The sequence below is a fragment of the Phoca vitulina genome, unplaced genomic scaffold, assembly GCF_004348235.1.
Source record: "Phoca vitulina isolate PV1807 unplaced genomic scaffold, GSC_HSeal_1.0 scaffold3, whole genome shotgun sequence".
NCBI classification, from domain to species: Eukaryota; Metazoa; Chordata; class Mammalia; order Carnivora; family Phocidae; genus Phoca; species Phoca vitulina.
The window spans coordinates 64,997,567-65,141,745 of record NW_022589706.1 but is presented as its reverse complement, the minus strand read 5'-3'; the positions used below and the strand labels follow the sequence as shown (position 1 = coordinate 65,141,745).

Genomic DNA, 144,179 nt, shown 5'->3' with positions numbered 1-144,179 from the left:
CACTAGTGTCTAATGCTGATAAATCTGCAAATCAGAGAATAAGCCTATTATTTATAAGAACTAAAACACTGTCTTTACACATTACATTAATATTCTGCCCACGCTTATGACTTTTGATATCCCTGAGCAAAGTAAGGGCTCACACTCAGATTTCTGTTTAGTTTGAACAATTAAGAGTTGCATACTCAATACACATCTGTTTCCTTTCAAGTACATGCTAGCCCTGGACCAGTTCCACATGAATTTGATGGGGTTTTTTCTGGACTACTAGAATATTAACCTGTCATGATTAAACATTTAAACAGTAAGCTATTGATATATATTAAAAATTGAGCTCCATTCAGGACTTCGCCTAGCTTTATCACTTGCACTGGGTATTAAAGGAGCACATCAGGGAGGTTATGAGTTGAAAAAAAATGTAATAAACAATAAAACTGGTTCTATAACTGCCAGAATGTTCCTATAAATGCCACTTACCCATCTTAATAATGATTTTCTTAAAAGATTTTGTTTATTTGACAGAGAGAGACACAGCGAGAGAGGGAACACAAGCAGGGGGAGTGGGAGAGGGAGAAGCAGGCTTCCCGCCAAGCAGGGAGCCCGATGTGGGGCTCGATCTCAGGACCCTGGGACCATGCCTGAGCCGAAGGCAGACGCTTAACAACTGAGCCACCCATGCACCCCACCCATCCTAATAATTATTAACAATAGCAAACATATGTAAATAATAGAATACAAAATACTTTTTAATCTTGTCACTGATAATACTGTATTATAATTATTCCACCAAAAATTACATAGGATGCAATGTCAACAACTAGAAATTTTTGAAAAATCATACGCCCACAAAAATCTTACAGTTGAAATTTAAAATTTCTTCATCCTCTTAAAAGTTCACCATTCTGATATTTAGATTCTTTGGTAGGAAGACCCAGTTTTAATATGCTATAGAATTCAACTCTCCCTAACTGATGAAATTCAAAGGGACCCAAATCAAAATGCCAACATTTTTCTAGAAAAGGACTAATGACTTCAGAGGAAACATGGAAATGTAATCAGATGTGAGTAACTACCAAAATTCTAAAAATGAAAAGTAGTGACAAAGAAGTGCCTGAATATTAAGATCTAAGAAAATACAGTGAAAGAGTAGGGCACCATTGCCAGAAGAAACAATCAATGGAACAAAAGAGTCCAACAAAAGACTCAAAAATGTGATGTAATTAAGATGCTGCACTCAAATCAATGGAGAAAAGATAGAGATTTACTAAATTATGTTGAAACAACTGGCTAGCCTTTTTTTATTTTTTTATTTTTTATTTTTTTTAGATTTTATTTATTTATTTGACAGAGAGAGACACAGTGAGAGAGGGAACACAAGCAGGGGGAGTGGGAGAGGGAGAAGCAGGCTTCCCGCGGAGCAGGGAGCCCGATGCGGGGCTCGATCCCAGGACCCTGGGATCATGACCTGAGCCGAAGGCAGACGCTTAACGACTGAGCCACCCAGGCGCCCCCTTTTTTTTTTTTATTGACTCCTGGGGTGCCTGGGTGGCTCAGTCCGTTAAGCATATGACTCAATTTCAGCTCAGGTCATGTCAGGGTCTTGAGATCGAGCCCTGCATTGGGCTCCCCTCTCAGCAGGAAGCCTGCTTCTCCCTCTCCTACTCGCCCTGCTTGTATTCCCTCTCTCGCTGTGTCTCTCTCTGTCAAATACATAAATAAAACCTTAAAAAATAATAATAATTAATTAAAAATTTAAAAAATGTAGAAGTCCAAGATCTGGCATGGGTCACAAGTGAAGGGGGCTAAGCCGTGAAGTACATGTGTGAGTCCACCTGTGTGGGAACTGCAGCAAACTAGAAAAGCATCTGCACTCTCCAGACCTTTTTTTTTTTTTTTTTTTTACATCGAGTCTTTCTGGGGCAACCTGACAAAGCAGATGTCTGCAGGAGGAAACAGGTGGGAATTCTGGAGTTCTGGCTGACGGGCAGGCCGAGAGGATGAACATGCCGGCATACCCAGAAGCGTACTGGTGACATACCATTTGGTAAGGTGTGAATTAGAACTCGTCTCAGCTCAGGCCTTGGGAAAGACAGCAGCCCTTCAATGGTACCTAAGTGCTGCCACACAGCAGTGCAAGCCCCCTGGCGTGAAATCTTACATTTCTAAAGAGATTTGGGGAGTCTAGATGGTTATGTAAAAAACACGGGCAGATCTATTTTTTTTTTTTTTTTAGAACACTGTGAGGGGCCAAACAAAACCCATCTGTTGACCAGATCGTCCCAGAGGCCACCAGCTCAAGTTCCGATTTAAATGCAAAAATTGAAACCGTTCAAGTGTCAGCAGAGATCACGTGACATTATTTGCACAATCTCGGAGTTGGAAAGACCTTTCTCAGCACAATAAAACCAGAACCCATAAAGGACAAGACATTTAATGGCATAAAAATGTAAAACTTATGTGTAACGAACATCATGCACAAGCCTAAAGGCAGCGGACATCAGCGTCCCCGAGTTCCAGCAGAAGGGGGGCTGCTGCAGCCTGGGTCACGGGCCTTCCTCTATCAACAGTACCACCAGGGCCACCTGGAATAGAGGAAGAGGTTCCCAAATGAGCCCGAGAGGGGGCGTAGGAAAGCATCCAGGCAGGACCTCCAGAATTACAGGTGCCATCATCTGTTAATAAATATTAGTTGAGTAAGCTTGAGTATCTAACAGTAGAAATAAAAATTGATCAGTGACATTAAGAATTCCCTCTGGAGGGGCGCCTGGGTGGCTCAGATGGTTGGGCATCTGCCTTCAGCTCAGGTCATGGTCTCTGGGTGCAGGGATCAAGCCCCACGTCGGGCTCCCGGCTCAACAGGGAGCCTGTTTCTCTCTCTCCCTCTGCCTCTCCCCCTGTTTGTGCTCTCTCTGTCTCTCTCTCAAATGAATAAATAAAATATTAAAAAAAAAAAAAAGAATTCCCTCTGGGTAGAAAATGAGTTATTCTTAATAGCCGCTTCAGAATGTTAATATGCTCCCCTCGGCCAACCCTGATCACGTAGGATATGCAAGAAGGAAGTTACTCCATGTGCACATTCTATGTGGAGGGAGAGATCTGAAAGCAGTAAAATGTAACTGACAAAATTCCCTCCTTCATAGCTCTTGGGAGAAGGTGGATTTCATGAATAGGTGGCTCATTTCTCCAAAGCTGTGTAATATAGACCAATATCTTGAACCCAGAATTAGGATGCTGATCTACTATAACATCCCTATGTTAAAGAAATGAGTTAGGAGGCTCAGAAAGTGCTAGATTGAAAGAAAATATGGGGGCAGTCTAAGAGGTTTGGCTTCATGTAGAGAAAACTGAACTTTCCCATATTTTCTTCGATCAAGCTTATTCTTTGAAAAATACACTCTACCATTAAATATTGTCACATCGCTGAATCATGGATTTCACCGTTACCTGCTGCTGCTATTCTTGACCCTTCCGGTGAACGCCATTGCTGCCAGTCAGTGGAAAATAACAAGTCTGTTCATCTGAAAGAGAAAGCGCAACCTGTGACTATTAGCGCATAAGTAAACTCATAGGTATACATGACTTCCAAGAAAATCTTACTGGAAACAGAATTCAATGTTCTCACTGGAATCAGAGAGTGGTTCTTCATCAACTCTCAAGTTGCAGGAAGAAACTGGTTACCATATATCAAAGGCCAAATGTACTTTTAATTTTGAGGCCGCTGCTCACAGCCATTTCAGCCAGAAGAAATATGCACAAGTTTATCATGAGAAGGAAGAAAGGAAATAACATTTCCCCAGTGTCTACTCTTGCCAAGCATTGTGTTGAGCCCTTTTAAAATGACATTTCATGTAAACATGAAAATAGACTTGCAAGGTAGATGCTAATACCCCATATACAAATAAGTCATTTTATAAAGAGGAAAACTGAAACTCGGATTTAAGTAATTTGCGTGAGGTAACAGGCTGTGTCAGCACCCTCCCGAGAATCAAAAGGTAGAAAGGTAAGAGTATGCACAAGAAAGGAAATCAGCCAGTTGGTTTTTACATAAGAATACTTAATAAAAAAGTAGGATAAATAAGAGCCAATTGTAAGAATTTACTTCCACTCATAAAAGGTGCTTAATCTCCAAAGACATTTTTGAGCATTCTCTCAAAAGAGTACTGGGAAAAATGAAAGAAAGAAAAAGAAAAGAGAAAAGAAAAGAAAGAGAAAAAGGAAAAAGGAAAAAAGAAAAAGTTACACAATGTGGGCAGACGGCCTTGGTACTGCCCAGTGTATCTCTAGAAACAACCTCTCTCTCTACGGTTAACACTATCAACAGCTGTTTCCTTTTCCCTTTCTTGTAGGTATTTGTAAATTTACTGCACTTCTCCTAACTTGCTTTAAATAGTTTCAATTTTTCCAAACATCCTTAAGGCAAAGGATCTATTACAAATCATCTTGGTACAGATTTAACAAACTATGTGATACAAATGAAAACACACTAAATTTGTAACAGTTTTAGCTTGCCTCTTACGTTTAAGAGGCTGTTACACTTCCGGCTGAGGCTGAACACTGAATATAGTCCAGCTCTACTCTGACACCTGATAAAGTCTTTTATCTCCTCCTCCATGAAATTAAAATTGCTCACCACAATGTTTCCATACCAGCAGATTTCACTGTCACTCTATCTCCTCCCCCCAAGAAAGAATGCAATATGGATGCTACAAATACTCTAATTAAACTCACACTGGTAGAGCTCTAAGTTTTTCAGGATCAAACATGCTTTGGAGTATAAAATTAAAAAAAAAAAAAAAAAACATGCTTTGGAGTAACACACTCCTCCAACCAGCTCTAGTAGCCCTACAGGGGCTTAGGCAAGTTTCCTAAATTCTCCAACTGAAATCCCAATCATTTCCCCCACCCCACCACTGCTGCCGCCACCCCTTACCCTCTCTCACTTTCCCTCTCTCCAACACACTTTTACTTCCCTTTCCCTTCTTTCTCTACCCTCTTTCCCCCTTCCCTTTCCCGCCATTACTCCCCCTCCTTTCTTTTCTCTCCCTTCACCTCTTTTGCTGCTCTCTCCTTTTCTCTCTCTCGACATGTAGGACCCGCACACAGTAGATGCTCAATAAAATAGTGTGTCCTTTCAGCATTATTCTTCATAACACTGTAAAGGCTTCCGAAGAGTCTGTGATGGCAGTCTCCCACACAACCCTCCCAATCAAGATGCCCACCTGCTTGCAGCCCAACCGTGCCCTCCCTAGGGCTTGTTGGAGAGCCAGAGGGCAGTGAGGGAGATGGTAGGTTGGGTTGTGGAGGAACACCAACCTTGAGAATGGTCCTGAGTTCCCCTATTTGTTCATTTAGTCACTAAGCCAGCAAATATTTCCTGAGCATCTACTCTAAGCCACGTACAGAGAATAGGAGTGAAGAAAACAGACCTGCCATCACTGAGCTTGCAAACTATAGGAGTTTAGCGAAGAAGACACGTAAGAAAAATACGTCGATGTTAGATATTAAAAGGCGCTACAGAGAAAAACAAAAGTGTACAGTGGCAGCAAGGAACCAAGGTAAGGTGTTGTAATTTTATATAGGGTGATCACAGAATGTAACATTTGAGCAAAGACCTAAAGGAAATGAAGGGCAAGCCGTGCAGAACTGCAGAGAAAGATGGTCCTATAACCCGAGGTGATAATGATGTGTCAATGCAAATTCCTCATTTGTAACTAATATACCACTCTGCTGGGAGATGTTAATTATGGGGAGGCTGTGCATGGGGGTAGGAAGGGGGGTGGGGGGGGAGGCAGGGAAGTCTATGGGAAATCTCTGTCCCTTCTGTTCAATTTTGCTGAGAACCTAAAACCTCTCTTTAAAAAGTCTATTTTGGAGGCACCTGGGTGGCTCAGTTGATTAAGCAGCTGACTCTTGATTTTGGCTCAGGTCATGATCTCAGAGTCCTGGGATCAAGCCCCCGCATCAGGCTCCATGCTCAGCGGGGAGTCAGCTTGGGGAGTCTCTCTCCCTCTGCCCCTCCCCCACTCACATGTGCTCATGTTCACACATGAACACGTGCTCTTGCTCTTTCTCTCTCAAATAAATAAATAAATCGCTAAAAGACTATTCTTTTTAACTGTCCTAGAGATTGACAAGTCCAAGACTGAAGGGGTTGGACAAACCTGTGGGTCTCACCACTGGCTTCTTGGGTGAGTGGATACAGTACAAAGTGAAAGAGACTTATTCTCTGAGGGGTCTGGCCCCAGAGCACAGCCAGGAGCTTGTCTATTCAACTCAAATTCTTTATTCTTTAATTTGCCAGGAGGCACGAACCTTTCCCCAGAGTCAGGTGCAAGGAGGCTGCATTGCCAGATTATTGTCTGTTATCTCAATTATGTCTCATCAAAAAAAAAACAAACAAAAAAAAAAACCCAAATTCAGCCCATGAAAGACTGTTTAGATGCTGATGTATGATTTACACAGCTGTACGGAGGAGCCATGCAACTCACAAGGTTAGGTTAGGTTGGAATGGAGGCCTACTGTAGTCAGGAAGTTATTAACCTAAACCACTGCTAAGAAAGGAAATTAGCATACACTTCACTTAATGTCTCTTTCAAAGAATCTTTCTTAAAAATACAGTCACAAAACTGGACCATTTTCTTACACCATACACAAAAATAGACTCAAAATGGATGAAAGACCTAAATGTGAGACAGGAATCCATCAAAATCCTAGAGGAGAACACAGGCAGCAACCTCTGTGACCTCGGCCACAGCAACTTCTTGCTAGACACATCTCCAAAGGCAAGGGAAACAAAGGCAAAAATGAACTATTCGGACTTCAAGATAAAAAGCTTCTGCACTGTGAAGGAAACAGTCAACAAACCAAAAGACAACCGACAGAATAGGAGAAGATATTGGTGCAGCCACTCTGGAAAACAGTATGGAGGTTCCTCAAAAAGTTGAAAATAGAGCTACCCTATGACCCAGCAATTGCACTCCTGGGTATTTACCCCAAAGATACAAATGTAGTGATCCGAAGGGGCACCTGCATCCCAGTGTTTATAGCAGCAATGTCCACAATAGCCAAGCTATGGAAAGAGCCCAGATGTCCATCGACAGATGAATGGATAAAGATGTGTATGTGTATACACACACACACACACACACACACACACACACACAATGGAATATTATGCAGCCATCACAAAAAAAATGGAATCTTGCTATTTGCAATGATGGGGATGGAACTAGAGGGTATTATGCTAAGCGAAATAAGTCAATCAGAGAAAGACAATTATCATATGATCTCACTGATGTGTGGAATTGTTTTTTTTTTTCTTTTTTTTTAGATTTTATTTATTTGACACAGAGAGAGAGAGACAGCTAGAGAGGGAACACAAGTAGGGGGAGTGGGAGAGGGAGAAGCAGGCTCCCCGCAGAGCAAGGAACCCGATGCAGGGCTCGATCCCAGGACCCTGGGATCATGACCTGAGCTGAAGGCAGACGCTTAATGACTGAGCCACCCAGGCACCCCATGATGTGTGGAATTTAAGAAACAAGGCAGAGGATTATAGGGGAAGAGAGGAAAACATGAAACAAGACGAAACCAGAGAGGGAGACAAACCATAAGAGACTTTTTTTTTTTTTTAAAGATTTTATTTATTTATTTGAGAGAGAGAATGAGAGAGAGCACATGAGAGGGGGGAGGGTCAGAGGGAGAAGGAGACTCCCTGCAGAGCAGGGAGCCCGACGCAGGACTCGATCCAGGGACTCCAGGATTATGACCTGAGCCGGAGGCAGTCGCTTAACCAACTCAGCCACCCAGGCGCCCAACCATAAGAGACTCTTAATCTCAGGGAAAAAACTGAGGGTTGCTGGAGGGGAGGGGGAGTGGAGGGATAGGGTAACTGGGTGATGGACATTAAGGAGAGCATGTGATGTAATGAGCACTGGGTATTATATAAGACTGATGAATCACTGACCTCTACCTCTGAAACCAATAATATGTTATATGTTAAATGAATTTAAATTTAAAAAATAAACTTAAAACAAAAACAGAACAAAATAAAAATAGTCACATGTGCACAAGGAATTATGTGCAATAAAATATTGTTTATAACATTAAGAAAACTGGTAACAACTTAATACATGCCAACACAGAAATGGCTAAATCAGTTATGATACATCATGAGATGCAACAAAACATCAAAAATAATACGTTTATCTAAACAAGATGTGTAACATGTACAATGTGGGCCAATTTGCTTAAAAAAATGTTTTTTGTTTCAGCACCATACAAACACAAATGTGCATGCACGCGCACACACGTGTGTGCACACATACACCAAACTATAAATGGTGACTTCTCTGGAAAGGGACACTTCTATTATGTATGCTATGAATCCTTTATTATCTGTGTAAACATATTTTTCTCTAAATACAGGGGCTGGAAGGAAAATGGACTGGCCTGTAAATATTGAAATCAGAGGTCTTCCTTAAGTTTTCATACATACATTTTTAATATTATTCCCAAAGATTATAAAGACAAAATGTGATGGGGGGGAGTAGGCAGTTTAAAATCTTCCTATTTAAAAAGAAAAAAGCAGAGAAAGTACCAACTTGGCTGTACAGCAGAAAAAGGACAGGTTCAAGTGAGACAGGTGATCACTTTGGGCAAATTAAACCTTACCAGCCTCAGTGTTCCCATCCATAAAATGGAAAATAGCAAATTTTACAATGTTACTGAAAAGAGTGAATTATATAATCTAGCTAAAATACCTAGCACACTGACACATCATAAGTATTCAATACATAGCAGCTCTTGTGGAGTTGGCGGGGGAGGGGAATACACAGCAGGTCTTATTTAAGTCAGCAACATTTGTTACATTTTATATAAGTGAAACAAATATGTTTCATTTAGGAATGTACCCTGCCAGGTCTTCTGTAGTCCTTCCAGCCTCTTGGAACAAATTTATTCAGAAATAAAAATGTCCGGGTACCTGGGTGGTTCAATCCTCTAAACATCTGCCTTCAGCTCAGGTCATGATCCCAGGGTCCTAGGATCGAGCCCCAGGTCAGGCTCCCTGCTCAGTGGAGAGTCTGCTTCTCCCTCTCCCTCTATCACTCCGCCCCCCCCCCCCCCATCTCCACTGCATGTGCTCTATCTCAAATAAATAAAATCTTTAAAAATATGTCATGTATATCAAATTGCTTTTCTCACCAAAATAGCAGGTAAAACAATTCAAGTAAAAAAAAAAATTTCCCTCATTTTTTAAGGGCTTCCAAAACCTAGCACATTCTAGGGAACCCACTCTCAGAAGTCTTATGACAAGCTGGTTAAAAGGTCTGTTTTGCAACCTACTAGCTATATAATCTCAAAAAAATTACTATTTTTCCCCCTAAGGTCTCAGCTTTCTCATCAGTAATATGGGGCTTCATGCGATTGTCGTAGGGTTATACAATGTGTGTCATACTTTTAGCACAATGCCTGGCTCATGTTAAGCACTCAGTGAAACAGTTGCAGTTATTGTTCGGGTTATTTTTCTGCCAATCAAAGCACATGCTTGGGAGAATCCATATATTGCTTTTCAATGACAACAGAGATAAGCAAGTTTCAAAGCCCCATGACCATGACCCAGTTCCCAAAGGAGAATATGAGGAAAAGAACTCCGTCTGGATTCCAGAGGGAGTGTGGACTGGTCAGTAGTCCCTGTCAAGTCTACTTCCCTTCCCTTCCACACACATTCCTCCAGGAGTTAACAGTCTCCTGGTAACAGGCAATGTGTCAGGGGTGAGTCATGGATCATACACTGTTTTCATCAGCATTCTCCCGAACTCTGCCCCAAGCAGATCATAATCTCCCAAGGCCCCAAAGTGATCTGATCACTCACAGTTCCTTTAGCTCTCCAATGACATGTGGCACCCATAGCTTAGAAATCCATCATGGATTTCCCCAACTGTCTCTTCATTTCAAAATCCTTGTTCAAGAGGACTCCAGTGCTACCCCAAACTCAAGTATACATTTCACACCTTGTTGGCTCCCTCTCATCATTTGGGTCTCTGCTCAAAGATACATTCTCAAAGAGGCCTTCCTGGTTACAGCAGCTAATGTGGTACTGTTGTGCCTTCAATCATATCCTCCAGCCAACCATTCTCAATTCCATTATAATCTACATGGGTTAGGAATGTGTCTAGCTGCAAGTAACAACTGCTTAATTAATGGAAGTTTATACTTCCACAGCAAGTCCAGTAGCCACTAGTGTTAGCCGTTCAATGAGGCCACCAAGAACTCTGGCTCTTTCTGCTCTGCCATATTTAGCATGTTGTCTTTATGCTTGTCACCTCATGGTACAAAAAGGCTGCTACCATAACCAGATATCTTACCTACATTTAAGGCTGGAAGAAGATGAGAAGAGGAAGGTGTGGCTATGCCAGCCACATCTTTCTCCTTTTGTTAGGAAAGGAAAATCCTTCCCCAAGACCTTGCCTATCAAAAAACCAGAGCTAGGTCACATGGCCTCCTAAAGCTGCAGGGGAGGCAGGTAAGTTAGGATACAAATTGTTAGCACTGGCTAAGAACAAGCATGATCTATCACCTAAGACTAGGCACAATGTAGTCCCACACACAATTAAGGTTCTTCTAACAACAAAAAAATGGGAATGGGTGTTGGGAGGAAAGTAACAATGCTGGCCACACTTATTTTTCATAGTACTTACCATCTGAAATTACTTTATGCAAAATAATAAAAATAAGTGTTAACTGCTCATACCCTCAACAGAATGCAAGCTCCTAGTCTAGATCCATATATATATGGATATATATATATCCATCCAGAATCTATATTTTAAAATAGTCAAGTTTCTTGCAGTAGGTAGGTATGATATTTATATACAGGCACTGGAAGATAGTGAGGGTCATCCAGGTTATCCTGCAGTGGCAATTTAAATCAAAATCTCAGTGTTTGACAGAACAAAGGTTTATTTCATACTCACTCTTCAGGTCCATTGCATACTGGTGTGTTGGGGTAGGAAAGAGGGCAAGGAGCTTTTCTCCACATTGAGAAACCCAAACTGTTGGAATCTCCACTATTTCAAAATGTGGCTTCAGGGTTTGCCATAGTAAAGAGAGTTGGAGGGTCTCATGAGGGCCACTTAAATGCTTTAGCTCACATGTTACTCCCACAGATAGCCCACTGGACAGAATTAGTCACATGACTATTTTTTTTTTTTTCCAAAAGTTTATTTATGGGTTGTTGGGTTGTGTTTTGTTTTGTTTTGTTTTTTTTCAGTAATCTCTACACCCAACATGGGGCTCGAATTCACAACCCCGAGATCAAGAGTTGCATACTCTTCAAGAGTCACATGCTCCTTGGACTGAGCCAGCCAGGCACCCCCAGAATTAGTCACATGATTCTATGTAATCGTAACGAGGCAGAGAAACAGGAGAGAACACATGAATATTGGTAGTAAATGTTTCTGCCTCATTCCCCACGGGCTGGTACAACAATGCATTATCCCATTTTAAAATGTAGACCCATTAAAGAAGTTCCTTGGAACAAACTCAATGTTAGGGATACTCAGTAAAACAATTATTTCATCTTATAAGGTAATACTTACCATTAAGACACACACACACATTTTTCCTTCAGGAATAATAACAGGAAATATTTATGTAGCACTTACTATGCTCTGCTCCAAGTACTTGCCAAATTTTAGTACCTTTAATCTACTCAACTACCCAGTAAGGGAGATCTTATTAGAGTAACAGTCTTATTAACCCCATCTTGTAAGGGAATGGAAAAGTGTTAGGGGCCAGTTTTCCATGGGTCTATGGCATTTCTGCATATTGTACAAGCAGAGGCACCAATTGTCTTTGTTCTAGACAATCTTTAAGGATGTTTGTATAGAGAACAGCCTTGGAAAATAGACAGTGTCTCCTACAGCACAGGGCAGCACGTTTACTGAGCAGTATAAACAAAATACTGTCTCTCCCTCCGGAGCAAAGGGCACACTGCCCATTATAAAAGACTAGGTTTCCCTAAGCTCAGGATTCCTCTCCTGTAATGCAACCCTCTTTATTTCCAGGTGTCATCTGACTCTCTGCGTCTCGCTTTGGAAACTGGGGCTTAAGGAACCAGTCTAAGAAAATGTTGACACTCTGGCTATGGCTATTATTATGAGCAATAAAGTCGAGCCCACGAAACTGTGGCAGGTTAACCTGTTAAAGTAGGGTAAAATCGCAGAGCCTTCAGTTTTTGACAAAAAGTTAAGCAATTTGCCTAAGGTGTGACAGCTAGTAAGTGGCATATGCAAGATTCAAGCCCAAGCTGTCTGGTTCAGTAACCATGCTTTTAAAATTTTAAATTCTCTGCTATATGGCAGTAGTTCTCAAAGTGTAGTTCCAGAACTAGCATCATCAATATCACCTGTGAACATGTTACAAATGCAAATTCTTGGGCATTACCCCAGACCTACTGAATCAAAAATTGGGGGGTGGGGGGGTGGGGAGACATGTGTTTTAATAAGTCTTCCAGAAGATTCTGACAATATAAGTTTGAAAACCACTGCTATATTGCATATATTCACTGAATCTATAAGATTGAAGGAAATGGTATGGGTATATCCTGATTCACATAGGGATGTGACTGACCTTGCATAACTTGAATAGATTTCAAACACTAAGGGAGATGGTTTTTCATAAGCCCTTGCATATAATTTTTTAGGAAGGTAAGGATCTTTATATGGTGCAAATAAATATCAAATGTCTTTTTAATAGGCCTGCATAATATTTTCCTTTGGAGTCACAAATATATGTCCAGAATGCTTTTTTATTCCCATAATGATCAGAAAGAATTACTTAGCCAAGGGAGAAACACTATTTATATTTTAGAGTCAAGCTGTAATTCTTGAAAAACAGGAAACCACATATCAACAAAGCCAACTCAGTGTACCATAGTGGAAAGGGCACCGGGCTTTGAGTCACAGAGTCAAGTCACTTAACTTCTTCAACTCAATTTCCTGATTTTAAAATGGAAAATGAACTCCCAACTTTAGAGCTGCAATTAGGCTTAAATGATACATTATTTGAAAGCTGTGGGTAAATAGCTTTTATGCTATGTGAATGTAAAGTCCACCTGCATGAGCTCTTTCTTTCTTGATCATGGTGTTACCACAGTTTCTCCAAAGCTTAGAGTACTGCCTGGCACATAGAAGATGCTCAATACATATGAGGTATTAGGAATGAATATGAGGTATTATATTAATGATGTAATTGACTCCTCTGGACTCCACTTGTCACAATAATTTCAGCCTTTTAATAGGAAAAAGTCACTCTAACAAGAAATCCTTAGTCATGTTTAAAATGGGCCAGCTAATTTAAGAAAATCAGCTGATTTTCTTCCCCTGGAGAACACTACTGAAGAAGTTCTGTCCTAAGGCATAAGACAGAAACTCCTATTAGCAACCCTGATGGCCTTAGAACCTCAGGGTTTCAATTCTACAATACTCTGTTGTGCATATATAAACAGGAGTAAAGGATGTGTACCTACAAAGAACTACATATTTCACGTTTACTTCTGCACTGCGGTAGGATTTTAATAAATGTATTACAGGGTTTATGAAATCTATTTGAATAAAATCTGAGATTCAAGTCAGTAAATATTAAATAAACTACTGTGTATAAAAAAGAGAGAGACAGCTAGAAAACTACAGCCAATTAAAGATTGTTTGGGAACAGAATTTATAATTTATTTATTTATTTTTTAAGATTTTATTTATTTTGGGGTGCCTGGGTGGCTCAGTTGCTTAAGCGACTGTCTTTGGCTCAGGTCATAATCCTGGAGTCCCAGGATCGAGTCTCACATCGGGCTCCCTGCTCGACAGGGAGTCTGCTTCTCCCTCTGACCCTTACACCTCTCACGCTCTCTCTCTATCTCTCAAATAAATAAAATCTTTAAAAAAAAAAGATTTTATTTATTTGTCAGACAGAGACAGAGAGAGAGCGAGCACAAGCAGGGGGAGCGGCAGACAGAGGGAGAAGCAAGCTCCCCACTGAGCAAGGAGCCCGATGCAGGACTTGATCCCAGGACTCCGGGATCATGACCTGAGTTGAAGGCAGACACTTAAATGACTGAGTCACCCAGGCATCCCCAGAATTTATAATTTAATGAGGAAAATATTATTTACAAAACTTTGTAGATTTATGTTAATGCAGTTCCTTAATTTGTACTCTCTCCAACATACTTTCTCAATATCCTGAAAAATTAGTTAATAATCTAGAGTTCTTAAAATAGAGGAACTTCAAGCTTTTAGCTTCAACAGACATATCTAAGTTAGCAAATGAATTCAAGTTGAAGGTCAGCTTTCAGTATAGGGCTTTAATAGTAAGGACACTATCCCAACTATGTTGCCATACCTTCAGAGACACCTGCAGGGTATATTGTTCCCTGTCTTACAATGGTCCAAATATTTATACATATATTAGCTCTACCTTTTAAAAAGTGAAAGCATAAGTCCATCTTAAAGATGTATAATTTGAACAACCAATTAACTTCATAAATGATCATGCAAATTCGTTTAATGAAAGCACAAATTACAGTTGAGCATGAAACTCCTTTCACTTGCTTCTTGAAAAAATATTGAGGGATGCCTGGGTGGTACAGTCGGTTAAGGGACTGACTCTTGGCTTCAGCTCAGGTTGTGATCTCAGGGTTGTGGGATCAAGCACCGTGCTGGGCTCCTGGGCTCCGTGCTGAGCGCAGAATCTGCTTGAAGATTCTCTCTCCCTCTCTCTCTGCCCCTCCCGCTTGTGCATGCGTGCTCTCACTCTCTCTCTCAAATAAATAAATAAATAAATAAATAAATCTTTTTAAAAAACTCCAAAGAAAGGAAAATACTGAAAACAATTTTGCTTTTCTAAACTTAATTTTTTTACCCATCTTTTCAACTCAAGGCAATATAATTTCAACTGAACAATCACATGGCTACAGTGATTTGTAGACATTTTCAGACATGCAACTCGTATATATCGTAATTGAACAGTACTCTTCCAAATTTAATCCAAAATCAATTGAGAATTTTAGTTAATAAAACAGTAACTTTTAGCTCAACCCACTCCTTCAAAATGCAGTCAAACCAGATAGGACGCAGAAGAGACAGCCAGTTTTGATGTAGTCTAACTCTACCTCAAAGTATTAAGTCTTATAACCTCACAGCGAAACAGTGACTTCTGGTGGCAAAAAATGCATGCATACTCCACATTTTGCAGGAGAAAGCAGTGTTTAAAATCACTGGGCTAGGGGCGCCTGGGTGGCTCAGTCGTTAAGCATCTGCCTTCGGCTCAGGTCATGATCCCAGGGTCCTGGGATCGAGCCCCACATCGGGCTCCCTGCTTGGCGGGAAGCCTGCTTCTCCCATTCCCGCTCCCCCTGCTTGTGTTCCCTCTCTCGCTATGTCTCTGTCAAATAAATAAATAAAATCTTAAAAAAAATAAAATAAAATCACTGGGCTTTTCTGACCATAAATTCTCAGTCCCTGGATGACCTTTGTATTCTAATTTAACACACTGTGATTCCTCAAGATTGTATTTTTACAAAGTTGAAGAGTTAAGCAAATCACAAATGCCAAAGCCACCACAGAAATTTGATTGCTACAGTGAACGTATAAAACATGTTAACTCTGATAAGTTAACAGTTCATTTTCTTTCTGCAGGTCCTACACCCCTAGTCTCATCATCCCTGTAAGTTATATTTAGAAAAAGAAAAAAGGGGGGGATCCCCCAATATCTAAACTCATTTTTATTGTTATTTAAGTAGGCTCCACACCCAGCATGCAGCCTAAGGGGCTTGATCTCACGACCCTGAGATCAAGACGTGAGCTGAGATCAAGAGTTGGACTCAACTGAGCCATTAGGTGCACCTAAACTCATTTTTTTCAAAGCCTTGTGTCCTACTCTTCAATACTTCTTTGTCTTAAAGATCCCAAGTCCTTTCTGTGGTTCCCCCTCTCCTAAATTAGCTAAATTCAAATTAGTCTTCTAGTTTTACACAAGTAGCACGAGTTATTCTCTTGCTTTCTCTCCTAGTCTCCATTCTCTTGGGTCATTATTCTTTAGTACTCTCCATTCCTTCCCTGCGTCTTTATCTTCAAATACAGTATTTTCTAACAGTGGCAAGAGACAACACCTTTAAATTAAAGCAGGGAACCATGCAGAATTTTCAACTCTCCTGTGAATTTTGTCCAGAATATCCACTCAAGGAATCCTTTCCACTAAAGATGAAAGGCAAGCTAAGGAAATACATTAGACAGAGGAAGTAAACACTGAAACAGGGCCATGCCTACGTATTCTCAAGCCTCTGAGCATAACTAGACTCATAGTCCAAAGGTCTTTTTCTTTTACGTGCCTTCTATCTCCACCCGGAGTCTGACACACGTACCTCCGGCAGAGGTATCCCACCTCTGCCTACCTTCTACGAACTCTGCATGACCTCGCTCTGAAATAATCTTGCACAAGCAAAATCCCCACACTTCTCAGGGCGCTCCCTCGCCTGATGTTTCTGTATCTCAATTTCTGAGCTTTTTTCACTTTGCAACTGTCCCAGGGAACACTGGGTCTTCGCCTTAATTCCGGTTTCGCCTTTAAGGTTTTAAATCTGTCTGGTTCCTCGATGGTATGTCATCCCCCGGCCCCCAGCCCTCAACGTGCACCAACAGGGTTAAAACTGCCCCATCCCACACTTAAAACATAGCAAAACATGGTCTGCAAGCGCCCCCCGCACCTCCCCTCCCCGCGAGAGACTGGCTCCCGGAAGAAACGGACACATCTCCACCTCCAAAGCCAAAGGTCTTCCTGGGCAATTTGCATAACAATACTGGGGTGTATGTGAGTGTAGAAACTCCTGCAAGACCAACCAACCTAGTAAGAAAGTATCGAGACCCCCGAAGATCCCTTGCAGATTCATTAACCTAACTACCATTACGTTAAGGTGGGTACGATTCACACAACTCTCCAAGTCCTCTCCCTTTTAATTCGACGACCTTGGCGCTCGCAGCGTCGGGGGGCTCGAAAGAAGCAGTCACACGAGGATAAGACACCGGCGTAAAAAATAATCAAGAGAAATTAACCAGTTCCACGTTCTGCAGATGCAGTCTCCCTGCGCCCCAGGGGCAAGTCTCAGAAGGTGCCACCTTCAACTTTCCCCCTCCCTCTCTCGAGGCTGCGGACCACCGACACGCGCCTCCATCTCAATCACAATTAGATCGGATTGGATCCACTAATTCTCTCAATCAGACGCAAGGGGGAGGGGTGACAATGACGGCGGGGGAGGTAAGGGGAACTCGGGATGGAAGAGAGAAAAGCCCCGCTTTTACTCCCCGAGAAACTTCTGGGACGCTTCTATTACGCAACCCCGAGTCTAGGTTCCAAAACCGAACATCCTTCCGCAAGACGCGGGGCGCACCAGCAGACGACTGATTTGGGGGAGTGGGGAAGGAAAATGGGACTCTCCTGTGTTTCCCACCGCTCCACCCCCAGTTCTTCCAGACGCTACCTGCCCCGGATTTGCAAGGGTGATGCGAGCTCCGCGTCTCCTTCGCCCGTTCCCCCCGAAGGTTCCCACCGGAAAAGTGGGAACGCCAGCTACTTGAGTCAGCGTGCTGGGAAGCAGGCAGCGAGGCGGGGAGAGCCTGGGCTTCCCAGAAGTCCGCGGCTGCGGCATTCCCGGCGAGGCTGACCCCCAGCCCGGGGGCGCACAAGGCTCCGCTTACCTTCCTGACCCTTGCTTCTCCAGTCTCAAGTCGTGCGCCCTCGCCACCTCCTCCGCCCTCCCCTGACCTGTTGCGGTGGGGAAAGGGCGCGGGTGCGGAAAGCGAAGGGGATCGCGTCCTCCCGGGATTCGGAGGCGGCTCGCACGGGTCTCGACTCGCGAGGCGCGGAGGCGAAAATGCAGCTGCGCCCGCGATGCGCGCAGGCGGCGGCCGAGTGCGCAGTAGCCGCGCGCTAGCCCGATTGCTGGCTCCCAAGCTCGGCGCGCCGGCAGCGCCAGAACGCCCCGGAGGCAAGGCCACGCCCTCCTCGGGAGACCCCGCCCCCGGCCCGGCCCGGCCCGCCCTCGCCCTGCAGCCCGGCGCTAAGCGGATCAGCCCGGCCCACGCCCTCTAGCTGGCGCCACCCAAATGGCTAGGAACATCGCCGCCCTCCTCGGAAAACCGGTGGGAGGATCCAGGGCGAGCAACCGCTGAGGACGGAATACTGCAGTGACCGCGCAGGCAGCGTGGGTGACCCTGCCCCGGGCTGATGTGGGACACAAGAACCCTTTCGTGTTACAGAGACATTCAGCTCCGTGTCAAGTTCTGACTAAAAGTGTCAAGGAGTCTTTCTGCAATCCCCTATACAATCGAAACAGATTCTGTGCCCTTCAAAGGAGATAATAACTCACATCTAGAGAGTGCTTTCCAGTTTATGGAGGGCTTTTCACACACAGGCCCGACTCATCTTCGCAACAACCTTATAAAACAGATACACCATTATCGCCATTTCCCAAATAATGAAACCGAAGAGCTGAAAATTAAGTGGTGTGCCCAGTGTCCACAAGCTACAAAGTGGCATGGGAAACAGATCTCCTGAATCCATCCTCTGGGTTCTTACATTTCACCAGCCCAACCCCAGAAAATCCGCATAGGGGTAGGGGCTTTGGCAAACAGAACCAAAGGAAGAAGGGAAAGCTAATGTCTAGTTAAAATGCTACTCGATTCCTTCTACGAACACAACAAGGAAAGCATCGAGTCTAGTCTGCGCCATCTCACCTCCCCCACTGAAAGAGATGCAGAAAGATTACATTGAATGGCTCAGATGGGTTTTTACAGTATCGTAATGGTTTAAACTGGGTGAAATTATTTGGATGAAGATTACCTTATTCAAATGTCATATGTAAATGTAAATTAATATAATGTATGAAAATAACCCACTTAGTGCCCTCTGTATTTCTTTTCACCTTCCTCCTCTTCTTCCTCCTTCTTGTCCCTATTGCTTTGCCCCTCATTACTCCATTGTGTACATGAACGGTGTTGACTGAAAACCCAATCAATAGATATTTACATTTCCAAATTAAACCTTTGGTTACCTCACTTAATTTCCCATGGATTGTTTTCCAAAATATAACTCCTCTTCCTACTCCCTATGCTCCCATGATGATATTGATTTGGCTTACTTTAACAACTAAAATAATGAAGGTGTCCCTGATGAAATTTGGTGTGCCTCTAGATGAAAGCTTTAGAGGTCATCTCTGAGCAGGAGTCACCTCTGACAGACGGGTGTTTGTATAGTTCTTAAAAGTTTCTAACCGAGATTGGTATCTATTCTAACCATAACAAATATTTTAACCTTTTTGTTATAGAACTAATATATTTCATTGTAATATATATATGCATAATAATATTTTATAATCTGTCTTTACCACTCCTATGTGAAACTTTTTCCTTTGTCATGTTCCTTTTAATCATCCCATACTACCTCCTAATACCTTCAAACTGTGGTCAGTTTAGTAAATAAGGTTGTCAGTGAAAGTATGATAATTTTATTTTCCTGCTTTTGGAGCTGAAGGATGTCATTTTGCAAAAATTTTTTGTAGAAGATGATGTAGTTTTGCTTCAGAAAGTAGTCCATTCCATTTATATGGATATTCTTAAGGCAATGTGCTAGGTGATAGGCTGTATCAATAACAAAGGTTCCAGTGCCTAGCAGAAACAAGTAAATAAATAATTCCAATGCATACTTCTATCGATTAATTTCTGGAAAGATGGTAGGTTACTTAAAAACACTTAAGTCAAAATTAATTTTTTTTAAAGATTTTATTTATTTATTTGACAGAGAGAGGGAACACAAGCAGGGGAAGTGGGAGAGGGAGAAGCCAGCTCCCCATTGAGCAGGGAGCCCGATGCGGGGCTCGATCCCAAGACCCTGGGATCATGACCTGAGCCGAAGGCAGATGCCCAACTGACTGAGTCACCCAGGTACCCCTTAATTTTTTCATAATAAATAAAAAGCAGGATAGTTATTCTAGTGAGTTTTTTTTTTTTTCTTTCAAAAAGTTGCCTTTCTGAGGCACCTGGCTGACTCAGTGAGAATAGCAGGTCACTTGATCTTGGGATCCTGAGTTCGAGCCCCATGTTGGTGTAGAAATTACTACTGAGGGACAGAGGGATAGGGAGAGAGAGAATCTTAAGCAGGCTCCATGCCCAGCATGGACCCGATGCAGGGCTGGATCTCACGACCCTGAGATCATGACCGGAGCTGAAATCAAGAGTCAGATGCTTAATTGACTGAGCCACCCAGGTGCCCCCCCCCCTCTTTTCCCTTTTTAAAGAGTACTTTTAAAACTGCCTCTTCATGTAAGGACTCCTGGGATGCTACTTGACAATTTTCAGCCATGTTTTTACTTAAAATTTAAAGACAAACAAGTGAACCCCCTGGGACTCACAGAAATTCATAGGCTGTATTCTCAGAGCGCCCGAATGGTACAAAGGGGCAGGAACATAATGTTAAGATGGAGACTGGTGGGAAATGTGCCTGCATCACGACACGGACGGCTGTTTGCTTGGCCAGCCTGAAGCGCTCCTAAACTCTGCAGTTAGCAAGACCGGCAGTTTAAATTATGTTACTCCGAAATTACTGCATGTATATTTCAAAGGGATAATTTCTTCAAAGTGTAAATAAATCCCAACCAAATTGAAAGCTGAGCATACACTTGTAAAAGAAAACAAGCAACCCAGAGTTGGGAGGTGTGTCGATGAGGAGAAGGTGACAGTGAGGGAGGTGGAAAGCTTAGCTTAAACCAGGTAAGGGAAAGTGGTGGAAGAGCCAGTTCCCAAAAAAAGAACACAAAGAGGGGGTAGTAGGACCTTGGGGCAAAGATTATGACGGGCAGGGATAAGATAGAAGACAGGAAAGGTCAACAGAAAGCTGCTGGTAAAGTACCAGCCATGCCAACCTAGAGTTTTCCTTTCATCCTAAGTGCAGTGAGTAGGAGATTCAAACAGGCTGCATTTTATTTTATCTTATTTTATTTTATTTTTTTTAAGATTTTATTTATTTATCTGACAGAGAGAGAGAAAGCACAAGCAGGGGGAGCGGCAGGCAGAGGGAGAGGCAGACTCCCCATTGAGCAGGGAGCCCGATGCGGGGCTCGATAACAGGACCCTGGGACCATGACCTGAGCTGAAGGCAGTTGCTTAACCGACTGAGCCACTCAGGTGCCCCCAGGCTGCATTTTAGACAGACTACTGTGGCTACCTTATGAAAATGAATAGGAGACTGGAAGACTGCCATCATAATCCCTGAGGCCACGTAAGAAAGTGTGCTGAGAGCTCAGCATAGATTGTAGGCAGATACAGAAATCCCTAGCTTTACATCTCAACCTGGGAGGCAGATATGCAAATATAAACCTGCTGTCTTTAGCTCTAAAAAGAACTAGGTGCAATATTACTGGAATTAAAATAACTGTCTTTATTTCATCATGAATATTTAGCAGAAAATATGGTTCCAAGTAACCTGACATCACATTTTCTAACCAGTACAATATGAATTTCATATCATCTGTGAGTTTTTAGTCATTGCTACTACATACTGCTTCCCAATCCTAGTGGGGATTATGAATGTTTTTTAGTCATGTAGTAATATTGTTAAACTGATTTCATATGTCTAATAGTAATTTGAAAAATCCCAATGAATCTGGAGCAAAAGAATATGAGCACAACATCCATATTTTTCTCTAAAAAAATTAATGCAAGGATTTAACTGAATTTCTACAATTTATCAGACATTTCACACACGAAATTTTATCTAATTCTCTTGAAAACATGCGTAGATATCTAGTTCATGTATAAAGAAGGAATAAGCTCGGAGAGATCATTCATCTTGATCATGATTATACAGCAAATAAACAGAGGCAGTACTTGAACCCAGCTCTTCTGTTGGTCAAGGTCATGTTCTCACCACTATACACATAATTAGATTAGTATAAATATCCCAACTAATGTTTATTACAGTTAAATCCACATCAGCAGGCCCAAGAGAGTTGGCAATGGGTTTTTATTCTGACAGTTACATCTGGAGGGTTAAATAGGACGAGGATAAGAAAAATCTGAGTAATTATGGGAAAATCAAATAGTTGGGAAGTAGAAAAGGGAAAGACGTGAGTCAGAGCCAGAATACAAAAGCCAAGTTATGGGAGAAGGATTGGTGGTAAGAGTACCCTACCAACTATGGCACAACTTAAGAATTCAATACTCATTACTATGATTCACCTTGACCCATATTTCTCTTCTAAGTTCCAGACTTTCACCCTCATTTGTTCGCAGGAAATTTCCATATGGTTGTGCCATAGGCAAAACAAACTCAGCATATGAAGTATGAAATACATATTATTTCATTCTGTCCACTCATTCTTCCATAACCAGAACCCACTCAACCTAATTCCTCCTATTTGGTTTTCACCTTTTTATAATGGTACCATTATAGACCCAGGATTCAGGTTCAAATGTCCATTACCTACCAAGTCATATTTAATATCTCCCTCCCCTACAAGTTCCCTTCCCTTTGTTGTTGTATTTCTTCATTCTTTCAGTGAATAGCTGCTAAGTGTCAGGTACTAATTCTGTTCAATTCTGGGATATAATGACAAACAAGAAACTTGCCTTGTCTTTGGACAGTTCACATCTAGAAGGTGAGTATGGAAGGCAGAATTCTAAATGGCCCCCAAGAATCCCAGTCCTGGTATGTGTTTGCTATTTAATTTTTCTCTCCTTGAATGTAGGTGAGCCTAACCTAATCAGGTGAGCTCTTTTTAAAAAGAGGATCTAGGGGCCCAAGGAGGAGGAAAGCAGATATTTGAAGCTATAGCAGAAGCTCTCCTCCTGGCCTTGAGGGAGCAAATCACCATGTTGTACAGAGGGCCATAAAATAAGGACTGGAAAGTGCCTTTGGGAACTGAGAGTGGTCTTTGGCCACCAGCTGGCAATAAAATAGGAACCTTAGTCATACAACTGCAAGGAAATGAATTCTGCCAAGGGAACTTGGAAACGGATCTTTCCTTGGTCAAGCCTGCAGAGGAGGATACATCTGGCCAACACCTTGATTCCAGCCTGGTAGGATCCTGTGCAGAGGGCGCAGGTAAAGCATGCTGGCCTTCTTAGTTACAGAAACTGTGAGGTAAAAAATGTGTGCTGTTTTTGACTGCTAGGTTTGTGGTAATTTGTTATACAGCAGTAGAAAACTAAAACAAAGAGATAAATTCATTGTCATACAGTCTACCTGGTGCTATGGGAGAGGTGTTGATGGACTCAGGGACAACATCCTGCCAGAGGCCGAACCTAGGATAATAACAAAAAGAAAGAGGGAGTTGGGGGAAATGAAAGTCATCAGGAAAGGGCACAATGGTGTGTGGCAAAGGGAGCTAAACATGCACAAGTCCCAAAGTGATGGAGTTCACGGTGAATTTTAGAAATTAGAAATAGTTCAATATGTCCAAAATAGGAGGAAATTGGTAAAAGATGAGGATAGAGATGTAAGAAAGGGTAAGAAAAAACCCGAACCCTTGACCATTTACTGATTGTATACCGTGTGGTGGCCCAGTGTGTAGACTCAGCTGCGCTGGTCACAGTAACCTCTGGTGATACATCCATGTGTGCTGCGGAGTTGCATGTTTGCCTCACATCCAGTCCCTGCTCTTCCTCTACTTTGCTGTGAATCACAAGGGGTGGATTGTTGCAATCACCTTTCCTAGGTTTCTTTGCTGGGAACTGACTTCTGTCTAGGTTTGGCCAATAGATGTCACTGGAAGGAGACAGGAGGGCAGGGGGAGAGGAGACTCCAGAGTGGCTCTCCTCTCTCTGCTTTGGGCATGGCTCTGCGCCAGTGGCTGCTCCTTCTCCCCAGCTCTAGTTCCCACAGGTCCCGGTCAGCAGCTCTGCCTCCTGGGCTCTGCTAACATTGTCCTTCCTTAGTCCCAGCCTTGGAAGTGGCCATTGCTTCCTGCAGTTGCTTAATCCCCTCCTTGGTCTTTCAGCTCTTCAGCCTAAAAGACTGTCTTCCCTTATTAAATTCTATTAAATTACCTGGCATGAGTGTTATTTTCCTAATTGGATCCTCACTGAATCACCATGTTTTACAGACAAAGAGACTGAAATCCAGAAAGACTGAGCAACTTGCTTAGTACCCCACAGTTAGGCTACTGTGGGGCTGGGATGTAGACCAAGTACAGTGAGTCTATCAAGCTGCATTGTGTCTCTGAGCTGACATCAACCATACTGAGTCAGCTCCTTTGTATTTCACTTTTCCAGTAGCCTCTGAACTGTTCTCCATCCCTCCTCTATCTTCTCTCTCTAGTGTGTTCTCCACAATGCTGCCAGATGAGTCCTCCTAAAGCATATCTCCGGTCATGTGACATATCTGGCAATTGCAAAGAGAACTAAGCACCAACTCCCCATTCTAGACCCCAGACTTCCCAAAAGAGTTTGTCTTTCCAGCTTCACTTTTGTTAAATATTTTGCTTTACTGGAAATCTACCCTTTTCACTTTTACATCTTTGCTTATACTGTTTCTTTTCTTTTTAACAAATTTATTTATTCTTTTAAGTAGACTCCATGCCCAGCAATAGAGCCCAATGTGGGACTTGAATTCACAACCCTGACATCAAGACCTGAGCGGAAATCAAGAGTTGGATGCTTAACCAATTGACTCACCCAGGCACCCCTTTGCTTATACTATTTCTGTTCCCTTTAGCTAGAATGCTCTCTTTTCATCTTTTGAAATAAATCTCTCTCAGTTCTACCTATTGATATAATATTTGTCCTTCAAAGCTTATTTATTCATTCATTCAACAAACCTGGGAAAGGTACATTCTAAGCCCTCAGGATAGAAAGAAGAAAATTGTTCCTATCGTGTAGAGTAGGGATTGGCAAACTTTTTCTGTAAAGGGCCAGATGGCAAGTATTTTAAATATTTAAACCTTGTGGGTCACATGGTCTGTTGCAACTATGCAACTCTTCCATTGTAGCACAAAAGCAGCCATAGATCATACATAAATGAATGAACATAACTATTCCAATAAACCTTTATTTACAAAAACAGATGACAAGCTGGATTTAGCCCATAGGCTGTAGTTTGCTGAGTTTCTCCTTTAGAAACTCATATCAAACAAATGGAAAAGCTAGCAGGAAATGATAATGAACAAAACATAGCAAAGAGATATGGAGAATAGAAGTAGTAGTGTCAGCATCTTTGTAAGAGGAGTCTCAAAAGACAAAATTTAAAAGAATAAATAAGAACAGGATATATTATAAGAAATAATAAATTTCTCATAACTAAGGAAGAATGAATGATTTCAGATCAGAAAGTTCAGAGAAGACATAAGGAAAAATCAGACCTACACACGTTATAGTGAAAGAGTACTAGAGATAAAGAAAAGGCCTGAAACTTTCTAGAAAGAGAAAACATATAATCTGCAAAGGAATAGGAATCATACTGATATTAGACTTCTCAACAGCCTACTGGCTGCAGGAAGACAAAGGAGTAGTATATGTTATACTGAAAAATAACTTGAGCCTAGAATATTGTATTCAGTCAGATTGTCTTTCAAATATAAAGGCATAGGAAAAGTGATATTCAGCTTCAAGAATACGAGTTCTCAGAAAATTTGCCACAAAAAGACTCAGATTGAAAACATTTTTGAGGGGCGCCTGGGTGGCTCAGTCAGTTAAGCGTCTGCCTTCAGCTCAGGTCATGATCCCGGGGTCCTGGGATCGAGCCCTGCATCGGGCTCCCTGCTCAGCGGAGAGCCTGCTTCTCCTTCTCCCTCTGCCTGCTGCCCTTCGTACTTGTGCTCTCTGTAAAATAAATAAATAAAATCTTAAAAAAAAAAATTTTTTTTTGAGGAAGTACAGAAATGAGAAGAAAAATAAAAAATCCTAATGTGTTTTAAGATTTATCAGAAGTAAATGTATCATATATTTAGGTAAAGTTTGTTGTAGCCTTAAAAAAGAAAAAGCAACTAGAACCAAAGAAAAGAGAAAGAGAAAATATATCCATTACAACACAGAACTAAAATACTAGATATTATTAATATGATGGATGCTTTGGGAGGATATGAAAGGAACAGGAGAGCATGCTAATATATATTCCTTAGGGTAATAATAAGGATGTGACAAGTTTAAGAAATGAATAGGAAGAAAATAAATAAGGTTATGTTTGTATCAGTCTGGAAAACAGAGACCACACCCATAATTTATCAGAGAATATTTAATGTAACATTATGAGCTAATAAAAGGTGGTTAACTATTAAGAGAGGGAAAAGAGGTTTGCTACAAAATAGCAAACGTAAGCAACATTACTACCTCTATGCTTGAGGAAGAATATCCACCCACCCACTGGGAAGAGACCCCATCCCCAACATGAAGCTAAGGTTCAGACCTCCTTGGAGAGGATAAGGCTGCAGTCTACTTGATGACAGACAAGTTCAGTGGAGTGTTGCAACAGCCCAGAGCTGGGGCGCAGCCTGCAGACCAGGGAGGGTCAACTGGAAGCGATCCATTTAGGTCTCTTCATAGGAGACAGCCGAGGAACAGGAAGACCTAGGAAGGGAAGCCACCTACCTCTCTGCTACTTGCAGTGTCCCTCCAGTGCCCTCTGCTGTAAGGCCGACACTGGGAGCTGGCCAATGAGAAGAGTTCACCGGGGCCAGCTCCAGGTGGCTTTGGAACTGACAAGCAATAAACTGTAACAGTCCTCTCCCATTTTTTTGCCCCACTCAGTGTTATTTTGTCATTATTCATCCATGTTTTATGCATATAATTATTGAATATACTGCCTTGAGCACACTTCCTAATTATCTTTTTCTTTCATTGTGGTTTTTTTTGGGGGGTATTTTACTATTTTGTGGGTGGTAGGAAACTAATAATAATGCAAATGACAGCCCATGGAAATGGAAATTAATTGTGTTAGTGGAATACAATTGATTATTTTGTGGTGATTAGACCATTTTGTATCTTTTTATAAATTCATTCCAGCATTCCTTGTATCCTATATATGTGTGGTTGTTGTTTGAATTCTCCTTTGATCTAGTTGTAATATGCTACTGGCTTCCTCATTAATTAATGAGGTAAATAAAACCTCTGACACATATTCATTTTATATTTGTATGAGAGTTATGATCTTAACTTTCTTTTTTTTTAAAAGATTTTATTTATTTATTTGACAGAAAGAGACACAGCGAGAGAGGGAACATAAGCAGAGGGAGTGGAAGAGGGAGAAGCAGGCTTCCCGCCTAGCAGGGAGCCCAATGCAGGGCTCGATCCCAGAACCCTGGGATCATGACCTGAGCCGAAGGCAGATGCTTAAGGACTGAGCCAGCCAGGCGCCCCTCTTTTTTTTTTTTTTTTTTTTTAAGATTTTATTTATTTGACACAGAGAGGGAGAGCATGAGCAAGAGGAGGGGCAGAGGGAGAGGGAGAAGCAGGCTCCCCACCAAGAAGGGAGCTGGATGCGGGGCTCGACCCCAGGCCCCTGAGATCATGACCTGAGCCAAAGGCAGACATTTAACCGGCTGAGCCACCCAGGCGTCCCATGATCTTAACTTTCAAAAAATATATATCTTGAATAAATCAGTCCTAGACTAGTCAAATTCATAGAGACAGAAAGTAGAATGGTGGTTGCCAAAGCCTGGTGGGAGAACATGGGGAGATATTATTTAATGGGTACAGATTATCAGCTCAAGAAGATGAAAAAGTTCTGGAAAAAGATAAAAGATGGTTGCACAAAAATATGTATGTAGTTAATACCACTGAACTGTACACTTAAAAATGGTTAAAATGGTAAATGTTGCTATGCATATTTTACCACAATTTAAAAAAATTAAAAATTAAAAAATGATACTTGAGGGGCCCCTGGCTGGCTCAGTCAGTGGAGCATGCAACTGGATCTCGGGTTATGAGTTTGAGCCCCATTTGGGTGTAGAGATTACTTAAAAATAAAAAATCTTTTAAAAAAATCTTTTAAAAAATTATACTTTAACACTGGCTATATTGTTTCTCAAATTCAGTCACAATTTTACTAAATATTCTATTACCGAAAGACTAAAGACTAAGTTGTAAAGTTAACCTCCAAAAGCTTGTATATGAAATAATGGAAGAAAATGGTTAATATTTACAAATAAATGCACATACACAACAAATGAGAAAATATACAAAACTACTGCAGTCCTTGTTTTTGTAACTGATCACGGGGCCATCGTTGATATTTATGATCCTGTTCTTCCAACACTTATCTGTATTTCCTTTGCTCTGAACTAGAAGTTCAGCTGGTCAGTTTCTTAGTGGAGTGACCTAAATCTTCATTCTTGAAGCATCTCAGTCCTCAATATGCCTGCCTCTTTTTGTTTTAATTTTATTTTATTTAAATTCAATTAATTAACATATAGTGTAATATTAGTTTCAGAGGTAGAGTTCAGTGATTCATCAGTTGCATATTATACCCAGTGTACATTACATCATGTGCCCTCCTAATGCCTGTCACCCAGTTACTCCATCTCCCTCCCTCCCTCCCCCGCAGCAACCTCAGTTTGTTTCCTGTAGTGAAGAATCTCTTATGGTCTGTTTCCCTCTCTGATTTTGTCTGATTTTGTCTTTTTATTTTTCCCTCCCTTCCCCGATGGTCTTCTGTTTTATTTCTTAAATTCCACATATGAATGAAATAATATGAATCATATGATCATGTCTTTCTATGACTGACTTATTTCGCTTAGCATAATACTCTCTAGTTCCACCCATGTTGTTGCAAATGCTAAGATTTCATTCCTTTTGATGGCTGCGTAATATTCCTCTGTGTGTGTGTGTGTGTGTGTGTGTGTGTGTGTGTGTGTGTGTGTGTACATACACGTCACCTCTTCTTTATCCATTCATCTGTTGAGGGACATCTGGGCTCTTTCCATAGTTTGGCTATTGTGGACATTGCTGCTATAAACACTGGGGTGCAGGTGCCCCTTTGGATCACTATGTTTGAATCCTTTGGGTAAATACCTAGTAGTGCCATTTCTGGGTTGTAGGGTAGCTCTTTTTTCAACTTTCTGAGGAATCTCCATACTGTTTACCCTGCCCCTTTTTGAATATGGTTTTCTATTAACACTTACTATTGGGCATGGAAGTACTAAGATATGCCCCAGGAAATGCCCTGGGTTCCAGATATAGTCCTATTTGTACTCATGGGTTAGTAGCAACCTAAGTTCCCTCTTGGTAACTGGGATCAGTCACTCCAGCAGTAGAGAGATGCCTTTTACTGCCCATTGGTTTGGGACATAAGAAGCTTAAGATGGCCGGGTGGCAGCCTCATCTTCCAATGTAGTGCATGTGTTGTTGTGTCCCCTGCTGGAAGCTTTCCTCCCTTTGGAACAAAGACCTTTAAAGCAGCAAATCTGAGTTGCCTGGATGGGAAGCAAAAATTTGTGAGTAGGTTATGATATAATGGTGAGAGGAGCCACTCCCAGTTACATCCCTTGGTTCCTGAATCCACGTATTCTGGCTGTGGAGGAGACAACACCATATAATGACCTCTGATTCAAAGTATATAGTGCACTTTGCAAGTTGGAACCCTGTCTTTGAAGATGTTTTCTCACATCTGGCGCCATACTGAATTTTCAGTAAGCAATTCCACCTTTAAGTTAAAGTAGCTACTTATAGATAATGGAGTATGTGGTAAGACCAGTTAATTCTATAGGCTTTTTAAGTTCACTGCTGCATTTCTCTTGGTATGAAATGAGTTTCTTGATCAGAAGCAATGCTGTTGGAATACTGTAATGGTGAATAAGGCATTCTGGGAGTCTACTGATGGAGATCCTGGCAGAATTATGGGTAGAGAAGGAATCTATATCCAGAATATGTGTCTATTATAGTGAGGAGGATTTTCTGCCCTCTCAAAAATGGAAGAGTTCCAATGTAATCAACCTGGGCAATGGTGCCTTATCAGGGACCCAGTGCTGATCTCTGCTGTTGGTAGATAAGGCATTCAGCAATAGCATTAGCCGGGTCAGTCTTGGTAACAAGAAGTCCGTGTAGTTGAGTCTATGGCTAGCTTCCATCCCTGCCATAATCATTTTGTTCATGGGCCCACTGAATAAGTGCTGGGTATCTGGGGAAAGAGGTTGTCTGACATCCACAGAGCATGCCATTTTGTCCACTTGATTATTAAGAGCCTCCTCCGTAGTGAACATCCTTTGCTGGTCATTCATATAGACAAAAATATCTTTTTTTTTAATAAAGATTTTACTTATTTATTTGACAGAGAGAGACACAGCGAGAGAGGGGGCACAAGCAGGGGGAGTGGGAGAGGGAGAAGCAGGCTTCCCGCCAAGCAGGGAGCCCAATGTGGGGCTCGATCCCAGGACCCTGGGACCATGACCCGAGCCAAAGGCAGATGCTTAACCGACTGAGCCACCCAGGCGCCCCAGACAAAAATATCTTTGCAGTCTGTGTCCTTTCCAAAGAAGACCACCAACATTCCACTTCTCTATGCTTTCTTGTCACCAATCTTTCAATCTGTTTCCTTCCCTACCTATCCAACCAAATTGTTAGCAACCACACATGATGACTTAGTGTAGGTACATCATCTGTCTTCTCACTTCAGACAAGGCAGATATATATGTTTCCTCATTTCTAAGCCACAAATCAGGTGGCTTAGAACAACAAAAGTTTATTGTCTCATAGTTCCAGAGGCTAGAAATCTGAAATCTAAGTGTCAGTAGGGCCATCCTCTCTCTGAAGGCCCTACAGGGGGATTATTTCTCTCCTCTTCCTCGCTACTGATGGTTGCTGGCAATCCTTGGTGTTCCTTGACTTACAGCTGTATCACTCCAATCTGCCTCTGTGGTCATATGGCATTTTCCCTGTGTATTCATGTCCAGATTTTCCTCCAGTTACTGGGTACCAGTTACTGGGTTAGGGTCCACCTTAGTCCAGTATGACCTCATCTTAACTAGGTTATATCTGCAAAGATGCTATTTCCAAATAAGGTCACATTCACAGGTTATGGGTGAACACGTATTTGGGGGGAGGACACTATTCAATTCAGTACAGTAGACAATCCTACTGAGGGTATTTCCCTTCCCCACTGTCCATTAGGGTGATTTCTGGGTGGAGTTTTGTTTAAGCATATTGCAATGAAGTTAAAATTTAATTACAAAAGTGTACATGCAATTTCACATATTTGAAAATTAAGTTATATATTACTAAATAACCTTTATGTTTAAAAGGAAAGTACAAAGTAAATTAGTACTTAGAAATAAATGACAATGAAAATGCTACATGTAAACACTTTTGGATCATAGTTAAAGCAGTTTTTAGAGAAAAAAATGATAATTTACATGTATTTATTAAGAAACAAGATAGTTTGGGGTTTTTGTTAGATTTTTTAAATTCATTAGATAGAGAGAGAGAACCCGGGAGGGGCAGAGGGAGAAGGAGAGAGAATCTCAAGCAGACTCCACAATGAGTGGGGAGCCCGATGCAGGGCTCGATCTCACAACCCTGAGATCATGACCTAAGCCAAAACCAAGAGTCAGATGCTTAACTGACTGTGCCACCCAGGTGCCCCAAGAAACAAGACAGTTTTAAAACAAAGCAGCTGAGGGGCACCTGGGTGGCTCAGTCATTGGGCGTCTGCCTTCGGCTCAGGTCGTGATCCCAGGGTCCTGGGATCGAGCCCTGCATCGGGCTCCTTCCTCGGTGGGAAGCCTGCTTCTCCCTCTCCTACTCCCCCTGCTTGTGTTCCCTCTCTCGCTATGTCTCTCTCTGTCAAATAAATAAATAAAATCTTAAAAAAAAAAATAAAACAAAGCAGCTGAGCATTTAATTATGATATTTGAAAACAGTAATATCCAAAGAAATAAGAAGGAAGCAAATAATAAAAATAAATAAGAAAATAAAGGGGCACCTGGGTGGTTCAGTTGGCTGAGCGTCTGCCTTCGGCTCAGGTCATGATTCCAGGATCCTGGGATCGAGCCCCACATCGGGCTCCCTGCTCAGCGAGGAGTCTGCTTCTCCCTCACTCTCTGCCTATCACTCCCCCTGCTTGTGCTCTCTCTCTCTCTCTCTGTGTGTCAAGTAAATAAATAAAATCTTTTTTTTTAAATATTTTATTTATTTATTTGACAGAGAGAGCGAGAGAGCACAAGCAGGGGGAGAAGGAGAAGGAAAGGGAGAAGCAGGCTCCCTGCTGAGCAGGCAGCCCGATGCGGGGCTCGATCCCAGGACTCTGGGATCATGACCTGAGCCGAAGGCTGATGCTTAACCATCTGAGCCACTCAGGCACCCCTAAATAAATAAAATCTTAAAAAAAAAAATGAAGAAATAAAAGCAGTAATATTTTTTCTTTTTCTTTTTTTATTTTTTTAAAAGATTTTGTTTTTTTGTTTCAGAGAGAGAGAGAGAGAGCGCACACACAAGTGGGGGAGACAGGCTGAGGGAGAGGGAGAAGCAGACTCCTCACTGAGCAGGGAGCTTGATGCAGGGCTCAATCCCAGGACCCTGACATTAGGACCTGAGCCAAAGGCAGATGCTTAAGTGACTGAGCCACCCAGGCACCCCAGTAATATTTTTTTAAAGATAGAAAACAGTAATGAAATATTAGAAGAGATGTGAATCCCTAGCAAGATTAAGAGAGAGAGAGAGAGAGATGGAGAGGGGGAGAAAATGCAAATAAATAACAATATGAAACGGTGGGGGGATTAACCACAGTCTCAACAGAAATTAAAACTTAATAAAATAATATTATGAAGAAGTACATGTAAATACATTTTAAAACCTAAATGAAATGGACAAAACCCAGGAAACACAAAAAACTGCAAAAATAATGCAAGAAGAGACAACTTGGAAAGATCAATAAGGATCAAACAAAACAACAAAACCTCAAGTCCTACATGGCTATAATTTCTACCCAAGTTTTTTTTAAAGTTTATTTATTTATTTTTAAAAGTTTATTTATTTAAGTAATCTTTACACCCAGTGTGTGGCTTGAATTCATGACCCTGAGATCAAGAGTCACATGCTCTCCTAAATGAGCTAGCCAGGCACTCCAATTTCTACCCAAGTTTTAAGGTATAATTAATGTGCAATATAAACTCAACAGTGAACCTGAAAACAAACGGAAAAATCTAAAATGTATTCCTTTGAGATCGGGAAAAAGAAAACAGTGTCCAATATTATTGGTGATTTTTAGTGTAGCATTAGTGGTCTTGGCCAATGGTATTAGGAAAGAAAAAAAAAAAAAAGCTGAAGGGGTATAAGAGAAAAGATAAAACTGTGATATTTTTCCAGATAATATAATCATCAAAAAAGAATAACAGAATCAAATCATGAACTTACCAGAACTAATAAGAGAATTGAATAATGTTTCTGATACCAGCACAGCATACACAAATTAGTTTCATTCCTCTACATCAGCAACAATAAACTAGAAAATATAATTTAAGAAAAGATACCATTTAACTTAGCAGCAATACATTTATAGAGAAAAATGTCAAACTGTAATAAAGGACCTAGAGGATGATCTGAACGAGTGAGAAGACATTCCATGCATTTGGGTTGGATAACTTATTATAAAGATATTAACTTTCCCAAATTAATCTATAAATTCAATGCAAACTCAATCAAAATTTTGGTTGAAAATTTTAAGGAATTTGACAAACTCACTCATAGAGAAAAGTCCGTAAATAGCTAAGTCAACCTTGGAAAAGTAGAATAAAAAGTAGATCTTGCTTTATCAGATATTAGGGCATATCACAAAGAAATAGTAATAAATGCTGGATGTTGTTGATACAGAAATAAATAAGAAATGAGATTGCCATGTGGAGACAATAAAACTGGATCCCTTCCTAACATTATGTACAAAGGGAAACTAAAGATTATTTAAGAGCATAGATATGAAAGATAAAAATATATTTTAATAGAAATAAATGTAGAATTTTTTTTGAGCAAGGAACTTGGAAGGTGAGAGCTAATCATAGACAGTGGCCGTGGGGATGTAAGGGTCAAGATATTTAGGAGGTTACCATTGACAGACTCCTATCTGACTCTGCCTTATACTACTATATCAAAGTTTGGAGGAGATAGCTGAAGTGGGTATAAATTATAAATGTATATACATATACATTGCTTTATATTACATAGCTATGTGTGGTAGTTTTGTGGCACAGTGTTATAAACTCAGAAGTCCTGAGTTTAAGTCATGGATCTGTCATTGACTAAGTGTGACCATGAGCCTTAGTTTTCCTAGCTCCGTAAAGTAGATGGTCAAAAAAACATAAAACTTGTTATGTACTAAATATAGAGCTCAAGCTACCAATACACTGTTTTTTCATTTGGATATCCTCCTTCCTATTATAGTTGATCTTTGGTGTATGTCTGTATCTGGGAATATTCTTTCTTTCACACATTACAGATAGCTCAACTCAAACAGGACTAAACAAAATAAAACAAAAAGGGGAAAAGGGGAGTTGTTAGCTCTTATAGATTTAAAATCCATGAGTAGATCTAACTTCTAACATGGCTGAATTCAGATGCTCAAGTATGTTTCAGGAAGGTGCCCCACTTCATCCCCTGGCTCTGTTCATCATGGGTTAGGTGTGTTGTTCCCAGGAGTTTCAGGCTTGTATTTTCACAGTTCCAAGATAGAAAGAGCGTCTTTTGCTGCAAACTCTCCCAAAAGTTCTGGGATATATGCTGTTTGGGTTAACTTGATTCCCTCTTTCATCCTTGAGCCAATCACTGTAGCCAAGCTGGTGGTACTTATGTTGATCAGCTGATGCCAATGTCATGTGATCATTCTGGGATGGGGTCAGGTGCACCCAAACTATGAATACTAGAAGTGGGGTGGGGGTAGTTTCCCAAGGAAATGCAGGGCTCTATAATAAAAAAGGAGAGGAGGAGGTGTGTGGGAGAGAAAAAGAGTATTTATTGTATCTTTTCCCTTTCCTTTGTCTTTATTGTTCATTTTGACAAGAAAACATATATGAAAATGTTGCAGGAGCCAAAGACCTGGTGATTAGCCCTTGGGGAGGACCCTGACTTGAATTCAAGGACAACTGGGTATATGAGAGACAGGGTTGTGTAGGAAGAGTAACTTAGAATTGGGAAAGCCCTTTCCTCACCTCCTCATGCTACAGAGAGCTTTTTTTATTCAGATATAGTTCATACCATATAAATCCCTCATTTACAATGCACAATTCAACAGCTTTTTGTAATGCACAGAGTTGTATGACCATCATCACCATCAATTTTACAACACTTCAGCATCCCCAGGAGAAACTCTGTATCCTTTCACTATCATTCCCTTTCCCTTTAATTCCCCCATCCTCACCAGCCTTAGGCAACCACTACCTATTTTTGTCTCTGTAGATTTTCCTATTCTGGACATTCAACATAAATGGAATGATATAATATGTGATCTTTTGTGACTGGCATCTTTCACTTAGCATAATGTTTTCAAGGTTCATCTATGTTGCATGTATTAGTACTTCATTCCTTTTTTATGGTTGAATAATATTCCATTGTATAGATATACCACCTTTAGTTTATCCCATTCATTAGTTGATGCATGTTTGGGTTGTTTCCAGCTTGGGGTATTGTTTTTGGGTGGAAATATATTTTCATTTCCCTTGGGTATATTTTTAAGGGTGGAATTGCTGGGTCAAATGGTAACACCATTTAACTTTTTGAGGAACTGCCAGGTTGTTTTCCTAAGTGGCTGTACCACTTTACATTCACAACAAGAGTGTAGGAAAGTTCCAATTTCACCACATCCTAGCCTGATCTTTTTATTATCTGTATTTTAAAAAATTACAGCCATCCTAGTAGATGTTAGGTGGTATCTCATGGTTTTGATTTGTATTTCCCTAATGGATAATGATGCTGAACATCTTTTCATGTAATTGTTGGCCATTTGTATATCTTCACTGGAAGAAGGTCTGTTCATATATATTCATGCAAATGTTTTTTCCCATTCTGTGGGTTGTCTTTCCACTTTCTTTCCACAGTGTCCTTTGAATCACAAATTTAAAATTTTTGAAGTCCAATTTATCCATTTTTTCTTTTTGCCACTTGATTTTTAACATGCCATGCTGCTTTTTTTGGTAATTTTTTTTATTTGAATATAGTTGACTTCAAGTGTACAACTTATTTTTAATTTTTATTTGTTTATTTACCACCCTTGCTGCTTTTAAACCTGATGGTTTATACAAAAGCTTATCTCTGTTTCTTTTACACATAAGATCTCACAAGTACTTTAGGTGAGTCCTAAGAATATTTAAAAAAAAAAAAAAAGACTCATAAGCATAGGACATCAGAGCCTGAATAAGGTGAGAAGGATATCCACTCAGGGGTAGCCGAGAGTGAAGAGTCAGACCCACAGAAGCTAGGAGGACACCCATGTATGGCAGTGGTTCAGAACTGGGTGTTGGAACCCAAGAGAGGAAGGCATCTATACACGGGAGCAGCCTAGTGTGGGGAGTCAGAACCTGAATGTGCAATGAAAGGCGTTCATGCCAGGGGGCAGCTCAGTGCACTTGAGAGCCCAAATGGTGTGAGAGGGCTTTCACACTGCGGGAGGAATAGCCTGGAATAGAGCATTGGAATACAAGTGAGATGAGCAGGGTATCTGCATGGGGGAGAGGATGGGTGATGGGAGATGGATTATATTCAGGAATACTGATCAAATACTAAGGATAATAAGGGCCAGGTTTCTCACTATTGGAGAAGGGATTAAAAGTATAGAAGGGAAGAAAACTGGAATGAAATTTGTGGTGGATTAGGATTGGAGGTATTGGTGTAAACTCGTAGTTTTTGTTATATAGAGATCAATATACAAATGTAGATATAAATGCATGTACATGCATTTACATATGTGTATTCACATATACATGTCCATCCATGCATAACACATATGTACACACATGTATTGATTAGATATGGCTCCTGAAAAAACTTGGGAGTAGTGGCATCTCCACAGCAATGAGCAAAACCAGTCCCCAGATACTGGTCTCCAAATATCATTTTGAGAGCAGGCGAAGCAGCTTGCATAAGGATAAAGGCAGGCGTTGACTATTGGGAAATGTTCATTCCAGGAAGGTAGAGTGGAGCTGCTCACAGTGGGAGCACAGGGTCCTATAGTGGTTCGGGGACCAAGCTTTGGATCCACACCAAGAGTGAGGTGGATCCTAGCTTTGGATTTATCAGTTAAATAATGTATTGATAACAGGTCCTTTAACATTTCCAAGCCTCAGCTCTTGATTTGTAAATAGGACAGTATAAGGATAGAAAGGGAAAAAATAAGTCAAATGCCTGGCGTGTTGTGAACACTCAGTATTCTTAATGAGGACACCAGGAAGGCATGTTGCAGCAGTGAAAATAAGTCACAGAAATAAACAAAAACAAAAAGACTCTGAAAACTTTCCAAAATCTTCATCTAAGCTCAGGAGGCCAGGAGCTTGGTGGAGTTCCAGGGGCTTTTCAGTCCCATATACCAGCTATGAAATTAATATGTAATGCTTTCATGTTAATTAAACCTATTAATATAAAATTTGTGGTAAAAGATCTGACCTGTGTGTTGGATAGTCCCAAGAGCGGGGTGTCAGATGGGGTGGGATAAAAGGAATTATTCCAATTTGACTTTATTCCACAGAACTAATGAGTTAGGGAAATTCCTATGAAAATGGGCTGCCCCTGGGATCTCACTACTGTTCAAAACAGAGTCTTCTCTGTTTCCTCCCTCCCTCAATAGTGCTTACATCCAATAAGTCACCAAGCCTTTCTCCTTAGTTTCCCCACAGTTGTTCTGCTTCTCTTCACCTCCACTCTGGTTCCAGACTTCCCTTCTGACTTGGTTATTTTGTGCAAAACTTTCTTTTTTTTTTTTTAAAGATTTTATTTATTTGACAGAGAGACAGCGAGAGAGGGAACACAAGCAGGGGGGAGCAGGAGAGGGAGAAGCAGGCTTCCCGTGGAGCAGGGAGCCCTATGCGGGCCTTGATCCCAGGGTCCTGGGATCATGACCTGAGCCAAACACAGACACTTAACCGTCTGAGCCAGCCAGGCGCCCCTGTGCAAAACTTTCTAACTGGTCTTTCTGCCCCTAGTTATTATGTTTCCAAATCATTCGCCATCCTGCCATGTAGTGATTTCCATTTTCCCAAGGATTAATCTGATTGCATCATGTCCACACTGAAACTCCTCAAATCCTATTTATTCCATGATAAATTTTGCCCTCCTTAGATGGCATTCAAGGACCTCCTGCCACGCAAACAGCTACAACCAATAGAGGCCACTCACTCCCTGTCCTTTGGGACCATTTTTCACATTTCTTTTTTAAAAATATTTTATTTATTTATTTGAGAGAGAGAGAAAATGCAAGTTGCGGGGGAGCAGAGGAGGAAGGAGAGGGAGGGGAAAAAATCTCAAGCAGACTCCCTGCTGAGCGGGGAGCCCAATGCTGAGCTCAATCTCACAACACTGAGATCATGACCTGAGCTGAAACCAAGAGTCGGACACTTAACCAATTGAGCCACCCAGGCACTCTCATATTTCACATTTATACCTAAGTTTTTTACCTAAGCCTACCTTCCTTTTCCTTTTGCAATGATTGTTTCTTTTTATATCCTGTCATTAAAATGTTTTAAATCACAGTTTAAAATGTCCACAGCAAAACAAAGAGTGTAAAAGATTGTGATAATCTGGGGCGCCTGGGTGGCTCAGTCGTTAAGCGTCTGCCTTCGGCTCAGGTCATGATCCCAGGGTCCTGGGATCGAGCCCCGCATCAGACTCCCTGCTCCGCGGGAAGCCTGCTTCTCCCTCTCCCTCTCCCTCTCCCACTCCCCCAGCTTGTGTTCCCTCTCTCGCTGTGTCTCTCTCTGTCAAAAAATAAATAAAAATCTTTAAAAAAAAAAAAAAAAAAAAAAAAAAAAGATTGTGATAATCTTTTATCACAGGCAGTCTCCTACCTATCACATTTCCTTTTCCGTGGAGGCTACAACTTTCACTCTTGTTGATTATTTTCATATCTTCCTCCATATCTCTAAATAAAATGTTTATGTTGCTACTCAATTAAAAAAATTTCAAACAAACAGAGGTCCAGGACCAGACAGCTTCAACACGAATTCTACCAGACATTTAAAAAACAGTTAATATCTATTCTTCTCAAACTATTCCAAAAATAGAAAGGAAGAAAAACTTCCAAGTTCATTCTATGAGGCAGCATTACACTGATACCAAAAGCAGATAAAGATACCACAAAAAAGAGAACTACAAGACAATATCTCTGATGAACATAGATGCAAAAGTCCTCAACAAAATACTAATAAACTGAATCCAACAATACATTAAAAAAATCATTTGCCACGATCAAGTGGAATTTATTTCTGGGATGCAAGAGTGCTTCGATATTCACAAATCAATCAATGTGCTACATTACATCAATAAGAGAAAGGATAAAAACCGTATGACCATTTCAGATAGATGCAGAAAAAGTATTTGACAAAGTACAACATCCATTCATGATAAAAACCCTCAACAAAGTAGGTTTAGAGGGAACATATCTCAACACAATAAAGGCCTTATGTGAAAAACCACAGCTAACATCATGCTCCATGGGAAAAAACTGAAAGATTTCTCCCTAGGGTCAGGAAAAAGACAAGGATGTCTATGCTCACCACTTTCATTCAGCATAGTACTGGAAGTTCTAGTCACAGCAATCAGGCAACAAAAAGAAATAAAAGGCATCCAAATCGGTAAGGAAGAAGTAAAACTTTTACTATTCGCACATGACATGATACTATATATAGAAAACCCTAAAGACTCCACCAAAACAATGCTAGAACTGATAAATGAATTCAGTAAAGCTGTAGGATACAAATCAATGTACAGAAATCTGTTGCATTTTTTTTAAAAAATTATTTATTTATTTGACAGAGAGAGCACAAGCAGGGGGAGCAGCAGAGAGAGAGGGAGAAGCAGGCTCCCTGCTGAGCAAGAAGCCCGACGCAGGACTCAATCCCAGGACTCTGGGATCATGACCTGAGCCGAAGGCAGCTGCTTAACCAACTGAGCCACCCAGGTGCCCCTCTGTTGCATTTCTATATACCAATAATGAAGCAGCAGAAAGAGAAATGAAGAAAATCCCATTTACAATTGCACCAAAGATAATAAAATACCTAGGAATAAATTTAACCAAAGAGGTGAAAGACCTGTACTCTGAAAACTATAAAACACTGATGAAAGAAATTGAAGACAATACAAAGAAATAGACATTTCATGCTCATGGATTGGAAGAACAAATACTGTTAAAATGTCTATCCTACTCAAAGCAATCTACAGATTTAATGCAATCCCTATCAAAATACCAACAGCATTGTTCACAGAACTGGAACAAATGGTCCTAAAATTTCTATGGAACCAGAGAAGACCCTGAATAGCCAAAGCAATCTTGAAAAAGAAAAACAAAATTGGAGGTATCACAATTCCAGACTTCAAGTTATATTATGAAGCTGTAGTAATCAAAACATTACATGGTCCTGGCACCAAAATAGATACATAGATTAATAGAACAGAATAGAAAACCCAGAAATAAACCCACAATTATATGGCCAATTAATCTTCAACAAAGCAGGAAAGAACATGCAATGGGAAAAAGTCTCTTCAGCAAATGGTATTGGGAAAACTGGACAGCAGCATGCAAAAGAATGAAACTGGACCACTTTCTTACACCAGACACAAAAATAAACTTAAAATGGGTTAAAGACCTAAATTTGAGACCTGAACCCATAAAAATCCTCGAAGAGAGCCCAGGCAGTAATGTCTCTGACACTGGCCATTGCAAGAGTTTTCTAGATATGTCTCCTGAGGCAAGAGAAATAAAAGCAAAAATAAACTATTGGGACTAGATCAAAATAAAAAGTTTCTGGGGTGCCTGGGTGGCTCAGTCGGTTAAGTGTCCAACTCTTGGATCAGGTCCTGATCTCATGGGTCATGAAGTCGAGCCTCGCATCGGGCTCTGTGCTCAGCAGGAACCTGCTTGGATATTCTCTCCCTCTGCCCCTTCCCCTACTCGTGTTCTCTCTCTTTCTCTCAAATAAATAAATAAAATCTTTTTAAAAAAGTTTCTGCACAGCAAAAGAAACAATCAACTAAACTAAAAGACAACCTACTGAATGGGAGAAGATATTTGCAAATGATATATGCAATAAAGGGTTAGTATCCAAAGTATATAAATAACTTACACTACTCAACACCCAAAAAACAAATAATCCAATTAAAAAATGGGTAGAAGACATGAACAGACATTTTTCCAAAGAAGACATACAGATGGTGCACAGATACATGAAAAGATGTTCATTATCACTCACCATCAGGAAAATGCAAATCAAAACTACAATGCGATATCACCTCACACCTGTCAGAATGGCTAAAATCAAAAACACAAGAAACAACAAGTGTTGGCGAGGATGTGGAGAAAATGAACCCTCGTGCACTGTTGGTGAGAATGCAAACTGGTGCAGCCACATGGAAAACAGTATGGAGGTTCCTTAAAAAATTAAAAATAGAAATACCATGTGATCCAGTAATTGTACTACTGGGTATTTACCCCCAAAATACAAAAACATTAATTCAAAAGGATACATACACCCCTATGTTTATAGTAGCATTATTTACAATAGCCAAATTAGGGAAGCAGCTCGTGTCCATTGATAGATGAATGACGAAGAAGAGGTGGTATATATATATATAATGGAATATTATTGAGCCATAAAAAATAATGAAATCTTGCCATTTGCAACAACATGGATGGAACTACAGAGTATAATACTAAGCGAAATAAGGCAGTTAGAGAAAGATAAATACCATGATTTCATTCATATGTGGAATTTAAGAAACAAAACAAATGAGTGAAAGAAAAAAAGAGATATAGGTGAAGGGGATTAAGATTATACTTTATCATGATGAGCACTGTGTAAAGTATAGAATTGTTGAATCACTGTATTATATACCTGGAATGAATATAACACTATATGTTAACTATACTGGAGTTAAAATAGAAAACTCAATAAAAAAATTTAGGTATCTATGGACTTTCTACTACTGAAAATTATACTCTTCTTTCACACACACCCACATTCACACCTTTCCTGTCCACACATCCTGCCAGGTGCCAAAGGTGCTTGTGCCCCTTATAGAAGTGCCCTCAACGTTTGCCCATGATTATCTTTCTGGGACCTTTCTTCACTTCCCATGATGAAAGTCTTATTTACTTACTGTACCTGTCTTCCCCTCATGATAGAGGTCTGGTCTTGTCTACTGTCTTCCTCTCAGAAGGGAGGTTCTTGTGTACTGGATCCCATGTCTTTCTCTTTTTGGTTTATTCCCTCATTTTGGAGAAGCACGTTCTTTCTAGTTTCCTATAAAGGAATTCAGTGCAGGTATATATTTGAGATATATTTTGTGTATTAAAATAGCCCCATTCTACTTTCATACTTAAATGATAATTTGGCGGGTCTGAAAATTCTATCTTGGAGAATCTTTCCCTTCATAATTTCATCATCTAGCTTTTCAGGGTTGCTGCTGAGAAGTCTGACCTCATTCTGACTCTTGTTTTTGTGTGTGGAATCTTATCTGCTTGTCTTTTTAGCTTTCATTCCCACTGTATCCCCTGTTTCGGTTGGGCTGCCTGCAGCAGCAAGGAAATGAAAATCAACTCAAAGTGGTTTAAAAAATAAATTTTTTCTTATATAATTAGTCTAAATGCAGGATGGCTCCAAGGATAGTTAATTCACTAACAAATGAATTATCATTGAACCTAGTCTTTCCATTTTCTAGCTTCCCCCCAACCCCTCTTTTTTTCCTCAGATCAGCTCTCCTTATGTTCATAAGATGGCTACAGCAATTCCAGGTGTATCCAATATCCAGATACTCAGAAGGTATAAAGGAGGAAAAGGTAACCTCTTCATCAGTATCTTTTCTAAGAAAAAAGAAACCTTTCCCAGAACACCCATTCTCAATGGTGAGACTATATCACCTGCCCAAGTCTACATGAGAGATAAAGGGAATGGTACTACCTTGATTGGCTTAAATTAATCAGGATTCACCTTTAGGAGCTTAGGAAGTAACTGGCATCCACACACGAACATGACCAAGTGCAGGAGCATAGATACCTGAACAAGACCAGAGCTATAACAGTAAAGAAGAGGGGAAATGATTTTGGAAGGGAATCAACAATGTGTACTACACTCCTGGACATATTTTGTTTCAGTAATCCTGACTTTATTACAGTTTCCCCAATGTTCTTATTTTTAGGCCTCTAACTTCGCATTGGCTCCTGCTGTTCTTGTCACTGTAGGAAGCTGAAGAGTAGGCTTGATTTCTGGAGTCTCCCTAGGAAGCCATTTATCTCTGTACGCTTGACTAGCATTAGATTAACCTTGAATCCTCTATAAGTAAAAGTCTGAGTGTTGACACTGGGTGCTCCCTTACCCACTGAGATGGGGTCCTGGCGCAGGTTTGTAATGAAGTTCTCCTGTTCCCCCAACACCACCAAGGCTAATTGGTTCAAGGAGAGAATACTGAACCCAAGTTTAACTAATCGGATTCTCTCCCTATTTGGTATTAGGACTGAAAGAAAGTCAGTCTCCATTTGCTTCAAACTATCACTTCAAACTCAAGAGGGGCAGCAGTATTCCATCTCGTGCTTTGAGGAACAGAGAAATCTTTGTAGGGAGAAGGAGCAAATGCACAGAGAGAAGCAGGAATGAGATGGAGTGGAGTGGTCCTGGCTTCCTACTTCTTGATTTTAGCCCCTGTCTGAGGGTTGGCTGCATTCCTTGCCCTGTGTCTTGTGAGATAGGCAAGTATCCTCATTTTAAAGCCCCCTTTTGATTTAAACTAGTTTCCTGGATGTTCTGCTATTTTTAACTATAGCATCTTAATTTAAGGAGTTATGACTGATCCTTCTGGACTAGGGCTATGAAACCTGAGGGCTTGTGACTTTATCTTGAGGCTCAGGGTCTCTTTCTTTTTACCTTATCAGCAGGTTTTATTTATTGTCAACCTTGTGGGGGATCTGGTATGCTTGGGAAGGGGAGCTGAGGTGTTGTAAACAAGAATGGGTAGAAGGGCATGTGTTTGGTTCATGCAGAGACGAGTAGGATGTTTCACTTTTCTTCCATGTAGCATAAAGTAAGCATTAATAAATATTTGAACAGATAAGCAGTCTGTACCTCATAAATCTGAATCTGATAAAAGATTAAATCTTAAATTGATTGTTGATAGCTGTTGTGTCACACTGACATCTGTAACTGTGTTATTAATTGTTGCATCTGTGGTCATTGTGTTGGGGTATCAGACTTACATTTATGAGCTGACTCCACCTTCATGTTATGCAACCAGTTTGTTGTAGGTGGGACAGTTCTAGTGCTGACACAGGAGACCACACTTAAAGTCCTGAGGAGTTAAAAACAGCTTGGGATCTAAATAAGCACTTTTGCTCAGAATCTTTGCATTGTGTCAACTTTAATCATGCATTGGCCTCTTGGCCAACTTTCATCACTTCTTGACCCAATTCCTCATTTGTATGGTGTTTCTTTGGATGAACTGGAACTACAGTTTTCAGAATCCCCTTCCTTGTGTGATTTGCCTTAGAGTTGGGGGAAAAAAAGCCCTATGAGATTTGGAAGGTAGTAGTGAATGAGCAGTCATGCTCTGGAAGAAACACGCAGAGAGGTTTGCATATGTCAGTTGTCCCCACTCTCCACTACACTGGTGGCAGGTTCCGCATGTTCTTGCTCTTGCCTGCCCCATACCCGGCTCTTCTCTCAAGTGCAGGCCCTGCTGACCAGCAGTGACTCCAGGCTGGGCTGTTCCACTCTCACAGCTGAAGTGCCTGGCTTCTCAGATGGCTTTGCAAACTCCATCTTGCCCACCTCTGCCAGCACTAACAGAGGATTGGCCAGTGACTTTTCCCTGATCCTTCAACTTCTGCTTTTCCCTTGATTCTCCTGCTTCTTCAACGATAGTGGGTAGAAGTCATCATAGCTTCTAGCATATAATGAATCCTCAATTAACATTTACTAAATGATCTTTAGTTTATAGAAAGAAGAAAAGAAGGAAAGAAACTACTTGGGGCACCTGGGTGGCTCAGTTGGTTAAGCGTCTGCCTTTGGTTCAGGTCATGATCCCAGAGTCCTGGGAATAGAGTCCTGTGTCCAGCTCTCTGCTCAGTGGGGAGCCCGCTTCTCCCTCTCCCTCTGCCTGTCGCTCCCCCTGCTTGTGCTCTCTCTCTGTGTCAAATTAATAATTAAAATCTTAAAAAAAAAAAAAAAAGAAAGAAACTACTTGTCTCATTGAATTGGCCTAGATGCCAGATGGTGGAGATTCTCTTCACAATTTTGGCTAAAAGTAAAAGGTGCTTTCCAAACTCTTATTACTTACTTAAAATAATTCCACAAAGCATATTCCTTAAAAAAAAACAAACACACACACACAGTTGAAATAGAGAAATGAAAGTAGCTTACTTAAGATCCTGGGGCAAAAGAGGAAGTAAACCAAAATTAGAACTTGTAGTTATGTTTTCCCTAACTTACAGCTGAAGTCCACTTAGGAGCTCATTAAGTTTTATCTTTCTTACTTTATCAAACCCACTTTTGTTCACCGTCACCTCTTCTGCCCCTTGCGTGTATACACATGTATATTTGTCTAAACACCACCAGGAAAAAATATATCAAAGTTTATGGAAGTACCTGTTGAAAGTATGGCTCTCCAAAGGGGATTATGTTCAAGTCAACTTAATGAGTATTTATTGAGCATCTACATGTAAGAAAACTTAGACTGCAAGCCAAGTGAGGATGAATAGAGAGCCAATGTGCTGTGGTGTTGCTATTAGAGAAACTTTATAAAGATTCTTTGATGTGGAACCATTGTTGGTTATTACTCAATTCCTATTCTCAGTACCCTGTCTTTTTCTCATTCCTCAGTTGAGTCTTGGGGTTGTGGTTTCCACATGAACATACACCCAAAGTAGCTTAATGAGATTCAGCAGAAATAGGTCTTCCAGGCCATGGCTCTTCTAAGAGAATATTTTGTTATTCCCTAGGCAGGTAGTTCTTAAAATTTACTAGTAAACCTTCACCTGGAAAGCCTCTTTAAAATGCAGAATCCAGGGGTGCCTGGCTGGCTCAGTCGGAGGAGTGTTTGACTCTTGATCTTGGGGTCATAAGTTCAAGCTCCACAATGGGTATAGAGATCACTTAAATATAAATAAATAAATAAGCCTAAATAAAATAAAATAAAATAAAATGCAGAATCCTAGGCTTCCTTCCTCACCCTCCCCCCACCAACTCTGCTCCTGCTGATTAAAATTCAGGTTATCTACGGAATTTCTATTTTTCACAAGACTCCAGGCACTTATATGATGCAATGGGCTCCAGGCCAATTTCAGGGAAATGTCCAAAAACACCTGAAAGAGGATCACCTGGGCACTTACTTTTTAAAAAGCTGATTCTTGATCCTTCTGAATTAGAATTTTGGGGGTAGAGCCTGGGAATATGCATTTTAAATTCATCTCCCACTTGATTCTTACGAATTCCCAGACCCCCTTTGAGAAGAATTAGTAGATCTCCTACTTTATATTTAAAGCCCAGTTTAGACACAAAGTCCTCTGGAGAGAGAAACAGAAAAAAGAGAAGGCTTTCCTTGCTAGTAAACATTGATTTTAGAATCATTCCTTCCTAACTCTTAGAATCCATTCCCAGCTTATTGCTGTTCTAAGCATTTCTTGGAAAAAGTCTGGGTTCCCAAGGTCAGGAAGCCTTTATATCCTCTGAGGTGGTCAGGACTGCTGATGGGCACATCTTAGACAGCCCTGATTTGCAGATTAAACACAGGCAGGCCAATCGAACAGTAATGGGAGCTGCAGAAGCCTCGGGGATTGTGAGGCAGTGTCTTCCTGAATAATGGTCTTTCCGGGGCCAAGTCAGGCCACGTGTCTGCCTCCCTACCCCATCCCATCCTGACATTCCCCATGCCCAAAGCCATGTCTAACATGTCATCCCAGAGGCCAGTTTGTAAAACAGTAACTGTCCTTCCAATAATTTGAAAAGGGCATGATGTGGGCCGTGTGGAGTGAAACAAGCATCCTGAGATGAATATGGGTTTGAATCCTGGCCTTCCCCCTTAGCAGGCCTGAGTGTGGACTGGCTACCAAGCCTCCAAGGTAACTGCTGGGAGGGGCTGTGTGAAGTCCGGAAAGCTGGTGTGTGAGAGCACTAGAGAGGGACCAGAGACATGGTACTCTCCTCTCTTCCTGACTCCCTAGTTCCTTTGATCCTCATTCCTTCCACCTTATTCCATCTCTCACCCTCCCTGTTCCAGACTACTGGACTGGTTTGTAAGTTTGAGAAGGCTTTCTTCGGTGCCTCCCCTCCCCACGTTGTGGAGGACTCTGGTCGGGCACTACTTGTTCTCACCAGCCTACCATAACCACAGCCATGACTTGGTCATCTTTGTTGTAGCAAAACCTGCTCCAAAGACTGAAAGGGAACATTTGCCGAGCACCAGGCAAGTACTGAAGATACTACAGGAGAAGTGCTTAGGGCGGTGGCTGGCTTATTTAGTAAATTATAGCTATTACTCACCATTGTTTTGCTATTTATTTCTCAAATGAGTCTGGATGGGGCACCTGAGTGGCTCAGTAGGTTAAGCGGTTAAGCGGTTAAGCGTCTGCCTTCGGCTCAGGTCATGATCCTGGGGTTCTGGGATGGAGCCCCATGTTTTCAAACTCCCTGCTCCATGGGGAGTCTGCTTCTCTTCCTCTCCCCTGATCCCCACGCCCCCTCCACGTGTGCGCATGTGCTCTCTCTCAAATAAATAAATAAATAAATAAATCTTAAAAAAAAAAAAAGTGAGCCTGGAGAGTGGGTCCTAACAGCTGTTCTGCTTCTCTTTGCAGCTGAAAAAACTGAGGCTCAGAGGAAATGAAGTTACTCGCTCCTGATCACATAGCTAGGAAGTGGTGGAACTAGAATTTTAACCAGTCTAGAGACAGCTTCAAAATCCATGCTTTTTCAACTGCCATTAGTAAGGCCTCAGTCTGAAGTCTCACATTCAGAATACGGGAAAACCAGAAAATGCCGCTAGTTCTGGAGATACAGACATATTCATTTTTTTTGTGAAATAAAAGTGCCTTATAAATGACTTGAAAAAGTCACTCTGTATTTATGGGGAAAGTGACAACATTATATAAGATCGGAAATCTGTTGATAAACTGCTGACATTGGGTGATGTGTAGATGGAGATTCCGTATGTGAATCTCTTTGCCTTTGTATGTATTTGAAATTTTCTTCATTGAAGAGTTAAAAACCAAATTCATTTCACATCTGTCCAAAATACAGTGATTATGTACAGTAGCAGATTATCCATAGGCTCTAAATTTGTAGTTGATAGACTTCACATTGTTGTGAGGATTCTGTGATTTTTGAAGATTTGGAAGACTAAATTTTTGCTTTTTAAACTCTCAAAATATGCGAATTTATATTTGTTGTATAATATGGGCAAGGCAACTAACGGCCATGACAGTCCTATGGTGAAAGTCGAATTATCTCCATCTTGCTGATGAAACACTGAGGCATTGAGGGAACTCCCTGGCTGGAGGACTCTCAGCCCGGGGGAAGGGGATTCTCAACTCAGGTAGAATGTCTCAGGTCCACACATATTCTATTGCTCGCCTTGAGGGCACCATGTTTAAGCAAATATTCATCTTAAGTCCCAGTTAGGAATGATTTTACCACAAATCCAGAAAATTCTATTTGTTAGGAGAGGGTCACACTCAAGGGGAGGAGACTTAAGCATTCACACACACACACACACAAACACACACACACACACACACACACACACGAGTTAACCATGTTAACTATTAACTATGTGGGATGGTGGATGTGTTGATTATCTTGATCTTGGTAATCATTTTATTTTTTAAGATATTTTTCAAAGATTTTATTTATTTATTTGAGATAGTATAAGCGAGAGAGCAGGAGCAGGGGAGCAGGGGGAGAGGGAGAATCAGGCTCTCCGTCGAGCAGGGAGCCCAACGTGGGACTTGATCCCAGGGCCTGGGATCATGACTTGAACTGAAGGCAGACGATTCACTGACTGAGCCACCCAGGCGCCCCTTAGTAATCATTTTACAATGTATATGCATATCAAATCATTACATTGTACACTTTAAATATATACAGTAATAATAGCCAATTATCCCTCAATAAAATTATAAAAAAAGAACTTATCTTAGAAAATTAAGCAGATGGAAAAGAATTAAGGAGTAAAATTCATAGACAGTTTTATCATTAGGAAGCGCTTGAGCAAGTCCAAGAAGTTCTACACTTTGAAATAATTCCTTTCTCTTAAATCCTGAATTTAAGTAGATTGCTATTTAATGTCTGTGGGGGCTTATATACATTCTAATTTTAGATTTTGGCTTAAAAAGGGAATCGTAATTCTTTTAAGACAACTTTCACAACTGACAGAAAGAGTGGTGATAATTTCTTTTTCCATATTTCTCCAAGCTGAGAATGTATACTTTTCATAACTGACTTACATCTCCATGGGAAAAGAGAGCTTTACTTTTTACTTTTTGTATTGAACAATAATTGACACACAATATTGTATTAGTCTCAGATGTACAACATAGTGACTTGATATTTATATACACCAAGAAATGGTCACCATGGTATGTCTAGTTACTATCTGTCACCATATAGTTATTACACTATTATTGACTATATTCCCTATGCTGTACTTCTCATTCCCGTGACTTATTTATTTTATAACTAGAAGATCATTAATCTCCTTCACTTATTTTGTTCACATCCCCTATTCTCTTCCTCTCTGGCAACTAACAGTTCATTCTCTATATCTGAGTCTGTTTCTGTTTTATTTTGCTTCTTCGTTTGCTTTATTTTTAGATTGCACATGTAAGTGAAATCATATGGTGTTTGTCTTTGTATGAGTTATTTCACTTAGCAGAGTACACTTTAGGTCTATCCATGTGGTTGCAATTGACTAGATTTCATTCTTTTTTATGGCCAGGTAATATTCCATTGTATATATATACCACCTCTTCTTTATCCATTCACCTATTGATGGATACTTAGGTTGTTTCCATATCTTGGATATTGTAAATAATGCTGCAATAAACATAGGGGTGCATATGTCTTTTTTAGTGTTTTCATTTTCTTTGGCTAAATATCCAGAAGTGGAATTGCTGGATCATACGGTATTTCTATTTTTAATTTTTTGAGGAACCTCCACACTTTTTCCATAGTGGCTGCACCAATTTACATTCCCACCAAAGAGTTTCCTTTTCTCCTCTTCCTTGTCAACACTTGTTATTTCTTATCTTTTTTTCCCCTTGTCTTTTTGATACTAGTCATTCTGACCCTTGTGAGGTGGTATCTCATTGAGGTTTTTATTTGCACTTCCCTGATCATTAGGGATTTTGAGTATCTTTGTGTCTGTTGGCCATCTGGATGTCTTCTATGAAAAAATGTCTATTCAAGGACTCTGTCCATTTCTTAAAAAAGACTTTATTTATTTATTTGACAGAGAGAGACACAGCACAAACAGGAGGAGTGGGTGAGGGAGAAGCAGGCTTCTTGCGGAGCAGGGAGCCCGATGCAGGGCTCAATCCCAGGACCCTGGGATCATGACCTGAGCCGAAGGCAGATGCTTAACAACTGAACCACCCAGGCGGCCCCCTCTGTTCATTTTTTAAAAAAAGATTTATTTATTTATTTGAGAGAAGGGGGGAGTAGAGGCAGAGGGAGAGGGAGAGAGAGTCCCAAGCAGACTCCACCCTGAACACAGAGCCTGACACAGGGCTCAATCTTACAACCCTGAGATCACAACCTGAAGCGAAACCAAGAGTCAGACGCTTAACCAACAGTACCACCCAGAGGTGCCCCCTCTGTCCTTTTTTTAATTGGACTGTTTTTCAGATATTGAGTTGTATGAGTTCTTTATATATTTTGGATGTTAACCCCATATGGGATATATATAATTTAAAAATATCTTCTACCATTCAGTAGACTGCCTTTTTGTTTTGTTTTGTTTTGTTTTAAGATTTTATTTTTATTTATTTGACAGAGAGAGAGAACACGAGAGAGGGAACACAAGGAGGGGGAGTGGGAGAGAGAGAAGCAGGCTTCCCGCTGAGCAGGGAGCCCGATGTGGGACTCAGTCCCAGGACCCTGGGATCATGACCCGAGCCAAAGGCAGACGCTCAACGACTGAGCCACCCAGGTGCCCCTACCTTTTTGTTTTGTTGATGGTTTCCTTTGTTTTGCAAAAGCTTTTTAGTTTGATGTAGTCACAATAGTTTATTTTTTCTTTTGCTGTTTTTGCCTCAGGAGATAGATCCAAAAAAATATTGCTAAAAGTGATGTCACAGAGCTTACCTCCTATGTTTTCTCCTAGGAATTTTATGGTTTCAGGTCTTACATTTAAGTCTTTAATCCATTTTGAATTTATTTTTGTATATGGTGTAAAAAAGTGGTCCAGTTTCATTCTTTTACATGTAGCTGTAAAAAACTCTCTCTAAAAGAGAACTTTTCTTACGTATGGGGGAAGAGGGAGAAGAGGGACAAATTTTAGACTACGGGGCCAATCACAAAGCTTTGCATACAGAAAGTGCTCAATATATGTGTGTTAAATTGGCTTGAATCTAATTGAATGAAAGCTTACGATGAACTATGAACCACTGAGATGAATAAAATCAAAAGGACTATATAGATATTGTAACCCTGGGATATAAATCTTCAAAAAAAGAAGGTTAGGACAAATAAACTTTATATCCTATATGAACTTTAATGAATTATTTATTTATTTATTTTTAAGTAATATCTATGCCCAACATGGGGTTTGAACTTATGACCCCAAGATCAAGAGTCACATGCTCTACCTATTGAACCAGCCAGGCACCCTGAACTTTAATGAATTCTTTACATAAATATGTCAAAATACAAAACAGGTAAAATTATTAAACGTCATTTGCTAACTTATTAGAAACTTAGTAGTGTAATTATGTGAAAGATTTAGACAGATTCATGGAATCAATCATAAAAATATTTTGGGGTGCTATTGGTTCAGTTTCATAAATGACACAAAGGCTCAGAAACTTTTCATATTTATAAGGGGTCTCTAGCCTAGGTTTTTTGATTCCTAGTTAGGCCTTTTCTATCAGAGCATACCACCTCTTCATCTGGTCTGTATCTCTTTAAGAGAAAGCTCAATTGATATATTATTTATTTGAAAAGTCAATAAAATGTGAATAATTTTAACATTTAATGAATAAATGAATTAATTTGAAAAGTCAATAAAATGTGAATAATTTTAAAAAATATTTAATGAATAACTGGAGACCTCATCTTAATTTTCTAATTGTTCCTACTTTCCTAGTTATTATACATTAGCATGAAATTGAAATGTCAATTGGACTAAAGTAGATAAATCTTTTAATTAGTACTTTACAGGGTGACATTGTAACACTCCAAAGCCCTCATATATTACAATGTGTAAAGAAATATCTTTCTTCCTATTCTTACAACTAATGCCTTATGCTTGCACAGTGGAGGAATTCCAGTGTGGTTGTCAGGGCTAGCTATCCTGATGTGACCGGCTCCATGGCAGATGCAGGTTCATGGTGCCTGCCAGAGTCAGCCAGGGATCCTTACTGCTCTAGCTTTTGTCCTGGGGAGAATCCTAGGCTGTAAACCACACACCATAGTCTTGGATTAGGTAATAGATTTTGACCTGCTTTGCTCCCAAAGAACAGGAGTTTATCAAATGGGCACCTGGGAAATTGTAATTTATAACTCTAAGGAGAGCAGAGGAGTCTGGACACTAGCTGTGGCTATTATTTTCTGTGTTGGTCAGGCACTAATGTGTTTAAGGTACAGAAACCTACTACGTCAGGGTACCTGGGTGGCTCAGTCAGTTAAGCATCTGCCTTCGGCTCAAGTCATGATCCCAGGGTCCTGGGATGGAGCCCCACGTTGGGTTCTCTGGTCAGCAGGGAGCCTGCTTCTTCCTTTCCCTCTGCTGCTCCCCCTGCTTGTGCTCTCTTTCTCAAATAAATAAAATCTTAAAAAAAAAAAGAAACCTACTCTGTCAATTTCAAATAAAATGGGTGGGTAGTCAATGTTACTGTAAGGATGCAGTGGACATTTCACAAATAGAGGGATATATAATTCAATCAGGGGATCCAGAGAACTCAAAGGAGGTAGGTCAGGAATGAAATAGACCTGGGCTAAATTAGGTTCTGCAATTTACTAGTTGTGTAATTGTAAGCAAGTCATTTAGTAGCCCTATAAACCCTTTTCTTCCTTAACTGTCCTAGGGAAACTATTATCCTCTTCCCCACTAAGCTGTGAGGTTCATATGGCAGGGAGAAGAATAATTGCTGGCATGGAGTAGGTGCCCAACAATATTCTGTTAATATATGTATGATGAGAAATTAAAAGAATATTTGAAAAGGGCAGTTGCAAAAATATTTAAAGTTTATACCTTAAAACCTTGCCCTAATTACAATCCTGGGAGAATGTACAGTATGGTACAGAGAAAAATATCAGAATTGCATAGTCTTGGGTCAACTTCTGTGACTTTAGAAAAGTTATTCGTGCTTGAGGTGCCTGTTTTTACTTCTCTAATATCCCTAAAAATCACACCACTAAATTTATAATAGCATCTATGGTTGTGATAATTACATTAGGCAATGTATAGGAAGTACCTTGAACAGTGTCCAAAGTGTAGTAAATATCACACTACTATTGCTTTTTTGTTGTTATAGGATATCATGTCTCTTTGCATACCTCTTTGTACCTTAGTTCTAACAGTAGGTGGCAGCAAAGCTCTCTTAACCAATTTGAATGAACCCTGCCAACTTTTTGGAATAATCAGTGAAGGCTTACCCAATAGGAAGATGTGTGTAGGGCACCAGAAAAGCAGGGGGAGAGAGATCATAGAGAAAAGAAAGGAAGGGAGGAGGAGGAAAGAAGAGAGGGGGGGTGGGTTGGAGACCGAGAAATGTTTAGATATGATGTGATAATTCAAAAGAAAATACTAAAATAGTCTTTATGGGTGTGGAGTGAGAACCAGATCTCTATTGGATATCCTTCCACCTTCTATAGGATTTAATGTTATTTTTGTTTTTAAAGACATGTGGGAGAGTGGTACTTATCATATATTTTCTGTGTTGACAGTTTTTAAGGCTCTTAACTGGTCCTAGATGAGATTTCAGCTGCCCAGAAAGAATCTCTAAGACATAATGTGTTTTACTGTTCATTTTAATCAAACTATTAATCTCAATTATAAAAATATGACTATTTTCCTCTGTGTAAAATATTCCTTCTACAATAAGACACTTAGTGTGGGCGCCTGGGTGGCTCAGTTAAGCATCTGCCTTCGGCTCAGGTCATGATGCCAGCGTCCTAGGATCGAGCCCCACATCAGGCTCCCTGCTCAGCGGGAAGCCTGCTTCTCCCTCTCCCACTCCCCCTGCTTGTGCTCTCTCTCTCTCTGTCAAATAAATAAATAAAATCTTAAAAAAAAAAAAAGAAAGACACTTAGTGTATATTAGTTATCTGTTGCTCTGTAACAAATATTCTAAAGGTTGGTGGCTTAAAATGATAAGCATTTATTTTCATATTTTCTGAGGGCCAGGAATCCTGGAATGGCTTAGCTAGGTGGTTCTCACTCAGGGTCTACCATGAAGTTTCAGTGAAGACATCAGCTGGGGCTGCAGTCATCTGAAGGCTTGATGGAGCCTTGGAGGATCTGCTTCCAAGCTGGTTCACTCACATGAGTGTTGGCAAGAGGCCTCAGCACCTCACCAGTTGTTGGCTAGAGGACTCTCTTCCTCTGCATGTGAATTTCTCCATAAGGTGGCTTGAGTGTGCCCTAACATGGCATCTGATCTCTTCTAGGGTTAGTGATCCAAGAGAGACCACAAGAAGGAAGCCACAGTACCTTTTATGACCTGGTCTCAGAAGTCATAGTCTGTAACTTCCACCATATTTGTTCAAAATGAGTCACATAGGAAATAACTAAACACAATTCTCAGGAATCATATACATATACAGGAAATGAGGTTCAAAGTTGGAGAAATCACAGGCTGTCTAATCTCTCTCAGTGGGGCCCTGGACACATCATCCTCTCCCTGGATCTTGATTTCTTCCTCCATAAAAAGAGAACAGCCACAGCTCCATGAGCCACAACTCTAAAGTGGCCTATCTCTGCCCCACCTGGCTGTGATTTCAGTTAACAACTTGGTTTTTTCATTTCTAAAATGAAATGATCTTAGACAGTGGCTTTCACACTTTTTAGACCCATTGTGAGAACTATATTTTATAATGAAACTGCATACACACACAGGCATGAAAAAGTCTGTATGGATAACAAAATACAAGTTCCACAAAACAATACTTAGACTTATTTGCATGATGTACTCTCACTCCCCAACCACCACCCCATTCTATGTTAATTTGTTTGAAAAAATTCAGTTCAAAATCTACCACATCGATGTTACAGCCCATTAATGGATTCAACATTCTTTGTGTTAAAAACTAACACCCACTCTCACTCCTTGAGGCTCTTTTTCCAATGGTACTGGAGCAGAAATGTTAAAGAGTGAAAGAGTCCTCACCTTCTAGTTTTGGGGAAGCAAAAAGCACCTTCAAAGGTGGTTCAAGCCTACCAGCCTATCCTAATTAGACAGGAGCTAGTATCAGAGGTATCTTGTCAGGGTGGAAAGGGTACCGTGTTGAGCTTCAAAAGCTGGCCCTGCAACTCATGAGCTGCGCCACCTCAGGCAGTCCTTTAACCTGAGTTCATGCCTCCTCTCCATAATTGGAATAATAAGTATCCCTTGCCTATCTCATAAAGTTGTTACTAAGCGCAAAATTAGACAGTCACTTACCGTGTTGGCAGAGAATGTACAGACATGCTCTTTAATCCTCACAAGGACCCTGCAAGATACAGAGTATGATACTTGTTTTACAGATAGAGAAATTGAGGATTAGAGAATTTACATAGGCAAGACCTTAAAGTTAGCAAGTGGCAGGACTAGAATTCCAAACCTGTTCTGACTCCAAGACCCATGTGAAATAGGTGGGCCGTTTTCCTTCGACGTTTAAGTGGTGACCATCTACGATGTATTAAAATACAGATTCATCCTGAATCACCACAGTGTAACGACTTCAGAAACTGGTCCATCAGGCTACCTTTTCTAATGTCTTGCCCTGACCACGATGAACACATAACGTATCACAGGTAGGCTCGGGGCTTTTCAGCGTTCCTAGCTGCCTTGACCCACCAGGGAGAGTGAACATTGACAACAGCGCCTCCGCTCCTCAGGCGTCACCGGTGAGCCTCGCGCACAGTGAACACGCCAGAACGGAGCACATTTCCTTAAGTGGTGCCCCCAAATGGTCCCCACAACCAAATCCCCGGGTCGCTTAATACAACTCCCCGACATTTAAAAGTGTCATTTTCAGAGAAAGGCCTAGCTTACAGCTCTTTTGCTCGTAAGTTTTGTTCCGTCAAGTGTGTGCGGGCCTCGGCTGCTTAACCCGAAGGCCCCCGCGGGCTCCCGTCCCGGGCCTGGCTCCCCGCGCCCCTGGCGGAAGGAACTGGCACCACAAAGCCCTTTATTGAGGCCTCCGCGTGACGCGAGGCACCCCGGCCCTGGGCGCGGCCCGCAGCTCGGGCGCGAGCAAGAAGGAGGCGTGTGCGGGCCCGCAGGTGTGCACGGCCATGGGCGCCTAATCGGGCGCGCGCTCCGCCCTCGGCCCGCGGGGGACCGCGACCCTCCGAGACCAGCGAGCGCGAGTCACCTGGCGCGGGCGCCCTACCCCCTCTCTCCCGACTCCGGGGACCCACCCTCGGGGCCCCGGCTGACTGTGCGCGCCGACCGCGCGTCGGGTGGGGCGCCGGCGTGGGAAGGGGTGGTGGGAGGGCCTGCCCCTCCGCCGGGAGGGCCCGCCCCTCCGCCGCAGGCTCGGCAGGCGGCCGAGGCTCCACCCGCTTCCCCAGGCCCGGTCCTGCTCGGAATTGCGCGCCCGGGCGGGGGAGAAGCTCGCCCCTCCGAAGTGTGCGTGGGAGGGGCGGTGGGCGTGGCGTGGGAGGGGCGCGTACGGTGGGCCGCTTCCTGGTAAGCTGAGATTTTTGAAAAAGGGAAAACCTGGGAAGGTTTACCTCCTTTAAAGGGCTGGGGCGGGGAACGGGAAGTTCCGGTACCCGCAGACCCGTTTGTCGCTTAACATTGCCAAAGTCAGACACGTTTGGGTGAGGTGTTTGAGCCAGTTTGGCAGGCTTGGGAAGTGATGGAATGCCGATGTCTTTACCTTGGCATTTTCTCCGTACATGGCAAAAAATTATAAAATGAGTTCATGGAAAATGAAAGAGAACACGGTTGTACATTAGGAGTTCAGCTTCAAGGAATATTTTATTAGGGACGTTCTGACATTCAGAAATGCTTTTTTTTTTTTTTTTTAAGATTTTATTTATTTATTTGACAGAGAGAGAGACAGTGAGAGAGGGAACACAAGCAGGGGGAGTGGGAGAGGGAGAAGCAGGCTTCCCGCGGAGCAGGGAGCCTGATGTGGGGCTTGATCCCAGGACCCCGGGATCATGACCTGAGCTGAAGGCAGACGCTTAACGACTGAGCCACCCAGGCGCCCTAAAAATGCTTTTTCTAAATCTTTTTATTATGTGGATATTAAAGTGAAAGCCATTAATTCTGTGAGTTGCAAACATTTCAGGTAAAGCGAACAGAGTATGCCAGTCATTCCATCAGGCACCTATGTTAAGAACTTGGACGGTGGAAATTCACCATGGCTTATGGCTTGCCAAGAAAGAACACAGTGAAGACCATATTGCGGGGCAGTTGTTATAAAGTGTAAGTATTTTCCTCACGGTGAGCACTGACTGGGCGTGGGGAGTGTCCTTGGTAAAATAGAAGTACCGAAAACCCTTAGGTTCTCCATGAGATACTGGACTATGCGAGGTGTTTTCAGTTATCTGAATAGTGATTTTTTAAAAAGGGAAAATGCTTTTAATAAGAATTTATAAATTATCTTACTTGGTCTTTACAACAAAACAACACAAACTGAGGTTTGGTGAAGTGGGTTGATCAAAGTCACGCAGTCATGGAGTAAACAAGTGACAGAGATGGAAGTCTGTCTTCTGACTCCAAAGCAACATCTACTACTGTCAACTATGTTAAAGTACCTCTGTAGATAGTATAAATCTACCTAAAAATGTCTTGGTGTCAGGTATATCTTTTTTTTTTTCTTAAGGTTTTTTTTTTTTTTTTAATTTGTTTACTTGAGAAAGAGAGACAGGAAGAGGGAGAGAGTACAAGCAGGGGGAGCAGCAGGCAGAGGGAGCTATGAACTTTGCTCTCTCCCCCACCAAATCTTATATAGCCTAATGATTAAGACCTCAGATTCTAGAGTCTGACTTTCTGGTTTCAAATCCTAAACCCATGAACAACAGCCTTGTGATCTTGAGCAAGTTGTTCTACTCCTGTTTCCTAATCTCTCAAATGAGCATAATAATAGCACCTGCCTACCTCATAGGGTTGCTGTGGCAATTAAAGGTGTTCATATGTGTAAACTGATTAAGACAGTGCCCAGCATATAGTAAGTGCTAGATAAAAATTAGCTGTTTTATTGCTCATCTTTCCAAATCAACATATAAGGATAAACCTCATTCTTTCATTCTGTGTATGAACCACAGTGTGTTTAATCAGGCTCTTCCTGATAGACATTAAGGCTATTTTGTGAAATTTTTTTGGACAAACAATGCTTCAGTGAACATTCTTATAAATACATCTTTGTGCCCTTGTTCAAATGCATTGATAATCATTGTAGACCTCAAGTCGCTCCTTAAAGTTAGATGATGAAGTAGCAAGGAAGCTGGAGGAGGAAAACAAGTAGGCCCATGTACAGAATACTCGTTTCCCCGATTTGTACCAAAGCAGGTCTTTCACCTTTCCTCGTGTATGGACTCGCTGAGATGAGAAACATGTAGTTGACATTTTAAATTTCCAAATTAGAACATATAAAACAATTCATTTGAAGTTCATGGTGATTATTTTTAATATTATAGTTTGGGATTTCCTCCCCTCCTTCTCCAGTTTTCTGAGGATTCTCTTGGTACTAGTGCTTCTAAATAACTACCCCTAGGCTAAGTACCAGCTCTGGTTCTTAATTAACTTCCATGTCTCTGTTTCCTTGTCTACCTGCATGGTGGTTGTAAAGATTAAAATAAGATCACACACTCAAAGCCTTTGTGTATGCCAAGCACCCTGCTCAATGCACGAGTATTCCCCTTTCCCTTCCCTAATATGACCATATTTGTGATCAGCCATAAAAGACTTGGAGCGTACAGTTCTTAACTATATCCTCTTAAAAGACATGGAAAGATTGGATTGACTGCGGGGAGGCTATTTTTGAACAAAAGTTCCTGCCATCATAATTTATCATAATTTTTCAATATATCTCTACATTAGTGTGTGTGTGTATAGATACATATATATACATAAAATATACACATTATACATTATACATTTAATGTAAAGCTCCTTCTCCTGGCTAGATTTACAACTCTGGAAAATCCTGAATTCCCCCCATAAGCGAAAATATCTAGTGGAAAATGGAACTGAGAGTTAAGATGTCTTCTGTATGTCCCACAATAGATGTTCAATAAATATTTATTGAATGAATTAATGAATTTTTGCCCCAGACAGGAACCTTGGGAACTTGCACTGCTTACAAAGAGCTGGTATACGAACCTAGCCAACATCAAGTTACCTTTCTTGGGAGAAATTACATTTGGTAGCCCTTTATACCTCAAAAAAACTAAAGCCATTAAGAATGTTCTGCTCCCTTCTGCAGAATGTAAGTTCTGTAAGAGCTACTTTAGTAAATAGCAAATTTTATCTGTGTTATTTTGCTTATTATCAGAGAAATGTTTAAATATACTCATTCACACCCATACCCCTCATCTATGTAGCCCTTCTTTTTTTATTTTTTAATTTTTATTTTATTTTTTTAAAGATTTTATTTATTCATTTGACGGAGAGAGACACAGCAAGAGAGGGAACACAAGCAGGGGGAGTGGGTAAGGGAGAAGCAGGCTTTCCGGGAACAGGGTGCCCGATGAGGGGCTCGATCCCAGGACCCCGGGATCATGACCTGAGCTAAAGGCAGACGCTTAACGACTGAGCCACCCAGGCGCCCCTATGTAGCCCTTCTTGTTTAGTATCTAAGAATGTGAATTTTGCCATGTGATTCAGTGTTCATTTTTAACAATATTATGCCTGGTGAGAAATGTCAGTTGGATTGCTCCATGTATTTTATTTTCCAGCCATCAAACTTGAAAGGGAGTATGAAATGAAGCGCTTGAATCACCTGAAATGTCAGGAGAATGTAGCTGAGGAAATTCAGCTTTACCTAAGGGAAAGGCAAGTTGGTTTGAGAAGACCTCTTCCACCTAAGTGATATCATCTCATAATCAAATCTGTACTCAGTGCTTTCCACATCCAAAGGCAATGAAGGTCTCCAACCTTTTACTGTGTGAAGTTTGTACAGACATATGAATGCCCACTGGTAGATGAGCCAGCTCCTGTGGGTTGATGGACAGCTCTGACAGATCTTCTGTGTCCCTTCCTTTGTACCACAAGAGACAACACTGTAAGTAGATGAAAAAGTAGCTGGAATTGAGTCATTTATATGATTATTCATTGTGATTTTTGTAAAATTGCACTAAGGGAAGAGGAAACTTCTTGTCAGAGATATTATTTTTAATTTGCATCTTTGAGATGCCAAAAAGAAGGAGAGAGAAAAATTGTTTTTTTTTTTTTTTTTAAAGATTCTATTTTTCAGTAATCTTTACATCCAACTTGGGGCTTGAACTCACAACCCTGAGATCAAGAGTCATATGCTCCACAGACTGAGCCAGCCAGGCACCCCAAGCAAAATTCTTTTAAACATGGTAGACTGAAAAATTTTGTTTGGTTAAGAAAAATTTTAGGTTTCATTTTAGTAACTCTTTAGTTTCCAATGTTCAGTGAAACATCATTTACTATTCTCATACCATACTTTATTTTTATCTATCTATCTACCTATCTATCTATCTATCTAGGCTCCATGTCCAGCATGGAGCCCAAGGTGGGGCTTGAACTCACAACCCTGAGATCAAGACCTGAGCTGAGATCAAGAGTTGGATGCTTATCTGACTGAGCCACCCAGGTGCCCCTGTCATCTAGTACTTTAAAGTAGCAAGTAGAACTTACTTTCTGCTTTTGTTTTCCTAAAAAATCATCTTTTCCCTTTTGCCCTTTTGCTTCATTTCGTATTATCTCTCTGGGATGCCCTTGGAGCATGTGAAACACACGTACGTATGTGAAAATGACATGAAAATGCGGAGACCTTATTTTAAGGAAAATGCTTATTTACAGAGAGGCTAGAGAATGGGGATTTGATTAGCTGGAAAATGTTGGACTAGCATGAACCAATTTTCCTAGAATTTGAATCCAGTACAGTGCACTTGGGTGTGAAAGTTGTATTTGAGGGGGCGCATGGGTGGCTCAGTCATTAAGTGTCTGCCTTCGGCTCAGGTCATGATCCCAGGGTCCTGGGATCGAGCCCCGCGTCGGGCTCCCTTCTCCACAGGAAGCCTGCTTCTCCCTCTCCCACTCCCCCTGCTTGTGTTACCTCTCTCTCTCTGTGGTAAATAAATAAAATCTTTAAAAAAAATGAAAGCTATATTTGAGCACAATTTAATGTTTGTTAGGTGAATCAGTAGGTGTTTAGTGTCTTCTGTTATCTTAGCCTCATTCTAAAAGGTCTCCTGGCCTCGTGGTTAAGAGTTCATACTTTACACCTGGCTGCCTTCTTCAGCTCTCAGCTTGGCTGCTTATAGCGGTGTGACTTGGGGAGATTTGCTTTATGTCTCCAAGTTTCAGTTTTCTTACATGTAAAACAGGGATGATACTGGTACCTACTACACAGTTGTCTTGAGGATTAAATGGAAACTGGCCCACAATGAGAACTACTCTAATAGTTATTCTGGTAATTACGGTGAGCATCACTACCTTTTTACTGCTATAATCTCCGGAGCAAAGATGTATTATATTGGCCTGACTCTGTTGACCTTTGTGGAGACCAAAAGTCTTGAATTTTCAAGAGTTGGGTTTTGTTCTTTCAATGTATATATGCTTGCTAGACCATACATGACCTGATTTTTTAGTTCAAAATCTGGCCACTGTACCTATGGCATCTCCTGATCATTTCTGTTTAAAAACAATAATCTCTGAGAATCAGTTTGTCACTTACGTCTTTTTTTTCTTTTTTTTTTAAGATTTATTGATTTATTTGACAGCACAATCGGGGAGCAGCAGGCAGAGGGAGAGGGAGAAGCATGCGGGGCTCGATCCCAGGACCCTGGGATCGTGAGCTGAAGGCAGACACTTAACTGACTGAGCCACCCAGGTGCCCCTATAGTAGTCTTCTTGATGGTACCCCACTTAGACTCTCTTCACTTTTCTTCATTAGCTCTAGTCTATTGATGCCATTCTGGAATGGTATCGGGAAAAAAATCATCCAATTCAATATTTCCCAGAGAGTGAATCTTCCAGTTTTGCAAGAGGAGATGAAATAAAGAGGAAAAAGAACACAACTGGTTATTGTGTTTTTGTGAAAATTTCAAATGTAACAAAAGTAGCAAAAACAAGAAAATGAACTTCCATGTCTCCATCACTGAACAGCACTTACGAACTCATGGCCAATTTTATTTCACTTACACTCACTCATTTTCCACCCCCACCCTCCCAAGTCCCTACCCCCAGATTATTTTTTATTATGTTTTATTATAGTTTTTTAATAAGTTAGGTATTTTTAAAGATTATTTATTTATTTATTTGAGAGAGAGAGAGAGCATGAGTGGGGAGAAGGGCAGAGGGAAAGGAGTAGCAGACTTCCTGCTGAGCATGGAGCCTGACGAGAGGCTTGATCCCAGGATCCTGGGATCATGACCCAAGCTGAAGTCAGATACCCAACCAACTGAGCCACCCAGGTGCCTCCCACCAGATTATTTTGAAGTAAATTCTAGACATCATTTCAGTTCATCTGTAAATGCAAATTTTATAAATGGGACCATTTCCAATTTTGTAAGGGATGGACTGATCAAAGCATACCTAGGGGGCCATAATCCACCCCTGCGGGCCCACAGTTTGACTTTTCACTGGGGAGTTGTATCTGGTGGTTGTTGTTTCAAAATATTTAGAAGCTATCGTCTGAATTATCTTCAGATACTTTCTCCTACCTTTGATATGCTGGCTCACATGGAGGACACTTGCTCTTAGGAATTATGATGTCAGTGACGCATTTGATTTAGTGATCCTTAGGCCTGGAAACAGCTTTCAGGAGCATAGGGGGTCTGGATGTAGTCTTGGTTGGATAACTTTGAGGAGGTGGAGCTTCCACATTGCTAGATCAGATTGGCTTTATACAATTCACATGTGCTTTGTGTAAGTTGCCTATCTGCCAACCAGAGCCACTCCCAAAGTTTCTTGGTGGAGCGTCTGGGATTTTCTCTGTGTTACCCAGTTGTACCACTTCTCTCCACCTTTTTTACACATTTGCCCTCGCCAGTTGTTCTTTCTTCCAGTTGACTAGTTTTTTTCCCCCTCCATCAATGTTATTATCATAAATATGACAGCTGGGTTGCTAACTGCTTAAAATGTGGGAAAATACCATTTTCTAATTACACAACCAAAGACCAGTCTTTAGCAAAAATTCAGTGTGATTCTATTTCTTTAGAAATCAAAACCAATTTACTATTTTCTTTAAAAAATTAATCACATATGTTTTGGATGGTAATGGGATTAATTATGTGTTTGTTTTTGTCGTTCATGTCCTGCTGAGTAGCTTGCACTTTCCTTTTAGGGTCACTGTCACTAATTCATCTGGGCTGGAAATAACACCTCCAATAGTGTCTTGGAAAACTAGAAATATTTTTCAATCTAAAGACCACAAATCTACTGCACGATGTATCTAACATTGTTGCTATTAGTAAGTTTTAATTTCTTAAAAATCAGATTTATTTAGGGGTGCCTGTGTGGCTCAGTTGGTTAAGTGTCTGACTTTGGCTCAGGTCATGATCCCAGGTCCTGGGATCGACTCTCACATCAGGCTCCCTGCTCAGTGGGGAGTCTGCTTGTCCCTCTCCCTCTGCTCCTCCCCTTGGCTCGTGCTTGCTCTCTCAAATAAATAAATAAATAAAATCTTAAAACAAAACAAAGCAAAAAAGCAGTAGCTCTATGGATCCTCACCACTCATTTCCACTTCTATGGAGGCAACTAATTTGATCTCTTTCACTTGTTTTATTATTTACCTTCATGTCTCTAAATAATGCTTTGATTTTGCTACTTCTTGGATTTTTCTTTTTTAGGTATTGACTTCCCATATAGAAGATAGCATTTTTTTCTTTTCTTTCCTCATCTTCAATACACATACATACCATTTCTATCTACCTGTAAATATAGGTTATATTATAATTTTGGTTAGATCAATATTAAATGTTAACATTATTATGACACTATTATGTTAACATTATTATGTGTAAATACTTCGCAGCTGAGCTATGTAGTAGACTATTATTACTTTTCCTTTCCTGCCATTGTGTGTGTGTGTGTGCTCAGTATTTAGTAATTAGAGTTAATATTTGCTTAGTTTGTAATGTATTCATCACTAAACCCCAAGCTCTTTGCCACTTATCAGTCTTCTCAAAACAATCCTATGTATTCTATCATTTCATCTTCCTGAGAGGTCTTGTCCTGCTTTACCCTGAACTGTTTATTTCCACACTCTTATGTAGCTCTCTATGATTTCTGTTATCATCATGGGGATTCACTTCACACTCTTTGATGTAGTTGCTCCTGTTTCTTCTGTATCTGACCATCCTCTTTCTTGGTTTATTTTTTTTTTTTTATCATAGTGGAGCATATCCTCCAGTAGTTTCCTGAGAAAGGGTGCGTGGGAGGATATTTTTTTGAGGTCTTATTGTCCAAAGTCTGTATTTTCTGCTTAGATTTCATTGATAGATTGGCTGAGTGTAGAATTGTAGGTTGTAAATAATGTTCGTTTAAAATTGTGAAGGATTTGTGTATTTCTTTTTAGTTTTTAATATTGTTAGTGAGCATTCCAAAGTCATTTTTACTTTGGATGCTTTCCCTGAGACCTGCTTTTTTCTCTCTGGAAGCTACAGCATCTTCTCCTAGATCCCACTGTTCTGATAGGAATCATGGTGTAAGACTAATAATCCAATGTAGCATGGCGATGTAGAGCATTGGGTGTAGAGCATGAGCCACCGGGATTGAATGATGGTTCCATCACTTATTAAGCTGTGTCATCCTGGACAAATTATTTAACTTTCCTGTGCTTTAGTTTCATCTTCTGTAGAAAGTGGTTAGTGATAGGGGCCCGCCTAGGTGGCTCAGTTGGTTAATGTCCAACTCTTGATTTCAGCTCAGGTCATGATCTCAGGGTATTGAGATCGAGCCCCGCATTGGGCTCTGTGCTGGGCATGGAGCCTGCTTAAGATTCTCTCTCTGCCTCTGACCCTCCCCCAACTCATGTGCTCTATCTCTAAAAAAAAATTAAAAAGTGGGTAGTGATAGTTGTGACAAGTAAATGAGTTAAATATGTAAAGCACCTAGAACAGTGCCTGGCACAGAGTAAGCACTAACACAGATAGCAGTAACTACTCTTACCAGTACCCATTGTGCTTGGTACTACATAGGCCCTCGCAACCTGGAAATTCATTTCCTTCGGTTGTGGGAAATTGTATTAAATTTTTTGGTAGATATTTCTACCTTTTCATTTTCTCTATACATTCTAGAAGTACTATTATTCATATGCTACATCTTCTGTACTGGCCTTCTAATTTTTTATCTTTTCTCTCCTGTTTTCCATCCTTTAGTCTTTTGCTCCAGTTTTTGGAAGAAGCTCTCAGTTTTATCCTCTAACCATTATAAGTTTTTAATTTCTGCTCTCCTTTTTTTTTTTTTCCTCTGAAGGCTTGCCCCTCTCCTTTCTAAAAAGTAACCTGTTTTATTCATGATTGCCTATCTTCCCTTAGTAATCCAGGTGTGACCGTGCATAACTTAAGGAAGTAAAGGCAGCATGGCTAGGACAGGTCTGACTCAGGGGTCATGGAAGAGGTAGAAACCACAAGACAGTGTAATTGATTGGATATGGTTGAGTGAGGGGGTGCGGGTGAATGAAAGGGAGGAATTCCGGATGAATTCCAGATTGTGGGTTTGGGAAAGGAAGAATTGTCTTGGGTGTGTGGGACATATGTTGATTTTGGGTGTGTTGGTGTTCAAAGTTGTTGGTAGACGCGAGTGGATATCTCTAGCAGCAGTGGGCGTTACAGGTGTGCCGCTCAGGAAGGAGTGGGTGTAGAGAAGAGAGCTGAAACTGTGGGTGTCTTTGCGCTCACCCAGGAGGCGTACGCAGAATGAACGAGGAGTGGTAGTGAACATTCTGAAACTTTGGTTGGCAGTGTAGAAGAGGCAGGCCTTTAGGGAAAATGGCTTAGATACCGAAACCTTAGGTGAATTGCATGCTGTATTTTATTTTTAATGAAAAATATTATGGTATAGACATTTAATAGTAAATAACTGAAATTTTTGGAAAGAATCTTCATTTTTTTTCAGTTGATAAAAATGTCCTCAATGAAAACATTTTATCAAGGTTCAGAAGAGGGGGAGAGAGAAGGAAAAAGAGAAAAGAAAAAACCCATATCATAAAAACTTAGATGTAGACACTATTTTAGGTGCTCTATTTATATCCTGTTGTCCTCACAACAACCCTGAAAGGAAGGAAGGGCAATAACAGAGCAGAGCAGAGTTCTAACATCAGAGGGGGAAAGTTTGGGGACAGGGCTGGGCCAGGATCTTGATGAGGCAGAACTTTTGCCAATGGCTGACAGGGCAGCAAGCATAAAGGGGGAAAATGAACTCTCCCTTTGTTCACTGTCTTTAAGAAGTATTTATATCCAGTGTAAAACAGATTTAGAGCATTAGGTGTAGGGCATGGACCACCTGGGATTGAACACCAGTTCCACCACTTAATAGTTGTGTCATCTCAGACAAATTATTGGGGTCTTGCTGTCACTTGGATTCTTTAGCCTCTTTTCATCATGATCTTAAGAATAGTTAACTTCTTTTTCATTCCAGTAAATAGTGCTCTTTCCATTGCATTATGTAGGCCAAAAACCTAGGGGTCATCTGTAATTCCTCTGTGTCCCTCATCTCCTCTTTCCTGACAGTCCAATCCATCAGCAACTCTTACTGGGTCTACCTTCAGAAAATATCCCAAATGTATCCATTCTTTCTCCACCTCTGTCACCCTTATCCACGTCTCCACCATCTCTTGTTTGGAACACAGAAAAAGTCCCATAACTGACCTCCTTGCTTCCATCTTTGCCTTTCTTTAGTTTACCCTTGGCAGCCATAGTGATCTTTTAAAAATGGCACTCACGCAGGGGCCCCTGGCTGACTCGGTTGGAAGAACATGTGCTCTTGATCTCAGGATCATGACTTTTGAGCCCCACCTTGGATGCAGAGATTACTAAAAAAAATAAACTTAAAAAAAATGGCATTCATATCATTGTCAAAAAGATCACCTCACTCCCCTGAGTAACACACTTTCCTGTGGCCTACAAGGCCCTATGTTTATCTGATACTTGCTTTCCTTTTGGACCTTGTTCCTCCCACTCATCTTTCAGTCCTACTGGGTGCAAACACATTACCCTAATCCTGTTAATCTGACTTGTTTCTGCCTTGGAACATTTGCACTTGTTTATTTTCCCCAAGGTTGTCTTCCCTCGGACTGTCACAGAGATGTTTCCTAACTATTTAGGGCTCCACTCAAATGACATCTCCGGAGGGAGGCTTCCTGTGACCGTCCCCATGACCCCCCACCCCTGATAAATTGGACTTTTCTTTTACTCAGTCACTTTCTGTGATGGCACCCTCTTTTAATTCCTTTATAGCACTCATGTCATTATCTGTAATTATTTATTTGCTTACTTGTTTGTTATTTCTCCATGGGGTCTCTATTATCTACAATAGTATCTACCCATGGTAGCCATTCTATCAGTATTTGTTTAATGAATGAATATATTACCTGAAAAATTGTTGAAAAGGTGCCACTTTTGAAGAGAGTGATCAGAGGATTTGATTTCTGCTGTTTCCTCCCTATATATATGCTTTTTTTAAAAAAGTAATCTCTAGGGGCGCCTGGGTGGCTCAGTCAGTTAAGCGTCTACCTTGGGCTCAGTTCATGATCCCAGGGTCCTGGGATCGAGCCCTATGTCAGGCTCCCTGTTCAGTGGGGGCTGCTTCGCCCTCTCCCTCTCCCTCTGCCCCTCTCCTCTACTCGCATTGTCTCCTTCTCTCTCTCAAATAAATAAATAAAATCTTAAAAAAAAAAAAAAGTAATCACTATACCCAATGTGGGGCTTGAGCTCACAACCCAGAGATCAAGAGTTGCATGCTCTTCTGAATGAGCCAGCCAGGAGCCCCTTCCTATATATGCTTTGACACACATTTTTTTTCCAGCTTTATTGGGTATGATTGGATATACCATAAACTGTACATATTTGAAGTACAATGTAATGAGTTTTGACACCTGTGGGATCATCATCACAATCAAGATAATGAACATGTTCATCCTCTCAAGAGTTTTCTCGTGCCCCTTGTAATCCATCCCTTTTCACTGCTCTTCTCTCATCACCTCCCCCACCCCGAATGCCCTCCACCCCCACCCCAAGCAACCACTGATCTAGCTGCGTTCTGGCACTATAGATTAATTTGTGGTTTTGAGGATTTCATATAAATGGAATCATACAATATGTACTTTTTTTTGGTCTGGCTTCTTTTGCTCAGCATAATTATTTGAGATTCATCCATGTTGTTGTATATGTGTTCCTTTTCATTGCTGAGTGGTATTCTGTTGCATGGATATCCTACACTTTGTTTATCCATAAACTTGTCGATCAGTTTCTAGTTTTGAATGCTTACAAATAAAGCTGCCATGAGCGTTGTATGGGCATGTTCTTTCATTTATTTTGAATGAATACTTCAAGGAGAGGAATGGCTGGGTTGTATGCCAGGTACATGTTTAACCTTGCCCATTTTCAGATCCCTCTTTCAGTTTTAAAGGAATCGGGTTAGGTGAAGGATTTGTAACCTCCCTATGGTGACACAGCTTTAAAAGTGGTGGAACTGAGATGGAATTCTAGATCCATGTGAATTCAAAGTCTGACCTTTTCCAGAAGACTATGCTTGGTCCACCTCTGGCCTGGCTGTCTGTATGGCCTGTTGAGAAAGTGAATATTGGAGAATATGGCTGGTATGGGGCAAGTAGGTCCTTTACTAAAATTTGGAGTGACGGATGAGTTTAGCTCAGTGGTTCTCTATGAAGGGTGATTTTTGCCTCTCTCCCCCCTCAGGACATTTGGCGATGTCTGTAAACATTTTTGGCTATCTTACCTATACAGTATTACAAAGGCTTCTAATGGGTAAAGTCCAGGGATGCTGCTAAATATCCTACAATACACAGGACATCTCCCCCACAACAGAGAGATTTCCAGCCCCAAATGTCAATGGTGTCAAGGCTGAGAAACCCTGATTTAGCTGATTGGTTTAAGCTACTCAGGACACACTGCTGAAGCAGAAGGTTGGATCAAACTGCATGGCTGAGAAGCCTGAGGTGGGGGTATTTCCCTAAAAGAAATGCATGACAGGAGGAGGAGGAATGCTGGGCAGCAATCAACATGAGCTAGATGTCTCCAGTTCTCTTTTGGCTACTTACATTCACTCATACTCTTCTTTCCATATTCTAAAACCCACTCACTTATTTCTCAAAATTGTATCCAGTTACTGCAACAGCTCCGAGTCCAGGATTTCAGTTGTCTTGAGTCTGGATCTTGCAACCAATGGCTAAATAATACACCATTAACCCTAACACAATTGATATACCATGGTGGAGAGAAGACAGGATAGATGCATACAATGAAAAGGTTTGGCCCTTTAGTCTTACAGATGGTCTTGGGCCACAGACATGACACTCCTCCTTTGGTATTTGGGGTAGACGGCAGAGGGGTTGCTGAAACTATTCAGACTTCCCTGAGCCATCAATCCACCATCAGGGACCTCAACGTGAAATTCAATTATAATTTTCTTGCGCTTCATTTGGGAGACAAAGGGGAAGGAACAAGACAATAGGGGCATTGATAGGGAAATTTAGAGATGTTTTCATTGTACCTCAGAACTGCTATAACCTATGAGAAGAACCTAGTGATCTTGGCTTACTTTATTTGGAATTATGGGCATAATATAGTAGTCTTAATTGATCCCTAGGGAAGACAATGTTGCCAACGTACCAGGAGTCTCAGGCTCTATTTTTGAATTTTCTAGTAGGCTTCTACCTTCCATTCATGTCTCTTTTCAGTTTCAATCCCTTTCCTTCTCTTCGAATTATCCACCTCCACTCTACAGACTTGTTTTGCACCTCGCAACTTCCACAGCATTGGAATGTAGGTGTAGTCACCTTCATGGGCTGCAATTGCAGGTGTCATTTTTTTTTTCTTACCTCGAATTAACTTTCTGTCAAAGCAACTCCTTCCAAGTTCCAGAAGCAGGCATCCTCTCTCATTGTTTGAGAGATTGCTCACCAGGTGACTATTTACTGTTGGAATTTAGTCTCCTGCTTTCCAACACATGTCTAGAGCAGGTAAGATGAGCGCAACGTGAACCCAACATGCAAACATTTACTGGGCCACACTCCCTGTACCACCTCCTTCCCCAGAAGCTCTGTTGTATCAGAGCTCAGGTGTTCCCAGGAGGCTGACCATCAGAATGCTAGCACAGCAGTCTAACAATATTGAAATTGCTTCACATGAGTCGTGGAAATAGCTGACATAATTTCCTTCAAGATAAGAGGAGGGTTGGGGCGCCTGGGTGGCTCAGTTGGTTAAGCAACTGCCTTCGGCTCAGGTCATGATCCTGGAGTCCCGGGATCGAGTCCCGCATCGGACTCCCTGCTCAGTGGGGAGTCTGCTTCTCCCTCTGATCCTCCCCCTCTCATGCTCTCTGTCTCCCATTCTCTCTCTCAGATAAATAAATAAAAAATCTTAAAAAAAAAAAAAAGATAAGAGGAGGGTTATTTCCTAATTTTGGTCTTCTTTTATCATGCAATCACATGACAAGTGTGTGTGTGTGTGTGTGTGTGTGTGTGTGTATACACACACACACACACACATATATACATATATATATATCTTTTAGCCCTCATGGCTCTTCTAGTATTTGAAAGAAATTTTCTAAGCTATAATAAAGGGTTTTGCAAAACAAAGCAGGGTTCAGGAATGGCTGGCATCGTTGGGTGTCGGTGTCTTCTTGTCTGCGTGACTTGACGTGATTGCATCCAGTGTCCTTGCATTCGCTAACAGGTTGAAATGCAGATCTTCATGAAGACCCTGACCAGCAAGACCATCACCCTGGAGGTGGAGCCCAGTGACACCATCGAAAATGTGAAGGCCAAGATCCAGGATAAAGGAGGGCATCCCCCCTGACCAGGAGAGGCTCATCTTTGCCAGCAAGCAGCTGGAAGATGGCCACACTCTTTCTGATTACAACATCCAGAAAGAGTCGACTCTCACCTGGTTCTCCACCTGAGGGATGGCTGTTAATTCTTCAGTCTTGAATTCATAGTGCCCAATGATGGCATTGCTCTGCACTATAGCCATTTGCCCCAATTTAAGTTTAGAAACTACCAGTTTCAGTAATAGCTGAATCACTGGTTTTCTCAGTAGCTGTTCAAAATGTTAATAAAAGTTTTGTTGCATGGTAAAAAAAAGAAAGAAAGAAAGAAAGAAAAGCAAATCAGAAAATTGGAAGCAGGAGCAAAGAAGAATTTATTTTTGATACTGACTTTGTTATTTTTCTGGTTTAGATGCAACAGATGTTATTAATAATAATAACCAACACAATAACTAATATTAATTGAGCACTTCAAATGTTCCAGGCATAGTAGCTAGAAAATGTCAGATCAAAAAGCTGGAAGTTTGTACCAGATGCTTGCAGTTGATGCCTGGTTCTCCTGTAAAATGCAGATGCTTGAGCTCAGCATCAGCCTTTATTGTGATTGATTTTGGCTAGAGTACTAGGTGCATGTCCTCTGGCTTAGTAATGGAGGGTGGGGAAAAAACACTTCTGAGCCTTTTCAAGCCAGGGCTTTAGGGTTTAACCTCTGTTGAAAGTATATAAAAGCATATAAAGCATATAAGGAACCATTTTCAGCATTACTGAAAAGTGTCTGGCTTTCCCTGGTCCTACCCTTCTTCTTTGGGAGGTAGTTGGGTTATGTGGTCAAGGATCTGTTTTGCTTATATATTCTTTTAGGGAGGCCACTATAAAGTAGCTTACAACCTACAGCGAATGCTAGGAAATATTCCTTGAATTTAGGATTATGAGTGTTTGAATCAGGTAGCTACTTCAAAATAAGAGTTGTTTAGACATGTGAATTAGGATATTCCCCCTCTTCAACATGGCTATTATTCTTTCACAATGTCAGTCAACACGTTTTCTGTGCACCTGTTGCCTCATCTGATAAAGCACGTGACTTAAGCGTTTAGGAAGGTGAAGAATAGTGACCAGGATGTGACATATAGTTTGAGTGGCAGGAATAATATTTTATACAAGTGGAACTCATGAACTTTTATTATTTCATCTATTTTTCATGTATAGTATTGACCCTGGATTTGACTCTTATGATCTTGCCTTACCATTTCCTAGCTTAGCCCATGGCAGATTGTTTAACCTCCCTAAGTTTCTCTGCACTCATGAGTAAATGAGGGTAATAATGGTACCTGAATGACAGGATTGTTGGGAGGATTACTGAGATATATTTTTCTTCTTCATCTTGGACTTTCCAGCTGGGGCCCTGTAAACTGGACAAAAAGATTAATGAGGAAAAAAGAAGTTTATTAACATGTGCATTGCAAATACATAGGGGAACACTCAGAAATGAGTACCTCAAAGAGGTGTTAGAACTTGGGCTTATATATCATCTTAAAAGAACAAGAGAGAAGGGACAAGACAAAGGAAAAGGACTTAGAGCCTGTAGGGGTGGCAAATTGTGGGAAGGCAAATATATGGGGGAACTTATGGTAGATAAGGGGTAGTTTTAGCAAGGTTTGTTCTGTAGATTCCTCTGGTGTAGATTTCTCTTGGCTGGTAGGGTCTGACAGTGTCTCTTGGGCTTAGCTTCTGTCCTTCCTGGTAGAGACGGAAAGGGAGACACCTTTACAAATTTATGTCCTGTTTTTAGGCATATAGAGGGGGAGCAGGGAGCTGCTCTTGTATCTGCTTCTTCTCAGTTGCCTTCTGCTCAAAATAATCCTCATGCCAAAGTGGCATATTTTGGGGTGGCATGTTCTACTACCCTTCACATGTACATGACCTGTCACAGGATCTGGTACATAGGAAAGACTCAATAAGTGGTAGTTGGTTTTACTGTTACTATCACGGAAAATCAGTATCAGTAATTTGCTCCAATGGCTGACAGATTCCATTAATCTTATTCATTACAAGATTTTCTTATAATTCTAGGGTTCAAACAGTCTGTGAAAAAATTTTTTTTAAAGATTTTATTTATTTGAGAGCGAGAGAGCGAGAGCATGAGTGGGGGAGGAGCAAAGGAGGGGGGGTAGAGAGAGTCTGAAGCAGACTCTGCACTGAGCACAGAGCCTGGTGTGGGCTCAATCCCAGGACCCCAATCATGACCTGAGCCGAAACCAAGAGTCAGATGCTTAGGCGGGTGAGCCACCCAGGTGCCCCAACAGTCTATGAAAATTTATGGTTATAATCTTTTTTTTTAATTCTTCAGTTTTTAAATTTTTTTTATGGTTATAATCTTAATAACATCTGATCTGATGAGCTGAGGCCAGAAAAGGTTGTTGGGAAAAGGCCCACAAATACTATTACAAATAGCATGCCACCTGTTCAGGTAAACACGTCTTTCCAGTTGATTCCAGGTGCTTCATTTTCCCTTCTGGTTATTTTATTCTGAAGGTGGAGTGGGTGCTGTTTCAGGATAAACACTTTGTCAGCCCACTTTTCTATGTCCTGACTTGGCCCATCAGACCTTCTCACTCCCTTACATTCCATTTTCTGCAGGCATCTCTTACCTGGAAGCTTTTGGTATTTGTGAGCCTCCCTTATAAAAACCTAAGAACACAGACAATGATTGAGTCATCTTAGCAGTCTGGCTCCTGAGAGTCATCAGGCTGTTATCAAGTTTTAGGAGCTGCTTGAAATAACCACAACTTCATCTATCTCTGTTCCCTTTTCTTCAGTTCCTTTTTTCTTAATTATGAAACAGTAATTCATAGCCATTTCAAAGGTATTACATAGTACAAAAAATGTAAAGAAATATAAAGAATATAAAGAAAAAAAATCATCCACAATCCTACATACAGAAGCAATCACTATGAAAATTTTGGAGTCAAATTTGGTCTCTTTATGTTATTATTATTTATTATTTTAAGTTTTTGTTTATTAAGTAATCTCTACATCCAATGTGGGACTTGAACTCACAACCCCAAGATCAAGAGTCACATGCTCTTCTGACTGAGCCAGCCAGGTTAACATGGCAGGGAACATTCTATCTATACCTATCTATATCTATCTATCTATTTTTTTTTTTTTTGCTTTACCTTCTAATATAAAGATTTGTCATTGTCAAAATGTTTACATTTTAAATATCTCCATAGTATCTCATTGTATCATAATTTACTCAAATTAGTCTCACTTTGGGAATTTAAATTCCCAGTTATCTGCATCTATAAATAATAATGGTAATATAAATAAGAATGTATTTATAAATAACAGCCCTGGGGCTCCTAGGTGGCTCAGCCAGTTAAGCGTCTGCCTTCGGCTCAGTTCATGATCCCAGGGTCCTAGTATTGAGCTCCTCATCGGGCTCCCTGCTCATCTTCTTGCTCCTTCCTGCTTCTCCCTCTCCTGCTCCCCCTGCTTGTGTGCTCGCTCTCTCTCTGTCAAATAAATAAATAAATAATCCTAAAAAAAAAAACAAAACAATGCTACTATAAATAGAAACATTTGCCCCAAATAATTAATAAATTTTTGCCAGTATTGCAACTTATTTATTAAGACAGCTTTTTAGAATTATAGTGACAAAGCCTATTTGGTACATAGTGCCAGACTTTTCCCTGAAAGGTTATATGAATTTTTAATCCTACCTGCAGTGTGTAAGAATATACTTTCACTCAACTTTTATCAACAAGGGACAGTTACCTTAAAATTGTTTTCTTAGTGATGGGAAACACATCTTATTTTAATATACTTAAAATTTATTAGTGATGTTGATTTCTATATTGCTTTTTTTCCCCTATGGTTGTTAACTGTTGTGAATTTTCTGTTCAAGTACTGGGTTGTTTTTTTTCTGCAAGGTGATAGCATTTTTATTTCTGAGGTTTGGTTTTTTTAAAAAAAATATAGAGGGGCTACTGGGTGGCTCAGTTGGTTGATCGGTTGATTGTCTGCCTTCGGCTCAGGTCATGATCCCAGAGTCTGGGGATCGAGCCCAAGGTCGGGCTCCCTGCTCAGTGGGGAGCCTGCTTCTCCCTCTCCCTCTGCTCCTCCCACCCCGCTCATTCTCTCTCTCTCTTGCTCTCTCACTCTCTCAAACAAATAAACAAAATCTTTAAAAAATATACAGAATTAGATTTTTTACCTTGTGTCATGTAACAGTCTATTTTCTTACTGCCAATTTCCTTTGGGTTGGATAAATAATTAATTTGGATTAAATTAATAATTAGTTTAGATTAAATACATAATTGCCTTTTGTTTTGGATCTATCTCATGAGTTTACCTAAACTCTTGGAACCTATAGGATTTGTTTTTTTCCTTTTTTTTTAAAGTAAGCTCTAATGCCCAACATGGGGCTTGAACTCAAGACCCCAGGATCAAGAGTTACATGCTCTACCAACTGAGCCAGCCAGGCACCCTGGAACCTATAAGATTTTTTATGTCCTTCAATCATCTAGAAGTTTCCCCTTAAACTAATTTTCAGAGTTTGCTGAACAATTCCTTAACCATGTTGAATTACCTTTCCTTTTGGGACTTTTCCTTCAGCCTTTATATTCCCAGACAGAAGAGGCCGGCTTTTTAGTTGGTTTTCCTGAAGAATATCTTTCACCTCTAATTCTATTTGCAGAGAATAGAAATGCATGAAATATTTCCTGTGATTTGTACAGCTGGATCTCAAAATTAAGGTGCGTATATGTTGCACATATTCAGGTGCATTTTAAGCTTGTGAGCACATGAGATAAACTTAGAAATTAGGGATTAGTTGGTTTATTTCTCCATGTTTATGCCAAATTGTGGTGTTTTAGCCCTGAGCTATGTTTAACTGATTGTCAGTCTTTTCAGAATGATCCTGCTATCAACTACTTTCATTGCCTCCCATCAGTGTGTTCCAGGGAAATGAGGATAGGCTGAGAATTAGACTAGGATTTAAATCCTAATGTTAATTTCCTTGTCTAATAACCTTGGACAAATCGTATGACCCTAGGAGCCTTCGTTTCCTTATCTGTGACATGGCAATGTAGTAGTTACCTCTTAGAACGGATGTGAAGATTGAATGGGCTCTCATGAACTACCTCACTAGCTTAAGTATAAATTTGGTCATGCCTTTTAAAAATTTCTAATCACTTGAATCCCTACATGCCAATAAATTTAGGATCGATCCCCTATTTAAAATCTCCTTTACAAATTTTTTTTTTAAGATTTTATTTATTTATTTTAGAGAGACAGAGCATGAGCAGGGAGAGGGATAGAGGGAGAGGGAGAGAGAATCCCAAGCAGACTCTGCGCTTAGCATGGAGGCCAGTGCGGGGCTTGATCCCAGGACCCTGAGATCATGACCTGGAGTTAAGATCAAGAGTCCGACACTTAATCAACTGAGCCACCCAGGTGCCCCTAAAATCTCCTTTATAAATTGACAAGAACTCTAGGGGCTTACTCTTTCAAGGGAGTTTCCTTCCCAGGACGGGGACAAACTGGGAAAAGCCTGGCATCCACTGGAAGGCCCTGGTTTCAGCTGCTGCTGTTTTGTCGGGACCTTTTGAATCAGTTGGTTCCACCTAGTCCAATGGGCTGTTACCCATTTCTGCCTTGTCCCTTCTAGTCCAGATCTTTGCATACAACATGGTGGTGCTGAAGCTTGGCCTCTCAAGGTTACTTCTTTTCAGATTACATCCACATACTCCAGTCATTGTGTCCTATATCATCCTGTGACATCTGTGCCAGGGTGACTTGATCTAGAGGAAATTGTCATCAGTCCAGATACCCCTTGCTTTCATGGTGGGTAATTGGACTTTAGTATCTTTTCCTGACAGTGGACCTCAGCTGAAACCATCCTAATTCATTTGAGAAATTCTGATAGCACTGCATTTCAGAAGGTAAGAGTCCAAGGTCACCTTCGCTTTCAGGAAGCTCCTAACATCCACTAAGCAATGCAGCCCCCTTCTCCCCAGCTATCAGAGCTGAGTACCAAGCAGAAGTTCCTATCACATCGTCCTTGATGACGAATGTCTTATTAAACTCAAATTTGGATAACTAAGAAGGGCCTTTGAGTGACTCCCAAGAAACGAAGAAGGTCTACCAAAGGCCTTTTTGACATTATCCAGACAGAAATAATGTGATACCTTCTCTCACTAAAGTAAAAAAAAAAAAAAAAAAAGTTCTGCTTCACTAGATACAGACACATATGTATAAAGGACCTAGCATGCCCTGTCACCTAGTAGGTGCTTAGAAAATGTTTGGTCTCCCTCCTCCAGTCTTCCTCAGCTCAACCACATCTCTGCCCACTTCAGCTGGAAACACAAAGCTTTCCAGAGACCTAACTTGTTCCTAAGTGTCCATTTCTCTGCTTAGCTTTACATTGATACAGCTTTACATTACATTGGTTCTGGGTTGTCTTCTTTTTTTTTTTTTTAAGATTTTTAAAATTTAATTTAATTTTTAATTAATTTATTTAATTTTATATTAAGATTAATTAATTGATTAATTTGTCAGAGAGAGAGAGCACAAGCAGGGGGAGTGGCAGGCAGAGGGAGAAGCAGGCTCCCTGCTGAGCAGGGAGCCAGCCCCATGCAGGGCTCGATCCCAGGATCCTGGGACCATGACCTGATCCGAAAGCAGATGCTTAACCACTGAGTCACCCAGGTGTCCCCCGGGTTGTCTTCTGACAGGCTCACCAAGCTAGGTGTAAACGTTGGCTTATTCTTGGGCATGAATCAAGAGTTGGTGGCAGTAGGTCTTCATGCTGACCTCTGATGGCCTCCAGCAAGGTTCTACCTTCAGAGCTGCTTTTAAGGTGTCTTTGCCTAAGCCAGTTTATACTTTCTTCAAATAGTCAGATTTTTTTAAAAAAGATTTATTTCTTTATTTTAGTGGGGGAATGGCAGAGGGAGAGGGAATCTCAAGTAAACTCCCCGCTGAGCGGGCTCAATCTCACGACCCTGAGATCATGACCTGAGCCAAAACCAAGGGTCGGACGCTCAACCGACTGAGCCACTCAGGTGCCCCTCAAATTGTTAGATTTTATTTTACATTTGACCCCAGGATCATGACCTGAGCCGAAGGCAGATGCTTACCCAACTGAGCCACTCAGGCACCCCTTAATTTGTATTTTTACGTAGCAAACATGCTCAGAGCACTTTGTCATGGAAAAGAATTTGCTAATCCAAAAATAAACAATGCATAGCTAATATCCCTCTTAAGACAGGTAGAGGTGTTTTATAAAGTGTGCCTTGTCACCAACCGTTGCCCCATAAATAAACTTTATGCTTTCTGTGAGAAAGGGTGTGACATCTGCTCTTTTGTAGGTTTAGTTTCATGGAACCATATTTTCCTTGTCTGGTTTTCCAATGAAATGTGTGTCTGTGTGGTTAAGACACACAGAAGGGCCCCTGGGCCATTGCGGTCAGAGGCTGGCCTCAGACTCTGTCTCCAGCCTTCAAGACAAGCTCTTTATTACATTCTCTTGCAGAATTCCCAGACCTCACCACGAGGCTTAGGGGTGTGGCATCTCAAAGCCGACTCTGTTCTCCAAAAGAAAGTGACAGCATCCTTGTATTATTTTGGGTACATAAATGAGTTTCCACATGTTTGATGAAACAAACTAGGTGCTTAATACCATATTATTCTTACAGGTATTTAATTATTGGCTTCAGATACAAATTCTAGTGGAAATAGAAGAAAAACTGAGGGGTGCCTGGCTGGCTCAGTCGGTAGAGCATGCAACTCCTGATCTCAGGGTTATGAGTTCAAGCCCCACGTTGGGTATGGAGCCTACTTAAAAAATAATAAATAGGGTGCCTGGGTGGCTCAGTCATTAAGTGTCTGCCTTTGGTTCAGATCATGATCCCGGGGTCATGGGATAGAGCCCCACATTGGGCTCCCTGCTCAGCTGGAAGCCTGCTTCTCCCTCCCACTCCCCCTGCTTGTGTTCCCTTTCTTGCTGTGTCTCTGTCTGTCAAATAAATAAATAAAATCTAAAAAAAAAAGAAGAAAAACTGAGACCAATTCTGAAGCACTCCTGAAGTGATCCTTACTCCCTCCCGACATTTCCTTAACTGATCTTTTGCTTTAATATTTTTTTTTAAAGATTTTATTTATTTATTTGACAGAGACACAGAGAGAGAGAGAGAGTACAAGCAGGGGGAGCGGCAGGCAGAGGGAGAAGCAGGCTCCCCGCAGAGCAGGGAGCCCGATGCAGGACTCGATCCCAGGACCCTGAGATCATGACCTGAGCTGAAGGCAGACGCCCAATGACTGAGCCACCCAGGCGCCCCTGCTTTAATATTTTCAACAGAAATGTTTTGCTAATGCGAGGAGGAGTGGCTTTGGCTTAGCGCCTTTGTTTTTTCCAGTTGGTCTTCCTCTCCACAAAACATTGCATCCTGGTTCTTTGAAATCCCCACTGAATTTGGAGAAATTATGTCTTGGCACTCAACCTATTTTCCTGGAACACAATGTGATGCTGACGACACAGCCCAGTCACTCCACTTGACAATAAATTTGCTTGTCTCATTTCACTTGAATATTCAGTGGTAAGAACGGAAGTGGAAAGCCTTACTTACCACAGTTTATTATATGTTTCGTGCCCATGATAATTACTTTTATAAGGCCATTCATGAATACATTGATCAGATTAGGCTGAATCACCTGGCTGGCCAATAGCCATCGGAATGATTCTCCATGCATGACTTGGTTGCATTATTACAAAACGTGGAAGAAGAGACCTGCCCAGCCAGCGCGGCAGATGTTCATTTATGATGCTGCCTTAAGGAGATGAAGACATGAGAGCGAATTGTTCCAGCAGCTCAGCCTGCACTGCTAACAGTTCGGAGGGAGAGCTGCCTGTGGGACCAGAGGTACATGGGAACCTCGAACTTGTTTTCACAGTGGTGTCAGCCGTGATGATGGGCCTGCTCATGTTCTCCCTGGGATGCTCTGTGGAGTTCCGGAAGCTCTGGGCGCACATCAGGAGACCCTGGGGCATTGCTGTGGGGCTGCTCTGCCAGTTTGGCCTCATGCCTCTCACAGCCTATCTCCTGGCCATCAGCTTCTCTCTGAAGCCAGCCCAGGCTATTGCTGTTCTCATCATGGGGTGCTGCCCGGGGGGAACCATCTCTAACATTTTCACCTTCTGGGTCGAAGGAGATATGGATCTCAGGTAAGGTACACTAGGGAAGCCCAGAGGTCTCTCCCTGATAGCACTGACACTTCCGTGTTAAAAACTCTGCTGATCTTTAGGTAGGGGTTCCAGTGGGCAGCGTTTTATGGAGTTCAGTCTTGGAAGGACTTTCCTTTCTGAGCTTAAAATGTACTGTGCTGTGATCGTCCTCTGTGTTACTGGCAACTGCTTCTCCGAGTAGTAGGGCTTGCTTCATATGTAATAGAGGAGGCAGGTTTCCTCCTGCCCCGATGGCCTGTCCTAGGCATGAACTCATTCTCGCCCACACCGGCAGGGTTAGCAGTGCTGGCTCCCAGTCTCCCAGGACACAGGCTGAGAATCCCAGGAAGCTCACGACAGGGGTCTGTTTGGTGGTGGTGGGAGTGGTGGTGGCAGAACCAGAATGACACCCTCCCAGCTCTAGTTAGCACGTGTTACCTTTGCATCTATTTTATGAAACAAGTATTTGGGGGCATTGGATAAAGGAGCTTTTGGGGTGTGTGATAGACATGTCCTGTTTTAAGTGCTGGTGGTGGCCTGTTGAGTTGACCTGGGGAGCAACATAAAGGCTTTTATGACAAAAAATGTTCTTTCTGGTTGCTTTGCAGAGTAGTAAACATTCATCACTAGAAATCTCCTTCCTTTGGTTTAAGCCAGGGACCTTATTTCCAATTGTGTTGTGAATAAATGCCCCTGGGAAACATTAGGCTTTATCATTCGTTTACACTTTAATGAGGATGAATTAATCACATATCTTTGGGAGTACCTGTTTCGATGCTGAAAAAAGGGCATTTGAAGAAAGAATAGAGGGGATGCCTGGGTAGCTCAGTCGGTTAAGTGTCTGCCTTTGGCCCAGGTCATGATCCCAGGATCCAGGGATGGAGCCCCGCATTGGGGTTCTTGTTCAGCGGGGAACCTGCTTCTCCCTCTGCCTGACTCTTCCCCTGCTTGTGCCCTCTCTCTCTGACAAACAAATAAATAAATAAAATCTTAAAAAAAAAAAAAAATAGAGAAGGCACAATTGGAAAAATAAAAGCAAAAAATGGTGGTCTTTCTAGATTCTTTGTTTACTTATGAACTGCTTCACCTCCTGCCCAAGGGAAGAATGACTTATGAATGTAAATCTTTGTTCGATGTGTATGTCATTTAGTTGAGATTTATTATGCAATGCATGAATGAATCAGAGGTGCTGATGGTGCTGGGAGTTCACGTCAGTGAACCAGCTACAGGTCTGTGTTTCTAGTTCTCTGCGTGTGCTGAATGCTCAGTGTATGAACATGTTTCACCTGTGAATTTTAATGGGCTCATTCCAGGCAGATGAATTAATTTTCATATGACAATGCTTTGAGTTACCCACTTATCAGGGGTTTGGAAAGAATCACTAATTCAAAAAAATGCATTAATATACACTGCTAATTCCAATTACATCAAGTTGATCATTAACATAATAATTGGAAGATGATAAATATTCTTTACACAGTCTACATATCAGTGATAAATTGTGAGACCTAAATATTTTTGGAAAGAAAAAGGACATTTTATGAATTGAGTATGTTGCTAGGCATAAGGTAGTTGCTTTCATGTACTCTTTCTCTTCTTTCTTGGTTCTCATAATAACCTTGTAAGTGACCTTTTATTATCCTGAATGTTACAGCTGAGAAAATGGTGACTCAGATTGGTTAAGGAGGTTGCCAAATGCTACAGCCAAGTATGGAAGAAGGCAGAAGTGAATTCACATCTGTTTCTCATCAGTCTGCAATTTAGGCACTTTCTTCCATGCCATTTATTAACACAACTCAATCTCCTGAGTAGGAGCATAAATCTTAAACCAGTGTTCTCAAACACTTCTGCTCTGGGAAAGAGAACATTTATTAACTTCATCTTTTATTAGCCAACATTGTAATAAAAATACCAGTGAATAGGAAGTCTATAAAAATAAAGCTCATTTTGCTTCCTTTTGCCAACTCTGTCCTTAATTAGCCTCATGTTAGTCAAATTATTTAACCTATAAACCTCATCTCCTCATTTGTAAAATGGGTTAAAATTACCTATTCCCCACAAGACTGTATTTTAAGGAGGAAATATACACTCAGGATGCCAGGCACATGATAGGTATGTAATAAATATTAACTACTTCTCCCCCCCTTTTAATTTTAAGATTTTATTTATTCATCTGATAGAGAGAGAGCACAAGCAGGGGGAATGACATGCAGAGGGAGAAGGAGAAGCAGGCTCCCCGCTGAGCAGGGAGCCCAATGTGGGACTGGATCCCAGGACCCCAGGATCATGACCTGAGCCAAAGGCAGACACTTAACCAACTGAGCCACCCAGGCGCCCCTCTCCCCTTTTTAAAAATTCTGATTTAGAATCTCACAAACAAAACAAAAAATAAGAAAAAAAACACTGTAAGAAATGAAATTTTTAAATGGTGACTAAACATTAGATTTTCAAAAGCTTATCAATACGAGTAATAAAATCTTAATTCTCAGTAAAAATTGCAAATAGGAGAATATTCAGTATTCTTGATTGAGACCATATCCAAATTCATTACATTTCTTCCCACTTGATTACCAACAAAAATAACTTCTAAGCAAAAAAAAAAAAGTAGTCCTTGATAGGAATTCTGTTTTCATGCTAGATAAAATTCGTAAGACTTTAGAAGAACATCTTCATTTCACAAAGGAGGAAATTGAGGTTTAGCTCTGTGCAGATCTCCCAAACATATGTCTCATGCCTTAATTCTGTGCTTCATTCAATCTACCTGCAGTTCTCCATGTGTTCACCCCAAGCAGGGCGTTTCAGAATCAACGTGTACGAACCAGTTTCTGCATTTTGCATATCTGATAACACCCATCACTGTCCCAGTTACCTGGGCTCAGCATTCTCCTGTGGCTCCTTTCATTCTTCTGCTCATTCACTGAATCCAACGTCTAGACTTGTAGCCCATCCTCTTGCTTGTCACTCACAACCGGTGCTTCCTCATTTATCTCCACTGCCAGTTCCTTAACGCAGGCCCTCATAATTTCTTTCTTGGCCAACTGCAGTATCTTCACAGTCTTCTCTCCACCTTGGGTCTCTCCACCATGGTTTTATAGTATGTGGATGAGGCAGGCTCTGGGGTTGTAATGTCTATATTTAAATCCTGACTTGGGACCTCTTTCCAGTAACTGGAAATCATAACACTTCCCTATGGTATTGTAAAGAGAAATGAATGTGATGCATATAAAGGCTTCTCAACACCTGCTAACTTGGGTAGACATTAAGCCAGGTCTAACCTACTTCTCCGGGTTTATTTCCCAATAAGCACAAAATAGTCTGTAGTCAAAATGGACTACTCACTGTTCTCTGAACATATCCCACACTTTGCCAACTTCCTTTGCCCATGTTGTTCCCACAGCCTGGACTGCCTATTTAGTCCCTTCTAGTCATAATATTATCCTTCATTATAATTGTTCTGGAAAGCAACTGGCTGTTATGTATGAAGAGCCTAAAAAATTACCCTGTTCCTGGACTGAGCTCAGCTAGTCTTGGCTGGGTTCTTTTACATGTTTGGGGACTGGATAAATGTAGATTGGTTTTGGATGGCCTCATCTGGGAATACTGGATTCTCTTCCACATGGTCTTTCATTCTCCAGCAGGCTAGCCTAGACCTAATCATATGACAGAGGCAGGGTTCTGAAAAAGAAGAAGCATACAAGGTCTCTTGATATCTGGGCTGGACACCATTTCATCATCACTTCCACCACATCCCACCGGCTGATGCATTTTGCAAGGCCAGCCCAGATTCAAGGACTGGAGAAGTAGATGCTGCGTCTTGGTGGATGTGCCGCAAGGTCACATTGCAGAGGGCATGCCTAAGAATGGGGTGAAGAACTGGGGACATTTTTGCAATCTACCGTACTAAAGATGGACAGAAGTCTTGCCTTTGAGGGTAGGACGTGAAAACTAAGATGTGGCATTAGACTGTCGTAGTGAAGCACACCGTGGAGCCAGCACGTAGAGCTGTCACTTACTAACTGGGTCATCTTGGCAGATCATATAAAGTCTTTATGCTTCAGGGGCGCCTGGTAGCTCAGTCAGTTAAGCGTCCGACTTGATTTCGGCTCAGGTCATCAGCTCAGGGTTGTAAGACCGAGCCCCACCTTGGACTCCACGCTGGCCGTGGAGCCTGCTTAAGATTCTTTCTCCCGCTCCCTCTGCCCCACCTTCTCCACTTGTGTGCGCTCCCTCTCGCTAAAATTAAAAAAAAAATTCTTATGCTTCAGTTTCCTCACTTCTAAAATAGGGGGAAGCATAATCTACCTCATGAGTTGTTGTGAGGGTTGAATGAATATATATAAAGTGCTTAGAATCTCAGCTGACACAAAATGCCATGCGTCATTATATGGGGCCCTGTGTCAGGGTCTGTGGTTTAGTCTCTGCCCAAGAAGCTGTGTGACTGAGCAGTTTACTCCTCTGGACCTCAATTTCCTCTTTTGTAGAATCAATGAGTTAGACTCTCTGAGTCTAACTGAGTTTTGTACATAACATAAAACCGACCATTTTAATCCTTTTCGAGGGTACAGTTCAGTGGCATCAGCACACTGACACTGTGCGGTCACCAGCGGCCATCTCTCCATAGTTGTCATCTCAAACTGAAACTCTGTACTCATTACACAGTAACTCCCCTTTCCCTTCAGACCCTGCCAACCACCATTCTCCTGTCTGTCTCTTTGAACTGGACTAAATATCTCATATAAGTAAAATCATAAAATATTTGTCCTTTTGTATCTGGCTTATTTCACTTAACGTGATGTCTCCAGAGTGCATCCATGTTGTATCGTGTGCCAGAATTTCCTTTCCTTTGAAGGCTGCGTGTATATACCCCATGTATGCATAGGCATGTATGTATCGCCAGATCCATTCATCTGTTGATGGACACTTGCATCGTTTCCGTCTTTTGGCTGTTGTGAATAATGCTGCTGTGAACACGAGCGTGCATATGTGTTGGAGTCCCTGCTTTCAGTTCTTTTGGGTATAAACCAGGAGCGGATCTGAGGCCTTTTTAAGTTTTAAGTATTTTGGACAATAGGAAAAGAAAAGCAATTTATGAGGTCTGTGTCCCCCTCCCCCCACCCCAGTTTTCAATGTTTTTCCTGAAATTGTTTGACAGAGATGCCTCCCCTCTCTGTCCGCACAGCATCAAATATGTACTCCTTGTCATCCGTAGGAGGGCTCGGCAACGGCTGAGCTGCTTATCTGCCTGAGCCACCGGCTCTGCAGCCGCCTCGAGGGCTTGTTCACCTGTGCGTGCTCGGCCGGCCTGGTGGGGGGCGCGCCACAGACGCTGACTGAATGACTGGAGGAAGGGTTCTGATTGTCTGTGTGTGACGTGAAAACCCCTCTGGAAATGCAGTCAGTTTATTGGTGCAACTCGGGACAACTCCCACTGTCTTCAGTTTGACAACTTGTGATATATGAGGTCCATTCTCCCCCAAGGATGTAGTTGTGTCCTGAGCTGCAGAGAAAGGACTCTGACTACTGGTGGTGGTGGAGCCTGAGGGGTTCAGTGGCCAGTTTGGCCTTTGACCTGTAAAGTAGCTCTTGGTCCTTCAGCAGACACCTGGGACATAGAACTTCAGATTCTTCCGGTCAGTCTGACATGGCCTGGTAGGGAACTGAAGATCATCTTACAAGACAGAAGTTGATTGAATCCATATGACTCCATGCAAGTTTCAATAACTCTCTGTACCTTGGTTTCCTTGCCTATAAAATGGAAATAGTACCTACACATATGGTGGGGCGCCTGGGTGGTGGAGTCGGTTCAGTGTCAGACTCTTGGTTTTGGCTCAGGTTGTGATCTTAGGGTCCTGAGGTTGAGCCCCATGTCGGGCTACTCGTTCAGCACAGAGTCAGCTTAAGACTGTCTCTCCCTCACGCTCTGCCCCTCCCCCCCAAAAATAAATAAATAAATCTTTTTAAAAAATACCTGCACATATGGTTATTGTATAGATGAAAAGAGAACATATATCTAAACGCATGAGGTGTAACACTTAGCAGGTAGTGCTCAATAAATCCTAGTTATTGCTGTGGAGAGGCAGCAGGTAGGAGTGACATTTATACTGGGGGATGGAACACCTAGCCTTGAACTCTTCTCTAACGCCAAGCCTGTTGACCTGAGCTGATAGCCTACTCCATGTCCATTTGCCTAGCCAGATGGTTTTTAATTTTTTTCCAGTGGAGAAGCAAGTGTGTACTTTCATAGTTTTGAATGTCAGAGTTCCTAATTTCATTAGTTTGATACTAAAACGACATTTGAATAATTTAAATCCAATTGCAAAATTGTATACTTATAGACACCGCACTTTAACATACTGCATAAATATGCCATTTCCTTGTTTTAAGGGAGGTGCAGGATTTACCTGTTTGTCCAGACTTGCTAAAGCTGTCTCATTATTCTCTGTAATAGTTTGGGGATGATGATGCATTCTTCTCAGTGCAAGTGGAATCTTGTTACATGAAGTCAGCTTTTGCCAACAGTCTCCCTGTACGTGAAGAGCCAAGAGACCCGGTTAGCCGCATCCTCCATTTACACTGCACTGGGATTTCATGGCAGTAGAACGTGTGACTTCCACTGTACTCACACATGTTCACTGTGTGCTCTTACAGCTTTGTGGGTATTTCTTTCTTTTTTTTTTAGAAAATTTTATTTATTCATTTGAGAGAGAGAGACAGAGCACAAGCAGGGGGAGCGGCAGAGGGAGAGGGAGAAGCAGGCTCCCTGCTAAGCAGGGAGCCTGACGCAGGGCTAGATCCCAGGACCCTGGGATCATGACCCGAGCCCAAGGCAGACGTTTAATGACTGAGCCACCCAGATGCCCCATATTTTTTTAAAGGTTTTATTTATTCATTTGGGAGAGAGAGAGAAAAAAAAACTTTGTGGGTATTTCTTTTTTTTTTTTTTAAGATTTTATTTATTTATTCATGAGAGACAGAGAGAGAGAAGCAGAGGGAGAAGCAGGCTCCCAAGGAGCAGGGAGCCCAATGTGGGACTCGATTCCAGGACCCCGGGATCATGACCCGAGCCGAAGGCAGATGCTTAACCATCTGAGCCACCCAGGCGCCCTGTGGGTATTTCTAACAGTTGGCAGAGCACCATCTGTCAAGCACCATGGGCTCGAACAGTTGTGTAAAGGATAGAGCAGAAACCTATGTAATCAGGGATATAGAACAGTCTGATAGAAATCTCACATTTTCTTCCCACAGTCACGAATCTTACCTCTCTGCTGTTTGTGCAAAGCAATTCAGTGGGAAAGTGCTATGCAACTTCTCCAGAAGTTCAAGATTGAAGCGATGTAATGTGGAATTTCTTTCAGGACTTAGTAATATGAAGAGCCAAGGAATGTAGCTTTATCATAGGCTAAGAATTTGAAAAAGCTTCCTGTGCACCCTCTTCATGGACAGAGGTTTGAAAGCTGTGGCAAACTGCTTTTCTTCCTTCATCTGTTCTCTAGGTAGGAAGAAGTTGGCTCCAAGTAAGCTTTCTTAATAGGGTAAAATGATTTTAAACTCCAAATAGAATAAAATATAGGCAAGAACTGCTAAGAAAAGTTGGAAAAAAAAATTTAAGTGGAAGTATTTGGTCTATCATATGTGAAAGCACACTATGAAAACACTGTAATTAAAAGTCTGGTATTCGCTTAGAAAAAACGTTTTGAATACATTTGGACATTTAACATATAAGGAGGTTGGCACTTCAATTTAGTGGAAAATTATTTAGTGAATAGTATTGCCATACTTGCCCCTCAATATAGAAGACAATAGATTAGCCTCAGACCTTCTACGATATAAAATATAAATGTTAGATGAGGTAAAAATATAAATATAAAATATCAACCTATAAGAAAGTAAAAAGTGGGGGCAACATTCGAATATCCTTAGGGTAGGAGGAAATCTTTAACAAGAGAAACTCAGAAGCCATTAAAAAAATGGACAGATATGAGTATCTCAGTGTTAATTGTTTATTATGGCAAATACCATGAGTGTAGTCAAAAATATACAATAAGTTTGAAGAAGCTATTTGTATTATACATGATGATCCATACTCTAATTTTAAAAGAGCTCCTACAAGTAGAGAAGAAAAAGACGAACAAAGCTGTTTACAGAGGACATCCAAGAGGTCAGCAAATATGAAAGAAAGCACAAGCTCTTAGAGAGTCAGGTGTATAATAAAATAACAGGTGTATTTTTCAATGTTCTCATGAGAATTAAAAGGGATTGATCATATCCTGTAGTGGGCAAGATTGTGAAATGTAACAATCTTTTTGGAAAATAATATGGTGGTATCTATTAAAATAAAAAAAAGATCTTTGACATGGCAATTCCATTTTCAGGAGTCTATTCTACAGAAATAAAGGAATTATTTCGCCCCGCATCAGGCTCCCTGCTCCACAGGAAGCCTGTTTCTCCCTCTCCCACTCCCCCTACTTGTGTTCCCTCTCTTCGCTGTGTCTCTCTCTGTCAAATAAATAAATAAGATCTTAAAAAAAAAGAATTATTTCAAGTGAAATACATATAAGAATGTTTATCATAACTTTGTTTATAGTGGAAAAGCACTCAAAGCAATTTATTCATCATTAATGGAGTGATTGAAGAAATTATGGCATATTTAGATTATGGTATACTCTGCATTCTTTAAGCGAAAGAGTTTAAGCTACATGTATTGCCCTGAAGAGATATCTATGATTAAGTGGAGAAAAAAAGCAACCAAGCCGCAGAGTAAGGTGTAATATGTGATTGCTTTTAAAAGAAAAAACAAAAAGAAAGAACAAAGAAAAAGTCTTTCTTGGGGTGCCTGGGTGGCTCAGTCGTTAGCGTCTGCCTTCGGCTCAGGTCATGATCCCAGGGTCCTGGGATCGAGCCCCGCATCGGGCTCCCTGCTCAGCGGGAAGCCTGCTTCTCCCTCTCCCACTCCCCTTGCTTGTGTTCCCTCTCTCTCTGTGTGTCTCTCTCTCTCAAATAAATAAATAAAATCTTTAAAAAAGAAAAGAAAAGAAAAAGCCTCTCTTCATTGAACAAGCAACTATAAAATAAGACTTTGTAAAAGAAAAACTTAAACAAAAAACTAAAAAGAAAATAGGACTGATTAAAAGACATAAGAGAAGGGAAATATACAATCACTTGTGAATTACCTAAGTCTGAATTTCTTTATTTTTTTAAATTTTAAAGATTTTATTTATTTGAGAGAGAAAGAGAGAGAGAGAGAAAGCATGAGGGGGGAGAGGAGCAGAGGGAGAGGGAGAAGCAGGCTCCCCGCTGAGGAGGGAACCCCACAGGGGACTCAGTCCCAGGACCCTGAGATCATGACTTGAGCCAAAAGCAGACACTTAACTGACTGATCCACCCAGGTGCCCCCTAAGTCTGGATTTCTGGAAAGGGCACCAATCAGCTAAATATTTGCTCCTTAAAATGTTATTCACATTTGTACTTGGAAAAGCATGATTTTAGTTATTTAGTAGAAAATCTCTGTTTTTCTGGATTACTGTTGGGATGTTTGCCATTGCAATTTAGTGTAAAGGGATCATTTCACTAAGGTTTTCAAGGTTCACTTGCAGATACATGACATATGAGGAAGGCAGAGAGAACATTGCCCTAACACCAGTGTATCAACACATTGGTTCATTCTTTGATTCAGTAATTATTTAATAAGCTCCTCCAATGTGCCATAGCATGAGACAGCCAGGTTCTAGGAATGGCGAGGCCAATAAGGTCCTTGCCCTCAAGCAACTCTCCATCGGCCAGTCTGCCACACATCGATAGGTAAACAAGCCCTGGTGTAGGGTACGGTATATGAGGTAATGCCAATAAAAATGTCTAGAGGGCAATACCAACTGCTCTTCCAGGATGAACATTCTCAGTGCAGAGAGGTACACTGCACACTGAGGAAGGAAAAGCCCACAGCCAGCCAGGTTTGGGCAGAAAATGCTTTTTATACCCCCGTGCCAGTGTATGCATCATACTATATTTACAGCAAAACCCCTCACTGTAAAATATGATAGGAAACCCCCTGAATAATCAGACTGGGAGCAGGGCTATACAGTCTCCCATAAAGATGGGCTCCCTCGGTGGGCTGGGAGGTGGTTTGCCTTTCAGTCTCTTGGCCATTTGTGCCACGGACACAGACTGGGCGTATACTATGTGCAAGGCGGTCCGCTGTGAGAACTCAAACGATGAATATTGCAAGGTTTCCAGGCGGGTGGATAAACTCTTGCTCTACCCCTGGGTTGTGTTATGTGATGCTCCATGTGTCTCACCTCGTCAAATAGAGCAGCATTAACAGTGTTCAGAAACAGTTTGTATGTGCTTAGACAGATTGTGTAATTTCCCCTCCCACAATTAAAAAATATTTTATTGGCCTGAAGGATATCTGATTTCCATTTACCTACTTCCCCTAATTTTACTGATTCACTCTTTCACTTGTTCCGTCACCCAGAGAGGGACAAAGAACAGCCCGAGCTTGGGAGTTGGGAGTAGAGGTGGGGGAGGAAAGGATGGTTCTGGGGTGGAGGCACAAAAAACTGGGGGAAGATTGGATGGTCCTAAATCGACTTCTTGGGTTCTCATCTTTTTGATCTTCTGTTGGCATTTAGCCTTCATTTGAGGGCTCTTTTTTTCCTCAGCTGTCATGAAGCATGATCTCGTACCTCTCCATCCACTCCTCTGCTCTTTCTCTATACGCACCGTGGCTCCCTCCCTCACCCCTGTCCAGAGCAGGAAAGGTCCTTTCTCCTCCACACCCCTGGTCGCTGATTATGCATGCTTTCCTCCTTGCACCAAAGCTATGCATTTTACTGTGTGAATAAGTCCTGTTCTCCAATTAAGAAATCTAAAGACTTAGAAAATAAGGCTTTATATATTTGGAAAAAATAGAAACAACATAGTATAAATTTATGAAGCAATAACATTCCGTACGATGCAATAAAAGTATAGTAATCAGGAGTCTTTATGAGTCATGATCTCAGGGTCATGAGATTGAGCCCCACATGGGCTCCACATTGAGCCACACTGAGCCTGCTTAGGATTCTCTCCCTCCCTCTTCCTCTGCCCCTCCCCCTCTTCTTAAAAAAAAAAAGAAAAAAAAGGAAAAAGTTCTAAACTGAAGGATTTTTACTTCTATATAATATGTACTTGCAAATCCTCAAGACTCACAGTACTAAATTGGTTATCCTTTTCACTTGGAGACAATCTCAATCGTGACAAAGAGAAATGAATTGTCTGTCAGAAATCATTCCAGCTTTGGGGCGCCTGGGTGGCTCAGTTGGTTAAGAAATCATTCCAGCTTTGTTCAACAAAGACCAAAACTCTGTTCTGATTATTCTCATTTGTTTTCTTGGTAAAGCTGTGTGGCATGGGCTATTGTCAGGCTGTTTGGATTTGGTTCATTCAGCTCCTGCACTTACATTTCACTTCCCAAGATGGCCACATTTGTGTCTAGTGCTGACAGCAGCTGTGGTCCTGAGTTTTCCTTTGCCCACCCAAAGTATTTCTGGTGGATATCTTATTGTCATCCCTAACTTAATGTGTCCCCCCAGATTGATGCTAAGTGACCAGTACTATTGTCAACTACAGCACCATTTTGAAGTCCAGAAATCTTACTTTCTATTGTAACTCACCACTCTACTTCAATTCCTATTTCTAATCATGGGATTATACAATATCAGAATTCAAAGAGAACTTTTAATTGAGTCTAGCATCCCACATCAATTCTTTCTTGCTGTGGTTCTGTAACTTCTCTGGCTCTGTCCAGCTTGTTCTGTCTGAGAATCTGTGCTGTGGGGTCCCTTTTCTATCCATGGGAATCTTGGTGCATGTGGTATTTGGAAAACTTCTTCTGACCGATATTTGTAACACTTCACACTGGGCAAACACTTAGCCTTGCGGCAAATGTGCCCTCTTCCCATCTCCTGGTAGCAAAACAGACAAAGACATTATGGGAACAGAAAACTACAGACCAATATTCCTTATGAATATTTATGCAAACTTTTTAAAATGCAAACATTTAAAAAAAAAAGACTTATTTGAGAGAGAGAGAGAGAATGGAGGAAGCATGAGAGGGAGAGAATATCTAAGCAGACTGCCTCTGAGTGTGGAGCCCACCTTGGGGCTTGATCCCAGGACCCATGAGATCATGACCTGAGCTGAAACTAAGAGTCGGATGCTTAACCGACTAAGCCACACAGGCACCCCTAATGCAAACATTTTTAACAGAACACCTTCATATATTGATGGCAGTTGTGTAAAATGGTGCAGCTGCTTTGGAAATAGCATTTCCTCAGAAAGTTCAGCTATGATCCAGCAATTCCACTCCTGGTAGCCACCTGAGAGAATTGAACTCATATCTGCACAAAAAATTGTGCACAAATATTCATAGCTGCTTTATTCATAATAGCCCAAAAGTGGAAACTCCTCAAATGTCTATCACTTAGTGGAAGGGCAGCAATAATGTGGTCTATCCATGCAATGAAATATTACTCAATCATATGGGGCGCCTGGGTGGCTCAGTCGGTTTAGCGGCTGCCTTCGGCTCAGGTCATGATCCCAGGGTCCTGGGATCGAGCCCTGCATCGGGCTCCCTGCTCAGTGGGGAGCCTGCTTCTCCCTCTCCCTCTGCCTGCCTCTCTGCCTACTTGTGCTCTCTCTCTATCTCTCTGTCAAATAAATAAATAAAATCTTAAAAAAAAAGAAATATTACTCAATCATAAAAAATGGCATACTAATACATGCTAAAATGTGGATGAAGCTCAAAAATATTATGCTAAGTGAAAGAAGTCAGACACACAAAAAACACCACATATTGTATGATGGTATTCATATGAAATGTCCAGAATGAGAAATCCTATAAAGACAGAAAGTGGGTTACTGGTTGTCAGGGACTAGGAAAAGAAGAGAATGAGGAGCGATGGCTAATGGGGGGGTGGGGTTCTTTTTGGGGAGATAAAAAGTTATGGAAATAGAGAATGTTGCATAGTCTTGTGAATATATTAAAACACTTTAAAATAATGAATTTTATGGTTTATGAATTATATCTCAATAGAAAAAAAACTGTATAAAGAAGAAAAAACCCTTATACTACCAGAACATTGAGGACAAATAGATTCTCAAATAAACATGAGTTAATGGATGAGCATCAAATATTGCTGGAAATCTTTTTCTAAACCACAAATGCAGCCATCATTTGTTGAATAACAAGACAGGAGTGAGCTTCAAGTAACTTACCCGACGTAATCTCTAAGGTGTGTCCTGGGAGTTGCTTTTGGTCAGGACTTAAATCCATCATTTCAAACTCTTCCTCTTTTTTTTTTTTAAAGTAGGCTCCATGCCCAGTGTGGGGCTTGAACTCATGACCCTGAGATCAAGATTGGCACGCTCCTCCCACTGAGCCAGCCAGGCGTCCCTCAAACCCCTCCTCTTAAGCATCGTTTTACTTTCCCTTTCAGCATCACTATGACGACCTGCTCCACAGTGGCTGCACTGGGAATGATGCCGCTCTGCCTGTATCTCTACACCTCGTCCTGGAATCTCGAGCAGAATCTCACCATCCCGTATCAGAACATAGGTCTGTACTGGGCTTGTGAAATGGAATAGTAATAGTAATGGTGATGGCAATGATAATAGCTGTGGTTTGTTATGTGGGTCCTCTATGTGGGTTTTTAAATAAACAAATGCTCCAACACTTCTATATAGATTCTATGACCAGTTCCACTTCCTAGATTTTTAGGATGATAGAAGTTAAGTAACTTCACCAGGTTTGAGCTGCTGATCAGTGAAGAACTGGAATTCTGACTCAGATCTGATGGCAAAGTCCAAGCTCTTAACCTTACAAGAGTCCACGTTTGAAAATAAAGAGAAGTTACTTATTAAAAACACGCTTATACAATGCACTGCCAAGCTTTTGGTCTTGTTATGATCCAAAGGTTAACTGGATCACAGTGGGTCTAATGAGACTTGACTTCCCGCAGCTCCACTTTTCACATGGCCTGGGAGCCTTGACATTTTTACTGATCCAACATGAATGATTCCTTTCGATTACTAGAGCGTATCCACATGCCACAACCATACCCATATTTCTTCCATATCTCCTTTCAGGATCGTCATTTCTCATTAAACTCTGCCCTTTTTCTAGAGATCTCAGTCGACTTACTAGGCTTGGAAGAAACCTTGGGGAAATGATCTGGTTACTCTCCTTTGCTCAGAGTCTTTGGAGAATTGGCAGAAACTATGATTCTTAAAACTGTCAGTCTGGAGTCTCAAGTAATCACTCGGAGGGCTTTGCAACCATGGCCCATAGTTCAAAAACATGAATAGAGCCATGTTCCCATAACAGCTGGAGCCCACTGAATTTGTAAAATTTGAGTGAAATCTTAGAAATCATGATTTTATACACAACTTTTTCTGATCAGTAAGTTGTTTGCATATTCTGTTTTGGTAATATATTCTACAAGGCACTTGTAAACAATTAAAGCCCAACATATTCATATAACTTTGCAGCCAGTTTTGCAGGCATTTGGCCAGATTTGGAAGCAAGTGGATCTCTGCTCTGCTGAACCTGCCTTCAATGCTTTTATTCACTTGGGCTAATTAAAAGGCATTTTTTTCTCCACCCACCTTTGGGTTACCTGGCTACACTTGGAGAATATGAGAAATTGCTTTGGTATGTGTAACAGACACTGTTTTTATATCTGCAATAGGTATTCTTTACTATGTGAAACAGAGGAGCCGTTGGCTTCCAATGGGGGAAATAATAGCTGTTGTCGTAGAGGGGTGACCCCATGCACAGCAACAAAAGAATTTTGAAGACTCCTCCTGTTTTCTAAGTTTTACATTTCTGGTTGTCTCTAAAATTCCATGTCATCATCAGAGGGTTTTTGAGAGAGAAATGATGGGACATGAATAGTGGCATTCAGTCATAACGTATACCCTTCAAAGACCGTCTTCTAAAGATTTTTGTCTTTCTTTATATTTGGAGGTGGATGCAGAAATAAAATGCAGCCTTAAGTGAAGCCTTTATCTAATGGAAATAGAAATGGTTGAGGATCAGGCAGTCCAGGTGAGAGGGGATACTGTCTGATGGATTTTTCTTCTCTTCAGGAATCACCCTTGTGTGCCTGACCATCCCGGTGGCCTTTGGTATCTATGTGAATTACAGGTGGCCTAAGCAATCCAAAATCATTCTCAAGGTAAGCAGCTCCCGATGGTGGTTTAGGCATCCTTAGACGCAGAGACTGGAAAGACGGAGAGGGACAATGACTGGAACAGAGGGGCCAGTTGGATACGGCCCCACCCCCAGCAGTTTTCCTTGTATGTCTTACACTTTTGGATCTAACCTCCATATTTCCTCTGCTCTTGTCAGCCATGCTGTCACTCCCATCAGCCCACACACTGAGGCTCAGGACACACTGGCGAGTGTGGGACTCCTGCTTTAGTGACAGGAAAGCCAAGGGGTGTGTGTGTGGCCAGAGAGAACCCAGAGCGCAGCCATTCACCGGGCTTCACACAGGTGCTCTCGAGGTGAACGCTGGTCAGGTGTGCGGGCCGCGGGGCCCCAGGGTGAAGAGTAGGGGTGGCTTCATGAAAAAGTAGGGCGGTTTTTCAGAAGCATTCCCGGAGAAGCTTCCGAGGCTGTAGTTTGTCGGAGACACGAACAAGGGCTGCTGACCACGTGAACGCGTGCAGGCTGCACTGAGGGGTCTGGCCGTGGGATGAAGCGGCTGGACCCTCCTACGCCTCTTGACTTCCCGGCCTTGTCCTCTGTCTGCTGGAGGAACGAGCACATGTCCTTGTCTTAAAAAGATCTCTAAAGTAACTTTTAAAGATATCTAAAAACGACTTTTAAAAATATAAGGATAGCTTTAAGAAATGTTGAGGCACTCTCAACAAAGGTGTCAACATCCTAGGGTGTTTTCCATTTTCCCAATTATGTATTATTTCAGAAGATGTAAGATTGCGTTACGTGCTGCTTTATGAAGATTTTTACGATGCTTTACTTCCATTTTACGTTTATAGAGAAAGAAACGTTTGGGGCTAATTGGAGGTTCAACAAATACATCTCAGTTCATTTTAGCTTGGGGTTTATGGTTTGGTTCTCGCCGTCCGGCAGCGCCCACCACTCCAGCGCGGCACAGACGGATGCTGCCGTCTCGCTTGGGCGCGAGACGGAGCAACTCCCACGATTCCTCCGATGACGTGCAGCGGGGAGGCGCGGTTGACCAGCAGGCAGAGAGCCGGAGGAAGGCTTAAATGTTGTGCGTTTGGATTGCCTCTGGGTGGGTGACTGTTACTTCGGTAAGAGAAAATTTCCAGTGCGGCTGTGTACGCTGTAATTTTGTTTACAAAGCAAGAGGACAGAGTGTGATCGTGGGAACCTCTTACTTTTCAAATACTCTATTTCTGATAAAGTACTATCAAGTACTCGATGTTGTTAGAGTAATTTTGGTGTTTCCAGATCCTCTCTTAGTCCCTTAGTGCCGATGGAGAAATCAGATAAATTTTCTGTAGGTGACTTTTATTATCTGTAAGGAGCAGATTTAAAACCCCTTTCTTTTGTCTGTTTCATAGGATGTGTGGCAGAAAATATTTAATAATATGCATAAATATTGTGGAGCACCTTAGTAAAAAACTAGGATAATTTAATCATTGTTTTGATATATTTTCATTTTCTATTCTTGGTCCTCTTTTAATTTTAGATCTGGTACATTTTCTGAACACATTGCTCTTGGTGCATTTTTAAATTTTGAAATCTTTTTTGATAGAAAGACGAAGAGGGATTTTGACAGAGGATTTCTTTGTGTGTTCTAACATCTTCCCATTAAGCAGGGGCCCAGTCTGTCTTTGTGTGGAGCAGTAAAAATAATCCCGGAGCACATCTATGGTGCATTGGATTGTTTTTTGCTTTGTTCTGCTCCCCCGTGACCGCCTTCTTCCACACCTTGAATCATTTTAAATCCAGTTGATGCCATACTAGGTGTATACTTTGTTGTCTACATGGTATGAATGGGAGCTTGTCAAAGTCCTAATTTTCTCCAAATATTCTGGGTCTGGCTTCCTTTCTCTCTGATCTAAAACTCAAACTGTTGGAAATTCTTTTTTTGTTGTTGATTTCTTGTTTTTGTTGAACAACAAAAGGAAGAACAGTATTCATTTGGGAGAGGAAAGAGGTATCTGTCAGTACTTATGTTACATTAATGTCAGCCCAGATTGTCTAGTAAAGAATGGGTACATTTCACTTGGAGGAGAGAAGGGAGGGGATCAAGGCAGTAAGAAGCCATCGGCAGTCGAGGGGGTGGTAGGAAGAGATGGCAGATGGCCAGGCAGGGCAGACCTCGGACAAGAAGTTACCAGCGAAGGATCTAAGAAGTGCGTGTAGGGGTACTGGAGGCTTATTGTCAGTTTTCACTTGTCTCCTAATTTGTCCTATCCATGAAAAACTCCACTACCCAGTTCTTCTGGCAAAATCCTCTACTTCAAGGGAAACAATACTGATCATAAAATAAGGCTTAGATTTGTCTTGAGCCTCACCAATTTCCAGCTTAGCGAAGTCAGTTGACCAATTTGGAGCTTAAGTTTCTTTTCTCTAAAATGAGATTGGATTTGGTGCTAAGTCCCCTCTTTGTTCCAAAACATCTAGGTTCCCAGCTTCTTAGAGCAGTGACGGACTTTTCAAAATAGACCTAAAAGACCACGATGTTTACATGTACTTATTTTATTGGTTTGCTTTAGATTGGGGCCATTGTTGGTGGGGTCCTCCTTTTGGTGGTCGCAGTTGCTGGTGTGGTGTTGGCAAAAGGATCTTGGAATTCAGACATCACTCTTCTGACCATCAGTTTCATCTTTCCTTTGATTGGCCATGTCACGGGCTTTCTGCTGGCACTTCTTACCCACCAATCTTGGCAGAGGTACAGTTAAATGATCCCTACACTTTTTTGAGGAGGATAAACACTCGGCCACTGGCAGGCTTTGCTGCCTGGCTCTGTCAGGAGACATTAAGAGTTTTGACTTACAAGGTGGATGGAACAGGACAACTCATAAAGAGGTTGAAAAGATCATGGTAATTCTTATGTAAATGAGAGCAAAGGCCAGATTGATGGGAAGTTGTAATCTGTGAAATTAGGATTGGGGTGTTAACACCATGTGTTGAAATCTGGACACATTTCTCTTCTTATTCTAGTAATTAGATAGGGGTGAGATGGTTTCATTAAATATAGAGATCATTCCAGGGCATGAGCAAAATTCAAGAGATTAAGCACTTATCCACAGTTTGTGCCAAATTCTGTAAAAGTGCTAATTATAAGGGGCAAGAGGAGAAAGGATAAACTGGAGAAATAAGATAGGAATTTATCTGAAATATTATCATTACAAGTTGGGGCATATAATTTATAAATGTGTGAAATATTAAAAATGATAATACTCCATGTTGTTATGTCTGTAGATGAGTATTAACATATAATGTTGGAGGGAACATAAATTGGCAAAAACTCACTGGAAGGCAATTTAGTCATATCAATAGCCTTATAAATATTTATAGCTGTTCACTCAGTGATTTTACTTCTAGAAATCTGTCCTGAAGCTAGGACTTTCAGATAAGCACACGAATATTGATGTGCAAGGATGTTAATTGCGGTGTTATTTATAAATATAAAAAATAGAAACAATTAAATATCTAACAATAGTGAGATACTTAATTCATAATGTGTCTATGTGATAGAATATGATGCATCAATTTTAATGTTTTTGGGAAATACTTAAAACATAAATTTAAAAGAGAATAGAAAAAGGGATACATTTTGATTCCCATTTTGTGGAAGGAAGCAAAAGAATTTTATGCATGGAAAAATACTGGAAGAAATACACCATATGCTAATATTGTTTAATTTTGAGTAGTAGGATTAGGAGTAATTTTAGTTTCTTAATTTTTTGGGGGGGCGGTATATTTCCTGAGTTTTTCAATGAGTATGCACCACTTCTAAAATCAAAAAATAATTGAAGAAAAGTGAACTAGGTAGTTGAACTTCAAAGGTGGAGTTTGGGAAATGAAAAAGCTTAAAAGATAGGGGCGCCTGGGTGGCTCAGTTGGTTAAGCGACTGCCTTCGGCTCAGGTCATGATCCTGGAGTTCCTGGATCGAGTCCCGCATCAGGCTCCCTGCTCGGCAGGGAGTCTGCTTCTCCCTCTGACCCTCCCCCCTCTCATGTGCTTGCTCTCTCTCATTCTCTCTCTCTCAAATAAATAAATAAAAAAATCTTTTAAAAAAAAAAAAAAGCTTAAAAGATAGATTTAAGTAAAAGAGAATAGAAAGTGGTATGCATTTTGATTTTTTTTTTAAGATTTTTAAAAATTTTTTTTATTTATTTGAGACAGAGAGAGAGAACACAAGAGGGGGTAGGGTGAAAGGGAGAAGCAGACTCCCTACTGAGCAGGGAGCCCGATGCGGGACTCGATCCCAGGACTCCAGGATCATGACCTGAGCCGAAGGCAGTTGCTCAACCAACTGAGCCACCCAGGCGCCCCATTTTGATTTTCATTTTGTAGAGGAAATCTCTTTCTAGTCTACTTGGGAAACATTTAGGATTATCCCAGGTATTGGGTAAGGCTCTGCCTATTGTATCTCATTTACTTTTTACTACAAGCCTGAGAAGTATTTACTATTTGTACCCTCATTCTACAGATGAGCAAATCCTTCAAGACATTAAGTAATGTGACCAAGTTCATAGAGCCGGAATGTAGCAGAGTTAGGATTTGAACCGGGGTTTGTTTGCAAAGGCAATAATTAGGACAGACTAACAGACTGTTGAGTGGTTGAAATATAACTGGATCTGGAGAGAAAGTATTCCTATGGCAAAATGTAGTTAACAATCTTGTTTTTTTCATACCTGATGGCTTGAGAAGGATCAGGATTGAGATACTGCATTTATCTTGTGAATAAGTCCAGGTGTGAGGTCCAGCTTTGCAGCTTATTCAAATAACTGACAGGGGTCTGAAAGGAGAGTGGGCTAAAGAAAGCATAGCAAGCAAGAGAGTAAGTAGATATAAAATAAGGGATGCAGAACTTGCCCTGGACCAATATTTTCATTCCCACATTATACTTCCCCTTGTTACCTCCACATTCCACACCAGCTTGCCTAGAGATGCTGGTTTATATTCTGAAACACCTCTTTCCTCTCTTCTCTTCCATCTATAGAAACCTGAAGTCCCCCTTTATAAACTGGTGACAGATGAGACTGCTTAACCCAGCCCCCAACATCCTGCTTATGTCTTCCTTTTAATTCCTCCTGATTTTTCTTTTTCAAGCGAGGTTTATCTCTTTCTCTTTTGTTTGCAACTGGAAAACCAATAAAATACAGAAAAGTAGAAAGTAGAAAAATTGTGTTCCTAAACTCTTTCACGAAAGAGTTTTAGACATTTGGTTTTAGATATTGGTTTTCATTTAGGGTTTTCATGTTTACCTTCAAGTGTTGTGTAGTTTATAGTATTTCATATCTCGAATTCACCTTTTCATTCTCCTCTCCAACCCTCACTCCACGCAGATTGGCTCACGGCATATGCACTGCCTCCTGGTAGGCACAGCTCATACCTGTCCCTGGAACCTTAATTGCAGCCACTGTCCCACGTTAAATGCCCCTCCCAACATCACTGTTTCATCTGCTTCTGCCTCTGTGAGCCTTTTCTAACCATTTATGCCACTTTTCTGAATTTCTATAGCAGCTCCCTGACCCTCGATCATATTTTGTCTTGTGTTGTTACTGGACCTTTCCTGTGTGTATATCCTGTCTTTCCACCCAGATTCCTAGGGCAGGGTTCCTAGGGTCCTGTTCCGAAGTGCTTCTCAGCAGACCACTACAGAGCAGGCATACTCAGCAAGTAATTATTAAATGAGTAAACATTTTTAGTGGCCTAAGCTCATAGCTTACATTTATTGCTATATAGAAGAGAAAAATTTAAGAAGGTTCTTATTGCTAGTAACTCTTGAAAAATGTTTTCATTGGTAGGTGCAGGACAATTTCCTTAGAAACTGGAGCTCAGAATATTCAGATGTGCGTCACCATGCTCCAGCTGTCTTTCACCGCCAAGCAGTTGGTCCAGATGCTTAGCTTCCCACTGGCCTATGGACTCTTCCAGCTGCTGGACGGATTTCTCATTGTTGCAGGTAAGGAGAGCCCCCATCGGGCAGATTTGATTGAAAATTGTCAACCCAATTTATTAACTTCTTTTTCAATCTGACCATGCATGCGCTACTCTTTTTTTTTTTTTTAAGATTTTTTAAAATTTATTTATTTGACAGAGAGATAGCACAAGTAGGCAGAGCGGCAGGCAGAGGGAAAGGGAGAAGCAGGCTCTCTGCTGAGCAGGGAGCCCGATGTGGGGCTCGATTCCAGGACCCTGGGATCATGACCTGAGCTGAAGGCAGCCTCTTAACCGACTGAGCCACCCAGGCGCCCCTGCATGTGCTACTCTTGTGATACATTGTTAGCCTGACATTTCTGGGGAAAATAAAGTGCACAAACAAGTTCCTTTGTTTTCATAGCAAAATATTAAAAATATATGAAAGTAAGCTTATAATTATAAACAAACATGCTTCACAAAAAACGGTGCACTATTAGAACTTGGATTCTAGGACTCGATAAGTCTCTGTGAGCAATAATTTATCTTCAAAATGACATTTGTTATGTTTCCTCAAGAGCCACGAGGTCTTCCAAATGCCAAGTTATTTCACAATGCTTCTGTGACTAAGAATTGTGCTGAATGGTTGTGAAATATTTTACAACTATGAAATATGAAACATACACAGGTCCTGAAATACATATTTGTATACATATATATCATATATATGGGATATATACCAATCCATACAGCCAAATATACATCATTTTTAGAGTCCGTCACTAGATGGGTTCACAGAAAGTAAATTAAAAAAGTTATCAGTAGGGGCACCTGGGTGGCTCAGTGCGTTAAGCGTCTGACTCTTGGTTTCGGCTCAGGTTGTGGTCTCATGGGTAGTGAGATGGAGCCCCGTGTTGGGCTCTGCACTCAGCGGGGAGTCTGCTTGAAGATTCTCTCCCTCTGCCCCATACCCCCCCCAAGTAAATACATAAATCTTTTTTTAAAAAGACATCAATATGTACACACACATATATTTTAATCTTGGACCATTGTAATTTTCACTGTTATCAGGACAGGGTCTGAGTTATACTCAATGATACTGATATAACTGATTAGATACTGATTGCTGGTATAACAATCAACATAAGGAATACTTGGGGTTTAATTTTACCACAAAATAAGAGAAATCTTAAAAAAAAAAAAAAGAGAGAAATCTTAGCAGAATAAAACTCCCTGGTCTTAGATTTAAGTTTTAATTTCTTCTCCTTAGTGAGATTGTGAGGCAAGGAACATGTCTGGCTTGTTCCCAGCTACCTCCCAGCACTTGGGAGAGCACCTGACTCATAGCAAGCAAGCTCTCCACAGGTGTTGTTGGCTGACTGACTGACTGAGTGGATGAGCCACCAGTGGCCTGAATGAATGAATGGGTGAGCTGTCAGTGACCTCAATCACAAATGGTCCATTCCAGATAGAAATAGCCATTTTGATACATTGAGTTATTTTGCTCCATAGTTTCCTCTTTTTTTATTGAGGTATAATTGACATACAACATTATATTAGTTTCAGGTGTACAACAAATGATTTGTATTTATATATATTATGAAATGATCACCACAGTAAGTCCAGTTGACATCTGCCCCATATGTAGAGGTCTTTTTTTTCTTTGTGATGAGAACTTTCAAGATTTATTCTCTTGGGCGCCTGGGTGGCTCAGGTGGTTAAGCGAATGCCTTCGGCTCAGGTCATGATCCTGGAGTCCCAGGATCGAGTCCCGCGTCGGGCTCCCTGCTCAGCGGGGAGTCTGCTTCTGCTTCTGACCCTCTCTCCTCTCGTGTTCTCTCTCTCATTCTCAGATAAATAAATAAAATCTTTAAAAAAAAAAAAAAGATTTACTCTCTTAGCAACTTTCAACTATATAATACAGTATTATCAACTATAGTCACCATGCTGTACATTGCATCTCCATAACTTATGTATTTTATAACTGGAAGTTTGTACCTTTTGACTCCCTTCACTGATACCCCCTACCCCCCAGCCCCGGGCAACCACCTATCTATTCTCTATCTCCATGAGCTTGGTTTTGGTATGTTGTATTTCCATTTTTGTTTGTCTCAGGTGTTTTATTTCACTTCTGATTTCTTTGTTGACCCATTGGTTGTTCAGTAGCCTATTGTTTAGTCTGCACATATTTGTGAATTTTCCAGTTTTCTTCTTGCAGTTGATTTTTTAGTTTCATATCACTGTGGTCAGAAAAGAGGCTAGCTATGATTTTAATCTTCTCAAATTTGTTAAGACTTGTTTTGTAGCCTAGCATATGATCTATCCTGGAGACTGTTCCATGAGCTCTTGAGAAAAATATGTATTCTGTTGCTTTTGGATGGAATGTTCTGTATATATTTGTTAAGCCCATGTGGTCTAATGTGTCATTCAAGGCCAATGTTTCCTTATTGATTTTCTGTCTGGATATTCTATCCATTGATGTAAATGGGGTGTCAAAGTCCCATATTATTATTGTATTGCTGATAATTTCTCCCTTTAGGTCTGTTAATATTTGCTTTATATATTTAGGTGTTCCTATGTTGTGTGCATATATATTTATAAATGTTATATACTCTTGTTGGATTGACTCCTTTATCATTAGGTAATGTCCTTGTCTCTCTACAATTTGTTTTAAAATTTATTTTGTTTGATATGAGTATAGCTACCCCAGCTTTCTTTGGTTTCCACTTGCATGAAACATCTCTATCCCTTCCCCTTCAGTCTGTTTGTGTCCTTACACCTGAAGTGAGTCTCTTGTGGGCAGCATAGAAATGGGTCTTGTTTTTTAATCCATTCAGCTACTCTCTGTCTTTTGTTTGGAGAATTTAGTCCATTTACATTTAAAGTAATTATTGATAGGTATGCACTTACTGACATTGACATTCATTGTTTTCTGGCTCTTTTGTAGTTCCTTTCTTCTGTTCCTTTCTTCTTTTCTGTTCTCTTCCTCTGTGGTTTGATGACTGTCTTTAGTGGTATGCTTAGACTCCTTCCTCCTCTTTTGTGTATCTACTATAGATTTGTTTGTTGGTTACCATGATGCTTACATATAACAACTTATATTTATAACAATCTATTTTAAGTCGATAACAACCTAAGTTTGAACACATTCTAAAGCCCTACATTTTAAACCCCCTCCATGTTTTATGTTTTTGAGGTCACATTTTTTTTTGAGGTCACATTTTACATCTTTTTATTTTGTATATTTCTTACCTAATTATTGTGGTTATGATTATTTTTCAACTTTTGTCTTTTAACCTTCATAACCTTCATACTAGCTCTATAAGCGATTAATTCACTACTTTTATGTATGTTTATCTTTACCAGTGAGATTTATACTTTCATATGTTTTCTTATTACTAGTTAGCACCCTTTCTTTTCAGCTTAAAGAAGTCCCTTTAACATTTCTTGTAAGTGTTGATTAACTCCTTTAGCTTTTGCTTGTCTGGAAAACTCTTTATTTCACCTCCACTTCTGAATGATAACTTTGCTGAGTAGAGTGTTTCTGGTTGGAAGTTTTTTCCTTTCAGCACTTTGAATGTATCATGCCAAGCCTTCTGGCCTGCAAAGTTTCTGCTGAAAAATCTGCAAATAGCCTTAGGGCTTCCCCTTGTATACAACAAGTTGTTTTTCTCTTGCTGCTTTTTATGATTCTCTCCTTGTCTTTAACTTTTGACATTTTAATTATGATTTGTCTTGGTGTGGCTCTCTGAGTTTGTCTTATTATGGAACTCTCTTCCTGGGCCTAGATGTCTGCCTTTTCCTGCCCCTCAGTTTAATGCTGTAAAATGAAGAAATGAGTCTCTTCTACATAAAGTTCTGGGCACTTTTCAAAGGGCTGCTCCTGAGCTGAGTCCTAGGGCAGGTGAGTTGGTTTGCAGTTCCTCCATTCAGCACAGCCCTGTGGTTCTCATGGGTACCAGACCCATCGGTCTTAAAAGCCAGATGTTTTGGAGGCTTGTCTCTCAGATGCCTATATTAAAAGTTGGTGTGCCTGATCTGGGGTATGAGTCCTTTGCTTCTGAGGGAGAAGCTCTATGTTTTGAGTTCCCTCCTGATTGTGGGTGGCCCTGTCTGGGGCTTATGGTGAGATTTTATCTCAGTCTTTCCTACCCACTTCCACATGGGTTCCTTCCCTTTTGTCTGATGTGATGAGGTTGTTCTGACAGTTTTTCGGGTTTATTTTCCAGAGGAATTTAGTGTGTCTATGGGAGGAGGTAAGTTTAGTATCTAGTTATGTTGCCTTCTTCCTCTTCTTTTTTTTTTTTTAAGATTTTATTTATTTATTTGAGAGAGGAGAGAGAGAGAGAGAGAAAGAGAGCATGCAAGCATGAGCAGAAGGGAGAGGCAGAAGCAGAGGGAGAAGTAGGCTCCCCGCTGAGCAGGCAGCCTGATGCGGGACTTAATCCTAGGCCCCCAGGATCATGACCTGAGCCGAAGGCAGACGCTTAACCAACTGAGCCACTCAGGCACCCTACTTATGTTGCGTTTTTGAATCAGAACCCCAGTTTCCATCTCTTTTCCTCTCTTTTTCCCCTTCATTTTTGTGTGTTCACACATATGTGACCCAAAGCAAACAGAGCTCCAAAGTACTACATTATAGGCTTTGCTAAAGTGATTTTTCAATGCTTGTATGTTTTAACACCTAGCATACAAGATGTACAAGAGGAGATTGAAGAATGAACACAGAAAAAAGGACACAGATTATGCAGAAGGCGGCCATAAAAAGAAATCTACTTCTCTCAAAGAGACTGGTGCTTTCTTGGAGGTGAATGAAGAAGTTGCCATAACTCCTGGGCCAGCAGTGCCAATGGATTTCCACACAGCTTTTGAGTCAACCAGCCATGTCTCTTCTTGTACCTAGTAAGGGTTGCTGGCCTGACTGGTCTCCGTCTTACTCAGTGGCCAGTAAAGACAGTGAGGAGCTGATGCATACATCTCATTGGCAGGGCCTATGGGAATATTTGAATAGTTATATTTTCATGTGGTTTGTGAATTGTCATAGGATCCATTTTTGAGAATGTATTTCACCTATTTCAGGGAGTTTTTTGGGGGTGGGGTTTGCTCAATATATTTACTGGCTGCTGTGTGTGTTCTTATCTTCCCATGCAGTGAAGAGTAACACCCGTTGTTAGTTGTTATGCGAAGTCGTTCTGGATTAGATGTCACCTCCTACTGCCTACGCTCTCATAAAAAAAGTGGCCATTTCTGAAATGATTGTTATTTTTTAAGGGCTTGGAAATCTTTTTGGATTCTAGATGTAATAAAGTGTAGAGGGAATTAATGACCACTTGAGGTTAAAATGTGAATGCCCCGTATTTTCACTCTCTAATCATAGGCACATGTATAGCCTTCTAATTTTTGTTTATATGTTATATCATTTTAAGAAACATTGAGATCATTCCATGTATACTGTTTCATAAGTCACTTAATGACATATTATGGAGAATCTTGACATGTCAGTCTTTGTTGATCTACCTCATTCTTTAGAACAGTGGCTTCATAGAAGTATTCCTTTGCATAGAAGGACTGTAATTTATTTAACCATTCCTTATTCATGGACATTTAGATAGCTTTGAACTTATTAATATTATAATGCTGCTACAAATACCCACACGGTTGTGCAAGTATTTTTGGAGAATCACTTCCTGCAACTTGAAATGCCAGGCTAACCTCACATTAAATGTTGGACAGGCTGCTGTCCGATGATGTATAGCAGTGCCTGAGTGGGGCTGGCTTCCCACACCTGCACCAGTCTAAGGAATGGGCAATTCTGATTTGTGCAAATATCTCATTTAAGATTGCATTTAAAAAATTATGACTGAAGTAGAGTATTTTTCATGTTCACTTGTCTAGTCATGTCCTTTGCTTGCCTTTCTATTGTAGTCTTTCCTTTTTGATTGATACATTGTAATACATTACGAATAGTGACCCTTTGTCCTGTTTTGTCAACATTTTACCTACTTTTAATCTTTTATCTTTTGTTTTTCTATGTCTTTTGTGATGTAGAAATTTTGTATTTTTTGCATATTCAGCTTTATTAGTCTTTTAAAAAATGCTTTTTGACCTTGATATCTGTCAAACGTTAGAATATTTATATTTTTGTGTGGATTATGAATTGTGATAGTATTTTTTTTTGAGAATGTATTTGCAGGAAGTTCTGTTTTGGGTTTGCACAACATATTTACTCTCTGCTGTGTGTACTGTCTGGCAGTAGGTAAAACCCATCCCCCTCTCTTCTTACATTATTAAAAATATTTCCCATATATTTTTCTATGACTTTTATGAACTAAGTATATAAATGTTTATTCCATTTTGAATCCACGTTTTTGTATGGTGTGTTAAGAATCTAGTTTTTTTTTTTTTTTAAAGATTTTATTTATTTATTTGACAGAGACAGAGATAGTGAGAGCAGGAACACAAGCAGCGAGAGTGGGAGAGGGAGAGCAGGCTTCCCGCCGAAGAGGGAGTTCGATGTGGGACTCGATCCCAGGACCCTGGGATCATGACCTGAGCCGAAGGCAGACGCTTAACGACTGAGCCACCCAGGCGCCCCAAGAATCTAGTTTTTTTACGGTTAATTAATTGTTCCAACATCATATGTTGAATCATTCATCTTTCCTGATTTGAAATGCCACCTTTCTCACACAATTTCCTATATAATGTGGGACTCTAGTTAGTTCCATTTTTCTCTGTCTATTCTTATTTGTAAGTTTTGAAATGTATAAGAAAGTATTGTTTGAGATTTAGTGCTTTACAATTTTATTTTGTAAGTATTCCCAAGAACCTGTGAGTTAATATAATAATAATGATTGGGGCACCTGGGTGGCTCAGATTAAGCGTCTGCCTTCGGCTCGGGTCATGATCTCAGGGTCCTGGGATCGAGCCCCATGTTGGGCTCCCTGCTCAGTGGGGAGCCTGCTTCTCCCTCTCCCTCTGCCTGCCTCTCTGCCTACTTGTGCTCTCTCTGTCAAATAAATAAAATCTTAAAAAAAAAAGATAATGATTACTGTGGTATTTTCATGACAAGAACGCCTTTGTGGTAGTACAGAAAGAGCCCCATTAGGTGTCACAAGTATATTTCTATGGAAAAGAGCTATGCAGACTGTGACATGTTTGTTAATTTTCAACTGCTGCTTTATTACTTGAGGATTCCCATTTATCTACCTGATGAATGTTTATGTGTCAAGAAGCTAGTCTGTGCTGTGTATAGGCCCATAGGACATGCAGGGGTAACACGCAGGAAGGGTTCCTGCTGACAGGGTTCAGAGTCTAATGGGAATAGATCCCTGCGATGAGCAGTTAGTGGAGTTGGGCATTAACAGAAATTCCCAGTTCTAAAATGAGCATTAACATGAATTTTAAATAATCCATAAAAATGAATTTCTAAATTTTTCTCTAAATGGGCACCAAACACGAAGTGGTGAAATCCAATGCTCTGTTCTGAAAACATCAAGTACATGGTCATTATTTACCACAGTCAGGACAGGTCTGGGGACAAGACCACTAAAAGCCATCCTTTAAGATAGTCATGACACAAATCAATGTAAGGGTTTGAAAGTAGTCCTGTCAGAAAACTGTCATCTCCAGGAGCGGTTTGTAGACGTGTTACTGAGAACTGGACACAGTCAAGTTGCCCTGGAGGCTACACATTATCTTTAGCATGAAGAATGTAGCTGAAAAAGAAAAAAAAAAGCCCTAACTGAATAAATTGTATTCTCACTGGTCTAAATAATCATGGGTTCATGGGGCGCCTGGATGGCTCAGTTAAGCGACTGCCTTCAGCTCAGCTCATGATCTCAGGGTCCTGGGATTGAGTCCCGGGTTGGCTCCCTGCTCAGCAGGGAGTCTATGTCTCCCTCTGCCCCTCCCCCCCTCGTGCTCTCGCTCTCTCAAATAAAAACAAATCTTTAAACAACAACAAAAAAATAATCATGGGTTCATGAAAGCCAGCGCCTATGTGAAGCTCAGAAGTGGGGCCAGAGGAATAATGTTAAGAAGAATGAGTTCAGTCCTATGTCTGGAAAAGAGCTGCCGGACAGTTGGGGCAGCATAGCAGTGGGAAGAACATGGGCTTTGCCAGGGCTACTCGCTGTATTCCACTTCAAGAGCTAGGATCCCTTGGAAGTTGTGGGTTGAAGTTAGGCCGACTTCGAATTGAATTCCAGCTCTGTTATTTGGGCAACATGGGGCAAGTGACAGTCCCTCTGAACTTGTTTCCTCTCTTAAAAAGGGTGATAACATTCAGCCCTGCACACCCTGAGAGTAGAAAACACTTGGTACGATGTGTGGGAAGTGCTCATTAAGTGTGATCTGTTCCCTTCCTTGTGAAGCCACAATTCATCCTGGAGTACAAAGGCGAGTTCAGCCTAACCCAGTTTAGTGAATCATTTTTTTAAAAAATGATTTATTTATTTGAGAGAGAGCGAGAGAGAATGAGCACGAGTGCGGAGGGGAGGGGGAGAGGGAGAGGGAGAAGCAGGCTCCCCACTGAGCAGAGAGCACGAAACCGGGCTCAATCCCAGGACCCCGGGATCATGACCTAAGCCAAAGGCAGATGCCTAACTGACTGAGCCACCCAGGCGCCCCAATGAATCATATTTTAGCCTTTAAGCAACCTTCTGACCAGCCTGTGTGCTTTGCCCACCTGGAGGAGCCCCACCTGAATGATTACTCATTCTGCTGGATAGAGCTAAGCTAAAAACTTGGCAACATAGTTTATCAGTAAGTGTCCTGAGAGTTTGCTTAGCATGACCTCTAGAGTATACTTAATTTTGGGGGAATGGATAAAATGGATAAAAATATGTAGTCTTCTTCATGAAGCTGAAGACTACTTTCAAATACTTCCTGTCTGTGAATTTTCAACAGTAATACATTCAGATATTACTGGGGTCAGGAAGATCTTTAAAAGATTGACACAGTGTTAGTCACTAAGGAATGGTGGAAACTGGCAGAAATGGAAAGGTACATGCTGCTCACTGCTGCCCTATATCTACTGTTTCTTTTGCCCTTATTAACAGAACCAAGATTTTGTTCAGGACAGCAATATGACTAGCTAAAAATAGCTTTCTTGAAGTTAGAGATGGCTATGTGACACAGTTCTTGCTAATAAGATAGAAGTGGGGAAGTCTGCTTGTGATTTCTGGAAAATTTTGCTTTTTTGCCCCAGGCACTGACTGACCCTTTCTCCTTGTCAATCCTATTTCCTTTCTGGAATGTGGATGTAATAGCTGGAGCTGAAGCAGCCATTTTCAGTGAAGGCAAAGCCAGGATAATTATGTATCTGTTGACATTCTTTTTTTTTTTTTTTTTTTAAGATTTTATTTATTTATTTGAGCGAGAGACAGTGAGAGAGGGAACACAAGCAGGGGGAGCAGGAGAGGGAGAAGCAGGCTTCCCGCTAAGCAGGGAGCCCGATGCGGGGCTCGATCCCAGGACCCTGGGATCATGACCTGAGCTGAAGGCAGACGCTTAACGACTGAGCCACCCAGGCGTCCCTCTGTTGACATTCTTGAACTGTAGAACCAACCCAGCAACTGCCTGCTTTTAATTTGTTTTCTTAGGGAAAGAAATCTCTGATTTGTAGAAGCCCATTTGGTTAGTTTTTGGCAACTTGCAGCCAAATACAATTCCAAATTAATATATTATAATTTGCATTGCGTTAAAAATATTATGCAGGGTAATGCATAATTTGTTACATTTATCTCCACCATAACAAAGTACCTTGAATATTTCTGAATTACGTAAAATAGGAACACATTCTCTAAAAGTCAAGGTATCTATCACCAGAGGATAACTTTGGCGAGCTGTTCTTTTAACTTCTTGGATCTATCAGATTGTATTTAGATAACTAGTCATTTTATTTTATTTATTTATTTTTTTAAAGATTTTATTTATTTGACAGAGAGAGACACAGTGAGAAGGGGAACACAAGCAGGGATAGTGGGAGAGGGAGAAGCAGGCTTCCCGCTGAGCAGGGAGCCCAATGTGGGGCTCGATCCCAGGACCCTGGGATCATGACCTGAGCCGAAGGCAGACGCTTGACGACTGAGCCACCCAGACGCCCCATAGATAACTAGTCATTTTAAAAGCAAGAGATCTAGCAGGCTATCTGGAACCACAGATGTGAACACCTGATTTTTTTCTCAACAGCCATTTTTCTCCTTTAAACATGGCAATTCATTAATATTTTTACTAATGGCACTTACCCAAGTTTTGATTTGGGGACAAATGCTGTTTCTAATCCTGCAATGCTTAGGACTATACTTAAGATACCATTCTTTTGGGGCACCTGGGTGGCTCAGTCAGTTGGGCGTCTAGCTTTGGCTTGGGTCATGGTCCTGGGGTCCTGGGGTCCTGGGATCGAGCCCCACCTTGAGCTCTGCTCAGCGGGGAGCTTGCTTCTCCCTCTCCCTCAGACTCTCCTCCGCGCTTCTGCTCTCCTTCTCTCTCTGTCTCAAATAAATAAAATCTTAAAAAAAAAAAAAAAGATGCCATTCTTTTACAACACACTTCAGTTTTAGAAATAGAGTCCATCATGATTTATGCTTCCCCTTCTGTAGCACAGAGCTGTCACGGGCAAACAGCTGTTTTGGCCAACTTGTTTCCCAGCTTCCTTGCACTCAGGGGCACCGTTTGGCCAGTTCTTGCTGATGGAATGAGTGACAATGATGTGCTTTGCTTCTACGCCTGCCCAGCTCATAAAATCCCCCACAGGTGGTCCTCTATGCTCTTTCCCCTTTCTGGCTGGGGGAATGGAGACAATTCCCAGGATGACGTTGGAAACTGTGTGTTGATTATAGAACCTCCATCAGCCTGGGTTCCTGAAAATTGGAGAGAGAGCTATCTTGCTGAGCTGTTCACCTGGCCAGGACTGTTAGGTACACGAGCTTCTATTATGTTTTTAGCTGTTACATCTTCTGGTGTATATTTTATAGTACTTATAATGTGTGTTAAGAACCATGTTGTATTTATCCATTCATTTGACATTTGAGTACCTCCATGTGTCACTCTGGCTCGGTGGCCTGCCTTACCATGCAAGTGCCATGCACTTTCTAACCAGAGTGGCCCTAGCCAATGTCTCATTCCATTCCATGGTAGTGGAGCCAGGTCCCAGATGAGGGTGGTAACATGTTTGCTATAATGAAGTTTCCATTCAGGGGTCGTAAACTGAAACCACATTTTCTTGCCACAGTTTCCATTTCCTAGCTACATTCTTTCCAGAAAAAGGATCCTCCTTCAGCTTTCCCCTCTCCCATCTCTGTTGTTGACTGCAGATGAGAGCTAATCACCTCCAGCTGTACTGGCTCCCAGCGCCCTGCTGGCCTGGTTTCCTGTGCTTATGACAGGAAAACAAGGACTCAGGATTCCAACACGCTCAGAACAGACGTTTCCAAATATCCTTTAAAGCAAAAGAGACCTTTTTTCAAATGAAATGTTCAGCTACAATGCAATCTATGAAAACTGTTCTGATTGAAGTAGGAGCGGTGGTGGTGATGCTTCTCTTGCCAGATTTGAAGCTACTTCGGACCAGGTGGGGAGTCAAATGTACGGTTGTGGGGCTCTGTGCGTTTACTGACGTCTCTCGCAAACAGCGCCTGATACTCAGGATTGGGGTCCCGCAAATTGTTGCACTCGGGTAAGATCAGAGATTCAAGTGTACCAGTTCCAAGTGGTTAGTCCCCGGAGGACGAAGGAAGCAGCCTTGCGGGTTTCGCCGTGGCATCACTCGTGGCGGAGTGGGAAACCGCTGGCGGAATTAGGACTGAGGGAAACGCCGTCAGTGCGGAGACTCAGATGCCGGCTCTTTGAGGCGGATCTCTTTCCCTTCAGGCAGAACCAAATATAACCTCCCAGGAAATGTGGTGGTGTTTTCTTTCGATTACCCCTTGTCAGCTTAGATATTCTGAGTTTTACTACCATTAGAACTTGAAAGTATTCTGATTTATGCATCAGGCACAGTACTCACACGGAGGCAGAAGGCAGGGAGACTGAATGTCTTAGCTACTGTTGGTCAGTACAGGACCCTCATGTCAGACCCTGAAGGTTTACCAGAGTTTCTACAACACTCTTGGGCCCTGTGGCTGGCACGACTGGGACCAAGTGGGGAGATGGGAAGTCGGGGTCCAAAAGTTCTTGCTTCCCCAGGGGCCTGGGTGTTGTTAAGAAGTAACACACTGAGGGGCGGTGGGGGTGGGGTGGGGTAACTGGGTGACGGGCATTAAGGAGGGCACTTGATGGAATGAACACTGGGTGTTATATGCAACTGATGAATCACTAAGTTCTACCCCTGAAACTAATAATACGGCATATATTAACTAAATTGAATTTAAATAAAAAATAAAAAAAAAAAAAGAAATAACACACTGAAGGGGCATCTGGGTGGCTGAGTCAATTAAGCGTCCGACTCTTGGGCTCAGCTCAGGTATTGATCTCAGGGTTGTGAGTTCAAGCCCTGAGTTGGGCTCCACACTGGGGGTGGAGCCTACTTAAAAAAAATAGAAAGAAAGAACACACAGCTGAAAATGTTTAATTTGCACACACTTTGGCTTGTTCATATTTTTAAGATGTATTTTATTTACAAAGTGAGATGATGCATAACAAACATAATGCAGTTACAAATGTATCTGATAACTCCATTTTCATGAAAAAGTATATAAATATATTACAGGAAATTCTATATAGTAAACATTAGAAACTGATACAGTAAACATTTACTACTTCTTTTCTATGCCAATATTACTGTCATTTAAAGCTTAAATACTGGTTTCAAGTATCCCCTATAAAATAACTCTATTAAAATACTGGGAAAGAATTTTGCTATAAACAAGATTGGTACATTAAAAATAGACTCAGCATGTCATTGTAACATCAACTATAATCAAAGGCTGCCTTAATCATCCCTAAGATCTGCACTGTTCAGTTAGTGTTAAAAATTTTTAAATTATTATCACAGGTTAAAGTAGCTGTAAAAATACAGCATTTCAACATTATTTATTGTTGTGAAGAATGCCCCTCTAAGGTAGAGGAGAATAAGCATAATAATATTGTATGGACTTGCTGCCCTGTGATCTTTATTTTAAGCAGAGAACAGGAACACCTGCTGGAGGTTGGGAGCAAGATGAAAAAGCATCCAGGAGGCCGTTCTTTTCATGTTATTTCAGAAGCTGTGGCTGTTCTCTTTGCTCTTCCTCAGCCTGAAGACGTGTCAGCACATAAAGGATGACTTGATAGCAGAAAATATATTGATCCTATGGCAAAAAAAAAAAAAAGAGAGAAAGAGAGAAAGAGAGAGAGAAGACTCTAGATGTATAATATGAAATATATTATATATATATAAAATGAGTAATTTTGAAAATATGGAAAAATTTTGTGATAATGTTTAATATAAGAAGCAGGATATAGAATTGTGCAGTGTCATAAAAATGATAAGAAACTGAAACCAGATTGACAAAATGAGGAGGGGCAAAGCCTTGGGGGTGAGTGAGTGGGCAGGTGGAAATATCCTAGAGTCCTAACTGAAATTGTCTGTGGTAGGACACTTTTATTTCTGTGCTTTGGTAATATGATTAGCTTTTATAATGGAAAAATAAACTTCCTACAAAATTTCCTCTAGATTTATTGAACTCATCTTGATGTTTTGAAATGTCAAGAAATACCCAAGAAGCTACACAAAAATAACACTCTTTAAATATTTGGAACAAAAGAATATGGAAATCAAAGTTTTTAGAAAATTAACTCTTTTTTTGGTGAAATTACTCTGTTAAGTTGATGGTGCAGAGATCTGAGTTTTCTTGTTATACTTTGCAAGGAATTAATGAGTCTGAAGGTAGACAGAAAAAAATTCACAACATACTAAATGGAAAGTAATAAAACACTAACTACAGCTGAATCTCATTTAAAATAGTGAGGTGTATGTGAGCGTTCATGCCTGTACACATGTGCTTGGCCTAAAGAATGTAAGACTGTTGCTTAAAACATGAACAATTCTGGAGTAGGAATATAAGTAACCCTTTTATTTCCTTTGTGCTCATCTGTATTTTAACTTTCCCACATTTGCACATGATTGTCCTTGACTTTCTCTCATGCCACAAACAATCCATTAGCAAACCTACTTCCCATAACGTCCTCTTCTCCCTATATCCCTACCACCCCAGGCTGGGCCCACTGCCTGCCACAAAACTAACCTCCCTGCTTCTAACCCTGCATCCTCCTCCCCAAGTCGGGTCTTGTTTTAACACAGTAGCCAGAGGACCTTTAACATGTGAGTCAGATCATGTCAGTCCCCACCGATAATCCTGTGATGTCTCCATTTCACTCAGAGGAAAGCCCAGACCTGGCCCTGTCACCTCCCCTTCTCACCTCAGCCACACCAGCCATGGCCATTCTTAAACACACCAGGCCTGCTCCTACCTCGGAGCAGGTGGTTCTGTCTGCCTTAAATGCTCTTACTGCTAGCTAGCTTATGCCCCGCACTGTACTTCTTTCAAGTCTTTGCTTCAGTGTTACTTTCTCAGTGCTGCTACCCTATTTAAACTACTTCCCCCAGCCTGCCTCAACCTCAGCTCAACCTCTTTGCCCCGCTCTATTTTACAGCTTTCAAAGATCCTATATAACTTACTTAGTTAACCTGCTTAATAGCTGCCTTCCTCATCACTACCCCATGAGAAGATCTTTTTTCATTCACTGATGTGCTCCAAGCACCTACCAAGTGTGCCTGGTCCATAAGAGGCATTCAAATAGATATCTGTTGAATGAGTGAATTTCCTGGGTCTAAGGAACTGCTTACACAGATCAGTATGCTTTCTTAACCTAAAAAATGTGTAAATCAGCTTAATGTTTAGGATATTTAACTTGAATTAAAAATGTATCTGAGGAAAGTAGGCAAATTTTAATTTTGAAGATAGTAAACTTCTATATTCTTCAAGAGGTAGAGAAATGTGAATTTATAGAAATATGAAAATAGTTTCCATATCTCTCCTCACAATACAAACAATGAGGATAGTGGAACCACTGAGAGCAGACAGATACTCTACATAATGTAGCTCCTGTGAAAGACACGTCTGTAGGTCAGTGGGTGATATAACCATGGTTTGATTTCAGGTAAGAGAAATGAAAACATGATCAAAACAGAGGATACAAAGACCCACCCATTCACTCTCCCCCAAGAGTGCCTTCTCCAAGCTAAGCAACTCCAGCCTGCCCTCTGGACTTCTCGTCAATGCTGCTGAATCCATTCCCTCTTAGGGAATTTCTGTGGCAAGAATGTTACCTTCTATATCTTTTTAAAGTTGGAAATGGGGAAAGAATGCCACTAATTATATGCTATTTTATACCAACCCCAATTTCCCCATCAACATGCCACCCCATTCTCTGTATATTGTTCAGTGCAGATGCTGCATTTCCTGCATTTAAATTAAAGGCAAAATTTAAATGAGATATCTGTGAAATATTTTAATTTTTTTCTGAATTAGTCCTAATGCTTACCACCATAAATCTTTGGTTTTATGTAATAACGTGGAGACCCTTTAAGAAGAGAAATGGTTTAACCAGAATTTTGAAAACATCAGCATCTTCATGAAAATCCACATTAGAAGACACCAACCAAGACTCACCTCTGTCTGAACCATTCCATGTCTTTGTAGTCTCATGCAGCGTACTAAGTCAGAGATGTCAAACTGCCAAAGAAAACAAGATATCTGTTGAATGAGTGAATTTCCTGGGTCTTTTCACTCATTCAACAGATATCTAACTATACGTTAGATAAAAAGGGTTACTGAATTTGAACCCCAAAGATTCTGTATCTCATTCTCCTCCTTTTAGCAGTCTTGGGAAACTGTTCTGGACAAAATAAGTCAGTGGATTGACCCTGCCATCATTTGATAACTTTATTTACAATCTTTGTAAGAATTAGGGGAGGTTATTCTATTTGAAAATCCCCAACAAAAAACACAAACAAATACCCAAAAGAAATTCTCTCCCCTCTGGAATTTGACTAATTTCTAATATCAACATTAAAAAAAAAAAAAAAGACAAATTATTTTTCCTACCGTTTGCTTTTCAGAATGAAATTCCTGATCATTTTATTTTCACTGATATTACCAGTTTGAAACAAGGGAGAAACAGACTTTCTTCTGTTCTACTTAAATTATTATGGTAGATATAATAGTGTGTGAAGAGCAAGATAGAACTACTTGTAACGAAAATTCTTTAAGAGACAATGATTTTAATTGCTTATGTACAGTAAGATATTCTAACATTTTAAGTAAGGTTTATACTATTTTAGATTTTAAGTAAGATTATACTCATTAATTTTGTTTACTTAGTAATATTTTCTAAAGTGGGAGTAATTTTTTACAGACTAGCATCAATTTGTATAACAAAGTATATATTTCCCACTTATAGGTAAACAATAACAAAAAAAAGAATATGTCTTTTTATCTCATAAATACACTTTTTTTGTGTTTCTATATATATATATATTTCTAAAGATTTTTATTCATGTGAGAGTGAGTGCAAGAGCACACAAGTGGGGGGAGGGGCAGAGGGACAAGCAGACTCTCTGCTGAGCAAGGAGTGCACCTTGGGACCAGATTCCAGGACCTTGAGATCATGACCTGAGCCACAGTCAGACACTTAACTGACTGAACCACCCAGGTGCCCCAATATATATAATTTTTTTTTTTTTTAAAGTAAGCTCTACACCTAATGTGAGGCTTGCACTCAGGACCCCAAGGTCAAGAATTGCATGCTCTACGGACTGAGCTGGCCAGGTGCCCCAGTGCTTCAATATTTCTATCCCTAAATGTGACAGTGACACTGACTTTACCTTATACAAGCCTACAGACTGTAAAGAGTAAAATGCAATACTGCATAAGAGATTCTGAGCACATGGTCAGAACCAGTAAAACAAATATAAAATTGAAGTATTATTTCTTCTTGATTATGATCTGGGTAGTTTTGAACATTTACTAAAATACAATTAAAAAAAATATTTTATTTGGGGCACCTGGGTGGCTCAGTTGTTACGCATCTGCCTTCAGCTCAGGTCATGATCCCAGGGTCCTGGGATCGAGCCCCGCATCAGGCTCCCTGTTCAGCAGGAAGCCTGCTTCTCCCTCTCCCACTCCCCCTGCTTGTGTTCCTTCTCTTGCTGTGTTTCTCTCTGTCAAATAATTAAATAAAAATCTTAAAAAAAAAAGATTTTATTTGAGAGAGAGAGAGAGAGAGAGAGAGAGAGCACGAGTGGGGGGAGGGGCAGAGGGAGAGGAAGAAGCAGACTGCCCACTGAGCAGGGAGCCCGATGTCGGACTTGATCCCAGGACCCGGGAATCACGACCTGAGCCAAAGGCAAACACTGAACTGACTGAGCCACCCAGGTGCCCCTGAAATACAATCTGATATAGTTAGAAAATTAAGGCATTCATAAAAGCTACTAAATAGGGGTGTCTGGCTGCCTCAGTTGGTGGAGTATGTGACTCTTGATCTTGGGTTTATGAGTTTGAGCCCCACACTGGGTACAGAGATTACTTAAAAAATTTTTAAGTGCCCCCCCCAACAAAACCCCTGCTAAATAAAAAAATTCCAAGATCATAAGACACTATTAAAAGTTAGATTCCACTGTTAATTCTGATCAAATGCTAGTTCAGCCTATATCTTGTACTCACTTCAAGATCTTGACTGATTAATCCTAAGACCACATCTATACATATCAGGGTCCCTGAACGTCCAATGCCAGCACTGCAGTGGGTGATGATTGGGCCGGATCTATGAATGTGTCTCATGTAAGAGATAAAAGTGAGCAAGTCGTCTGGCTGAGAAGGTGTATCGTGGTCTGGCCAGGCAGTGAAATTCAGATGAGAAATATGTCGTATCTCTCCTGTCTGAAATTGTACAATAGAAGAAATAGATAAATACTATATTTTCACACATATGTTTTAGTTTTTAATAATATACTGTCCTTTCAAACTTTCACTTGCCCATTGGATCAAATCAAAGGACAGGTGCAAGAGACAAAAAGACTCCATCAAAGAACACATGGAGGGTCTTTATCAAGGAGGTTGCTAAATCTACATTTTAAACACTGGTAAAAACTACTTTTTGAAACCCTAAAAGCAGATTACATTGATATGAATAACAACCTTTTCTAAATGACTCCACTTCAGACTCACTCTAGATAAAAGCCGAAGTCATTGCAATGCCTTACAAGCCCTGCATAATTTGACCCAGCTACTTCTCAGACTTGACCTCCTCCTCGTGGCCGCTTTGCTCCAGCCCCAGGGACCTCTCTGTGGTTCTTTAAGAACACGAGGCACAGTTCAAGCCAGGGCCTTTGCACTTGCTCTTTCTGACTGAAATCCCTTCCGGCCCCTCATCCCTGTGGCTCAATCAACTCCTTTAGGGTTTTTTCCACAGCACCATCAGCACTGGTATTTCCTCATTAACAACTAAACTCCATGAGGTCAGGGATTTCTTTTTGTCTGCCTTGCTAACTGCTGAATCCCTAGATTCCATAACAGGGCCCGAGCTCTACAAACAAACCATGTATTAATTAAACGAATCATTTAAGGAATATTGAACAACTGTGTTAGCATAAGTAATGGGTAGGATGGTGTGAATGAATAAGGTATAATCTTTAATTCTTTATAAAATCACATCAAAAACTATGAAGGAAATCTTTGGCTACATTTACATTTGACCAATAGAATCAAGTCAAAGTCCAACAGGAAACCCATTACAGTTGACTGTCGAACAACATGGGTTTGAACTGTACACGTCCACTTATACACGGAGTTTTTATAGTACAGTAGTGTAAATATTTTCTTTTCCTTATGATTTTCTTAATTAACATTTTCTTTTCTCTAGCTTACTTTCTTGTAAGAATCAGTCTATAATACATATATAAAATATGTGTTAATTATTTATGATATCGGTAAGACTTCTGGTCAACAGTAGGCTATTAAGTAGTTAAGTTTTTGGAGAGTCAAAAGTTATATGTGGATTTTGGACTGCATGGGAGTCAGTGCCCCTAACCCCTGTATTGTTTAAGGGTCAACCATACTTACACTTAAGCACGTGGGGTGGGGGAGGAGGGTGAAACTGAGGGGGTGTGAAGGTGAGGAAAAGTAGCAGTTTTACTTAAGGTATATCCACTTATCTAATTCAAGCTAAACTGATTCAGTGATTAGGTGGCTGCAGAAGGAATTACCCAAACAACAAACATTTATGCTACAAGTGCCCATGTATTACCAAATACGTTGTGTTTATGGGGGAATATTTGCTACTTAGAGATTTTTAAAAAATTGTTTTATTCACTCTTCTTAGAGGTTTGACCTTAGAAAAAGAAGTACATTTCTAGCATATAGCTTCTGAGCCATTCTGTTCTATCACTGAGCAAAGGATGATGAATGGTCACCTTAAAGGCCTGTATTCTCATTTTCATCCTAATACAGTACATACTAGAGGAAACTGGCAGTTTAGAAGGTCACATTTAAGTTTCTATTAGATAAAAAGTAATGGGTGACCTCAGTTCCACTGAAATGGGAAGCCCGAAGTTGCTGGCTTTTATTTAGAAATACACGGATGCTATCGTGGAAAGTGCCCAGGCCTGCATTCCAACTAGGAGATAAGCCTTAGGAGATGGAAAGATTTAACTCACTTACCTGAATCTCTTCTAGGGCCATTGCCCTTACTACGAAGCCCTTCAGCTGCTGCATTCTCACGAGAGCCAGCCGAAGCCTGTCACTGACCATTGTTGTTTGGCCTAGGACATTAGGCCAATAGCGCTGGCATTTGATTTTTTCCCCTTCTACTTCTTGGGTCATCATGGCTATCACTGTGGATTTTTGTTCCCAAATCATCTGCCAGAAATCTCCAACAGTTGTAGGGAGAGGTCCTTGGCAGGCAATGTAAATGAACTCTTCTTTTCCCACAGGTATCTTAATGAAGCTGGCGTTGATATAGCCACCTTGATCTCCAAGAGGCACTCTTGTAGCATCATCTGTGAATTTCCCACCACAAAACAGAGCCATCTATATGATGCATTTTTAAACAAGAGCCTTATAAACAGGGGGAGTCAAAGATTATGAGAAGTTCCTCAGAACCATAAAAGAAATCACAAATACTTTTTAATAAAGGCATATTTTCAAATTACAGTCAAATCATTTTATATTTACTCATTTTGCTCTTGTTACAAGTATATCTAAGATGTCAACTCTGAGTTTCTGACAATTTGATATTATTTACACAGATTTGGTTGAAAAATTAAAATTAATAAATCAATCAATACTTTTAGAACTTCTTAATAAGTTACTAGAGAAACAAACATAACTTTGCTACTTCTTATCCATCCTTATTTTAATGACAGTAATGATGAATTTAATGAATGACAATGCTGATAGATTATTTCATAAAATAAAAATTAGTGTTATAATGAAACTATTAAAGTACCTATTACAAATATAATAGGCATAATTACCTCTTGCTCATCTAATTAAATTATATTCTTATAAATCAGCAGCCAAAATAATGAACACAATAAATAAAAAGGTAGCTTGCTTTATTCTCCAGGCATATAGGCCCCTGTCTCTGTCTGATTGTAATTTCATAGTCAAAATAAAATTTTCAAACCAGTGAAAAGTATATGTAAATCATCTTATCTAAGAGAATTAATTTGTAAGTAGTTATATATCAAAAGTCATTTCTATTTATTTATTTTTATTTTTAAAAAAGCAGTTTTTAAATTTATTTATTTTTTTAGATTTTATTTATTTATTTGACAGAGAGAGACACAGTGAGAGAGGGAACACAAGCAGGGGGAGTGGGAGAAGGAGAAGCAGGCTTCCCGCTGAGCAGGGAGCGCGATGCGGGGCTCGATCCCAGGATCCTGGGATCATGACCTGAGCCGAAGGCAGACGCTTAATGACTGAGCCACCTGGGCGCTCCAAAAAGTCATTTCTATTTAAAACATTTATGAATTTAACTGGTAATTTCTATGATTATCAAATTATGAATTCAGTAATAGGTTTCAAAATCCTCCATCAATTGCCCTTCAATTACTTGACTTCTATCTCTTAGTCCATGGAAACAAATCCACTCAGGAGTTCTGGATTTATGGCTTATCCCATTTGACTTTGAGATACTAGTCTGGCCATTTTCGGCGGGAGGGGGAGCTGAAATAATTCCTACCTACTTTACGCTGAACCATTATCAATTTCATTTTTAAAATGCTAAGATTCACTTTTCACAGGAAGTTTTCCAAAATAAATTTTGTGTCTTCCAACTTGATTGAAAAAATTCAGTCGTACTGTTATTTATTGCATCATTTGTCACTATTGGTTCTATTATAGATCTTTGAATTTATGACTTCTGGCAAAGATAGGATCATTGTATCATACACAGTGGAATCCAATGTGCTAATATATATAAATATGGCTGATGATTACTATAAGAAGTTGCTAAAAAAAAAAAAGAAGTTGCTAGACATTAATATTTTGGCTATATCCATATATATTAAGAAAAAGTCACATGTTGGTGAAATTAGTAAAATGTGGGTAAAAAGAATTCCCTTTTTTCCTCCTAGTAGCTGAAACAATTCAAACTATAAGCAACCTGGTAGTACCACTGTTGACACCACCGCAGCCACATGCACGTATAATGTATTGTAGATTTCTCTAAAGTTAAAATGAGTGGAATAAATAGATGTTGGTGTGACACATGAACTAAGAAACTGCTCATCCAGAAGCGAATTCATACTTTTATTTATTTAATTTTATTTTTTTTAAAGTAGGCTCCACACCCAATGTAGGGCTTGAACTCATGACCCTGAGATCAAGAGTCACATGGTCTACCAACTGGTCTAGCCAACCAGGCACCCTCTCCCGTAGAAGCTGATTCATATTTTTAAGAAGACCTTAAAATTACTGATTTGGAATGCCTGGGTGGCTCAGTTGGTTCAGCACTGGACTCTTGATTTTGGCTCAGGTCATGATCTCAGGGTCGTGAGCTGGAGCTCAGGCTCCGCACTCTCCCTCTCCCTCTGTCCCTTCCCTCCCCTCATGCATGTGCATGCTCTCTTTCTCTCTCAAATAAATAAATAAATCTTTAAAAAGAATAAAACTATTGATTTGGCATCACTGATTAATTTCTAATACTATGCTGCAAAAATTCATGAATGTCTGAATAAATAGTTAAGATTCTTCTGATTGATTTGCAGAATACATAGATAATTTAAAAAGGAATTCACGTTGTATATCTAGATTTGTTACTGATGTAAATCTCTAAATATGTGTTTGTGTGTGTGTGTGTGTACACTTGTGTGAGAGATAGGGTAAACTAGCATAAAAGTTTTAAATCAGTTCAAATTTTTTAGACATATATTTGATTTGAAGTCAGATTAAACTTACAGGGAAGTATATTTTTATATCGGTTCTTTCTTCTGTTTTCCTTAGTTTGTCCAATTAGACACTGATCCAAAGGTTTTAATTCTTGAAGATTCTGCAAGAAAAAATGGAAATAAAGTTAAATTTGTTGAGATAAGCAGTAATTCAGCAATAACTGCAAATGCTTTAAATACGCAGGGTGTAAAATTGGTTACTGATCAGGGCAGACTTTGAGTGTTAAGAAATAGGTATGTCCTGTCAAGATAAGCAAGTCTAAAATCCCAGTACTAATCGGATATACCAGTTGATGAAATATATTGCTGCAAATACCTTTAACACGTAGTCAACTAAATTTGCGAGGCTGTACTTTGTACCTTAATTTTAAATTTCAGTTTAAAGAGGTCTATAATCATATTTTAGGAAAAAAAAACAACATATAAAAGCAACTTTGGCTTAAAGTAATGAGCTGGGGGCGCCTGGGTGGCTCAGTTGGTTAAGCAACTGCCTTCGGCTCAGGTCATGATCCTGGAGTCCCGGGATCGAGTCCCGCATCGGGCTCCCTGCTCGGCAGGGAGTCTGCTTCTCCCTCTGACCCTCCTCCCTCTCATGCTCTCTGTCTCTCATTCTCTCTCTCTCAAATAAATAAATAAGAAAAAAATCTTAAAAAAAAAAATAATGAGCTGGAGCAGAATTTCTTGAAAATATTATCTGTGGGGTCATAGAATAACCCATGTGGTAGAGTTGTGGTTAGATAGCCCTAGGTTTTAAAGTCAACTCTCACTTTTCATTCACTCATTAATCCACACATTTATCTCTTTATTCATCCATCCATGCAAATGTATATTGAAAATGCCTACTAGATGCAGGACACTGTAATAAGTGCTGGGAATACAATGTTGAGGAAGAAGATATGATTCTGGTTCTCCTCAAGATTACAGACTATTGGGAGAAAGAGGCAGTAAAGACGTAAACAAATACTGTGATATATGCTTTGAAGAAATTAACAAGCTGTTATGTTAGAGAATAATAAAGATCTACTTTTTTATTTTAAAGATTTTATTTATTTATTTGAGAGAGAGAGACACAGCGAGAGAGGGAACGCAAGCAGGGGGAGTGGGAGAGGGAGAAGCAGGCTTCCCGTGGAGCAGGGAGCCCGATGCGGGGCTCAATCCCAGGACCCTGGGATCATGACCTGAGCCGAAGGCAGACGCCCAACGACTGAGCCACCCAGGCACCCCAAAGATCTACTTTATAAAGGGTTGTTATGGCAGGTCTTTGGAATGGTGATATTTAAACTTAAGCCTTAAAGAAGAAATCATTGCTGTAAAATGGAGAGGAAGAGTATACCTCAACTATTGTGAACTTGTTTCCAAACTATTAATGTGATTTACATTATTTTGAGTATTAAATACAAAGCATCTAGCACATTTCAGAAGCTCTCAAGAGAAGTTAGCTCCTTTCACTTCAGTGGCTATGAAAAGCTCAGGAAGTGGGCAAAGTAAGCATATGGTTTGAGGGAGATGAACAAGGTAAACCCCAAAACCACAATGGTACTACATTCCTCTTTTGCCTAGTGGTAAATATGGACGTTGCCAGCAAGACCACATGAGCAAGGGTTCTGAACCATTGCTGCATTGAACCAAGGGGCATATTTCTGGAGCTGTATTAAATTAGAAACTGTTGCTAATGAACCATATCTACAGTGTATTAATTATAAAGTTTAGTGGATAGTTGGAATTAACACTTGACTTAAAAAAAAAAAAAAGCCTCTCTATCTCTACTGTGAGGCAGGGAAGGTAATCTTTGGGGAGATTTGTCAAGCTCCAACGTGGCTAAAGAGATCTCTTTAAATCAATACTACTAGGATCCTAATTGGAAAAATTAATTTCTTGCTGGCTAGGACAAGATGGTGTTTTTAGCTGGAAGTAAAGTTATAAAGTAATGGACATTTTCAAAATTTCTCCTAGCTTTGCATAAAACTTTGTCTGGGAAGGAATCATTGGCAGAAGCCACTTACCTCCAGCTCCTTAGAAGGAACTCCTTGATCTAATAAACCTCGCAATGTTCGAATGACTGATTTCAACTTGGTGCCAGCGTATTTACCAGAGGGAAGCACTTTGATGATGGGTAGTGCAGCAAGCTCCTCATTTGTCAGAAAGGGATGATCTAACAAGAAGACAGAAGTTGATTTTTTTTAAAAAAAGATTTTATTTATTTATTTATTTAGAGAGAAAACACAAGGGTAGGGTAGAGGTAGGGGTAGGGGAGGGGCAGAGGGAGAGCGAGAAGCAGGCTCCCTGCTGAGCAGGGAGCCCCATATGGGGCTCAATCCCAGGACTCTGAGATCATGACCTGAACTGAAGGCAGACACTTAACCTACTGAGCCACCCAGGCGCACTGACAGCAGTTGACTTTTTAAAAAAAATTTCCCCCAAAACTGACTTAGCCAATAAGGGAACTGATTTGAGCCTATTCTCATCTCATCTTTTTTTTTTTTTTTTTTTTTTTTTTTTTTTTTTAAAAAAGATTTTGTCTTTAAAATTAATACGGCAGGAGAACAGGTAGGGCAGATACCTACAATCAACATAAAATCTTGGCCATAGCAAGGCCCTTGTACCCAACTTTTAAGGAAACACCTCACTGACTGTTAGAAATTCTTAAGGCTCTTGGCTCTCATGTATTTACAATTTCTAGAAGAGTTTAAATTTTTTTTTTTTTTTGCTTCTCTTAACTCAAATGACATTATTTTCTTGATGAAAATGTATGTAGTCCCATTAATGCTTTGCATTTAAATTAGCTTCCAAGCACATTGGGGAAAAGATGAAGGGAGATGCTTCAGAAATTCCTTAACAATGGGACATTGCACTAGAAACACCAATGCCTCCTTTCTCTACCCCCGCTCAATAATCAGTGCCAGTATCTTGGGCATTTGATAGTTTTCTCAATACAAATGAAAACTTGGGGTCTCTAGGAGCTTATCAAACAAGTGATATCAGTGTCTTAGAAGAGATATGTATCTAATTTAGTACTTGCTCTATGGAAACTGCTTATACCAGAAGGCAACTATTATCCTGGAAAAAAGTAGGAGAGAGTTCTTGCTATAGTCTTGTGTAGCGGCAAAGCTGTACATTAGTTGATTAAAGCTTTCTGATGATGCAGCTGCTATGTAGGCAACAATAACGCTAGGCTCTGGGGTATACAAAGCTGTACAAGATACTTCAAGAAGCTGAATATCCGGTGGGGTGAAGGCTATTTGTAAATACAGAATTAAACTTTTACAGAGCTTAGTGTAAAGGCAACAGGATCTCAAAGGCTGGAGATGAGCATGGGCTACAGGATTTGACAAGAGCACTATCACTGACACCAACAATTTACCTAAATCAAAAAAGTCTTAATTCAACTTCTTTAATTTCCTTTAACTAATAAGACTTCAGATTACAAAACCATGTCTTTCATTGCATTAGTATAACACCGCCTTTATAAAAAAAAAAAAAGAGAAATGATACACTGGATGGAGCCTCATTTCTCCACTGGCTCAGTTATAAAATGAAAGAAGTAGTTAATAGGACAGAGCAATTAACTCCTGTTTTTAAAAAATGAGGTTGAGATGCAAGGGTAATAATTTCCTATCTTTGAGCTATTCTACCTATTTTATTATAAATAAAATGCATTCCTCGACTCTTTCCAGTTTGACAAAATTGTGACTTTGTGTTTCCTTTTTTTTTTTAAAGATTTTATTTATTTATTTGACAGAGAGAGACACAGTGAGGGAGGGAACACAAGCAGGGGGAGTGGGAGAGGGAGAAGGAGGCTTCCCGCTGAGCAGGGAGCCCGATGTGGGGCTCGATCCCAGGACCCTGGGATCATGACCTGAGCCAAAGGCAGACGCTTAACCATCTGAGCCACCCAGGAGCCCCTGATTTTGTGTTTCTAATTAAAGTATTTACACATTTATTTGTGTGTTTTACTTTAAGCCACTGAGAATTTTAGCCTACACCTGTGCAAATATCTAGTTATATAACTGCTGTTTGTCTTGTGATTTTACCTTATGTATGGAACCAAATAATGTACACATACAGTGAAATAACACATCCATATAGTCTGAAAACTGTAATTTTCAAACGCTTATTTTTTTAATCTATTATTTTTGACAAAAGAATTGCTCATAAAATTCTTGCCTTTATCAGAATCTTCATGGTTTGTTGTTTCTATTGGCAATTCATCACTTCCCCATGTTATCTCATCATCATCATCAGGCTTCCTTTCTTGTGAGTTTTGAATCAAGCTATGACAACAAAACACAGTGGTAATATTTTCTTCAGTTTTGTCCCTGCAATAAATTTAAATACTATGTCCTTGAACCCTTGTTTCCTCTACAGTTATCATGATATTTAAAAATAGAACATCTGATTAAAAAAATCCAGGTCCACAATTCCTAAAACTCATTGGTAGATGGAAATTAAACTGAAGTACAGAATTGTTTAGTACAGTCTGAAATTTATCCTCAAACAAATCCTGTCTTTGAACCTTAGATTGAAGGAGTCCCCTTGGGGATAGAGAAAGTGGTGGTTTGTTTCTGCCCTTCAACATGGATAACCCATTATAATTGTGTGAGTATAACTCTTGTTTTTTTTTTTTTTATTTTAAGTAGGCTCAATGCCCAGCGTGGAGCCCAACGTGGGGCTTAAATTTATGACCCTAAGATCAAGCCCTGTGCTGAGATTAAGAGTTGGATGCTTAACTGACTGAGCTACCCAGGTGACCCTCTCTTGTCTTTTTCTTTTTTTTTTTTTTTAAAGATTTTATTTATTTATTTGAGACAGAGAGAGAGAGCACATGAGAGGGGTGAGGGTCATAGGGAGAAGCAGGCTCCCTGCCGAGCAGGGAGCCCGATGCGGGACTCGATCCAGGGACTCCAGGATCATGACCTGAGCCGAAGGCAGTCGCTTAACCAACTGAGCCACCCAGGCGCCCCTCTCTTGTCTTTTTAATAGCTACCTAATATTGTACTATATGGATGTATCTTAATTATTTATAGAAGTCTCTATTGATGGACATCTATTTTTTGCTACAGCTGGGGGCTAGAAAGACACTTCTGTATCAGGGCACTCACTTAATGTACTAAAGCACAGTACAAGTTCTCATTATTCTAGGGTACACAGTAGATGCCATCTCCCTGGTAAGGTGGATGGCTAGGGAAGAGAATCTAGGCGGAGAAATGTTTAGTAATGAGGTGCAAAAGGATAATGTAAAAGGCTGAACACATTTTTTCATTTTCTGATATTCAGAAACATCAATAACAGGGCAGCAATTATGCTGCTTTTATGGTGGATGTTTTCCTCTACGCCAGCTAATTATGGGTTACAATTAATATTTAATTTGCAAGCTCTGCACCTATGAAGTTGCTTTTGTCATCTAGTAAGTATATTTTGTCTGCAAGGATATAGTTTGGAGATCCTTCCATCAGGCATTCCCTTCCTTCTCATTCTTTTGATTAGCTGCATTAGTATTTCATGGGTGCTTGTGTGAGTATACCCTAATTTATTCTGTGTATATTATGTTTTTTTAGAAATATAAATGATGTTGCAATTAAATTTTTGTAGAAATGTCTTTGCACACATGTGGTAGTGGGAGCAATTCTTAGAAATAAAATTACTAGATTGAAGGTTATGTGCTACAGTTCTTTGAATCTATGATACCCATCATTGTAAGATACACTATTGTTTTGTTCACATTAAGAAAGAAATAATATCAATGATTGTATATGATTTCAGAGATCTTAAAATTAAAAAGCGTATCCAAGAATTAGTAACATGCAGATAAAATTTATATGTTAATAGTGTTTCTAACTGCCACCCAAATAAATTACATATACTAATCTACCCTTCCTCCTTCCTCCCCTTCCCCTGCCTAACAGAGTAGAGCCTGTATCTTTACAATTCATGGCAGCTGGCCCAGATATCTGCTAATCTTTTAAATTTAAATTGTATGCATTTCTACATTAATAATATGTACCCCCTTGTCTAATTTTATCTAGTGCAAAATTCACTGTCAGTTTGCTTTTCTAGGAAAATGCAAGTAGCTCTCTTTGATTGTTAGGTTATCATCTGATATGGAGCAAAATTTATTTATGTACAATCACTTTGTTGGCCAACTTATATATATAACTTTTTAAAACATGAAACAATGTATCAGGAAAAATCCTATTTTGTATTAGAAACTGTTTTCAAAAAGAAACAAAACTGTGGGGTTTTAAAATGTTTCTTATCTTCTTTGGTTTTATTTTAACCCTACTAGGAGATAATCACTATAATCATTGTTGGCACATTCCCTTTTAGACCTTTCTTTCATTTTTCCCGTGGTCAAGGATATACTTCGTTTAACAAACACATTGTCACACGTCACTAAAACCTCCCTTAATATTCAACCATAGGTCCATAATTTAGTCAAATATTCTCCTTTTATTGGAAAAGAATAAATTAATTTCAAAAGCAACATCTAAATGAAAATCTTCAGAGCACTTCTAAAAAGGAATGGGACTGTTATACTTTAAAAGATTATTTTCTTACCTTTCACTTTTTACTTTTTCTTCACAATATTCTTCACAGCCATTCATTTTGACAGACTAAAATAAAGAGAAATAAAAATCACATTAGCCCATTGTTAAAAAAAAAAATCAATCTCGGAATGTTCCATTTTTTTCCTGTTAATTATTTCCTATATTTACTGTTATGTCCATCCTCCTGTAACAAAGACACATATGACATTCAATTAATGTCAAACTGTGGCTAAGGCATCTTCAGTGACCCAAGAGGTTTTGCTGGTTCCACTTATTCACCTTCACACTTATCTTGGCTTTTCATTTCTTATGTAAGGGATATTAATAGTATAGAGGTAAGGAAAAAGCAAGATGAAAAGCTAAACTATGATTATTTAGATATGCATATTTGGTTTATGCTTTTGCACTACTTCAATATTTTATTTATTTGAGAGAGAGAGAATGAACGGTGGTGAGGGGAAGAGGGAGGAGAGAGAGAGAGAGAGAAAGAAAGAGAGAATCAGACTCCCTGATAATCAGGGAGCCCAATGCAGATTTCGATCCCAGGACCTGGAGATCATGACCCAGGCACCCTACAATACTTCAACTTTAAAATCTGAAAATGGGCTCTCCAGAAATATCCTAGTAATTTTCAATGTGTTAAATTATCTTTCCCTTTTATTATTATTATTATTATTTTTAAAGATTTTATTTATTTTTTCGACAGAGAGAGACACAGCGAGAGAGCACAAGCAGGGGGAGTGGGAGAGAGAGAAGCAGGCTCCCCGCAGAGCAGGGAGCCTGATGCGGGGCTCGATCCCAGGACCCCGGGATCATGACCTGAGCTGAAGGCGGACGCTTAACGACTGAGCCACCCAGGCGCCCCTCCCTTTTATTATTAAAATGAGGAGTCTCTCCATGGAGAACATAGATCAATCAGCTCATACTGTAATGGGAGATGGTGTCTCAGAGACCCAAATACTGCAGGAGCAGTTTGCTACAATTAGAAGATGCCAAGTTTCATTCTAACATGGTTAATAAATCTTACATTTCAATCTTTATTAGGACAAATTATCTTAACAAATGGGAAATTCCTTTCAAGACCCCGAATTACCTGGCTTCTGTCTACCTCTGCAATCCATCTGGTTTTATTCTCTACTTACCTGTGGCTTCAAATCCACGGTCTTTCTTTTAGCTCTTCAAAATCGCTCACCTCTTTTCACCACAAAGCTCTTCCTATGGAAGGTACTTTTTCTTTATTCAATGTGTCCTTTCCTTCTAAGGATGTTCCCTAACCACACAGTCTGAAGTAGGTCTCCTTGGTTATTCTCTTTTGTAGCACTTTTTTTCTTTTTAAACTTCATAGACCTTATCACAACTTGTAATTGCTTGTTTATTTGGGTGTTTACTTGATCATTCTCTTGTCCTCCCCATTACACTGCACGATACCAATGACAGTGATAACAATTTCCCACTATTTTTGCAAAGTTCACCTGTGCAGGAGGGAGGATTGGGTTAAGGAGATGGGCTTTCAGTGTCTCTTCTCATTCTGGATTGTAGGCTCTTTGGAACACGAGGTAGCTCTAGTACTGCCTCAGTGAAAAGATTTAAGGCTTTTATCATGGCCAGCCCATCTGAAGGTTAGTTTGTTATCCTACTGCTCAAAGAATCCAGATCCAGCAACTTGAAAAATAGAAATATCTCCTGGATCCAAGACCAACTATATCATTTGTAGTGCCCAGTGTCAAATGAAAATATGGGATCTCTTGTTAAAAAATTACTAAGAATTTCAAGATGGTGATGACACAGCATTATTTTACAAATAAGAGAGGACCTCTTATAAGCACAGGGCTGTGTGACTACGTTGGTTGAGCTCCCAAAAAGCCAGGATCCCAGAGTCAAGCATCATTATCTTATAAGTGATGGAAAGCCACTGAAAGTTTTGTACTACAAATTTAAAGTTTAACTACAAATTTAAAAACTTTTTAAGAATAACCAGAATTAGAAATAACATAGGAATCACACAGATGTATTTCAGCAAAATGATGCCATGTCTTTGCAGGACACGCCTTTCTTCTTTTCACCCTAGCTCTTCTGACCTCATGTGTTTCTACCTCTCCCAGCAAAGTTGCCTGCCCCGAGATGTAGAAAGATCAAACCTCTTGGCACAGCATCTAAGTCGCTTGCTGAACTTACCCCTGCCTATCTCTTCAGCCTAGCTTTTAAGACACCACGTGACACCCTACCTGCAATGATTTACTGCCATGAAAGTCCCAGGCTGATCCAAACCTTCATATCTTTGCTAAGCAACTCCTCAGTATGGAATGCTCTTTCCCATAGCCTCTCACCTATCAAACACCTTTAAAAGGCTAATTCTCTAGGAAGCTTTAATAACATATACATCTACTCCTGTATGGTCCCTATTATTCCCTAGTTCTTTAAGACACTCTCTGAATTCCATATAAACATTTATCAAGACATGTTTTTACTATAATTTTAAAAATTATACTTACTTATTTACATGTGTAAAACTCCCAAATTGACTACTAGACTATATAAGCAAATTTAGGACAAAAACCCTGACATACCTTCTTAGTCTGTTATTTCCAGCTTAACTAGAGTCAAACAAGTTCAGTAATAGCTAAATGAACAGAGTTGAAAGATTAGATGATGATTTACATTATGTATATGACTGGCATTCATAAGTAAGACTCAGACACTGGCGTTAAGTATTTCATTAAGAGGTAGTCAAGTGTAGAGTGACAAATTACAGTAGAGTGACAAATGACTATGCAGTATACTACACTCTTTATAATACCATGATTAGTAGCTTAACTTTTGGCCCATAGGGTTAAAACCCTGAGACTTTCAGGGTTGTACATATAATCCAGTAATCCACTACTGGGCATTTACATAAAGAAAATGAAAACATGAATCTGAAAAAGAAGTACCCCTATGTTTATTGCAGCATTTTTTTTTTTTTTAGTAATCTTTACACCCAACACAGGGCTTGAACTCACAACCCTGAGATCAAGCGTTGCATGCTCTACCATCTGAGCCAGCCAGTGCCCCTATTGCAGCATATTTTCAATAGCCAAGATATGGAAGCAACCCAAGGGTCCATCAACAGATGAATAAAAAAGATGGAGTATATATACACAATGGAATATTACTCAGTCATAAAAAAGAATGAGTTCTTGCCATCTGTGACAACATGGATAGACCAACAGGATATCATGCTAAATGAAATAAGACAAAGACAAATACCATATGACTTCACTGAGATGTGGAATCTAAAAAATAAATGAACAAACAACAGAAACAGACTCATAAATACAGAGAATAAACTGGTGGTTGCCAGAGGGGATGGGGTGGGGGGGGGGGGGGGGGGGAGTATGGGCAAAATAGGTAAAGGGGATTAAGAGGTACAAACTTTCAGTTATAAAATAAATCACTATGTTGTATAACTGAAACTAATATAACATTGTATTTCAACTATATTTCAATAATAAAAGTTAAAAAAAAAAATCCACAAAACTTCCAGGGTTGTAGAATACAATGTTAAGAACCAATTCAGTAAATAATCTACAATTCGTTTATAGTGATCCCAGAGATGCACCTACGAAAAATTGAATATTTTAGAAAGTTGTAAGAAACTTAAAATTACTCAAATATAGGCAATAGTCTAGAAATATAAGATGAAACAGAAAACTTTTCCAGAATATTGGCTTAATCTTCATTTTAGCTATGAAGATTAGTCATATTTGTCTTTTTTGAATTTGTCTGCTTATGAATATAATTTCCATAGTGATTTTAACACATTTAGAGTTTGATACAAATGAAACTTCATGTTTTTATCTCAGTACTTTGTTTCCTCCTTTCCTGAATTGTTTTTTTACTTTCTTTGTTTTGTTTACTCTTAGTTAACATCTCTTCTGAAGCAGAAGTCCCATATATTCAAGTGTCAATTTATTAATTTTAAGGATAGACTGCCCCAAAATGTTTGGTCTTAAACATCTTGAATTCTCAAGGTGCAAGTTTGCGGGATCTATCTGTACTTTGGTGGTAGAACAACTTATATGATATGAACTTTAATTAATTAGTTAATTAATTAATTAAAGACCTTTTATTTGAGAGAGAGCATGAGTGGGGGTGGTGGGGAGGAGGAGAGGGAGAGAGAGAAGCAGATTCCCCACTGAGCAGGGAGCCCGACATGAGGCTCAATCCCAGGACCCCAGGATTATGACCCGAGCCAAAGTCTGATGCTTAACTGCTTGAGCCACCCAGGCACCGCTGAACCTTAATTTTTAGATTTGTACTGGACAGTTTTACGTCCTAATTTCTTCCAAGTGAAATTTGAAATCATTTTGGCAAACCACTCTGCTTCTCATTAAAAAAAAAAAAAAAAGTCGAAATATTTTATGGGACCATATTTAACTTATGGGTAAATCTAGGGAGAATTTAAATTTTAGGTTTTTCTATCAAAGAATAGAAATATTTAATATTTCTTTTGCTTCTTTGTAGAGCTTTGAAGTTTTCAAAATATAGGTCTTACACATTTTGGGTTGAATTTATGCCTATAGCTTTTACTTGTTTTTAACTATTGTGAATGAAATTTTACTTAATTATATTTTATAACTGGTTAAAGCAAAGACTATGTTATGGACTGAATTGTGATCCCCCAATTCACAGGTTGAAGCCCTAAGCCCCAATGTGATAATGTTTGGAGACTAGGATCTTTATCGAGGTAATTAAAGCTAAATGAGGTCATAAGGATGGGACCCTAATCCAACAGGACTGGTGTCCTTATAAGAAAAGGAAGAGACACCAGGAGTGCATGAACACAGAGGAATGGCCATGTGAGGACACAGTGAAAAGGTGGCCATCTGCAAGCCAAGGAGAGCGGTTTCATCAGAAACCAACCTTGCTGGCATACTGATCTTGGACTTTCAGCCTCCAGAATTGTGAGAAAATGAATTTCTGTATTTTAAGCCACCTAGTTGGTGGTATTTTGCGATGGCAGTCCAAGCACACTAGGACAGGTTACAAACTCAAATGCCTATGGGAACCAGAGAAATACATATAAACCTGTGAATGCCAGGGTCAGGGCAGCGGGTGAGCAGTGCTGGGAAATCGGAAATGGTGGAGGCAGGGGAGGCAGAGGTTAAAGCCTCAGCAGAGAAAGCAAGCTTAAGGAGACACATAATTCTAACAATATACAGCATCCTAGAGTGTTTATCTAGGTGTTATCCTTACCTCTGTAAAATCTTCAGGTAATGGTGAACCGTCACAGTCTGTATCTTCTGCTCTCTCTTCAGGTAACTGCCCATTGGTTTTCAATGAACCTGGGAGAGAAATCAATGGGCCAAAAGGAGTTAAAATGCTCCCCAGAGGCCTTCTTGTACTCTTTAGTATACCGGCTTATTCACTCTGGCTCATCTACCTGAAGTACAGGCATCTCCTGCTGCATTATTTTGGTTTAAAAGATTCTGGGCTTCCTCATCCACAACATCCAGCAGAGACTGAATAACTTCAGCTTCTTGAGGATCATCATAGATATCATCTTCTTGTACATTAGATTCTTGAAAAACAGGAATTTATGTGAGATTTTACTTTAAAAATATTGATATGAGAAAGAGACACCGTGTCAAATCAAAGATAGCAGGTCTTTCAAATTTTAAGCATCTCCTTTGAAAAGCAGCCAGGACTGGAAAAGCAATTTATACTCGTGGAACCTAGACATTTCTAGTCCCAACATGACTCTGGCTGCCATGACAAAAGACCATACAAATACAACTTAAATAAACCAAAATCTATGTCTGTGAATCAATAACTTAATGCTTATTTTCCTAAATTAATCCCAAATTATTAATTCATGAAAGAAATTCAACTAAAGAAGTTATGTTACAAAGATTAAGGGTATACTGGGGTGCCTGGTTGGCTTAGTTGGTTAAGGGCCCAATTCTTGGTTTTTGGCTCACGTCAGGATATCAGGGTCATGCGAGCGAGCCCCCACATCGCACGGTGCATTGGGTGTGGAGCCTGCTTAAGATTCTCTCTCTCTCTCCCTCTGCCCAACGCCCCCGCACCATGTGTGCTCTTGTGCGCACACGCTCTCTTAAAAAAAAAAGAAATAAAATTTACAAAGATTAAGGATATAATAGGGCAGCCCAAACATCCTCAAGAAACATTTTCTAACTTATTAGAGTTGCTGCTTCAAAGAATATAAGCAACACTATCAAACAAAAACAGCCATCTTGGGGTGCCTGGGTGGCTCAGTCGTTAAGCGTCTGCCTTCAGCTCAGGTCATTGATCCTGGGGTCCTAGGATCGAGCCCCACATCGGCTCCCTGCTGTGCTCGGCGGGAGGCCTGCTTCTCCCTCTCCCACTCCCCCTGCTTGTGTTCCCTCTCTTGCTGTGTCTCTCTCTGTCAAATAAATAAATAAAATCTTAAAAAAAAAACAAAACCAGCCATCTTTTCTATCATTTAAAAATATTTTTAACATTAGAGATGAGAATGAATATAGTACATTTATACAGTAATGCAGCTAACAATAAATTTTACATTGTTCTTTTATTTCTTTGAACAACAATCCTTCCTTTTTACACTATAGAAACATGTAAACCCAATACCTAATATTTCTTTGTTACCTGAATTATTAGGGCATGTAGAGTAATTGGATGATTGATTTGGAAAACTACCTTTGGAGAGAATCAAGTTTGCTGATCCCTTCATCTGATAAGCAGAACATTTTCCTTCAGGGTACAAAACTTCAATTATTTCTTCCCCATTAACCTAAAGTATGAAAACAGAGCAAATCATTAGTTTACTATATTACTAACTTCCAAGATTAGGGAGGGACTGTAGATTTCCCCACCATGTCCTTCTCTCCCTCTTTCTTAGTACAAAATCCATTTTATATCTGCCCATAATAGATCAGTGTTTCTAGGAAACATCAGTACAATGGAATGTACAAAGAGGATGGGACTTTCCATCATTGAAAATCTCTGGAAACAGATTACATAACATCAAATCATTATTTTTATTCCAAGAATTCTCACAATGTTTACTATTATGAATTTTGAGTTGCCAAAGAAAACTCTATTACGTAGTATTTCTTAAATCTGTTTGACTGCAGAAATTTCTTTTTTGAGGCATATCTTATGGGACTTATCTTTCATAAAACTTTTTAGGAAAGTTTTATAGGATCATTAAACTTAGAACTTGAGGGAAAGGGAAAAAATCATCTTTTAAAAGTATTTGTGAAGCTGTGACTTGGACACACACTCTAGTTTAGCATTCTAGTCAACTGCTGGGTATAAAGATTTTCAAATCTAGGCTAATTTAAGAAAAGTAACAATGGGTGCATAACTATAAATTAATTATTGAATAGAATGTAACTTTCTAATTCAATGGTAAATTGTGAACACTTCATGGTGCATGGCCTATTGAAAGAAAACTGATTTGAGCAAAAATGCAAAATTAAATGATTAGAATAAATTAAAATAATTATATACAAATAAAAGGTGGTTTGCTCTGAGGATCTTATTCTTTTTATCAAGACAAAAAGTAAAAATGGTAGATGTGATAGAATTATTTCTTCATAACTAGTGGTTACATAATGTCAAGTTTTACTGGATTGTGAAACTCCAATCTTTACGTGAAATTCACAGTACAGACGTTAGCATCAAGGACAGAATATTGTTTGGGAGACTTCCTGAAAGAGTTGAACTCCAATAAAAAAATGTCTGAAATCATGAGTAACAGAGATCCTAGTTTCTAAGAGTTTCATATTAATTTAAACAGAAATCCTCCCCTTCTCCCTTTCAACAACATGCTGATATTTAAAAAGAAAATGAACACCATACAGCATGACTAACACTAGATATACATGAAAATTCAGGTGTTCCAGTTGTGTGTAATTGTAGACTTTATGAATAAACAGGGAGTAGTGGGTGTTGTTGTACCTCAATTATTTAAGTGTCCCAATCACTTCTGCCTAATAATTCTTCTACTGCAATATCTTTTCAGGATTTGCTAGACCAGTGAGCTGAAAGACATAGAATTTTGACCTTCTGGTCACCAAATTTTCCTTCTATGCTAAATCCAGCTCTTATCCAGAAATCTTGTTGAGATGATAGGGTTTTCAGATTCCTAGGAGACCAATGCCTCAGCTCTGGATCTTACATGAAAAGACTTTCAAATAGTGGGGTTCTGAATAGACTGTATGGGATGTGTGTGGGATTAAACAATTCCACAAAATGAAGATCCAGCTGGGATCATTTTAGAATGTACATTACATGCCAGAGGAAAATCATAAAAAGAAATGCTAACCAAACGAATGGGAATACATAAGGCCTTAAAGAGAAGGCTCAAAGTGGAATTTAGTTATGTATTAAAGTAGTTTCGTTAAATCTCCTCCAGATTTTTCTGTGCTAATCTTAAATGACTTAGGTTCTTACATTTGATTATGTGGTGAAGCATTTTCCATATCTTTTAAAAAGCAAATAAGCCTCTATCTTTTGTCAGTCCCATCTGTACCAGCAGGACTGAACTGTCACTTGAGAGTCACTGCTGCTCAACACTAACCCAAAGGACCAATGCTACTCTTAATTATGTATGTTCTCTTCTGGGTATGTAAGACACAACCAAAAGAACTGTGCACATTAATAAAAAGATCGCACTAAAGCTATCTATATAAGCAATTAGTTATATAAGAGCTAAATATGTGCTAAATGATGGAGGGTTGCTTGTGTGGGGGCTGTTCACTGTGTGCTTTACTTAGCAAGGCTATGAGTTCACTAAAATAGATTCCTACTATCACTACATGTATCTAAAAAAGGCAAATATTCAAATGTGAAATCAGTTTGGTTCAAGACAAACAAGCTGGTTATTCAGCTAAGGAAGCATGACACGAAGAAGGTGGCCTTTTCCTTACCTTGGAGAATGAATTACTAGGAGTGAGGGCAGGCTTGTGGCAAGGCTCCACAGGGTGATGACCTGAAAGGGACAACATAGGAAGTCAGGGAAGAGCCAGCTGGAACCACAGTAGGGACAACAAAATAGTGAAAGAAAACCCACATTTCTGTGCATGTGTCTTATTTTTATTAGTACACTGGAAGAGGTCGTATTACAAAGAGATTCAAAACCAACTAGATGGAATCAAATATTATGAAAGGGTTTATTCCAAGGAAAAAGCTAATTTCTTGAAAGAAAATACTGTAGTTTGCGTGAGAGCTCAGTTTGAGCTGAATGGTTTTAGTGTGAGACACTGAATATAAATTATCCTGACTGAATGTGAGAGGTATCACACGTGCTGACCTATACTCACTTTACTATTTAAGGGAAGGTAGCAAGCCATGTATATCATTTCATAAAGGCTATCAATTTAACACAGTAAAATAAGTTATGGATACAACTAAATAGAACTTTTAATATATGTCTAAACCAAATGTTAATTTTAACTCTTAGCCATCAGTACAAAGATTCAATACATATACTAAAATGAAATTATGTCTCTTACAGTTAAAAAGTCATATTTAAAAATAATTTGCTTCATTAAAATTATATTTTTATGAGATTTTGAAAGATACAGTAGAGTTTGGAAAAGTTAAAAAGGAAAAAAATAGAAAAAAAATACAGAATGACCTAAAAATAATTCCACCCAGAGGGGCACCGGGGTGGCTCAGTGGGTTAAGCAGCCGACTGGTGATTTTAGCTCAGCTCATGATCTCATGGGTGGTGAGGTCGAGCTCAGTGTGGGGGTCTGCACTCAGCGGGGACTCTGCTTGAGAATCTCTCCCTCTGTCCCTCCCCAACTTGTGTGTGCACACACGCTCTCAAATAAATAAATAAATCTTTTTTTTTTTTTTTAAGATTTTATTTATTTATTTGTCAGAGAGAGAGAGAGGCAGGCAGAGGAAGAAGCAGGCTCCCCGCTGAGCAAGGAGCCCCATGCGGGACTCGATCCCAGGACCCTGGGATCATGACCTGAGCTGAAGGCAGACGCTTAACCGACAGAGCCACTCAGGCGTACCTAAATAAATAATTCTTTAAAAAGTTTCCATCTAGAAAGATGAAGGTTGACATGAAATTTGTAGGGATGAATTTCTATAATTATGTGGATGATGTTATAAAGAGCCAAGAATGCCTTTTAATATCATTTCCAGGAGATATAATACATTATTTAACTTCCAGGAAAAATACTGAAAAAAGCATACTAATAATAAACTACTGGTTCAAAAAATCATCCTGGAATAGTACAAAACATAATAGTTTATTATTTGTTATCTCTCCCTCCTGTTCCCCTAAGTGCCCCTCACCTTCTCTGTCTCTAAGCAACAACTAATCTGCTTTCTGTCACTATAATTTGCATTTTCTATAATTTTGAATAAATGGAATAATACAGTATAAACTCCCTTCTGTCTGGCTTCTTTCACTCCGAGGTTTTATTTTGAGGTTATTTTGATTATGTTGCTATATGTCTCAACAGACCATTTTCATTACTAAGTAGTAGTCTGCTGTTTGGATATATTGGTTTATTCATTTGTTTTTGGACATTTGAGTGGTTTGTGATTTTGACTTTTACAAAGGAAGCTGTACGGATATATGCTTTTTGTGTATGGATATATGCTTTCTTTTCTCTTGAGTAAACAGAGGAGTGGAATGGCTGGATCACATGGGAGGCCCATGTTTAAATTTTTAAGAAATTGTCTGTTTTATAAAATGGCTATGGCATTTTATAATCCCATCACTATAAGAGAGTTCCTAATATTGATAACTATATGATTTTCAGAACTCATAAAGAAATCGGTTCTGTGGGAGTCAAGTCAGAGAACCCCATTAAGACAGATCACTAGGCAGTTTCTACAAGGGGGTCAGGGCACAGTTCTCTTTAGCTCTGAAAGTTACAGATGACCCAGAGGTTACTAGAAAAATGCTCTCCTGACTATTCTGTGAGACAGTCCGACTCTAATGTGAACTGGAACTATTAGAGAGCAGCCAGGATCCCTAAGGCATTCAAGATAACAGAGGAGGAGGGGAAGAGCTCTGCTTCAGTATTTAGTAGGTAAATCACAACTGCAGTAGTGAGATTCCTTTGGTATTTAGATGCTACTGCCTGATAACCTAAAAGTTCAGTTATGTATGAAGTACTGAATTCACATTTCAAATACATTAATTTCAACCACATTCCCCTGCGTCTATCATTCTTATTATATTCACACTAGCATTTATTATTTTTTTTTTTGGTAATTTTTTTTGTATTAGTCGCCATACAGTACATCATTAGTTTTTGATGTAACACTAGCATATAAAAGCTATGTTTACTGAGCCCAATTATGTAAATGAGAGCATGGAATCAGACACCCCAGGTTTAAATTCTGGCTCTACCATTTATTAACTCTGTGAGCTTGGGCGAGTTGTCAAACTTCTCTGTGTCAGTTTCCCCTTCTAAATGGAGGATTATAGTTAACACTGTTCTCACAGGGTTGTTGTGAGGACTAAAGCAATTAAAAGAATGCTTAGTCCAGGATAAGCATTAAATTTATGTTAGCGACTGCCACAATTACTAACACTACAATTTCTATTATTATGCTAAAATGTAAGGCAGATACTTTGTATATTCATTGCCATACTTACAATGACCAGACCAATGCCTGGTACAATGAAGAGATTCAGTAACTGTCTGAATAAATTATTATGTGACAATCATTATGATAAGCTTTTCAGATATTATTATTGTATTTATGCTTCATTATAAACTTAAAAGATAGATACCACTGATATTCTTAGTTTACTCATAGGAAATAGAGGAAAAATATGTATCTCTGCGTAACTACTTGTATCATAAAATGAATGTATCCTTACCGTTGGCTCTGGTTGACTGTGGAGTTGAAACAGCAGACCTCTTGGAACTTGGGACCACTGGATGACCATCTCTGTGTCATAAAAAAAAAAAAAAGAAGAAAGAAAAGGAAATTCCAAATTAAGATGTTTGTTCAAATACCCTTTGAACCATTTGCTAACTATTGAGCCTCAGGAATTTTATTTTAGATGGGCTTCAGGGGGGACCAGGCACCCCTGAAGCTGTAGACAAAATTTGTATCAATTTTCATCTACGTATTTTCTGGAGGGAGATATTCTTGACTGAAAAAAGATTAAGAATCACTTCTTTACATGATTTTTCTCTGGGTTTCAGTTTAACACACTACCACATTTCCCCTCTCATTTAAAACACTTGTAATATTCATGATCTAATTACTTAGTTCACTGTCACACTCAGGTGATAATTCAAAGATAACTTAGGAATTATAGATCACTACATTTTGTATATTTGAAGCCCTTGATACATATTTTTTAAAAAATTATTTAAAGTGAAAACCTAGACAAAATATATTTGTTTAAAGGATTATAAGAAGGATAGTACCACCCAATGTGAAAAACTGTCAAAAAGAGAGCACCTTGGAAGCAGAGGACTAGTATGCAATCTTATTGTTGCTAGTACTTGAGAGAAAAGGGAGTCTGCCTAAAGTATAGAGTGCTGGGAGAAGCAATTTGCCGTGGGCCCTGTATATTCTTCCTGGGTACCCCAGAAGTGCAAGGCACTGACTGCTTTTTATCTGGGCCAATTCTCAAGGCTATGTTTGTGGTGAGAAAGCTTGAGGAATGAGGTAACCTCTCTCTCCAAATAAAAAGCAGGTTTTCTTACAGGATGCCATAAAGGGGAGGGTTCCTCTTCTCATGGTATTCCCCTCCTGTAATACAACCCACTGCATGTTCAGGAATCCACTAGGCCCACATATGTCATCTTCAGGAGACTTAGAAGATGTGTGGAATTGACACCAATGCCATGCCCATGCTGCTTGTGGTTACTCAAAAAATATTTTGTCTCTGATCCAAGAGTTTCATACCTTCTTCCAGCACCCAAGAAACAGTAATTGGCTGGTTTATTAGCTTGCAAGTCCGGTAAGACCACAGACTCTGTACAGTTCTTGACATACAGATAATTACCACAGATCTCTACCCCTCTGTATGGCTACCCTTTGGACTTTAAAGAGGACAAATATATACAGTAGTGGAGAAAGCTTGAGGAAGAATGAAGGGGAAAGTAATTGTGACTAGCACCACTATATCTGTAGTGACT

The 144,179-nt window shown here is 40.3% G+C and overlaps 4 protein-coding genes and 1 long non-coding RNA gene across 17 annotated transcripts in view; 2 read left to right on the top strand and 3 right to left on the bottom strand.

Moving 5' to 3' along the window:
- AFF1 (AF4/FMR2 family member 1) overlaps window positions 1–18,019 on the bottom strand; it is a 203,216-nt gene extending 185,197 nt beyond the window's left edge. For all 3 annotated transcript variants that reach the window (XM_032400746.1, XM_032400747.1, XM_032400745.1), the window contains exons 1-2: window positions 17,745–18,019; window positions 3,445–3,518 (exon numbers count right to left, since the gene is read on the bottom strand). In XM_032400746.1, coding sequence (XP_032256637.1) covers window positions 3,445–3,482 — 38 coding nt within the window. In that variant the 5' untranslated portion in view covers window positions 3,483–3,518; window positions 17,745–18,019. The remainder of the gene's footprint in view (window positions 1–3,444; window positions 3,519–17,744) is intronic.
- A 15,368-nt stretch (window positions 18,020–33,387) lies between these two features.
- On the bottom strand, window positions 33,388–56,336 carry LOC116630115. Its single transcript, XR_004298879.1, has 4 exons — window positions 56,180–56,336; window positions 56,020–56,068; window positions 42,320–42,457; window positions 33,388–33,468 (listed from the first exon to the last, which is right to left on the bottom strand). It is a non-coding gene; the product is annotated as an uncharacterized LOC116630115 (long non-coding RNA).
- Window positions 56,337–56,341: 5 nt separating this feature from the next.
- Window positions 56,342–72,075, top strand: CUNH4orf36 (chromosome unknown C4orf36 homolog). Of its 4 annotated transcripts, none has more exons than XM_032400744.1 (5): window positions 56,342–56,626; window positions 57,863–57,999; window positions 59,850–60,004; window positions 60,474–60,799; window positions 71,631–72,075. In XM_032400744.1, exons 2-4 carry the CDS (start codon window positions 57,935–57,937, stop codon window positions 60,605–60,607), a joined length of 354 nt encoding a protein of 117 aa, XP_032256635.1. In that variant the 5' UTR covers window positions 56,342–56,626; window positions 57,863–57,934; the 3' UTR covers window positions 60,608–60,799; window positions 71,631–72,075. The 4 variants fall into 4 exon arrangements, with proteins under 4 accessions (XP_032256635.1, XP_032256634.1, XP_032256631.1 ...); XM_032400743.1 differs by lacking the exon at window positions 56,342–56,626 and adding an exon at window positions 56,633–56,843; XM_032400740.1 differs by lacking the exon at window positions 56,342–56,626 and adding an exon at window positions 57,065–57,252.
- A 3,899-nt stretch (window positions 72,076–75,974) lies between these two features.
- SLC10A6 (solute carrier family 10 member 6) lies at window positions 75,975–108,122 on the top strand. The gene is made up of 7 exons (XM_032400739.1): window positions 75,975–76,478; window positions 80,142–80,947; window positions 94,423–94,541; window positions 96,074–96,162; window positions 98,702–98,877; window positions 101,967–102,124; window positions 106,767–108,122. Exons 2-7 carry the CDS (start codon window positions 80,571–80,573, stop codon window positions 106,979–106,981), a joined length of 1,134 nt encoding a protein of 377 aa, XP_032256630.1. The 5' UTR covers window positions 75,975–76,478; window positions 80,142–80,570; the 3' UTR covers window positions 106,982–108,122.
- A 6,537-nt stretch (window positions 108,123–114,659) lies between these two features.
- PTPN13 (protein tyrosine phosphatase non-receptor type 13) overlaps window positions 114,660–144,179 on the bottom strand; it is a 204,421-nt gene continuing 174,901 nt past the window's right edge. For 7 of the 8 annotated variants that reach the window (XM_032400723.1, XM_032400726.1, XM_032400724.1 and 4 more), the window contains 13 exons: window positions 142,904–142,974; window positions 139,974–140,035; window positions 137,737–137,830; window positions 136,478–136,615; window positions 136,291–136,379; window positions 131,066–131,121; window positions 128,675–128,781; window positions 126,514–126,662; window positions 124,521–124,611; window positions 121,779–122,116; window positions 119,784–119,999; window positions 117,732–117,794; window positions 115,072–115,367 (listed from right to left, as the gene is read on the bottom strand). In XM_032400723.1, the coding sequence (XP_032256614.1) occupies window positions 115,272–115,367; window positions 117,732–117,794; window positions 119,784–119,999; window positions 121,779–122,116; window positions 124,521–124,611; window positions 126,514–126,662; window positions 128,675–128,781; window positions 131,066–131,121; window positions 136,291–136,379; window positions 136,478–136,615; window positions 137,737–137,830; window positions 139,974–140,035; window positions 142,904–142,974 (1,570 nt within the window). In that variant the 3' untranslated portion in view covers window positions 115,072–115,271. Of the gene's footprint in view, window positions 115,368–117,731; window positions 117,795–119,783; window positions 120,000–121,778; window positions 122,117–124,520; window positions 124,612–126,513; window positions 126,663–128,674; window positions 128,782–131,065; window positions 131,122–136,290; window positions 136,380–136,477; window positions 136,616–137,736; window positions 137,831–139,973; window positions 140,036–142,903; window positions 142,975–144,179 lie in introns of all 8 variants that reach the window. The other variant, XM_032400721.1, reaches the window with a different exon arrangement.

Bases quoted from the DNA above. Each gene is read 5' to 3' on its own strand.
- CUNH4orf36 (XM_032400744.1), top strand. From the start codon at position 57,935: ATGGCTTATGGCTTGCCAAGAAAGAACACAGTGAAGACCATATTGCGG. The intron at 58,000-59,849 runs GTAAGTATTTTC...TTTTTGCCCCAG, and splicing joins CGGGGCAGTTGTTATAAAGT to ACAGGAACCTTGGGAACTTG. The intron at 60,005-60,473 runs GTAAGTTCTGTA...TTTATTTTCCAG, and splicing joins TCTGCTCCCTTCTGCAGAAT to CCATCAAACTTGAAAGGGAG.
- SLC10A6 (XM_032400739.1), top strand. From the start codon at position 80,571: ATGAGAGCGAATTGTTCCAGCAGCTCAGCCTGCACTGCTAACAGTTCG. The intron at 80,948-94,422 runs GTAAGGTACACT...TTTCCCTTTCAG, and splicing joins GAAGGAGATATGGATCTCAG to CATCACTATGACGACCTGCT. The intron at 98,878-101,966 runs GTACAGTTAAAT...TTTCATTGGTAG, and splicing joins ACCCACCAATCTTGGCAGAG to GTGCAGGACAATTTCCTTAG.